General features: G+C 44.7%; 1 long non-coding RNA gene across 1 annotated transcript; it reads right to left on the bottom strand.

Annotated features, from left to right (window-relative positions):
* Positions 1–40,901: 40,901 nt before the first annotated feature.
* LOC143925427 (uncharacterized) lies at positions 40,902–120,442 on the bottom strand. Its single transcript, XR_013261971.1, has 3 exons — positions 120,333–120,442; positions 42,864–43,023; positions 40,902–42,724 (listed from the first exon to the last, which is right to left on the bottom strand). It is a non-coding gene; the product is annotated as an uncharacterized LOC143925427 (long non-coding RNA).
* Between the last annotated feature and the right edge of the window lie 23,737 nt (positions 120,443–144,179).

Below are 144,179 nucleotides of genomic sequence, written 5' to 3'. Positions count from 1 at the left end.
GTCGCACCCGTTCTGTACAATGGAACCGTTCTGAGAGGAGCGACTCGAGTCGCTCCGACTCAGAAAAAAGGTTCCTGTACTACTTTCGGGCGACCTCGGGGCGACTTGCATTGACTTCTATACAGAAGTCATCTGCAAGTTGCCGCTGAGGTCGCGGCAGGTCGCGGCGAGGCAAGTCGGTGTCGCCTCGCATCGCCTGCAGTGTGAACCGGCACTTAAAGAATCCAGTTGCGAGTGGCTATTCCCTGGATTATGTAAAGAGAGACTTTTATTAAGGTCAGCCGTTCCAAAGTACCTGAGCTATGCTTCATCCTTATGCCCTCTATTCGTAACTGAGACACTGAGTTTTGCTCAACTGTTTTATGCAAATAAAAACCCTAAAAAGGAATTCAAGTGTCGGTCTCTGCAGTTACTGGGCCATCAACCTCGGGAACCCCCTAGACAAGAACGATGAGTTACGAGCTGGAGGAGGTAATCGGTAAGCCCAGAAAAAAACAGCCGCTCCTTCTAAATTTTTGTAATAATAAAAATATATACTTTTTATGTATCATTTGTAATTCATATTGTTCCCTGGCACCGTCCCCCTTTCCTATCCCTCCTTACTTTGTTAAACATATCTGTTGCTGTTGGAGCTGCGGGAGGCTTTCTGGGGGTAGGTTTGGCATCACTGGGAGGAAGGGCGATGATGTCAACAAGAGAAAATTCGGCCACACCCACTGTTCGATGTGGCATGCTATGTGCACCGCATTACTACTCTCCTTGGGGCATCCAAAGGTCTCCCAGGCCACTAAATTGTGCGGTTTTGGCTTGAAGAAAAGGTGGCAAACCTACTTCCTCTCCCCCTAAAAATGTACCTGAGCCTGCCGATCCCTGGTTGCGCCCGCCTGCAGGCTCTCCCCTCTTCTCAAAGGATGCACAGGCAGCAGCAGGCATACTTTTTTTTAAAAAAAATCCAGAAATTAAGCCTGGAGAAGGAGAGGTAGTTAAAATGGAACACATTTCCCTTTGGGAGTTAAAGTATAACTAAAGGCAAAACTTCTTTTTTTTTCATTTTGGAGTGGAGAGGGATTAGAACCCCTATCCCTTTTTATTGTTGTCTATGCCCCCATTAAGGAGGTTCGTCCACTTTTAGTTGTCCTGTGAACCATTATCATTGAAAGTAAAAGTAAAAGAAATTTAAAAATTTTGGGTTTTGTCTCCAGAAAAGTAAGACCCCTTTCAAACCAGGGCGTTTTTCAGGCGCTATAGCGTTAGAAATAGCGCCTGCAATCCGCCCTAAAAAAGCTGCACCATTGTTTGTAGTGTGAAAGCCCGAGGGCTTTCACACTACAGCGGTGCGCTGGCAGGACGTCAGGGAAAAGTCCTGCCAGTAGCTTCTTTGGAGCGGTGTGTTTACCACTCCTCCACCGCTGCTCCCCATTGAAATCAATGGGGCAGCGCTGTAATACCGCCGGCAAAACGCCACTATTGCGGTGTATTGCCGGCGGTTTTAACCCTTTCTCGGCCGCTAGCGGGGGTAGAAGCGCCCCGCTAGCGGCCGATATGCGCCGCAAATCCGGCGGTAAAACGTCGCTAAAAATAGCGGCGTTTTACCGCCCACGCTATGGGCAGTGTGGTGTGAAAGGGGTCTAACAGTGGGGAAATCTTCCCATGAGGACAATAGTTCTGGCGACCTGGGGGTCCCCAAGAAATTCCCTTTGTTTGAAGAGATTTCCTTTCACTTTCTGTTTGGCTATGGAACAGGAAGTGAAGGGAAATCATTACAATGGAACACAGATGGTAAATAAAAATAAGACCCCCCCTTGCTCCATTCAAAATGATAAAAAAAAAAGTTTTGCATATAGTTCTACTTTAAGTTCCAGTATATCAATTGAAAATGGCTGACAGATGGATTTTTTATGACCCTATTAGTCTCTTCTGTCACAACAGCTTTTCCCTGCCTGTCAGCATTTGTGTACACCAAGTTGTGCAGTTCAGTGTATTTTACATCACGGCTCTGTGTGGGCGGGGCTTAAGGCGCCCTATTGGGGACAAGGTGGAACTGCACTGCCTAATGCTTAAACCATAGGCAGGAGCCGTGGTCATGTGAAATCAACACTAAGACGATGCTCCAGACCAAGAAGCTAGCAGAGCACTTGCACGGTTAGCACTTTGTAATCCATGGCCATACTTCTTATACTGTGGATACTAATGCACTTCGGACACAACTTCTGTTAGAGAAGACCTCTCCCCAGGTGACATTTCTGAGCTGGTACCGCAGAGCTTGTACTGGTCTCCACCAACTCACCAGTCCCATCACCTCACTCCGAGTGACAATGTTCGGTATGTTACTAATAAATGCAGGAAACACACTTCTCCCTAACTCCATACTTGTTCTCTTCCAGGCTAGGTACTCTGTGCTGCTAGGACAGTCCCAGTATGTGGGGAACTGGTCACTAGTGAGGAGGCCAAACATAACTCCCATTCACTGCCAGAGTATCAATCACCTCTGCCATGTTACCCGTTTCCTGGCTGGTTGGCTGAACTAGCAAGTGACACAAGTACGGTAGTCCTTAGCAATGGCAATATAGCCTCCTCTGGACAGCATTCTGCTTGTTAGACCCTAGTACTGTATGTTCTCTAACTTCTCTCCAGTCGCCTGTTGTATATCCTGTTCTTTTGATACACCTTACATGCACCCCTTTAGAGACTTCAGACCAGGTCTTTTAGATGAACAATAAAGACCTTTACTGAGGTAGTTGCAGGTAACAAATAAACAGTTCTCAAAGACATCTTCCACGCACTTTCCTATACAAGTTTTCTAGTGTCCCCTAAATAGTGCCTCATGAGTCTTTGTCAAGGCGAGGGTCCATAATAGGCATAAAATCCAGAAAAGGTAGCAAAAATCCACAGCAGTTAAGTCCAGTTAAGATAGCACAACTCCAGACAAGTCCATAGGTACCAGATCCCTCTGGGAACACCGACTGGGCTCCCCCAAGAGGTGGTTCAAACTGGCAGCATAACAGCTACATATTTGCATTCCTTCAGCAGGCCGACCTCCCAGGGCACTAATGAACCCCTTTTATATGGTATGACCTGCAGGGGGGAGTAACCTTCCTGAAAAGAGTGTAAAAACCTATCCAGAAGTGTTAACCCCTTCTAATCAGGAACCATTAACTTGAATCAAATCGCTTGCAAGGTTAAAGCCCCCGGGGGGTCCATTTTAAATTTATATTTTTTTTGTTGAAGTTGAATTCTGCTTTAACATGCTGATGAATTTTCAAAAGTAATTTCCAATATATTAAAATGTGCTGCTTTAATTAAAATAATCCAAGGTGAACCTGCCATGAAGGCCCTTGTTCAGACACTTCCTGCTACGACAACACTCTGTCTCTGTCTCCCTGCTGTGCTCCTGCATTGTCATCATGTCATTTGGCCTTTCCGAGACTACAAGTGGTCATTTCAACACACAGGGGCATGATTCACTGTTGCCACTAGGGATGAGCCGAACACCCCCCGGTTTGCACCAGCTCATGCAAACAGGTAAACAGTTTGTGCGAACATGCGAACACCGTTAAAGTCCATGGGACACGAACATGAAAAATCAAAAGTGTTCGTTTTAAAGGCTTATATGCAAGTTATTGACATAAAAAGTGTATGGGGACCCGGGTATTGCCCCAGTGGACATGTATCAATGCAAAAAAAAAGTTTTTAAAATGGATGTTTTTTTCAGGAGCAGTGATTTTAATAATGCTTAAAGTGAAACAATAAAAATGAAATATTCCTTTAAATATCGTGCCTGGGGATCCCCTTAGTCTGCATGTAAAGTGGTGCATCTTTCTTATGTGTTTTACTGTGCCGCAGCAAAATTACATTTCTAAAGGTAAAATTGCTGTAATGTATTGCTGGTTCCCGGCAATATAGATAAAAATCATTGAAAACAACGTGGGCTCCCCCAATCCATACCAGGCCCTTCGGGTCAGTTATGGATATTAAGGAGAACTCCACGCCAAAATGAAAAAAACAGTGTGCCCCCCCCCTCTCCAAAATCAAAGGGCCTGGTATGGATTTTAAGGGAAACTTTACGCTGAAATAAAAAAAAATTGTGTGGGGGCCCCGGAAAATCCATACCAGACCCTAATCTGAGCAAGCAGCCTGGCAGGCCAGGAAAGGGGGGGAGCGTGCGGGCACGCCCCCCTCTTAAACCATACCAGGCAGCTTGCCCCCCAAAGCACCTTATCCCCATGTTGATTGGGACAAGGGCCCCGTCCCCACAACCCTGGTGATTGGTTGTGGGGGTCTCTGGGCGGGGTGCTTATCGGAAGCTGGAAGCACCCTTTAACAAGGGGGCCCCTAGATCCTGCCCCCCCATGTGAATGTGGATATGGGGTACATTGTACCCCTACCCTTTCAGCAAAAAAAGTGTCAAAAAGTAAAAGCCGCATTACACAGTTTTTGACGAGTCCTTTATTTAAAAGAAAAAAAATGTCCCGTGATGTCCATCCATCTTCAATCACGGCACCGACGGCCCAAAAAAGAAAAAAAAAAGAAAATACTCCTTCTCCATGGGAGGTGTCCTGCTGACTGCTTTCTTTACGCTGTGACAGCTTTTATATAGGCAAGGGGTAATATCACGTCATCGGGTGGCCCCGCAATTGCTTATATTACAGCTATCACAGTCAATAGACAGCAGTCAGATGGATGCCTCTCATCGAGTTGGAGGTTTTTTATTCTTTTCTATTTTCCGAATCCGTCGGTGCTGTCATTTAAGATGGATGGACATCGCAGGACACTTTATTTTTTTCTTTTATTTTTTAATAAAGGGCTTGTCAAAAATTGTGTATTGTGTTTTTTATTTTTTTTTACACTTTTTTTGGTGAATGGGTAGGGGTACAATGTACCCCATACCCATTCACATGGGGGGTCGTGATCTGGGGACCCCCTTGTTAAAGGGGGCTTCCAGATTCTGATAAGCTCCCCGTCCGCAGATCTCCACAACCAATGGCCAGGGTTGTGGGGACAATGCCCTTGTCCTAATCAACATGCAAAGCACCCTTTCCATCTTGAGGGCAAGCGGCCTGGTATGGTTTAGGAGGGGGGAGCGCTTGCTCATCCCCCCTATCCTGGCCTGCCAGGCTGCTTGCTTGGATAAGGGTGTGGTATGGATTTTGGAGGGACCCCACGCTGTTATTTTTAAAAATTGTGGTGTGGAGTTCCCCTTAAAATCTATACCAAACCCAAAGGGCCTGGTATAGACTGGCATAGACTGGGGGGGGCATGCCGTTTTTTTCTTAATTCTGCCATAGGGTTCCCCTTAACCACTTCAATACACTATATTATATATTGTACACTGCACTATTTACCCTGCACTGTATTATATATACTACACTGACTGCACTATATACTGTGAACTGCAGTATATATACTATACGGACTGCATTGTATACTCTGAACTGCGGTATATATACTATACGGACTGCACTATATACTATGCAAAAAAATTGGACCTTAGGTGTTGGTGGTGCCAGAAAACTGTAACCCCTCACAGGTACTCTTGTTGGGTGCAGGAACGGGCCCTGCTGTTAAATATTATTTCAAAAATTTCAAAAATTTTAATTACATTACATGTAATTACAGGGGCAGAAAAATTGGGCCTTGGTTGTTGGTGGTGCCAAAAATATTGTTTGAAGCTAGCATCATCAAGATTCAGGAGGAATAGGATAGGCAGCATAGGCAGTCTTCAGGGGATCCCAGATCCATAGCAAATTCAATTAGTTACATCAGCATCAGAGGCATGATAGCTGCTGATCCAGGACTGATTCATTTTTATAAATGTGAGCCTATCAACGGAGTCTATGGACAGGCAAACTCTTTGATCCGTTACACACCCTCCAGCAGCACTGAATGTGCGTTCAGAAAGCACACTGGATGCAGGACAGGCCAGTAGCTCGATTGCATATTGAGCAAGTTCTAGCCAGTTGTCATGGATTCACAGTAATGTTTGTATGCCAGTTTACCTCTCCATGTGTTCAGATTGAGAGACCAGCTGCCCTTCACCTGGCTGCATAAGTAATCTCTCCTCAAAGCATGCCTTCACCCCAGGCTCTATCAGGGAAGACTATATTAACCTGTGCACTGCAAGCCAGCCCTGCTGTTCAATATTGTGTCTTTAGCTCCTATGTGCTCTTTGCTGTGTGTTCTACATCTGATTCTAGTTATGGATCTTGGCTTGTTCTTGACTGTCCTTGTCTGATTCATATCCTGACCTTGGTGTGTTCCTTGACTTTCCTTATCTGCTTGTTGCCCCGACATTTGGCAATCTCCTGACTATCCTTTGTTGTCACAGTCTTCTGCTTCCTCTCTACCTTCCTGTACTCTACCGTGAGCATGAGCTGGGAACCCCTGGGGGTCGTGACCTGGAGCTAGACGGCAGTTAAATCCATCCCCACCACTAGGGGCCTCTGGTGAACACCCACTGGCTCTTAGGTTCCGCGTCCTGGGAAATCTCATGCTCTAGCTCCCAGTGTGATCCGTGTTGGTGCTTCAGAATATCTCCTCTCCTGAATCACCTAGAGCTCCATCCGCAGCAGTCAGCCGTAGGGTCCACTACCTTGCAGTTCACTCCTGACCCCAACGGGGTGCATCTGTCACCTGGACTCAGGTGATCTGACAGTTTGATCCGACAAGGACATGTCGCTACCTGCAGATGATACATTGCAGGGTATAGTCCGCAGACTTGAGACCCAGGAATCAAATCTGACTCAGGTGATGCGATTCCTCCAGCCACGCTTGATTTACTTCAGACATAGATTGCAAACAGCAACGGTGTGTTCTACTGCACACATGTCAAAAAAGCCCACACCAAGGAATTTTTTAAAGTCAGCGGGGAGTCAGCAGCGCCCTGCATCTGTGGAGCTCTGTGGTGTGATGCAATAGGATGGCTGCCCTTAAGCTGACCCCTGGAGGACATTCTGCCTCATTGGGGTTGTGCCTCCTCCTCACTTTCCTCCTGTCTTCTCTCAGGCAACCAAGTACAGTCAATGACCTCATCACCCCCTGCCTCCTCCTCACTGGAGTAAACTTGGCAATAGGCTGCAGCTGGGGGAACATGACTGCCAATTTCTTGTCCTTCTGTGGCACCCCCTCTCTCTAGGCTCACGTTAATCCCCTCTTCAACTTGGGAACCAACATCAGAGCCTTCACATTGCTGTGCATCCTCCACAGCATGTAGCTGACGCTATGGTCGAAAAATTCTGGTGACTCCTCCTTGCATGATGGTGGGGCAACAGATGGAGTAACTGTGGACAAGGACCCGGTGGAATAGGCTGCTTTGGCAGCTGCGTTGGAAGTCAAATTACTATGAGCCTGGGTGACAGAGGATGAGGATAATGAACTCTTCTGCATGTTGTGGCTCAATAACATGGCCAGCAGCAGAAAAAAAGGACAAGTGTGACCCAGCTGCAGAGGATGCATCATGTCCATGACCACCACTGTTCACTGTAGACACAGAGGCTGCTTGCCCTCTTTTAATTTATCCTGTGAGTGTCTGCTTCTCCTTGGTGGCTTTCCGGACATGATGGGGATTTTTTAGTTTTAACACCGCACTACACTGTATTATATACTGTACACTGACTGCACTGTATTAGAAACTGTACACCGGCTGGACTGTATTGTATACTGTGTATCCTACCTGAAGTGTATTAGAAACTGTACACACTGTATTATATACTGTGTACACCACCTGCACTGTATTGAAAACTTTACCCTGGCTGCAATGTATTAGATACTGTGTACACCACCCGAAGTGTATTAGAAACTGTACACACTGTATTAGAAACTGTACACACAGGTCAGGTGCATGCTTTGGCCAATCATCAGACATCAATGCACTGCGATCTCGCAGTGCATTATGGAGCATTCTGCGGCGCTCAAATTTCCCACAAACGCCCCATATTTTTATTTTGTTTGCAAACAAATGAACACCCGATGTTTGAGTCGAACCACAGGCTCATCCCTAGTTGCCACCATAAGGAAGACCCACAATGAGAAATATATAGCCATCGCTGAAGAGCATGTAGACCCCCTAGTGCCCAATCTGCGGCCTGGGAGACACATGTGGCCCTTTGGAACTTTTTGTGTGACCCTCGGGGGCCCTGCAGACACAAATTTGTGTATCTCTATTGCCCTGTTATAGCAATATCTCTAGCAGTCACATGTGATATGTCTCCAGTCTGATTGTCTCCTGAAGCATATGCCCAGTCTCCAAGAACTCCTATAGCATGTACATAGTCTCTGAAAGTTTCCTACAGCATGTCCACAGTGTTTGATTATATCCTGCTGTGCATACGGTTTCTAACATGGAATATTCACTGAGTTTAATGTGCAAACCTTAAGTGATGTTGGAAGCTGCACTTGAGGCCCCCCATACCAAAAAGTTGGCCACCACTGATGTAAACAGAAAATGGCTGCAAAAAGCTGCAGGGGTTCAGAAGTACTGAGATGCAACAAAGATTAAAATATCATTAAGTTTCGGGTTTACATTCACCGTAGCCTAAAGTGCACTTGGTGCTTGTATTTGAATTTCACATGCTGGCCCATGGCTTTAGCAAATTTCCAACTGAGAGAAGCACTCAATGATGCATTAGAAGAAAGGATGAGGGTTTAGCATCCAGGCAACATGCTCAGCAGCCCACGTTCAGCAAATTGATCCATTGGTAAGGTGCTGGTACCTTCTGAACCATTCCGATCAATGCACTATTCATCCCCCAGCACTAAGGAATGCTTGATCATGGCTAGGAATGCAGGCTGGCCAATCCATTTGGACAGCAGTGCATATGAGGCCATAGAAGAACATTGCTAAGGCCGCGTACACACGCGGGGACTGTTCGGCCAACTTTGTCCGTCAAACAGTTTCGGCAAACAGTCCGCTCAAAATTAGCATGGACGGACATGGCCACACACGACGAACGAACAGTTTGCTGAAACCGTGCGCGATGACGTGAACGGCACGTACGACGGGACGAAAAATACGACGCCTTATACACTGCATTATAACTTTCGGCGTGTAAATCCTTTCTGAGCATGCGCGGAACTTAGTTTGACGAACAAGCCTACACACGAGGGGACTGTTCGCTGAAACAAAGTTTCAGCGGACAGTTTTTCGGAATTTCCGAAAAACCTTGTTCAGCGGACTGTTCGCTGAAACTGTCCGCTGAAAGCCCACACACGAGCGGACTGTTTGCCGAAACACTGTTCAGCGGACAAAGTTGGCCGAACAGTCCCCGCGTGTGTACGCGGCCTTACGGGTGACTCTGGTTAGTTTGCTTTTTATAGCATCAGGGCACCCACCATTTATTACCCAATAAAGGTTTAACCCCCTGATCACCCAGCGGGTGATATCAATTAGGTTTTAGGGTCAGGGTCTGCGTCGCCCCAGGCAGCGCTAGGTTAGTGCCAGTACCGCTAACACCCACACGCAAAGCATAAACCTCCCGTAGTGGTATAGAATCTGAACAGATCAATATCTGATCTGATCAGATCTATACTAGCGTCCCCAGCAGTTTAGGGTTCCAAAAAAACGCATTGTTAGCGGGATCAGCCCAAATACCTGCTGGCACCTGCGTTTTGCCCCTCTGCCCAGCCCACCCAAGTGCAGTATCGATCGATCACTGTCACTTACAAAACACTAAACACATAACTGCAGTGATCGCAGAGTCAGGCCTGATCCCTGCGATCGCTAACAGTTTTTTTTGGTAGCATTTTATATTTAAATCCGGAAGGCAGTGCTTGGTTTTCGGGGTCCTGTAAGTGGCTAGGCTCCCAAAAAGTCCCCCACATGTGGTATCCCCGTACTCAGGAAAAGCAGCAGAATTTATTTTGGGGTGTAATTTGACTTATGCCCATAGCATGTGTGAGCAATATATCATTTAGTGACAACTTTGTGCAAAAAATAAATAAATTGTAAAATTCCTGCAACTTGTGGCAAAATATAAAATATTTCATGGACTCAACATGCCTCTCAGTAAATAGCTTGGGGTGTCTACTTTCCAAAATGGGGTCATTTGGGGGGGTTTTGTGCTATTTTGGCATTTTATGGCCTTCGAAACTGTGATAGGTAGTGAGGAGTGAAGTCAAAAATTTGCACCCTTAGAAACCCTGAAGGCAGTGATTGGTTTTCGGGGTGCCATACGCAGCTAGACTCCCAAAAAGTCCCACATATGTGGTATCCTCTTACTCAGGAGAAGCAGCAGAATATATTTTGGGGTGCAATTCCACATATAACTATGGCATGTGTGAGCAATATATCATTTAGTGACAACTTTTTGTAAACTTTTTTTTTTTTTTGTGTCATTATTCAATCACTTGGGACAAAAAAAAAATATTCAATGGGCTCAACATGCCTCTCCACAACTTCCTTGGGGTGTCTTCTTTCCAAAATGGGGTCATTTGGGGGGGTTTTGTGTTATTTTGGCATTTTATGGCCTTCGAAACTGTGATAGGTAGTGAGGAGTGAAATCAAAAATTTGCACCCTTAGAAATCCTGAAGGCAGTGATTGGTTTTCGGGGTGCCGTACGCGGCTAGACTCCCAAAAAGTCCCACATATGTGGTATCCTCGTACTCAGGAGAAGCAGCAGAATATATTTTGGGTGCAATTCCACATATAACTATGGCATGTGTGAGCAATATATCATTTAATGACAACTTTTTGTAAACTTTATTTTTTTTTGTGTCATTATTCAATCACTTGGGACAAAAAAAAAATATTCAATGGGCTCAACATGCCTCTCCACAACTTCCTTGGGGTGTCTTCTTTCCAAAATGGGGTAATTTGGGGGGGGGGGGGGGGGTTTGTACTGCCCTGCCATTTTAGCACCTCAAGAAATTAGATAGGCAGTCATAAATTAAAAGCTGTGTAAATTCCAGAAAATGTACTCTAGTTTGTAGACGCTATAACTTTTGCGCAAACCAATAAATATACGCTTATTGACATTTTTTTTTACTAAAGACATGTGGCTGAATACATTTTGCCCTAAATGTATGACTAAAATTGAGTTTATTCGATTTTTCTTATAACATAAAGTAGAAAATATAATTTTTTCTCCAAATTTTCGGTCTTTTTCCATTTATATCGCAAAAAATAAAAATCGCAGAGGCAATCAAATACCATCAAAAGAAAGCTCTATTTGTGGGAAGAAAAGGACGCAAATTTCGTTTGGGGACAACATTGCATGACCGCGCAATTACCAGTTAAAGCAGTGCAGTGCGAAATTGTAAAAAGACCTCTGGTCCTTAGGCTGTTAATTGGTCCGGGGCTGAAGTGGTTAACCACTTGCTTACTGGGCACTTAAACCCCCCTCAGTCCCAGACCAATTTTCAGCTTTCAGCGCTGATGCACTTTGAATGACAATTGCGCGGGCATACAACACTGTACCCAAATGAAATTTCTATCATTTTTTTCCCACAAATAGAGCTTTCTTTTGGTGGTATTTAGTTACAGCTCGGAGTTTTATTTTTTGCTAAACAAACAAAAAAAGATGCAAAAAAAAAAAAAAAAAAAAATCATGTTTTAATAGTTTGTTATAAAATTTTGCAAACGGGTCATTTTTCTCCTTCATTGAAGTGCGCTGATAAGGCGGCACTGATAGGCTGCATTGGTGGGCACTGATGGGCTGCATTGGTGGGCACTGATAGGCTGCATTGGTGGGCACTGATAGGCTGCACTGGTGGGCACTGATAGGCATAGTTAAGGCGGCACTAATAGGCACAGATAAGGCAGCACCGATGGGCACAGATAAGGCGGCACTGATGGGCAAAGATGGGCACAGATAAGATGGCACGGATGGGTGGCACGGATAAGTGGCACGGATGGGTGGCACGGATGGGCACTGATAGGTACCACAGATAGATGGGACTGATGGGCACTGATAGGTGGCACTGATAGGTGGCTCTGATAGGTGGCACTGCTGGGCACTGATGGGCGGCACTGCTGGGCACTGATGGGCGGCACTGCTGGGCACTGATGGGCGGCACTGGGGTGCAGCACCTTTGAGGCAGATTGGGTGGCACTGTGGGTGGCACTGTGGGTGGCACTGTGGGTGGCACTGTGGGGTGGCACTGTGGGTGGCACTGTGGGCACTATGGGCACAGACGGGGGGCACTTACTTTTACTTTTAGTTATACTTCAGGATGGCACTGCGGGAGGCAGGTGGGCACTGGCAGGTGGCATGTGGTGCCTTGCATTGCTGGCCGTGATCGGGACTGATGTCCCGATCACGGCCGCCGGTGATCGGCTTTTTTTTTTTCTCCTCGCGCTGTCAGCGCGAGGAGGAATAATAGCCGATTACCGGCTCCGTTCTATCACATGATCAGCTGTCATTGGCTGACAGCTGATCACGTGATAAGGGGTCGGGATCGACCCCTTACACGGATCGGTGATCAGGCGAGTCTCACGGACTCGCCGATCACAGAGCGCGCCGCGCGCGCCCCTCAGGGGGCGCGCAGGCCGCTCGTAACCGGGACGACGTCAATAGACATAGTCCCGGAAATCTAGGTCCGCGCTAATGCCGTCATTCGGCAATAGCGCGGTACCCAAGTGGTTAAAGACAATTTCTGCATGCAGTCGCCTGATAAAGACTCATATGCTGCAGATCCCATCTTTCCCATTCTTTGGTGGGAAATCCAGGATTTGGTAAGGTTTGTTGACCAACAGCGGCTCGTCCATAAGGGGCACAGGGGCACAGGGGCGCTGCCCCCCAATCCATGCGCCTGGCCCCTAATCTTCATGCAGGACCCCAGGCACATTGAGTTCTACTATTTTTTTTGTGTAGCACGTGATTAGAGGCAGAGGCTATAATTGGCTTAAAAAAGGGTGGGCTCGGGTGCCCTGAGCCCACCCACTTGTTACAATAGCAAATCAACATTCACTATTGTCTTCCTGCTTCTCCTCCCAATCAATTGGGACAGAAAGCAGGTCCTGAGACCAGATTGGCCAGGAGAAGCGACCAGATTGGTTGGGAGAAGAAGCCGAGGAAGCCACCTGGGACCTGGATGGGGTAAGTGTGGGGCTGGCAAGCAGATGAGGTGGGGCTGGCCAGCGGGCTTGCGAGCGAGGCTGGCGATTGGGCAAGCGGGGCTGGGGTGGGGTTTTTTTCCAAAAAATTGAGCACCAGCCGCCACTGTTATTGACTATATGATGGCCCCAGTCTTATCATTTTTGGACCTTCTCCATTTGGAGATGGTGACATACCGTGCTCCACGTTCACTGCTGCACATTCGCCAGCCTGAAAATCGAGATTTTATCCTCTTAATCTGAATTTCCATTTGCTCTCTCCACCCAACACAGCTTTATGTTATACAGAACGCAGATCTTCCGGCACACACTGCTCCTATAACCAAGCTCCAATGTTGTTATTAAGCTATTTGTAGACGTGTCAGCAGCAATGCACTCAGAGCTTTAGTTTTGTTTGGACCACTTTAATTGGCATTGTTAAAAGCTGATTACTTATTTCCTCTGACAAATGCTTTTAATGAGGCCAATGCGTTTTTACGGTCTCTTGATTAATGTCAGGCTTATATCCAGACATGTGTAATAGTTTGTATTCAACATTGTTTCAGCAGTTTTTGACAACCGCTGCTTGTTCAGGCGTCCAGGGACTTGCAGTTCCTCAACAGCTGGTGAGTCGAAGGTTGAAAAAAAAATCAAAGGTTTCCTGTTTGTGATCTACAGTTGTCACTTATCTGCAACTGATAATGGTTTGTGATTGACACTAAACATGCCCATACACTGGTAGACTTTAATAGAAATGTTTGTATGAAAAAGAAAACCCTGTTGTCAGTACATTCCATAATTCCAACATAGACTTGACAAATGTTGTTGGCAAGTACTTAAAAATTTTATTTCATTTTAACGCTTCTTTTGTTTTTTTTATGGAATTTCCCAAACCAAAGCCACATACACTGTTAGACCTACATTCCTTCAAGAAAAATTGTTCATCCTGATCCTTTTCAGGCAAAATTCTACATGTGTATGGCCATGCCTGAATATGACTATAGCTCTGTATGTCTATGGCTCTGTATGACTACGACTGTGTATGTCTATAGTTGTGTATGACTATGGCCGTGTATGTCTATAGTTGTGTATGACTATGGCCGTATATGACTATAGTTGTGTATGACTATGGCCGTGTATGACTATGGCTGTGTATGTCTATAACGGTGTATGACTATGGCCGAGTATGACTATGGCCGTGCATGTCTATAACCGTGTATGACTATGGCTGTGTATGTCTATGGCTGTGTATATCTATGGCTGTGTATGACTATGGCCGTGTATGACTATGACCATGTATGAATGTGGCCATATATGTCTATGGCCATGTATGACTATGGCCGTGTATGACTATGGCCGTGTATGGCTATGGACGTGTATGACTGTGACTGTGTATGACTATGGCCGTGTATGTCTATAGTTGTGTATGAATATGGCCGTGTATGTCTATGGCCAAGTATGACTATGGCCGTGTATGTCTATAACGGTGTATGACTATGGCCACGTTTGTCTATGGCCATGTATGACTATGACCATATATGACTATGGCCCTGTATGACTATGGACGTGTATAACTGTGACTGTGTATGTCTATAGTTGTGTATGACTATAGCCGTGTATGTCTATAGTTGTGTATGACTATGGGTGTGTATGTCTATGGCCAAGTATGACTATGGGCGTGTATGTCTATAACCGTGTATGACTATGGCCGTGTATGTCTATAGTCATGTATGTCTATAGCTGTGTATGTCTATAACGGTGTATGACTATGGCCGTGTATGACTATGGCCGTGTATGACTATGGCCGTGTATGACTATGGCCGTGTATGTCTATGGCCGTGTATGTCTATAACCGTGTATGTCTATAACCGTGTATGACTATGGCCGTGTATGTCTATAGTCATGTATGTCTATAGCCGTGTATGTCTATAACGGTGTATGACTATGGCCGTGTATGTCTATGGCCGTGTATGACAATGGCTGTGTAAGACTATGGCCGTGTATGTCTATGGACGAGTATGTCTATGGCCGTGTATGTCTATGGCCGTGTATGACTATAGCGGTCTATGACTATGGCGGTGTATGTCTATGGCTATCTATTCTATAGATGTATGTGACTATAACTGTGCATGGCTATGGCTGGCTATATCTATGGCTGTGTATGGCTATGGTAGTGTATGACTTTGGCTGTTCAGTTGCCAATTCTCGGCTTCTTAGATTTTTAAATTGAAGAATATGTGGCAAAAGGGGGCCAACAGAACCACACACATAGGGTTCATTCACATGTGCAGCTTTTATTGTTGTCTCTCTGAATAGTAATCTGCGGTGGATTGCATTTAGAGGGTATTTAATGGGTATTGGGGTGTTGATATGTAGATTTCTAAAGGCCTGTTTTAATCCTCAAATGCTGACCCACAACACTGCAACCATGTGCATTGCATGGTGTTGCAGGGTAATTCACTTAAATGGATCCCGTTCGAAGAGGGCACCGCTCACCAAATGCAACCAGTCATTTGATATTTACCACAGCCATGGCATGTATACAGCCCTGAGTGGCTACATTTCTGAGTTTAAGTGGACAGGTAAAGGGGGGAGTAAAAAAAATGGTGGCGCAACAACCTGTTTTTACCGCCCCCTGACCACCTTGTGGTGAAACCCTATTCAAATTTTGTTCACTTCTTCAGGAACCTGCAGATATACCAGTAGAATTTTGTTCAAACATTGTACAGAAATTCATTAAAATTGGTGGTCAGAGCATTCGATATAACATTACTCAACAAATGTTGTTGAACTGCCTTTTTTGATTTCTTTTGGGATGCACATGCGAATTACAATACATACAATATATTGAAAATGAAAACCACATTTACAGGTCGAATTTCGTTTATTGAAGAAAAAATTTACATCATTCTCCTTTGATTTTCCATTTTATTATAGTCGAAAAAATTATCATCAATTTGACCCGTTACCAATCAAAAAACATAACCACTTGCCGGCCGTAAATTGACACGGCTGCACCGGATCAGGAGCTTAGTAATGTGATCCGACAGCTCTGGGTCTGGGGTGCGTATGTGTGCCGCCAGCAGCCCACTACCACTGTGATTGTACACAGAGAGAGCTGATCGACGAGTACAATGGATTTTATGTCTGCCAGCACCCGCCAATTCTTCGGTACAGAAGGAAAAGAGGCAGTCTACCTATGTAAATAAGGCAGATCGCCGTTCTGTTGGTACAAAGCAGGGACATGGCTCTATGCTTCCCCTAGTAAAAGCACCTCCCCCACTGAAAGAAAACACCAGCTAGGCACACAGTTGCCCCTGATGTTAACCCCTTCCCAGCCAATGTCATTAGTACAGTGACGGTGCATGTTTGCCACTGATCACTGTATTAGTGTCACTGGTCCCCAAAAAACTGTCAAATGTGCCAGATAGGTGTCCGACTGTCTGCCTCAATATCGCAGTCCTTCTATAAGCTGCTGATCACCGCCATTACTAGTAAAAACTAGAAAAAAAAATGAATATCCCATTTGTAGACACTAAATCTTTTGCACAAACCAATCAATATATACTTATTGGGATTTTATTTTTTACCAAAAACATGCAGCAGAATACATATTGGCCTAAATTGATGAAGAAATTCGATTTTTTCCAATTTTTTTATTAGATATATTTTATAGCAGAATGTAAAAAATATTAGTTTTTTTTTCAAAACCGTCTGTCTTTTTTTGTTTATAGCGCAAAAAATAAAAACTGCAGAGGTGATTAAATACCACCAAAAGAAAGCTCCAAAAAAGGACACAAATTTTATTTGGGCACAGTGTCGCTTGACCACGCAATTGTCAGTTAAAGCAACGCAGTGCTGTATCGCAAAAAAAATGGCTTGGTCATGAAGGGGGGCAAGTGGTTAACAAATGTTCTAAAAAACATATTTTTTTTCTTCCGGTATGGCCAGCTTAAGAGTTCCAGGTATGAAACACTTGGTGGCAGCAAATTCAAGGCTCAAACATTGACTTATCAGGGTAATCTTGCACCAGTAGGCTTTTTCTTGAGAAGAGCTGGAATATCTGGTGTTTTGAGTGACACGTTCTCCGAATGAATTCCAGCTGGGCACAGCTACCAGGATAATACAGCTTGGCGGTTGGCAGAGCTCAGAGCCCTGAGTGGGGCACATGCATTACAGCTGGTTTCACACAGCAGGGTCTGGCCCTGCAGCTTTAATATTTTGCGCTGCTGCTGATCCCATCCGTCAGACACAGATTAAACCGCATAGACACAAGTTGCTGGGCTGTAAGTTTGACTCAGACTTCCAGAGGTGTCTTATAAATGACATGCTTGACTGACTGGTAAATGTGTCTCGGTATGTGCTGTCCCCCCTGCCCATATCCATCTCATTGTAGATTTCAATCAATTTTACGAGACCGTTCTTCCCTAAAACACTGGTGGGGCTGGCATCATTATATTCATCCTGCAAGGGGTGGAAATAATTGCAGTAGTGAGTTCCAGAATCATATTGGCCTATTTAGCAAGAGTGGAAGTCTAGGATATACAAGAAATAATAGAACTTAGCGTTTTGCAACCTTGGTGGCCAAATTTGAGAAACACCCACTGTATGTTTGTTATGTGATCTCATTCATGCAGCATACCAAAAAGTATATTTGAAATTATTTTTACCTTTAGGTATTTCTTTGGTGCAAGGGAAGATGGGAAGCCTGCTTACACTGAACATTGCAAGATATTCTGAACAGTACAAGTTCAGACGCAGTCCTGTGTATACGAGGTGGTATCAAAACTTTTCGAGACTAGTTTTGTAACAAGCCAACAGATGGAAGCACAAGGCTGCATGCACAGTCTCAGGGAGCACCGACCTTCATAAGTCAGTGTGCCAAAAGACGTCACCCTGTGTATATGGGGAGCTGTACAACTGGTGCTATTCTGACCACGTGCCTTACCATGTCTGCTATTTTATCATGAACAGCAACAAAGAGCAAATGTGAAATTCTGAGTGAAACTGGGCAAATCTGCCACAGAGACCTTTGACATGATTGCTTAAGTTTACAGCAATGCTGCAATGAGTCATTCGAGGTTTTTTGAGTGGCACGCGCGCTACAAGAGAGGAACAACATCACTGGAAGGCAACGAGAGATCGGGAAGACTTTCAACGAGCCCAGCCCCAGAAAATGTTGAAACCATTCAGCAACTTGTGTATGATGATCGTCGGAGAACAATCCACAACCCAAGATTTGCCCAGTTGCACACAGAATTTCACGTTTGCTCTTGTGCAGTGGATTGTTCTCCAACGATCAGCATGAACAAGTTGCAGAATGGTTTTTACATTTACCGGGTTGAGCCCGCTGGAGATCTTCCTGATCTCTTGTTGTCTTTCAGCGATGTGGGGTTCCCCATAAAATTCTTACCAGGCCCTTCAGGTTCAGTATGAATTTTAAGGGGGCCCATGCATAAAAATGCAGCATGTGGTTCCCTCCAAATTCTATACAAGAACCTTCCGGTCTGCTATGGATTGTATTAGGGAGCCCCAAGCAAAAATCAAGAAAAAAAATGTGTGATCCCAGCAAAAAAAACAGGCCAGACCATTACCTGAGCATGTAGCCTGGAAGGCCGAAAAAGGGGTGACAAGTGTGCAGCATACCCCCTCCTGAGCCCTACTGTGCGGGGTACTTTGCCTAGTCAATGAGCAAAAGGGCCTCTTCCCTACAATGACAGCTTTGGCAGATAATAGCTAAATATCAACAAAGAAACATGGTCTCTCTGGTGCCATCTTTGACCAAATATGAACATGATCATATTTGGCCTATAATGTCATTTGGATTCCCGAGACATTGCTGACCAAAAATGGTCATGTTCATATTTGGCCTATGATGTCATTTGGCTTCCCATAACATTGCTGACCAAAAATGGTCATGTCTATGTTCTAAGGGGTTCAGATTTGGCACTCAAACTCTGTAGAGTTTGCTGATCCTGCCTCAAACCAAACCCAAGTATTTTTGGCTCATTCTCGTTCTGTAACTGCCTGCAACTATGCTTAACTTGTGGAGGTCTATGCACTGCATCAATAGGGACAGGAGGGATGTCCAAAGGAAGAAAGGGGAGCCAGCTTCGAAAATCTTTCAAAACTCCAATGACAAGGCTTCCATCTAGTATTTTGTGTCCCTGCAACCTGCCAACACTGAGGTGATTTCCATTTGCATATGGATTTCCAGTTTTATTTTTTACTGTATAAAATGGAAAACAACTCAGCACCTTCATTTTGCTAAGAAATGACCACAACAGTAGGGTGGGAATCAAATTTTTTTCAAGGCTACCTCTCCAATTGTGTTCCTGAGAGAAAGCAGAAGCCAGCAGATGGTGTTACTTGCCAAGAACCCTAGACAGCTGAAATACCGGTTTCCGATGTATTGTATATAGCTTTCAGCTTTTCAGAGGAAGCAGTTTCTACAAACTCTTTAAACATTGATCTTTGCATGAAAATTAAAGGCACTTCACAATTATATACGCCTACATAAAGTAGTTGCCTCTCCCCTTGCTCTTGTCAGAATATTTCCTCTTAAAGAAGATCTGGTAACTACTAATAGCATTGATTGCTTCATGTTAGTTTTCTCCCTCAAGATACATGCTATTACATGTAATGCTGTGTAGACCGTCAGCTTGTCCTGTAAGCGCTGAACGTGTCGAATGTACAAATGAACTGTAGACTGTAGACAAGAGTTATTTGTAAAAAAATAAATAATAATTCAATGTATTTTTGACATTGAACTAGAATAAATGTTGTAATCTGTCCTAATTTCAGCCTCCTTTAATGTCCTGAACAGTGGGGCTCGTGTAGGGGGAGGCAATGTCAACACCATGAGCCAATCAGAGCTCTACTGCTTTGCACTGTGCTGCCAATAAACCATTGGAACATGCTCTTCAATTGACAACTGTGAACATGCTAATGGAGCAAAGAGCAGAGTGAGGACATTATCAGCATCCTGCTTCACTTGCATTGTCCAGGCTTGGGGGCATGTTGGTGACCATGCTTTTAATACTTAACTACAGTACAGACATACAATTAACAGCCACTTTACTAGGTACACCTTTCTAAAACCAGATTGGACCCCCTTTTGCCTTCATAACTGCCTTTATTCTTTGTGGCATATATTCAACAAGGTGTTGGAAACATTTCTCAGAGATTTTGGTCCATAGTGACATGATAGCATGACGTATTTCTCCTTTTCCACCACATCCCAAAGGTGCTCTATTGGATGGAGATCTGGTGACTGTGGAAGCCATTGGAGTTCAGGAACCTCATTGTCATGTTCAGGAAAAGAATGGTGAAATGATTTGAGCTTTGTGACATGGTGCATTATCCTCCTGGAAGGAGTCATCAGAAGATGGGGACACTGTAGTCATAAAGGGATGGACATGGTCACTAACAATACTCAAGTAGGCTGTGGTGTTTAAATGATGCTCAATTGGTACTAAGGGGCCCAAAGTGTGCCAAGAAAACTACTCTGAGCTTGGGTGACAGAGGATGAGGAGGATGGGGACGGCTTTGTTATCCACTGCACCAACACTTCTGCATGCTGTGTCTCAATAATATGGCCAGCAGCAGAAAAAAAGGACAAGCATGCCCCACGACCACCTGCAGAGGATGCTCCATGTCCACAACCACCATTGTTGACTGTAGACACAGAGGCTGCTTGCCCACTTATAGTGGCCTGTGAGCCTCTGCTTCTCCTTGGTGGCCTTCTATTTTTTGTTTTGCAACACCACACTACACTGTATTAGATACTGTGTACACTACCTGAAGTGTATTAGAAACTGTACACACTGTATTAGATACTGTATGCACCACCAGAAGAGTAGTAGAAACTGTACACACTGTATTAGATACTGTGTACACCGCTTGCACTGTATTAGAAACTGTACAAAGGCTGCGCTGTATTCTATATTGTGTACACCACCAGAAGTGTAGTAGAAACTGTACACACTGTATTAGATACTGTGTACACCACCAGAAAAGTAGTAGCAACTGAACACACTGTATTAGATACTGCGTACACTAACAGAAATGTAGTAGAAACTGTACACACTGTATTAGATACTGTGTGCACTGCCTGCATTGTATTAGAAACTGCTCTATGGCTGCACTGTATTGTGTACTGTGTACACCACCAGAAAAGTAGCAGAAACTATACATGCTGTATTAGATACTGCGTACACCGCCTGAAGTGTAGTAGAAACTGTACACACAGTATTAGATACTGTGTACACTGCCTGCACTGTATTAGAAACTGTACTATGGCTGCACTGTATTGTGTACCGTGTACACCACCAGAAGTGTAGTAGAAACTATACACACTGTATTAGATACTGTGTACACCACCTGAGGTGTATTAGAAGCTGTAAACACTGTATTAGATACTGTGTACACCACCAGAAAAGTAGTAGAAAACTGTACACACTGTATTAGGTACTGTGTACACTGCCTGCACTGTATTAGGAAATGTACAACGGCTGCACCATATTGTATACTGTGTACACCACCTGCAGTGTATTAGAAACAGTACACCGCTGACTGCACTGTAGATATAGGCTGCACTGGATGAATTATACATATATATATATATATATATATATATATATATATATATATATATATATATATATATATATATATATATATATATATATGTATAAAGTTCCAAAGGTTGCTGCACTTAAAAATGTGTTGCTTTATTCCATCAAATCTTTGGAAATCTCAGATGTGTTTTGACTAATCTAAGGAAGGGCGCAAACAAATCAGCCCGAAACGTTATCTTTGTCTGAACAGATGATTGTAACGATTTTGTCTGGAATGACTCTACTTGCTTTGTAATCTTTTTCCAAAGATTTGATTGTATAAAGCAAGACATTTTTAAGTGCAGCAACCTTTGGAACTTTATTCTTATATATACAAGGTCGGTGGGAGGAACTGTTTACTGACACTAGAAGCTGTGTGCGGTTCTCCTCTACACTTCAATATATATATACACACAGTGGGGACAGAAAGTATTCAGACCCCCTTAAATTTTTCACTCTTTGTTATATTGCAGCCATTTGCTAAAACCAGGCACTGCTCATCACCGGTCCAATACAGTCCCAACAGTGAAGCATGGTGGAGAGACCTAAAAATGGCTGTCCACCAAAGCTTACCATTCAATCTGATAGAACTGGAGAGGATCTGCAAGGAGGAATCGCAGAGGATCCCCAAATCCAGGAATCCATGTGAAAAACTTGTTGCATCATCCCCAAAAAGATTCATGGCTGTATTAGATCAAAAGGGTGCTTCTACTAAATACTGAGCAAAGGGTCTGAATACTTAGGACCATGTGATATATATCAGTTTTTCTTTTTTAATAAATCTGCAAAAATGTTAACAAGTCTGTGTTTTTCTGTCAATATGGGGTGCTGTGTATACATTAATGAGGAAAAAAATTAACTTAAATGATTTTAGCAAATGGCTGCAATATAACAAAGAGTGAAAAATTTAAGGGGGTCTGAATACTTTCCATCCCCACTGTATATATATATATATATATATATAAATACACTGCCTGAAGTGTATTAGAAACAGTACACCACAGAATGCACTATATATATATATATATATATATATATATATATATATTAATACACTGCCTACACTGACTGAATATTGAGGAAACACTGAATATATAGTCTATTATATATATTAATACACTGCCTACACTGACTGAATATTGAGGAAACACTGAATATATAGTCTATGCTAAATTAAAAGTATATATATATATATATATATATATATATATATATATATATATATATATATATATATATATATATATACATATACACACTAGACTGACTGTATAAATATAAATATAAATATATAAAATACACTGGCACTAACTGAATAACCTGCCTGCTTAATCTAACTGAAGCTATCTCTCTGTCCACGCCAACACTACACACGGCTGCTGTATAGGCAGCCTTATATAGTGTGGGGCGTGGACTTGGTCCCCCTGAGCCATGATTGGCCAAAGGCAGGGTGCCTTTGGCTAATCATGGCTCACTCAGCAAAGCACGCTGTGATTGGCCAAAGCATGCAGATCAGGTGCATGCTTTGGCCAATCATCATACAGCAATGCACTGCAATCTCACAGTGTATTATCCGCAGCACTCAAATTTCCATAATGTTTGCTATTCTGCGAACGAGTGAACACCCAATGTTCGAGTAAAACTTATGGTCGACCCGAACATTGAGCTCATCCCTAGTTACAAGCTTCTAACATCTTCGCCAATATCAAAGACAGACTGTCAACCCTAACTTAGGCAGTAGACAGGTCAGCTTCCATTGAGGCTTTGCAGCCCTACACTGGGCGGATATCTTCTCTATGACAGGGAGAGAATACAATTAAATAACAGCACACCAAGCAATCCATGGGCACCAAAAAGGAGGAAGGAGGCTCTGATTCCCCTATGTAGATCTTTAGTGAGACATCATTTAATTTACTGTGTCCAGTTCTGGAGACCTCACTTACAAAAAGATATTGATAATATAGGATGAGTCCAGAGACGGGGAACAAAAATGGTAAAAGGTTTGGGGGATAAAACATATCGAGATTGACTTTAGGAACTTAATATGTACATTCTGGAGGAAAGAAGGAAAAGGAGAGACATGACTGAAACCTTTAACTACATCAAGGGGGTGAATGAGGTTCAGGGAGGCAGTTTTTTTTCAATATGAAACCAAAAAAAAAATTTTTTAAGAAAAAAGTCAGATAAAGCCCACACACGATCGTAATATCCGAAGGAATGATTCTGTCTGACCTTTTCTGCCGGAATGTTCGGTCATGTGTACGTGGCATTAGTATTATTGGGGGCGTGTCCGGCGCGTGACCATGATGGACGCCTGAACTCAGAGCTCTCCACACTGACGGCGGTACACAGCGGCTTACAGCGACACCCGGGAATTTTTTTTTTCCACCGATTGACCGCAGCTTCTACTGCAAGGCAGAGGAGAGATGTCCCTCAAAAGAAAAGAGGACATGATCCCGCGGAAGCTGACGGAGTTCATGTATCAGCCGTCCGCACGGCGCAGTCAAAATGGCGCCGAGGCCCTGTCCCGCGGCGGGATGAACATAGCAGCTGCTTCTTCCCATCAAGGAGAGAACATCTCCACACATCACACTGCACTGGTAAGTGCCAATTCCGGAGGAATCTATACATCACCCCCAGGTACACCGCTGGCTAACAGTCCGGCGAAGTCTAAGATGAGAATGGATAGTGGCTTACCTCAGGATAGTGCCCAGGCCTCTACCATGCCCTATGTCTTCCCTCAGCAGAGCCCACAACCGGACGCCATTGCCTCCTTCCCCACAGCAGGTCAGGCAGTCATGGACACCACTCTCAAGGAGATGCTGATGTCCCTTAGGAGCTCCTTACAGTCTGACATGCTCTCCCTTATGCAGAACTTCAGCACTAGTATTAATGCATTAGAGGACAGAGCCACACAGCTTGAAGCTAACATGGGAGATGTCACTATTACTGTAAATGACATGATTGATGCCCAAGAAGCACAGGCCCAAGAAACGTGCTGGATTAAGGACAAAATCGCAGATTTAGAGGACAGGGCCAGACGTAACAACTTTAAGATCCGTGGAATTCCTGAATCTGTTCAAACCACTGAGTTACCTTTATTTGCAAAAAACCTTCTTAAAGCTGTACTCCCTGACGCGAAAGGTATTGAACTAGTTATTGATCGTATACATAGGCTGCCTAAGCCCTCCTTCCTCCCAGATGCTGTGCCTAGAGATGTCATCCTCAGGGTGCACTTTTATCATATTAAGGAGCAATTTATGCGCACAGTAAGGGGACTACCCTCTCTCCCTGACCCTTATGGGCACCTACAAGTGTATGCTGATCTGTCTCAACACACCTTAAGCAGACGCAGACAACTCAACACTATCACTAAAGCGCTACGCAACAATCAAATCCAGTATCAATGGATTGCCCCATCTAAAATCTCTATCCAACATGAGGGATCAAAACACCTGGTCCATTCGCTGCAGCAGGGACTGCGACTCCTGCGCAACTGGAACATTGTTCCTTCTCATAGTGAGGCGACTCCTATGGATCAGAGCAATACAGGGGCCATGTCTCCTCAACCTCTTCCGCCAAGACCCCGCAGGAACCAACCCCCTACCTAGGGTCCCGGATGCACGAATACTACATGCCGATTCGGTGTGCCTTCTGCTCTCATTCACGCTCGGTACAAAAAACTCTTTACCCCCAGTTAGTGTTTCCTAGCACAGGGTGCTAAAGTTTGTTCTATTGGAAACACTTTTTTCATTGGTCTCTTTTTTATTTTATTTTTTATCTTATTTTTTTTTCTACTGCCACTATAAGCGGCCACAGCACGGCCCTCTGGTTACTTACCAGATAGCAATTAGTCGCATCTAGAGGCTCAGACACGTGCTTTTTTCTGCTTTGATCCAACCGTTTTTACCCTTTTGTTTCTTCTGTGTGGTTGTTTTCCCTTTTCCCTTGTCCTCTCCCAGCAGGCTTACCACAATATCTATACTACCTGGTGAAAGTGTCCACATTCCCGCCCGCACCTTGTGCTGATCAACTATCAAGTTTTCTTCGGAAGCGTCCATTGCAACCGCATATAATCTTCACTTGGACTCGTTTCTCCTTTATACGGTACTTCAGGTAACTTTCTAGCTACTACAGTTTCTCCCGACCTGACCTGCAAGCATGACCATCAAATTTGTCTCCATCAATGCTAAAGGATTAAATCATCCTGCCAAGAGATCCTCTCTATGGTCACTCGCCAAGCAAACCCAATGTGATATTTTATGTGCACAAGAAACACACTTCTTGTCTAGCCATCCTCCTTCTTGTACGAACAAGAACTTTAGTACAATCTACATGGCCAACGCTACCTCTAAAAAGAAAGGAGTTCTTATTGCCATTCGTAATACCCTCACATACCAACTCACCCAGGTTGCCCTGGACCCCGATGGTCGATACATTATTCTAACTTGCACGATCAATAATACTCCTTACACTATTGTTAACTCTTATGCTCCTAACGTGCACCAAGCACGATTCCTACGTAAGCTCCACAAGAAAGTAACTGTAGCTCAACAAGGAGCAGTGATATGGTGTGGCGATTTTAACTGCACCCCTGACCCTGCCCTGGACTCCTCCATCCGCACCAAAAGACCCAGACCGGCTTTGAATCCCCTTCTCTCCCGATTTCGTCTATACGACGTTTGGAGATGCTTACATGCTGATGAAAAAGATTTTACTTTTTTCTCTTCCTGCCATAACTCTTACTCGCGCATTGACCTTTTTCTGACAGATCCTTGGACTCTTCAGAAAATTTCTTCCTCTACCATTCACCCCACAACGTGGTCCGACCATTCTCCGGTTAGCATTACTATTGAGGACTCAACTAAATCCCCTCCGGCCTATTTATGGAGACTTAACGCTAGGATCCTGCAGACAGACCCATATAAAGACCTGTTACGTGAACAATTATTAGATTTTTTTTCGCTGAACAAGGACTCAGTTACTGACCCTCATGTGCTCTGGGCATCTCACAAAGCGTACATGCGGGGCTTGTTTATTCAATATGGAACTAGAGACAGAAGGCGTAGGAGGCAGCGTTTAGATGATATCCTTGCCAAAATCCAAAACACTGATTCCATGAACAAACAACATCCCACACTGGCACTCAAAGCCCAACTGACCTCCCTCAGACTTGAACTCAGAAATTTATTACTAGAAACCCATGACAAAACGCAAAAATGCTTTAGGATGAAATTTTTTGCTGAGGGAAATAAACCCGGTAAATTACTTTCATATCAGGTCAAAGGCCCTGTATTCAAATCTACTATACCCTACTTGCTCCACCCTATCACCAATTCCAAATTGACCAACCCTCAATCTATTGCCAATGCTTTTAGCGAATATTATAGCGGCCTATACAATCTCGCTGCTGATGTGACACTACATCAACCTCAACCCTCCCAAATTCAGGCCTTCTTACAATCAGGCATTAGTATTATTTTACTGAAAGGGTAGTTGATGCTTGGAATAAAGAGGTAATGGGACAATCAACAGTAAATGGCTTCAAACATGCTTTGGATAAACACAGATCTATAGTCAGACAGCAAAGTTAACCACCTCAATACCAGGCACTTAAAGCAGGAGTCCACCGGGACTCCGCGTTTTTTTTTTTTTTTTTAAAAGCCAGCAGCTACAAATACTGCAGCTGCTGACTTTTAAATAGTGACACTTACCTGTCCAGCGCGCCCGCGATGACGGCACCCGAAGCCGATCGCTCGCTCGTCTATCGGGTCCTGCCGCCGCCATCTTGGGTATGGGAATCAGGAAATGGAGCCTTTCGGCTTCATTTCCCGGTTCCCTACTGCGCATGCGCGAGCCGCGCGGCGCAATCCGGATGGTCCCCGCTGCCTCTGGGAGCTGTGTGTTTCCCAGCAGGCAGCGGGGCACTTGCTGAAGGGGGCGGGCGCTTGCGGAAAGGGGCGTAACGTACGCCCCTTTCCGCAGAGAGCTAGCCCGGAAGTGGGTGCAGTTACCTGGATTATCCAGGTAACTGCACCCCCCTCCCCCCTGAAAGGTGCCGATTGTGGCGCCGGAGGGGGGGGGGGATTCCGATGAGCGGAGGTCCATTTTAGGGTGGACCTCCGCTTTAAACACCTTCCTGGCCAGACCAATGTTGAGCTTTCTGCGCTGTCGCAATTTGAATGACAATTGCACGGTCATGCTACACTCTACCCAAATGAAATTTTTATCATTTTGTTCCCACAAATAGAGCTTTCTTTTGGTGGTATTTGATCACCTCTACGGTTTTTATTTTTTGCCTAACAAATAAACAAAGACCGAAAACTTTGAAAAAAAAAAATGTTTTTTTGTTTCAGTTTCAAAACTTAAAAAGTAAGTTTTCTCCTTCACTGATGGGCACTGGTGGGGCGGCACTGACAAGGCGGCACTGATGAGGTGGCACCAATGAAGTGGCACTGATGAGGTGGCATTGATGGGCACTGATATGTGGCACTGATAGGCACTGATATGTGGCACTGATGGGCGACACGGATGGACACTGATAGGTGGCACAAATTGGCACTGATAGCTGGCACGGATTGGCATGGATAGCTGGCACAGATTGGCATGGATAGGCCGCACGGATGGGCATGGATAGGCGGCATCGATGGGCATGGCTAGGTGGCACAGATGGGCACTGATAGGCGCATGGGTGGGCACTGATAATTGGCACGGATGGGCACTGATAGGTTTCACAGATGGGCACTGATGGGCGGCATTGTATTGTACTGATGGATGCCAATCCGTGCCAAACAATAATGCATGCCAATCAGTGATGCCCATTGTGGGCACTGATTGGCATCCATTGTTGGCACTGACTGGCATCCCTGGTGGTCTAGGGTGGCATACCTGGTGCTGGGTATCCCTGGTGGTCTGGTGGCATCCCTGGTGGTCGTGTGTGGGCATCCTCGGGGGTGCTGCGCTGATAATCGATCAGCACAGACTCCCCCTGTCAGAGGAGCAGCTGATCGGCTCTCCTCTACTCGCGTCTGACAGACGCGAGTGAGGAAAAGCCGATCATCGGCTCTTCCTATTTACACTGTGATCAGCCGTGATTGGACACAGCTGATCACGTGGTAAAGAGCCTCTGTCTGAGACTCTTTACCGAAATCGTAGTTGCGGGGTGTCAGACTGACACCCCGCAACAACAATCCAGTCAGGATTTTGAAACCACTTTTCTGCCGTCATTTGCCTATGGGCGGGGGCGGCAAGTGGTTAACGAAAGAAAACCAAACGAAAAAAATAAAAAACCCCCAAAAAAACAAACAAAAAAATAATAATAAAATAAAAAAATTAGCAGACTCGATAGACTGGTCTTTTTCTACCATCACTTTTTTATGTTTCTATTATATTAATAGTTCATTCACATTCATAGAAATTCCCATCCCATGACAGGCTCTCTTTACTATGAATACCTTAGGGAAAACTATTTTCCTTATACTAAATGTTAAAGTATATATATATATATATATATATATATATATATATATATATATAATTATTATTATTTTATTTTTATTTTTTTTAAGCTTATTTCGTTATAAAGCCCTCACGGCATGCTAGCTATAAAATTCCAGGTTGCACAAATCTGTAGGAGAGTTCATAAGTGCGTGCTATCATATTAAATGAAATATCTCAACAACAAACCAGCTGTTAAATTTGTATGCAAAGAACAATTCAAATATATCATCAGATAAAAGGCTTGGACGTTTGATGTGGATGTATAAAATTATTCCACTGGAGCTCTAGAGATCTGCCTTCTGGAAAGTGAGCACCTCACAATCTGAGTTGTGTGCGGTTGTAAATATTTTATCCCGTGTTGTGCATGATTCACAGATTTTGTCTAGCATATGGGGGGGGAAGGAGTAAATGCCTCAACAGACTGCAGCTGCCTCCGGCGGAAAGAAGTTTCTAAGCGCTGACAATGTGCACAATGCGAGGCATCATCTTGTGTGTGAAGGCTGTAGTCATACATCTATGTATGTAGGGCAAACAAACCCTTAAAGTGTTTGTTAACCCAAAAAAAAAATAATAGATATCCTGGTCTCTTAAAGCAGATTAAACAGCATAGTGCTTGTGCTGTGCAATCTGCCCCCCCCCCCCCGCCCTCCTAAACTGTAAAAAAAAAAACTCCCTTAACCTGCCACTTCCTGTATGCCCTTTCTGCGCTGACCATGAAAATCAGGGCTGCTGAGCCATGACCACAGTGGTCAGAGTGCATCCCTCCGTCATATGCTGTTGTCCTCTCTGCTCTCCTCTGTCCCCCTCACCCCCTCCTTCCTGCCTGTCAGCTCCCTCTCTGTGTCTGTCTCCGGCCCAGCCCCGCCCCCCCCCCCCCCCCCACCGCTATTATTGTGAAAAAAGGTCACGTGACTCGCGGCTGCTTTACAGCTCCGATGGATGGCTTCTGCAGGAGGAGACGAGCAGCCACGTGATCTTCCAGGCTGACGTCAGAGGGAGATCACAACCCCTCCCGCAGAAGCCATCCATCGGAGCTGCATAGCGGCCATGAGTCACATGACCGGCCTGAAGACAGCTCAAAATCAGTATTTACAACACTCGTTTTTTTAAATGACTTACATAGTGTGCTATGCCAGCCTCTAATACAGGGGTCGGCATAGACTTATAAAAATGGCTTAACAAACACTTTAAAGAGGGACTTCTATAGTCTGACACCTATTGATTACATAAGAGAATTTTAATATCTTCTTACACATTTGTAATTCTGTTCAGCCGGTTACATGATGCACATAACCAGATTATACCTCCCAACATTTTGAGATGGGAATGAGGGACACCTACTAGCAAATGTATGTAGGCATAAGACAGAAAAGACAGACCCCCTGCCACACCCCCTTAAAGGAGAATTCACCAAAAAAAGGTTAATTAAATCCACAAGGGCTTTTTTTTTTTTTTTTTTAACCACTACTATTCCTTTATATTGGCTTTTAAAATGTACAAATGCAGCAATTTAGAAACTGGATGAAAAGTTTAGCACTGGGAAGCACTTTTTTAAAGATAAGAAGTGCATTTTATATACAACTATATAGATCAGACCAAAATGAGGGACACATAAAGGGGGAAGAGGGACAGAGGGACATTGCTCCAAATCAGGGACAGTTGGGAGCTATGCCAGAGGGTGACACTACTCTTCAAGGCATACAGCTCTGCAGCTTCCTGTGCAGTGCCTGGATTACTAAAAAGGCAAAGTAGGCATTCAAAGGCCCAGCAACAACGGATCAAAATAATATTGATTTATTACAATGCAGATTTCTTAAATTATTTACCTATTTAAGAAAGAATGATTCAGCTTAAAGAAACAAAAACATTACATTAAAGACTCTATAGAGAAAATCCTGTGTTACTGTAATGTACCCAACAACATCTTAAAGTACGTAAACCAGAGACATCAGGTTCACATTACAGTTTGTCTCTGAAAAGCTCATCTTCTTTCAGCTATTTGTAAAAATTTTGGGTGCAACCTATATACATGTAATAAATAGCACTCTTGTGACCAATTTTCAGCAGGCAGCGAGCTGAAGCTGACAGTCCAGGCTCCGTCAAGATTGCGACCATATGGGATCTGCCCACATGTCTGGACTGGCACCTAGCTCAGCCTCTCTTGCACTTCTCTCCTACATGTAAAAAGAATAATTTTTTTCCTAGAAAATTGCTCAGAACCCCCAAACATTATATATATATATATATATATATATATATATATATATATATATATATATATTTAGCAGCGACCCTAGGGAATAAAATGGCAGTCACCGGGATTTTTTTTATGTCACACAGTATTTGCACAGCAATTTTTAAAACGCGATTTTTTTGGAAAGAAAAACACTTTCACCCAATTGTTGTCTACAATGTGAAAGATGATGTTACGCCGAGTAAATAGATACCTAACATGTCACGCTTTAAAATTGCACACACTCGTGGAATGGCGCCAAATTTCACTACTTAAAAATCTCCATAGGCTACACTTAATATTTTTTTACAGCTTACATGTTTAGAGTTTAGAGGAGGTTAGAAATATTGCTAGAATTGCTAGAATTATTGCTCTCGACCTAATGTTCACGCCGATACCTTACATGTGTCATTTGAACACTGTTTACATATGTGGGAGCAACTATGCATTTGCTTCTGCAAGCAAGCACACGAGGACGGGGGCGCTTTAATTTTTTGTTATTGTTAATTTTTATTTTTTTATTTTTTACATTTTCCCTTAAATTTTTAATTTTTTTTTTGTAAATAGTTTTTATAGAAAGATTTTCACAAAAAAGTTTACAGTACAATGAAGAATCAAGCATTAGTGACTTCCCTACCACGTCCCAACATTACATAGCGTATCACAAAGCTGACCGAAGGGAGAAGCATATGGCAGTTTGATGAACATACTGCATACCAGAAATAAACAGAACAAAACAAACAAAACAACAAAGGAAAAGAAAAAACTGGTAATGACTGGTCTGTCATAAGTCCGAGAGGGGAAGCCTATAAGAATAGGGATGTGGGTTGGAGCAGGTATGTGTTACATTATAGCAGGAGTGGTTAGACTCTAGGGTGAGGGATTACAACAAGTGGGTACCCTTGTACCATGTGTCCCAAATTTGCCAATTATTATCAAACTGAATTTTTTTCCCCATCCTGAGGGCTAGGATTGATTCGTAGGAGAAATGTAAATGGGTGAGCGACTAGACCTCTGAGGCATTGGGAGCTTGATCATTCTTCCAAAATCTAGCTATCAATGACCTAGCCACCAGGAGGATGTGGGAAATAACAATTCTAAAGTTAGGTGGATATTTTTCAATACCTAAGTTGAGAATTGCCAGACCTGGTTCAGGGGCGGAAAGGAAACCTGTAATACCAGAAATAGCACGAAATATGGCATTCCAGAAACTTCTAAGATGTTTACATGACCAGAACATATGAAGTAGGTTACCAACCTCCCCGCAGTTCCTCCAGCACAGGGGGGAGGACTCAGCTAGGCCAAATTTAGAAATCCTAAAGGGAGTAAGGTACCAGCGTAGGGCAATCTTCTGGGCTAGTTCCCAGTGCCCGACACACCTCGAGGCCCTGTAGTTAGCTTTGAATGCCTGGCACCATTGTACCTCAGAGAAAGTGCAACCTAAGTCCTCCTCCCAGCGCAGGAAGGGACGAGATTTACTGAAGGCAAGCTTTTGCTGGAGGAAGTTGTAGAATAAAGAAATTCCTTTAGGTAGGGGGGGATTAGCATTGATGAAATGCCAAAGAGGTTCAGCTACTGAAACACTGGTAACTCTACTACCCCTTAGCAAATGGGCTATTTGATAATGTTTATATACGTCAGTAGGTTTTAACTGGAAGCGTGTCCTCAGAGAATGGTATGGGATCATGGAGGGTCCCTGAAAGAGATCCTGCAACCACTGCACCCCCTTCTCGACCCACGCCTTGGTGGAAAGATCAGGAATTAAGAATTCTAAGGACTGCAGTGGAATGGGAAGAGGGACCAATTTAGAGGTCGGAGGTGTGGACCTAAGTAGATCTCGCCAGGCCTGCAGAGAAGCCCTAACGGTGACAGGAAGTGACGGAGAGGCCAGGGTTTAATTGAGTCAGTGAGAAGGAGAAGTTTTAGGTTTTGGGTGGGGGTGAGGGCTCGTTCAATGCAGCACCATTTTGGTTCTGGGGCTGAGTTAAACCAGTGGGAAATTTGTGCCAGCCGGGATGCGAGGTAATAGTCTCTTAGATCCACCAAGCCCATACCACCAGCCAACCTATGCTTCAGTAAAAGTGTTTTAGAACATCTAGGCCTTTTGAAACTCCAGATGAATTTATTCATCAAGAGAGTAAGACCGGAGAAATGCTTCCCAGAGGGGGTGACAGGTAATGCTCTAAATATGTACAAAATTTGGGGGAGCAACAACATCTTAAAGGATGCGAGACGCCCTGACCATGAGAGTTCACACTTGGCTAGCCTGTTTGCTTCTACAGTGAGTGTGTCAATAAGAGGGGGAAAGTTTGCCTCTGCTAAATGGCGAGCTGACTTTGTTAACTGGATGCCCAGGTATGGGATGGTGGAGTTACTCCATTTATATGGAAATGTGGACATCAAACGTGCACGGAGAGGAGGTTTAAGGCCCGTGTCTAGAATTACTGACTTGGAAAAATTCACCTTATAATGGGAGATCAGGCTAAACTCTTGGAGTACCCGATGGGCCTGTGGCAGGGAGGAGGCTGGGGAAGTCAAGAAAAGGATGATATCATCCGCAAACAGGTTAATTTTATGCGGGCCATCCTGCATGGGGATTCCTGCAATCAAGGGGTGGGAACGAATTCTTTCTGCCAGTGGTTCAATTAGGAGGTTGAAAATTGTAGGGGATAGTGGGCACCCTTGCCTGGTGCCATTAGAAATGGAGAAGGGAGATGACAGCATATTAGAGGTGAAGACCTGTGCAGAGGGGGCCGAGTATAGGGCAAGAATATCTGATAGGATCGGTCCACCAAAGCCAAACTTCTGAAGGACCCTATCCATATATCCCCAGTGAATCCGGTCGAACGCCTTCTCTGCATCCAAAGAGAGGAGCAGAGAAGGCGTTTGACGGGCCTCTGCAAACTGGAGGACTCCAATAACACGTCTGGTGGCGTCTGAGGCCTGCCGACCAGGTGTGAACCCCGACTGATCTGGGTGGATCAACTGGGGGACTAGGAGGAGGATTCTTTGTGCAAGAATCTTAGCGTATACTTTGACGTTGGTGTTTAAAAGGGATATTGGCCTAAAATTCGAGGGAGTGTTAGGTTCCTTACCCGGTTTAGGAATCGTAACCACATAGGCTCTAAGCATTTCCGGGGGAAAGGAAGCAGAGGAGAATGCTTCAACATAAATCTCCGAGAGCACAGGGGACAGAAGGTCTGCAAACGTACGATAATAATCATTAGTCAGGCCATCTGGCCCTGGAGATTTGCCCATGGGGAGAGATTTAATGCACTTTCCAATTTCTGCAGGCGAAATTGGTAAATTTTGAGAAGCCAATTGTTCTTCTGTAAGAGAGGGTAGATTAATACTGGATAGAAAAGATTGTATACATTCATTTGTGGGCTGGGGAGTTTCGGCATCAAGTTTCAAATTGTATAGGGAAGAGTAGTAAGCAGCAAAGGCGTCCGCAATTTCTTGCGGATTGATCTTTTTCTGTTTATCTAAGGGGTGGTAGACATAAGGGATCTTGGCCTTGATCCTAGCTGCCCGCACTCTGTTGGCCAGGTTTTTCCAGCACGATTGCCAACTTTAGTGAATACACATATTTGTCATACCTTGCCAACAATAGGCGGCGAAGTTCAACACGGAGCTGAGTAAGTTCATGAGCTGTGTTGAAATCGGGCGTCGACTTGTTGGAGGATTCCAAAGACTGAATATCTACCAGAATATCATTCAGTTTTTGGGTTCTGGCCTTTTTGTCCCTGGAGGAGATTTGGAGCATTATGCCCCTCATAAAGGCCTTATGGGCACATCAGAGGGTAGTGGGACTTTGTACGGAGTGGGCATTCAGTTCAAAAAATTCTGCCAGGTTCTTAGAGATAGTAGCAACATACGAGGAATTTTGAAAGAGTTGGGAGTTCGCCCTCCAAACAAAGGCAGAGCGCTGAGTGTGTTCCTCTACCACCTCTATGGAAACAGGCGCATGGTCTGACCAAGAAATGTCATGGATGGTGGAGGAAGACACTACCTGTAGCAGCAACCTGTCTACTAGAATAAAATCGATCCTAGAATACGTGTTATGTCTCGCAGAATGAAATGTAAAATCCTTTTCACTCGCATGTTGACACCTCCAGGCATCAAATACATCCTCAGCAGCAAGTAGTGGTTGGAGCTTCGGCAAAGGCCGACTCGCCCTGGACGTAGTATCCAGTGCGTAGCCGACCGTTACATTAAAGTCTCCACAGACCACTAGAGAACCCCTACGACACTTATTGACTTTGCGGAAAAGCCTGTTCAGGAACGGCAGCTGATGTACATTGGGGGCATAAAGGTTAACAATGGTGTAAGGCCTATTGTTCAATACAGCAAGTAATATCAAATACCTCCGGGTCAGGGTCCGTAAATACTTCAGTAAGGGAGAAAGCTACTGTGTCCCTTATGGCAATAGCTACCCCTCTTTTCTTCTCGGATGCAGAGGCCAGGAATATGTGTGGGTAGTTTCTGTGTTGGAAATAGGGAGCAGCCGCATTGAGAAAGTGAGTCTCCTGGACACAGAGTATATCCGCCCCCAGTTTCAGTGCCTCCTTCCACAAGGAGTTCCACTTAACTGGATGGTTGAGGCCGTGAACATTAAAGGAAACTAATTTAAGCGGCATTAAAGGCAGCAATCAGATGCAGATGTGGTAAAAGGCAATCACATTCAAAGTGGAACCCTGGGGTTCCCGGTGATGTATGCTTCTCAGGGTAAACGGTATAATATAGCTGTAGGTCGGATCCGGGTCGTACCAGAACGTTTGGGCATTGACAGACCAGGATAAGACTGCAACAGTGCAGTAAGAAAAAATAGAAAAACATGAAACAAAGGATCAAAACAGAAGTTAATAAAAAAAGAGATCTCTGATGAGATCCGAAGGCACTATAAATGCCCATTTACGTGGGGGGGTACAAAAGGTGAGCGCTGGAGATCCTCCAGCGACCGGGAATTTGCAATCAAACAGCGAGTTGCAGCAGGTTTCTCAAGGGATCCTTGGTTTTTTTTTTCCCGTCGTCTCCTTGCTGGACCATCTGCCAGTCTCCCTGAGTCTCCAGCCGGACAGGTGGGGATGAGGCCGAGGGAGCAGCAGGTTCCTCAGGGATGATGTCAAGGGTGCGTAGCAAGTCTAGCCCTTCTTGTAATGTGGAGACCACCGAGGATTTACCTTCATGGGTAATTAGGAGCTTCAGGGGGTATCCCCAGCGGTTCGGAACTCCATGGTTCCGCAATGCTTTGGTAACATGGAGAAGAGCTTTGCGCCTCTGCAAGGTAAATTGGGAGAGGTCAGCGAACAGCTGCAGGTGGGAGAATTTTTCTGGGAGCTGGGTCTCTCTCCTGAACGCTGAAAGAAGTTGCTCCTTAGTGTGAAAGAAGTGAATCCGCATGAGAACATCCCGCAGAATATTGTCAGGCAGGTGAGAAGGCTTAGGAAGTCTGTGAATACGGTCAATAATCACATCTTGATCCGACAGAGCGGGCAGCAGGGTTTTCATGAGGTCCTGAATGTAATGGGCAAGCTGTGTAGGGAGGACGGTCTCAGGAATCCCTCTGACTTTGACATTATTGCGCCTGGACCTGTCTTCCAGGTTGGCCATCTTGGATTTAAGCCACTCAATGTCCTCAGACTGATCATTGTGTGCATCAACCAAGGTGTTGTGAGCAATCGCAAAGTCCCCCATTTTCTGTTCCACATGATCCATCCTGCTGCTCAATACTCCCACTTCAGCTTTAAAGTTACTAACACATTGCATAAAGTCTGTGTGAAGTGAGGCACGCAGGGAGACAAGCATGTCTTTCAGGGTGGATTCAGAGACAGGCTGGTTAGTGGCAGGGAACTCAGATATGCAGTCATGAAGTTCTCTATTGTCAGCAGATGAATTTTGTTCAGTGCTCACCTGCAGTGTTTCTCCTGACCGTCTTGGCCTGGATTTCGCTGGGCTGCTGCTGATCGGCGTGGACGTCCCTGGCGACCTCCTTCCCTGTCTGTCGGAGGGTGCTGGGCTCCCCGAGGAGGGCGAGGAAGGACCAGGGGAGGAGTGCAATCTGCCGCCGGCGCCATCTTGGCTGGATTCGCGGGCCGCCGGTGGGAAGAAATCTGGCAGTTTTTTAGGCTGCCCAGAGCCTCTCCTCTTTGGCGACATCTCCGGAGTGCGAGTGGGCTCTCCGGAGTAGTTTAGTGCGGTTTCGCCGGCGCAGGGGGTCCACAATGCGGGTAATGTCCCGTCGCTGGAGCGGAGCTCTTCTCCTATGCGGCCATCCACCAGCGCGCGGTAGCCACGCCCCTCAATTTTTTATTTTTTTGATCACTTTTATTCCTATTACAAGGAATGTTAACATCCCCTGTAATAGGAATAGGGCATGACAGGTCCTCTTTACGGAGAGATCCAGGTCACTATGTCCCCACATCTCTCTTCTACGCTTGTAAGCCTGAGATCAGAATATAAAAAATCGATCTCCAGCTTTCCAGTTAAAAAAATGGCAGTGTTCACATCTGCTGATGCAGGACGGGACGTCATGGCGTTGATTCTGGCCTCAGAGGGTCATAGAGATGGCCGGGTCCATCTGGACCATGACCGGCTTTATGGTATACTGCTGCCACCGGGGGGGGGGGATGGGACGTCCCCTCTCGCTGCCTGTAAAAGCAATCAAGCGGCTAATCACAGGGATTACAGGGAATCGCTGGCTGAAAAAAAAGAATTCTGGATGATGCCTGTAGCTGCACCCATCATCCAGATATCTTCACTTCAAGTCCCTGACGTCATGTGACATTAACCCGGGGGAAGTGGTGAAAGCGGAGTTCCACCTAAAAGTGGAACTTCCGCTCATTGTACTCACCCCCCCCCCCCTCCGGTGCCACATGTAATTTTTAGTTATTTGTATACTTATTTTTATTTATGTATTCATATATTACTATATTTTTAAAGTTTTTTTTCTATTTGAGCAAAAAATCATGCACAAACGCGCCAAAGCCCACAAAGACACGTTTCCATTATTTTTATTATGGGAACAAAAACGTGCCAAAAAATGCGCTAATCTGCCCAATTAGAGCTACAAAAAAAGCTCCAGGTGCCTTGAAGTGGAGATGTGAACCAACTCCATAGAGAATAAGTGACTTTCTCCACCAGCGTTTTGGAGCTTTGAGCTTCCAGCTACAAAACGCTGAGGCGTGAATGGGGCCTTAAAGCGCAATTCCTCCTTTTTGGGCGAAGCTCCGCTTTAAGTTTTTTTTTTTTTTTTCCAGTGATGAGAGATCCTTCTAATATTGCCTGCTGGTCCCAAAGCGAAGACTATGAAAGAAGACCGCCTTGCCTTTTTGATGGAGCTGGCAGCTGTAGTGAAATTACTTGAGAATGTTTGGGATTCCCGAGTTGTAGGCCAACATCTGCAGAGATGAAGGTTGACTAAGCCCGATGCAGAGGCCGCTCACACCTAATTACCACATTGCTGTTTTTTTTTAGTCATCAGTGCTAGGATTCCCTGTTTGATCCCCAGCCCAAGTTTTCCATCAGCATCCCAGTAAATGACACGTCTTCCTGCACCGAGATGGATGTCTTTTCAGAAGATTAGCTTTAACAGCTTTTGGTTGTGCTCAATTAGTCCCTTCTATTTAATCTTCCTTCTTGTGATAATATTTATTGTGGTATAATGTAGTAGCGGCAGCGGCACTGGCGTGCTGTACATCCCGGTTAGCAGTAATCCCCACTCCACGCGGTGTCCAGACTATAACTAATAACCGCCCAAGTCAGCACAGCCGTAGCAGCCTGCGCCGGGCTTAATTCTGCTATTACGCCGCTTGCAATTTAAAGTATCGGACCATAGACAGAAAGTAAGAGGGCCATTCATCACAGCCGCTCTTGGGTGTCAAACCGAGCTGGAAAACTGCACAGAATTTATCAATATGTGTATAATTGTATTTTTTTTTTTTTTTTGTTTACAAATTTGGTTTAGCAATCTCATACTGTCTTCTTTTTTTTTGCCGACATTAATAAATCTGCCTGTTTACAGGTAGATCTCTCCAAAGCATTTCTTATTGCTCGGAGCTGGATAAAAAGGACACTGAGAAATGTACATAATGTTCCAAATCAAGTAACACAGCAGAGGCCTGCAAGAGCAAATGCCTAAGCCTTAAAGAGAATCTTTCAAGAAAAATAAAAATAAAAAAAAATTCTAAAAGTGTAGTCTATGTTGTCCATTTCGTTTTGGTAAGGAATTGAAGGGGATAAGAAACTATTTGCAGTTTTTGGCTTCAGGTGGAAGTCCAGCTTTGGTTTTTGGGGAGGGTAGTCAGGGGCTGACTGGCGACTTTTTTTTTTTACAACTCAAAGGTCCATGAGGCAGCAACTCGGGCCCCCCCTCTCACTCTCCCTCTTCCCTGCCTCCTCCAGACCCCCCCCCCCCTGTGCCCCGCTCCAGGTACTCTGTTCACTGGGTGAGTCAGGCTGGACAGCGCCTGCTGAACTACTTTGGGGTGGCCGGGGCAGCTTGGTCAGAGCTGGCCGGGGAAGGAGAGCCTCCGGTGGGGCATGGAGCTGGCCTCTGTTTGGACATGGTGTACTCCATCCATGCCAGGGGGCTCTCCACTTCTTAATAAGTGATCGAACAGTACTGACTGGCATATTCAAGGCTTTGGATATGTCTTGATATCCTTTCCATCTTTGTAGTTTCATTAGCTTGTTACGCAGGTCTTTTGACAGTTTTTTTTTCTGCTCCCCATAGCTTAGTATCTAACCTGCTTAGTGCATCCATGTGAGAGCTAACAAACTCATTGACTATTTATACCCAGACACTAATTGTGATTTAAAAAGCCACACATGTGGGAAATTAACCTTTAATAACCATTTTAACCTGCGTGCCACCTTCTGTGTCTGTACCAAGGCCAAACATTCAAGGGTATGTAAACTTTTAATCTGAGCCATTTGGGTGATTTCTGTTATTTTTTTGGATCCTTTTTAAATCATAATGATTTAATTTCTGTTATCATTATGATTTAAAAAGGATCCAAAAAAATAACAGAAAGTACCTGGAGCAGACCACCAATCCCACTGACCATCAATGTAAGGGCATGGATCCCACTGACCACCAATGTAAGGGCATGCATCCCACTGACCACCAATCCCACTTGCTATCTTTTTTCTCCTTTTACTAGAACTCTTGCCTCTTACCATTTTATTTGATTGTGAGTATGTGCTTTATCCTGTCACTTACATTGGTATTGTGGTTTTATTCTTAGTTTCGATTAATTGCTTCAGCTGCTTGGTAGACGTTTGGAGTATCAGAACACCACCTTTCGGAATAGTGTGGAGCCAGCGGAAAGGTTGCTTGTTACATTAAGGTAAATTTCTTAGATATACTTTGTGAACATTTTTGCTAAACACCATAGTAAGCACTAGTAATGAATGCAAAGAATGCAGACAGATATCACAACAAAAGTGTCTTCCAAAAAAGTATTTTTTTATTTTTTTAGAAAAACTTGTAATTATTTAGCAATTACATATTTTGCAGGAAATATTTTCAAAAAAATCTAACTCCTCCAACTTCCTCTGACTCTCCAACTCCCTCTCTTACTTCCTCTGACTCTCTTACTTCCTCTGACTCTCCAACTCCCTCTCTTACTTCCTCTGACTCTCTTACTTCCTCTGACTCTCCAACTCCCTCTCTTACTTCCTCTGACTCTCTAACTTCAAAACTTTAGTAACTGAAACTCTACCTCTCCACCTCCTCCTCCCTGTCATCTCCCACTCTCTCATCCTCCCTCCCTCGCATCTTCATCTCCACTTTCCCCCTAATCTTTTTTTCTCTCCATCTCTATTTCCCTGAGCCTTTAAAAAATATATAAAATTTTTTGAACAAACCATCAAAATGGCAAAAAATTATTTAACAAAAACATAACATGAAGTTGGTAGCGGTAGTCATCTACAAATTCAAATAACTTGACGAACTATGTTCATTAGGCTTGGTTACATCATGCCGTTGTAGTGTTGCTGTTGAACAGCTCGGTGGTGTTTGCTGCAAGGCTTCACCTTGTGTTGAGGGATATTTCCTGCATGACTAGGGCGGCACAGTGGTGTAGTGGCTAGCACTCTCACCTAGCAGTAAGAAGGGTCGCTGGTTCGTATCCCAACCATGACACTCCCTGCCTGGAGTTTGCATGTTCTCCCTGTGCCTGCGTGGGTTTCCTCTGGGTACTCCGGTTTCCTCCCACAAACCAAAGACATGCAGGTAAGTTAATGGGTTTCTGTCCAAAATTGGCCCTAGTATATGAATGGGGACCTTGGATTGTGGGTAGGGACCAATGTGAATGTGTAAAGTACAGGGATGGGGACAATTGTAGACACTCGGGTTGAACTGGATGGACTGGTGTCTTTATTCAACCTTACCAACTATGAAACTATGAAACTAACTATGAAACTCAGGTGGTGATATCTCGATATCCCGTAGTACACTTGGGGGTCCATAGTGTCGATAGGGTCTAGGCATGTTTGAGGGAAATTCAAGAGATTGATTATGATATGGATAATGATTTGGAATTATCGGTTTGTGCTGTTCCATTGGTTTTGCTAGAGGAGGGAATTGTTTTGGCAAGGTTGTTGTTTGCTCATATTGCTGTGGTGGTCTGTTTTGTGTCAGGACATGGTAAGATGTTGAGTCAAGTAGTCTCATATCAATTTGTCTGCTAATATCCGTGGTTCTACTTGGGGGTGAAATTACAGAGGCAACTGGTGAAGGAATGGGATATGGTATTTGTGATCTTGGGGTCTCGTACATACTAGAGGGTTCGTCAAAACTAGAGGGATAAGGGTTTGGCACGGTGTCTGAGGCAGAAGAAATAGGAGGAATTATTTGGGTATTAGGACAGTCGTGTGTTGGCACAGAAACATGGCGTGGCACAGTGAATGAATGGATGCAATGTTCCACTGCAATCCTCATATTAAAGTACTGGTCTGGCAATACCTCTTTGAGAAGATTCACCAAACTAATGGCAAACAAAGTGTGAGGGCATCGCTGGGCATCGATTTGTTCACTGATCCCTGACACTATGTGTAGTCATTTTTTGGTCTGGTCTTGTTCTTCAATCTGTTCTACTGCCCTACTGCTTTTCTTCCTGCGGGAAGTAGAGGTTTGCCTTGGCCTTCTGATGGAAGGTGTTGAAACGTTGCTATCCTCATTGTCCGGCTCCTGAGCAGAGGACTCATGTAACTTGCTCTGCTCACCCTGGAGCTCCATAGATGACTCCTCATGATATGTGCAAGCAAATGATACTCCTTCTTCATCATCAACACTAGCAGCATGCTCCTCCTCCTCCTCCTCCTCCCAACTTGCTTCCGTGCTGAAATACAAAAAAATAAAAATTTAATCTGTGTTATAAATGAAAAAGTATAAAGCCGATAGGGGGAGTAAAGGTTAGGGGTAGGACAGGTTAATTAGATAGAGATTGTAGAGTGACCGATTCATGTATGATAACTTACTTCCTAAATTCTAAAACTGGCTTAAAAAAATCCATGTATCTGGCAAAGGCATAGGGACGCTTTGGGGCAGCACCAGACCCACTCCTTGCTTCACGTTGCAGTCTCTGGTGTCTCTGAAGTGTGTCCTTGAGGCTCCGCCACCTAGTGCGTATGAGACCTTCTGTAATAAAAAAAAAACTAAATAACTAAGTCATTTCATATTATTTTTCAGGTACCTAGCAACTGGAAATTCATTTACGAGCTTACACTACGAGTTTAAGTTGGGAAAATCGACGGTGAGCACAATTGTGAGAGACACCTGTATCGCCATCTGGGAGGTCCTAAGAGATGTGGCCATGAGAAAACCAAGCAAAGAGGAATGGAACACCAAAGCTGAGCTGTTTTGGGAGTGCTGCAACTTCCCTAACTGTGTTGGTGCTATAGATGGCAAGCACATAAGAATTGTGAGGCCAGTTGGTAGTGGGACAACATTTTTTTAATTATAAAAAATATTTTTCTTTTGTTCTTCTGGCAGTGGCTGATGCAAACTACTCGTTCACCTACATAGACGTTGGCTCTTATGGGAGCAGTTCTGACTCCAGCATTTTTTCCCACTCCAGTTGCGGAAGAATGATTCGGGAGAACACACTTGACCTCCCAAATGAACGACCACTCCCTGGAACATCTGAACCCTCTCTCCCTTTAATATTTGTCGGTGATGAGGCTTTCGCTCTGTCTGAAAAAATGCTCAGGCCATATGCTAACCGGTCACTCTCTGTGGAGAAAAGGGTATTTAATTACCGGCTAACAAGAGCAAGAAGAGTTGTGGAGTGTACATTTGGAATCCTGGCAAACAAATGGCGTTTTCTTCATCTTCACACCCCAATAACTATGAACATGGAAAACGCCATAATTGCAGTAAAAGCTGCCTGTGCACTCCACAATTTTGTCCGTGAAAGGGATGGATACCTTTTCGAGGACTCTTTGATGGATGAGATGGAAGGCGCAGATTGGACACATACAAGGGGCAATTACAGAGGGGCCAGCATCCGAGAGAAGTTTACCGACTTCTTTATGAGTCCTGCCGGTCAGGTATCATGGCAGCTTGATGCAATTTAATAAACAAAAAAACTTTTTTACTGCATTGTCTACTACATGTACTTTTTCAATAAATGTGATTAGTTTTATTGTTTAACAGTGTGTCCATCTATTTTTTGCACTTACTGTGTCAACATACTCAGCTTGCAATATCATTACACAACATTACATTGGTGGTCAGTGGGATTGGTGGTCAGTGGGATGCATGCCCTTACATTGGTGGTCAGTGGGATTGGTGTTCAGTGGGTTTGGTGGTCAGTGGGATGCATGCCCTTACATTGGTGGTCAGTGGGTTTGGTGGTCAGTGGGATGCATGCCCTTACATTGGTGGTCAATGGGATTGGTGGTCAGTGGGATGCATGCCCTTACATTGGTGGTCAGTGGGATTGGTGGTCAGTGGGATGCATGCCCTTACATTGGTGGTCAGTGGGATTGGTGGTCAGTGGGTTTGGTGGTCAGTGGGATGCATGCCCTTACATTGGTGGTGAGTGGGATTGGTGGACAGTGGGATGCATACCCTTACATTGGTGGTCAGTGGGACTGGTGGTCAGTGGTATTGGTGGTCAGTGGTATTGGTGGTCAGTGGGAAATGGAAATATACTTACGTTTGTGTTTGCGAACCTGAGGTGTGAAGTCATCCCAGTCTGCATATAGACTCCTGCAAATCTCATCCCAGCCTCTGCTCTTCATGGCATTATTTTTGTACTCTTCTATCCGGCTGTCCCATATATATGGCCTGTCACGGACGAGTCTGATGAGCTCCTCATTGTCCACACTGTTGCGACACTTGGGGGCCATCTTGACTGATTACAGATGGACATGTGACAGGAAACAGGAAGTGAGGGGGCGAAACTGGAAGGAGAAGCTGGAGGTGAAGAATTCGCATATATCTGAACCAACAATGCGATTCCAGAACGATTTTCATTGATGTCTATGGAAACTAAATTCGCAACGCTGTAAACTCGCACAAGACCCTTTTTTTTAACGCATCGCATTCAGAGAGGAATCGCAACGCATATATGTGAACGACCGTAATGAAAACCAATTACTTTTTGTATGACATGCGAATCTAGTTTTTGTTTAACGCATTGCATTCGTTATCAACTCGCACAAGTGTGAACCAGCACTAAAGGTTAATTTTCCACATTTGTGGCTTTTTAAATCACAATTAGTGTCTGTGTATAAACAGTCAATGAGTTTGTTAGCTCTCACATGGATGCACTAAGCAGGCTAGATACTAAGCCATGGGGAGCAGAAAAAAACAGTCAAATGACCTGCGTAACAAGGTAATGAAACTTTACAAAGATGGAAAACAATATAAAAAGATATCCAAGATCAAGAAAGATTTCAGCCACAACTGCCGCAGGATTTGTCCGGGATACAAAAAAAACCCCACAGGGTAACCTCAGGAGAAATACAGGCTGCTCTGGAAAAAGATGGCGTGGTTGTTTTTCACAGCTGCTCTGGGGTGGGGGGGGGGGGGGGTTGGGGGGGGCGAGCAGCACCACAGGTGGCCACAGGACGAAGCGACATAACGTTGTTTCGCCCAGCCGTGCAATTCTGCCACAGTAAAACTGTGGCGGCTGGTCGGCAAGTGGTTAAGGAACACAATACGATGATACTTGAATAAAAAAGAGCTGCATTTATATATTTTATATTTATATTTATAAATTTATATAGCGCCAACAGTTTACACAGCGCTTTACAATGTGTAGGGGGGGACAACACAATTACAGTACAATACAAAAGGTACAGGAGGGCCCGGCTCGTAGAGCTTACATTCTAAAGGGAGGGGGTGGTGGTACAAAAGGTAATAGCTGCAGAGAATGATTTGATGGGGGTGGCTCGGGGACAATTAGGTGGATGTGGGATAGGTTTCCCTGAATAAATGAGTTTTCAGGGAACTCCTAGAGGTGGACAGGGTAGGGGCTGATCGGACAGACTGGGACAGGGAGTTCCAGAGGATGGGAGAGGCTCTGGAGAAGTCTTGAAGGTGAGCATAGGAGGAGGTAACAAGGGAGGTAGAGAGCAGGAGGTCCTGGGAGGAGCGGAGGGGACGATTTGGGTGATATCTACAGATGAGGTTGGTGATGTAGATGGGGGCGATGTTGTGGATGGCTTTATATGTTATGGTTAGCATTTTGAATTTTACACGGTGGGGTAGGAGAATCCAGTGAAGGGATTGGCAGAGAGGGGCAGCAGTCACGGATCAATTAGTGAGGTGTATTAGTCTAGCATTAAGTTGTTCAAACAGGTGGGGTCTAGTGAGGGTTTTTTGAGTATGGGGGTAACCAGTGCATGTTTGAGCAGGGAAGGAAAGGTGCCGGAGGAGAGGGAGAGGTTGAAGATGTGGGTTAGGGAGTTAAGGATAGAGATAGAGTGGGAAGGTGGTAGCAGTAATTGTGAGGGGACAGGGTCCAGGGAGCAGGTATATATATATATATATATATATATTGATATTTCCATTACTTTGTTACGCAGGTCTTTTGACTGCTCTTTCCTACCCCCTCATGACTCCGTGTCTAGCCTGCTTAGTGCATCCATGTGGGAGCTAACAAACTCATTGACTATACACAAACACCCCGTACACACGGTTGGATTTTCCGACGGAAAATGTTCAATGGGAGCTTTTTGTCAGAAATTCCGACCGTGTGTAGGCTTCATCGGACATTTTCCATCGGAATTTCTGTCACACAAAATTTGAGTTCTGGATCTTAAATTTTCCGACAACAAAATCCATTGTCGGAAATTCTGATCGTGTGTAATTCCAACGCACAAAGGTGTCCTTTTATGAAGCAGTGAAATCTATTCACTGCTTCATTCTCCGGCATTCACATAGGAGATCTTTCTCCTCTGTGTGCCACTTTATGAAGCGGAGTAGATCGCTTCACCCTTGGAGAAGTGAAGCGATCTACAAACGCTTCTAACACTGGAGAACGGCCCCTAATACTGGAATCTGGTGAGACTTTACGAGATTACAGTACTAGAAATTCACCGATACACAGAGATGTCAATTTATTAAGCAGTGATAAATTATCACAGCTCAATACACTGACACACGGTGTGATTAATGTTAGTGAAATAAAGAGTCCCCCTACATAATATATACATGTATACACACACAGACATTATACATACATGTATATACACACACATTATATATATATACATATACACATTATATATATATATATATATATATATATATATATATATGTATATATATGTATACACATAAATATGACAGGGGGACATGGTTACAGTGTTGGGGGGTCTGAACGAGGCATAAGGAAGTTAATCATCTTCCTCTTTCCTCCTCAGATTCCCCCAGATTCTCTCTTCCCTCTTCACTCTTCCCCAGTGTGAATTCTGACACAGATCACCAGTGAAGCGCTGAGATCGCAGCTTCATAAAGTGACCGTTACTGTGTCATTCAATGAGGATTCTCAGTGTGCGGAGATAATCGGCGGGAGAACAAGTTCAAACATTTCTCCCCTGATTATCTCTGGTTTATAAACTGTTTATGGGCTGTGATCAGCGGCGATCCTCTGGATCTCCACTGATCACTGCTTCATAAATGGACACCAAAGTGCCGCACATGCTCGGAATCAAGCAGAAGAGCCGCACTGGCTTTTGAACTTAATTTTTCTCGCCTTGCCGTACGTGTTGTACGTCACCGATTTCTTGGCGGTCGGAACTTCCAACAAGATTTGTGTGACCGTGCGTATGCAAGACAAGTTTGAGCCAACATCCGTCGGAAAAATTCCATGGATTTTGTTGTCGTAATGTCCGATCATGTGTACGGGGCATAATTGTGATTTAAAAAGCCACAAATGTGGGCAATTAACCTATAATTGGCATTTTAACCTGCGTGCCACCTTCTGTGTCTGTACCAAGGCCAAACATTCCAGGGTATGTAAATTTTTTATCATGGCCATTTAGGTGATTTCTGTTATAATTATGATTTAAAAAAAGGATCCAAAAAACTATGTGATAATAAATGGCTTCATGTGGTCCTATCTTTAAATAAAAGACAGTTTTTTGGCAAGATCAGTCATATTTTCAATATTAATGCCAACATTTCACAATTTCTGCCAAGGTATGCAAACGTTTGAGTACAACTGTAGGTCAGTGGCCGGTCCAATGAGATGAGGTCCCTTTTAACATCAAAATCGAAGAATTCCCAATTCTGAAAGTCTAGCTAGCTCTGAAAGGGAGTTCTCTTTAGGATGGGTAAGTGGAAAAACCTTGTTGAGTTTGTGTGTCGGAGAATAAAAAATTCAGCACAGAACCTGCTGATGGGCTCTCTTTAAATTTGGAACTGTCCCCAGAAATTAAGGACATTTGGCAACTATGCCAGTCGTCAACAATAACCATTAAAGCCGTTTGCTTTGTGTAGCTAACAGATGTTGCTGTCAAATCACTTAGTGTGAATCTCTGAGAACACAGCGCAGCTCATAGTCATTGCAAAGAATATTATCGTGCAGAATGGTAGACGTACTTTTATGATAAGAGAGATGTAAAATAATGGGTCCAAGTGTATTAGCGCCGAGAGTCTTTTGTTTTTTAATTGTATATGACATGGTACACAAAATTCTTTCAATGTGGCTTCAGATTTTTCATTGACCGCTTTATTGAGCGCAGAGCAACTCAAACCTTTTCTCAGGTCTCAGCAGTTGGGAAAGTCAACCCATTGTAACACCAGCATCAGAATGGTGCACAGAATGGGGTTTTATAGCTAATAAAGGTAATAGCAACTTCTTGTTGTGTCTGTCCTTAGGCAGTGTTTTCGTTTTCGATTTTTTAAGGTATACTTTAACCACTTAACAACCGGCCCATAGCCGATTAATGGCTACAGGGCAGTTGTTTAACTCTGAGAGGCGGCTTCCCAGAATTCCGCTCTCGCGCGCCTCCTGTGGACCCGGCGCATCACGGATCACGGTAAACGGCCGCTCATCGCGGCCGTTTAAGACGTGATCGCTCCGTCAAATGATGTAAACAAACCGGCGTCATGTTATGACGCCGGTTCCTCCCTCCCCTCTCTGTACCGATCGGTACAGCGGAGGGGGAAGAGATCGGTGTCAGCAGCGCTGTGGGCTGCATCTGCAGTGCCCACATCGCTGCTCACCGAAATTTAACCCCTCAATTCCCTGCCAATACTCTGCAATACCCTGCCAATGCTCTGCAATACCGTGCCATACCCTGACAATACCCTGCCAATACTCTGCAATATCCAATACCCTGCCAATACTCTGCAATACCCTGCCAATACTCTGCAATACCCAATACCCTGTCAATACTCTGCCATACCCTGCCAATACCCTGCAATACACGCCAATACCCTGCCAATACTCTGGCATACCCTGCCAATACTCTGAAATACTCTGCCATACCCTGCCAATACCCTGCCAATACTCTGCCATACCCAGCCAATACTCTGCAATACCCAATACCCTGCCAATACCCTGCCAATACTCTGCCATACCCTGCCAATACTCTGCCATACCCTGCCAATACTCTGCAATACCCTGCCAATACTCTGCCATACCCTACCAATACTCTGCAATACCCTGCCAATACTCTGCCATACTCTGCCATACCCTGCCAATACTCTGCAATACCCTGCCAATACTCTGCAATACACGCCAATAGCCTGCCAATACTCTGCCATACCCTGTCAATACTCTGCAATACTCTGCCATACCCTGCCATACCCTGCCAATACTCTGCCATACCCTGCCAATACTCTGCAATACCCAATACCCTGCCAATACTCTGCAATACCCTGCCAATACTCTGCAATACCCTGCCAATACTCTGCCATACCCTGCCAATACTCTGCAATACCCAATACCCTGCCAATACCCTGCCAATACTCTGCCATACCCTGCCAATACTCTGCAATACCCTGCCAATACCCTGCCAATATTCTGTCATACCCTGCCAATACTCTGCAATACCCAATACCCTGCCAATACTCTGCCATATCCTGCCAATACTCTGCCATACTCTGCAATACCCTGCCAATACTCTGCCATACCCTGCCAATACTCTGCAATACCTAATACCCTGCCAATGCCCTGCCAATACTATGCCATACCCTGCCAATACTCTGCAATACCCTGCCAATACTCTGCAATACTCTGCCATACCTTGCCAATACTCTGCCAATACTCTGCCATACCCTTCCAATACTCTGCCATACCCTGCCAATACCCTGCCAATACTCTGCAATACCCTGCCAATACTCTGCAATACCCTGCCATTTTTTTTATATTTCAGGCTTCCTTCAGGCTTCCCAGCCTAGAGGTGAGATGTGGGGTCTTATTGACTCCATATCTCACTGTAAAGAGGACCTGTCATGCCTATTCCTATTACAAGGGATGTTTACTAGTTATATACAGCATTTGCCACTGTGTTCACACGGATTACATTGCACTTTGCACCAGGATTTGCTGCTTTATTGTTGCCCATGCATTTTTTTAGTTCATGTGACACATAGCATTCTTTGGACTTTGCGCTTATTGATTCTTATCGTTTGATGGGGGCCTCCGTGTCCATTTGTTTGGGCCCCCCAAATTCCTTCAAATGGCTCTGGTTCCATGACAAAGAAGTACCATGTGAATGAACAGCATGCCCATGCTGACCGGTGTCCACAGCCAAAAGCACCTACAACAGTCACGTGAGCATCAGAACTGGTCAACAGAGCAATGAAAGAAGGTGACCTGGTCTGGTGAATGCAAGGATGGGTTGAGGAACACAACAATGAGCTCAATGTGTTTAGTAAAAAGGAAGGGGGAAAAAGGGGAAAATGGGACTTTAATTGAGACACATGCAATCATATATCTCCATCCCTATATTTATAATAAGAAAGAAAGGTTTGGGACTTTAACCACTTTCAGAACGGACCATTTTGCTGGCTTAAGACCAGACCACTTTTTGCGATTCGGCCCTGCGTCGCTTTAACTGACAATTGCGCGGTCGTGCGACGTGGCTCCCAAACAAAATTGACGTCCTTTTTTCGCACAAATAGAGCTTTCTTTTGGTGGTATTTGATCACCCCTGCGGTTTTTATCTTTTGGGCTATAGACAAAAATAGAGCGTCAATTTTGAAAAAAAAAACGCATTATTTTTTTACTTTTTGTTATAACAAATATCCCCCAAAAATATATAAAAAAACATTTTTTTCCCTCAGTTTAGGCCGATACGTATTCTTTTACATATTTTTGGTAAAAAAAAAATCGCAATAAGCGATTATTGATTGGCTTGTGCAAAAGTTATAGGGTTTACAAAATAGGGGATAATTTTATGGCATTTTTATAAAAAAATTTTTTTACTAGTAATGGCAGGGATCAACGATTTTTTTATTGTGACTGCGACATTATGGCGGACACATCAGACATTTTTGACACATTTTTGGGACCATTGTCATTTATACAGCAATCAGTGCTATACAAATGCACGGATTCCTGTGTAAATGACACTGGCAGTGAAGGGGTTAAGTGTTCCTAGGGGCGTGTTACTAACTGTGGGGGGCTGGGCTGTGTGTTAGTGAACACTGATCTCTGTTCCAATCACATTGTCGCATTGATCAGCATCACTTGTTGCTAGGCAGAATGGGGAGATGCTGTTTACAACGGCATCTCCCAGTTCAGCCTCCCCGTGAGACGATCGCGGGTATCCACGTGGCGATCGAGTCCATGGGACCTGCGACTGGACTCACAGGGGCGGCGCGCACGCGATGGCAGGGCGGCATATAGAAATGGAGGTACCTGTACGCCAATATGCCTGCACGTACATCGTCATGCGCCAGTCGGGAACTGGTTAAATGAGGCAAAAGGTAGACACTAAGTAAAAAATATCTGGACGCTTTTATTAATATAAATTTAGCAGCCTCTACCTAGGTAGGTGCTAGAGGCGACATTTTTGGTGAGTGCGAGTAATTTTAGACAGGCCTAACAGTAAGCTAGGCCTGTTTGTTTTGATCTGTGTGGGCTGGGAGTGGCTCAGAGTAGGCTGGTGACTCACAGACAGCATCACTTATCGGTTACCTCCCTCTGGCTTCTAGAGGATTCTAGAAGAGAGGAGGAAAAGAGAGTTTGAGCTGCCTGAGGTTTTCTAAGGAGCCCTGACCAATCCCCAACTCGAATTGACAGGGGGCAGGCCTAGAGTCAGGGGGGAGTTGTTGTTGGGTGGAAGAACTGAGGATGGAGTACTAGGCTGCCGGGGCCTTTGAGGGAGCTCCCCATTCTGGGGGGGGGGGCATGACCTTAGGCCTGGGACTCGGGTACAGGAAGGATCCCTTCAGGAACATGTGGAGGATCTTGACAGGAGGCACAGAGAGGACAGTAGGAGCTAGTGCTGCCGGGCAAGTCTTCAGGACAGAACCACTGGTTTGTGTGTATGTGTACAGCCATGAGGACTGGAGAGGCATGCCAGAGAGGACCGAGAGGCAAGAGTCAGAGTTGGGTCTGGAGCCAGTGAGGATTGCAATGTCACGGGCTCGCTGTGCCTGGAGTCCAGTAATTGGGAAGTGAATGCCAGGCTGGGCAGGGTGACAGGTGGACCACAACTTTCAGCAGCCCCTATGGGGGGCCCATTGCAGTGGATATGCATGTGAAAATAAATTCATATATATACAGGTCATCAATTGTTACAGATCATGTGTATATATATATGAGCAGTGCATTGTAGTAATCAGTAGTAATATATATTTATACATAGATAGATAAGCGGCACATTGCAGTACCCAGTGGGCAGGGTAATTGTATTCCATATAGTACGATTAGTAAAAATGATAAAATAATTGGGGATAGGATCTAGATGCAAATACAAGTTTATATATTAAAATATGGCAGCAGCTTAATGCTCGACGTGTTTCGTAGGTGTCAGGTCACCTTGAGGCGAGGTGACAGATGCACACTGTAGGGATCAGGAGTGCACCGCAAGGTTGTGAAACCTACGGCTGACTGCTGCAGACGGGAGACAGATCCCACCGGGGTTAGAGCGTAAGATTCCCTGGGGCACGGAGTCTAAGAGTAGGTGTTCACAAGCGCCTCTAGTGGTGAGGATGGACTTGCCTGCAACTGGCTCCAGGTCGCGACCCCCAGGGTCCCCCAGCTCGCACCCACAGTAGGCAACAGGAGGATAGGGATAGTGAGGGATAAAGCCAAGGTCGGGGCCACAAGCAGACAGGAATAGTCAGGGACACGCCAAAAGGTCAGGATCACAGGCAAACAGGGATAGTCAAGGACACTCCAAAGTCGGTAACGGAACAACAGAAGAGCACACGGCAGGTAACAGGAAGCTAACACACAAAGGTTGATCAGCAGCGTTGGCCTGCAGTGCACAGGTTAATATAGAGCTCCCTGATAGGAGCTAGGGTGGAGCCATGCCAGAGGATGGATTACAAAAGCAGACAGGTGAGGGTCGGCTGGTCTCTAGATGAACACATGGGAACAGGTAAGCAGACAAACTATTGCATAACCATGACAGTAGGTAACCACTTCATCAGGAAAAGATGTGTCCAAATGTCTGCATAAAATAAAAATATTAATATGATCTTGTAATTGACTAAAATATCAAAAAAGTTATAGATAAGGGGAGAGAAAATTCCCAGTCCTAAATACTCACATAGTGCTAGGGTATAGGAGCATGTGGTACTGCAGTAAAGAGGCCACTGGAAATGCCTGTCCTGGAAACGAATGTGGACCCATGTGCGGATCAGACCCCTGTACAGTGTCCCCAAGAAAGAGTGAAGGTCTCCATGTTGTACTGAGTAATGCTAGGAAAAGAATAGCTAACATAAATCTCTAAAGTGTGAGTGTGAGCAAAATACCTATCATGAATATTCTAGATTTTTTGGGAAAAGAAACCCAAATATAGAGAGAATGGGACATTAAAGAGGAAGTAAACCCTGATGGGTTTACTTCCTCTTTTTTTCCCTGCAAAGGTAAAGCATAATGGACTACTATGCATCGCATAGTAGCTCATTATGTGTCACTTACCTGACACAGGAGCCAGCGAAGTCGCCGCTGTCCCCTGTAGTCCGCCGCATCCAACCTTCTGGTGGCGTCTCGCAGCTCCGACGAATCACAGCGGCGAAGCCGCGATGACGTCACTCCCGCGCATGCGCACGGGAGTCGCGTCTCGCAGCTCCGCCGCTGCCATTCGGCGAAGCCGCGATGACGTCACTCCCGCGCATGCGCACGGGAGTCGACAAATTAGGCAAATCCATTCTTGGACTTGCCGCATTTAGTGCGCCTGCGCGCCGCTGTCTACGGCGCATGCGCCGTAGACAGCGGTGCCCATTTTCGGGCAAATATCTCCTAAACCATATAGGTTTAGGAGATATTGCTTGGACCTACAGGTAAGCCTTAATCTAGGCTTACCTGTAGGTCAAAGTGGTTTGAAAGGGTTTACTTCCTCTTTAACAGTGCAGTGTTGTAATTAACAAAATATAGAAAAATGCTTTTTAGAAGAATATAAAAAATTATGTATTTATTATAACAATTCAGTAAAACAAAACCAGCCTTTTAAATATACAGGGATGTTACATATAACATGAGGTCCAAATAGTGGTTCAGTTAGGATGCTTGTAATTGCTTATCCCGACATGTTTCGCAATCGCTTCCTCAGGAGATATACAAGCTAGCAAAAAAAGACAATAAATGACATAAAGATCAGTGAAATAACAAATTACATACAAAATACATACCAAATTAATCTTAATAATATATAAATATATATATATATAAACATGACCAAGGCTTTAAGTAAGGAAATGTGCTTACCCCCACTCCACAACCCTATTTCCTGCAGAAAAAAACATCCAGATATTATAAAAAGAGTGCACAGGCACCGAACCCAATAGCCAGACAATGCAGCAAGGGGAGCACAGACGGTGGCCAGTCTGGACAAATAGAAGAGAATTAAGAAAATACAAGTTTTTTTTCAACAAGCCAGTGAACTCTATGTTTTATTAGAAAAAACCCAATCCAAATTTAATTTTTTTTTTTTTTTATATTTATAGAAAATAGAGGTGGATCAAAAGAAAAACCTCCAAAATAATTATTCATTTTAATAATTCTATGGTTACCCAAACTTTTTGTCTAAGACGGCAGACATTTAAACTATTTATGGACTTATGAGAAAAAATATATGTTTTTTTAGAGCAAGAGGATAAATATATTAACGTAGTATTATAATTACTTACATGGTTGCAAAAAGGAGGGAATTTTTTACTCATTCAGTCCTATGTTCCAACTGAACCAATAAGGGTATCTTACAGCCATATAAAGATGAAATGCAATGCTGTAAACTAGCACCCACAAGCTATCCAGCTTGTTTCACGGGTGTCTGCAATATATAAGGAAAAAGAAGGAATTACCATATAGAAAATGGAAGTTAAGAAAGGGTCTGTGTAAAGGTTTCAGCCTATAATACACTAACTGGCAATATGGATGTATATATCTCCCAAGCGCGGCTCCTCTGTGACTGAGCCGGGTGTAGTTGTGTCCGACTATATAGTCACCATCCACCGTAACAGACAAAGATTTGGAACATGCTTTTTCTTTCCTACAACGATTGTTGGAACGTAAAGTACGAGTTTTTTGGCATAAAAAGTTTTTTTTTAAATACATTGAGAACCATATAGCACCCTGGGGACTGAGGGTTCAAATTTTTCCAAATCTAAACAAAGTAGATGACTTAATTAAAACTAAGTGGGAAGAAAATCTACAAAATTGTTAATTTCAAATGATGACATTGCTGAATATACAATTTGAACATGACCTCGCATTACTGGACAAGTCTATTGCCCAATGGTACGAGGACTATACATTAGCTACCTCTACGCCTAGGTTTAAGAAAAAAGAATTAGATACAAAAACATATTGAAGTATATACGTTGGACATTATTCGTTCTAAGGAAAATAAGTATTTGCATGATTATAATGCATACAATAGTGGCTATGCTTATAAATGGCCTACTAATGAACGTAATAAAGGTTATAAAAATTCACAGTCCTATAGAACCAGAAATAACAAACCTGATGAAAATATGTCTAACTTATCTTCTCCCTCTGCCTCATCTAGTCAGTCCACCATTTACAGAGACCTTACTGGAGATCGACTCCCCAAGAGGAGAAAGGGAAACACGGATACAGCCTCTTCTGAACTACTACACTCCCATATGGGTACTCCTCTACCACCTCTAGCACAATCTACTTCTTCTAAGCAAGTATCTTCACGTCCACTTACTATGTTTCAACCACCCTCTGCACCTTCTTTTCGCAGATCATCTGCTTCTGCTATCCTTACGGTCACATCTATTCCTACCAATAGCACTTCTACTATAGTTTCTACCACAGTGAGTAATCCTAACCAGAACATTATTATTTCTCCCTCGGGCACACCCCTCCCGGCTGATCTCCGTGTGGCCCCAATTTTGTTGGGGAAGGAATCCCCTCCAATCCCAATGAAATAGATAATTCTTTATATAACCATGATAAGGTAACTTGTTCTGAATTTTCTATTATCAACTTATCCTCTTATTCATTAACGGATTATGAAATAGAGGTCTTGAAACTGGGTTTAACTTTTTGTCCTAACACTGACAAGTTTGATCTGATAAAGGACGTGCATCTATTCGCCCGCAGACTTTTATTTAAAACTATATTTGATAAAAATAGGGTTGAATCTTTTCAGAATCCATCAGAACTTGCATTAAAAGATAGCATAATTGAACATCAGGCTATACAGAACCTGATGGATCTATGGGAGGAGGGGCATGACACTGTGGATGACCCGGGAATAATTGAATCTGCGGGCTTATCCATAGGTGCCATGTCTTCCCCCCCCCCCCACAGTCTTATAAACTTAAATCAATGCCTTTCCTTTGTTAAATTCTAACCCCAATATATGGGCTTTTACCCAACAAGTCTGCCTAATGATTGAAAAAAGTTATTTTACATCGACTCGAACTTCAAATCTTACTAAACAACAACGAGAGGCCTTACATTCTTTACAATCCAATTCCGACTTAATGATTAAACCGGCTGACAAAGGTGGTAACTTGGTTATTATGAATAATGCACAATACATCCACATGTGCAATAACATCCTAAAAAATAGAGACTGGTACCGTCCTATCTCGACTACAATAATCTCAAACTATGACGCACAATATCGTCAAATAATATTTAAAGCGTACAGATCAGCAATTATAGACAAGAACACTTGGGAATTCTTGAACACTAAGGACCCTAAAGTATCTACTTTCTGTGCGCTTCCCAAGGTGCATAAGTCTTTAATAGAACCGCCGGGTAGACCTATTATATCCAGTTGTCAAAGCCTTACAGAAAATGCAAGTTCCCTAATCGACAACTATCTACGCTCACATGTTATATCCTTATTTTCCTATATTAAGGATACTATCGATCTTCTTAAAACTATTGAGGAAATTTCCTTACCTTCTAATGCCTGGCTCGTCACTGTCGACGTTGAATGTCTGTACAACGCCATCCCTCATGAGAAAGGGGTGGAGGTTGTGCAGGCCTTCTTAAACTAGAGAGGTCCATCTAGTGCTAAATATAGTGAGTTTGTACTTGAAATTTTGAATTATGTACTACGACATAATGTTTTCCAATTTGGTCAAACCCATTACCTCCAGGTGCAGGGGGTTGCGATGGGGACTAAATGTGCCCCATCGTATGCCAACCTGTACCTGGGGGGATGGGAAAAAGATATGTTTGCATGACATGGCTCCCCTTATTGATAATATTTTAGCCTGGTATAGAAACCTGGATGGCATTCTAATCTTTTGGTCAGGAACTGAACTCGAACTAAATCATTTCTTTCAATTAATCTCCAATAATGACTATAATCTCCATTTTACTTTAAAATATAGCAGAGAGGAAGTGGAGTTCCTAGATCTAAAGCTCGGTATCAAATCTGATGGCTCTTTGGCTTCCTCGCTTTTTAGGAAGCCAACAGCCAGCAAAACTATTTTGCACGCAGAAAGCTTTCACCCTCCATCACTAATACAGAGTATACCATATAGCCAATATCTTAGACTCAAGCGTAACTGCAGTCAAGAAATGGACTTTAAGCAAGCTGCTAAGGCACTCTATTCTAGGCTTAAATTACGTAGATACAGTCACAATAGTTTAAAGAAAGCATATAATCAAGTCAAGATGAAGAATAGGAATACACTTACTTTTTCCTCTAAACCTCGTGAGAACACCAATACCGTAAGATTAATAACTAGATATTCAAACCAAAATAAGATCTTTAGAGATATTTTACATACATTTTGGCCTCTGTTATTGGCCGATCCTGTTGCTAAGAAGTACGTTAACAAGTACCCAGAGATAACTTATAAGCGAGCACCCTCATTGAGGGACCGCTTGGTACATAGCCACTTTACCGATCCTGAAAGTGTTACTGAAACTAAGAAACCTGGCACATATTATTGTGGACACTGTGACATGTGCCGTTATATGGCTAATTGTGCTAAATTCAAGCTACCTAACGGCAAATGCCACAAACCTAGATTCCATGTGACATATTCCACGTCAGGTATTGTCTACCTGGCACAGTGTCAATGTGGAGGATTCTACGTGGGAAAGACTAAAAGAGCTTTTTCGGTACGCGTGCGTGACCACATCAAACCCATACTTAATAAAAAGATGGTCACTGCGGTTAGCAGACACGTTGGTATATACCATGCTTTTGATTCCGATAATATTCGGTTTCAAGCTTTGGACCATGTTCCACTTACCTCGAGAGGAGGCAGCGTTGACAAAACCCTGCTTCAGATCGAGGCAAGGTGGATAGTCAACTTAAAGGCAACCATGTTCCCCGGTTTTAATGCAAATTTGAGTTACAGATCGTTACTTTGAATTTTGTTAGGCTCTCTAGGTACCTTTAGGGCTCTCCTCAATTGCCTCTATGATGAGTGGGGGGTTATTTTTTTAATTTATTTTTTTATATATATATATAAAAAAATTAAAATTAAAATTTGGATTGGGTTTTTTCTAATAAAACATAGAGTTCACTGGCTTGTTGAAAAAAACTTGTATTTATTTTCTTAATTCTCTTCTATTTGTCCAGACTGGCCACCGTCTGTGCTCCCCTTGCTGCATTGTCTGGCTATTGGGTTCGGTGCCTGTGCACTCTTTTTATAATATCTGGATGGTTTTTTCTGCAGGAAATAGGGTTGTGGAGTGGGGGTAAGCACATTTCCTTACTTAAAGCCTTGGTCATGTTTATATATATATATATTTATATATTATTAAGATTAATTTGGTATGTATTTTGTATGTAATTTGTTATTTCACTGATCTTTATGTCATTTATTGTCATTTATTTGCTAGCTTGTATATCCCCTGAGGAAGCGATTGCGAAACATGTCGGGATAAGCAATTACAAGCATCCTAACTGAACCACTATTTGGACCTCATGTTATATGTAACATCCCTGTATATTTAAAAGGCTGGTTTTGTTTTACTGAATTGTTATAATAAATACATAAAAAGCCTTTTTCTATATTTTGTTAATTACAACACTGCACTGTTAATGTCCCATTCTCTCTATATTTGGGTTTCTTTTCCCAAAAAATCTAGAATATTGTTAACAGGGATGAAGTACCATGTCTATTGGGTGTTGATGGGAGTCTGAATCATGATTCAAAAAAAAAACCTATCATGAATAAACGGTGCTATTATGGATAAGTATAAAATCAGTACCGCATGTGAGAGGATTAAGAGAGTAAATAGATGAGGAAAATACAAGGGAAAATGTAAAAAATTACCAAATTAAGAGAAAAGATGAAGGTGCTTGAGGTGTTGACTTGGCCTCCACATTCGCCAGCGCTCAATCCAATCAAGCATCTGCAGGATGTACTCGTCATGAGGGCTGGGCTCAGCCTTTCCTTCTCTGAGCTGGCCGCTCAGCTATCGGCTAATTGCCAGCTCCCATCTCTCTCCACAGTTACTCAGCTGTTGATGATCCTACTCGTTAGTCCTGCCTACTTAAGCCATCCAGTCCGGAGGAGCTCTGCCTTCGCCTTGGTCAACATCACAGAAACTATGTCCTGCGGTCCTGTTTAAAGACTGGCTTTGCTGACATCCCTTCTGGCTCCAGATCCTGCTTGCTTTTCTACTACATTGATCCCTGACTTCTGGCTTGGCTGACTATCCATTCCGGTTACTGAACTTTGGCTATGTTTTGACTACATCTTGGTGTCACATACCATAGCATACCCTGAGAGGTCTACTGGAGTCCATGCCTCAATGGGTTACAGTGGGTGGCCATAATGTTATGGCTGATCAGTATTTATTATATATTATAAGGAAACTGAAGACCCTTGGTAACCAGAACACTTACCCCAAGATCATTACAATGGCGTCGGATAGCAACAGCTATTGGATAACCTCATAGTTCCATCGGTACATTTCCACTTTCTTAACCCCCGCCCCGCCAGTATCAGCGGCGCTGTATGCTGGGATACAACAGGCTGATCGAGTCAGATTCAATTACTTATGCCGCTTGCATTTCAAAATACGTTTCATTATTTTTTAATCAATTCATAGCTGCATTAATATGTGTATTCTAATATCAGCCTGGGGGGTTAAGCCAGAATCCTATTGTAGCGTAAACGCTTGTCATTGCTAGGCTGATTCGGTCCTGAATACAACGATCAAATTATGCCGTCTTGTAACAATGATATTTGTCTGGATTAAATGCCATATCGCTTTATTTCCTGACCTGTCTAAATAGTGCGGAAAAGTTGTTCCCACGGGGTGGTGGAGGCAGTTCTGCCAGGCATTGCTTATGCTCTTTCATGCAGGAGAAAGCTCACTCTGTGTTTATAAATCTCTTTTTCCTCATTTCATTTAATGGAGCTCTGCCTGACTACTGAGCTCTTATTTTGAAAGGTAGTGTCTTGATAATATCATAAAAAGTTATTTAAAAAAAAAAAAAGAATTTTCACCTTGGTACTTCAGTACAAATATCAGACAGAATTGAATAATGAAATATGCCTTTATGAAGGAACATGACCCAAGCATAAACTTTTCTTTAATTTATTAACAATTTTTTTCCCCAGATGCTGGAAGACTCTTATGCAAAGGAGCCGATGTTTTCAAAGGCATAGTTCACTTTTTGGACATGCTTCACATTGCACCTACACTACATTACCAAAAGTATTGGGACGTCTGCCTTTACACGCACATGAACTTTAATGGCATCCCAGTCTTAGCCCTTGTACACACGGTCGGACAATGTCCGTGTTGACGGATAATCCAACTGTGTGTGGGCTCCATTGGACTGTTTCCGTCGGATACTCCGACGGACCAAGTTTTCCAGCTGGGCTATAAAATTTTCCGACAACATGATCCGATCGGACTTTGTCCGTTCATGTGTAGAGAATTCTGATCGGACAAAGTGCCACGCATGCTCAGATAAAATTCCTAGACCAAAGCTATTGGTTACTAGCCTGAACCTAGTCCCGTCCTAACTAAATAACGTCATCACGTTTAGTACGATCGGATTTTCTGACAACTTTGTCTGACTGTGTGTATGCAACAGTTTCGGACAAAATCCGTCAAACAAAATCCGACGGATTTGGTTGTCGGAATGTCCGACCGTGTGTACAAGGGCTTAGTCCGTAGGGTTCAATATTGAGTTGGCCCACCCTGTGCAGCTATAACAGCTTCAACTCTTCTGGGAAGGCTGTCCACAAGATTTAGGAGTGTGTCTATGGGAATGTTTGACCATTCTTCCAGAATCGCATTTGTGAAGTCAGGCACTGATGTTGGACGAGAAGGCCTGGCTCGCAGTCTCCTTTCTAATTCATCCCAAAGGTGTTCTATCGGGTTGAGATCAGGACTCTGTGAAGGCCAGTCAAGTTCCTCCACCCCAAACTCCCTCATCCATGTCTTTATGGACCTTGTTTTGTGCACTGGTGTGCAGTGGGCAAGTGGGCGGATCCCGACTCCATTGTCGAATTCTTGCCCGAGCCAGGACCGGTGTTCTGGCATATTCTGTCCGGCCATCATATAGTGTCCACCCTGCACTGCGCATGCGCAGCGCTTGCGCAGTACGGAGCAGAAGAAGCTTCGGAAAATCTCCGAAGATGAACGGTGCCTGCGCCGTGAGTGGAGGTGGTAGCCCCACAATCCAAGTGGACATAGGGCTGGGAAAATTAGAGGGCCCCTCGCGGGCTCGCTTCGCTCGCCATGCTTCGGGCTCGGCCTCGCTGCGCTCGGCTCTTTTATATTCCGACTTTATGTCCACTTGGATGGTGGGGCTAGAACCTGGACTCACGGCGCAGGCGCCGTTCATCTTCGGCTATTTTTCGGAATCTGTGTGTGCTGTGTACTGCGCATGCGCAGTACACAGCGGACACTATCCGATGGGGGACAGTATATGATAGGACACCGGCTCCGTGACGTCAACTGACAGTGGGCTTCAGCTCGCTGTCAGCTGAAAATGGGTCACAGAAATGCAGAACGAACTAAACTCCTGTGATCCACAAGAATAGTACAGCCAAATGAGCTCTGGCTGTACTTCTCCTTTAAATTTACCTAGCAGCCTACTCTACACTAGGAGGATGTTACATAGGTATAGCTACCAGTAGTGGCCGGTCCATAAGTGGCGCAGGGTCGCCATCCCTAGTTTGTATTCAGTTTGCATGAGGACGCCGGACTCATAGCTTTCTATTAGTTTTTTTTTTTTTTTGAGCACATAATTAGAGCCTAATGCCCCATACAAACGATCTGAAAATCTGCCGTTTTTTTTTTGTTTGTTTTTTGCATGCTAGTCGTATATCGAACTTGAAGAGTTTACTAGTAACAAATTCTCATATGACAGAATAAAAAATCGGAAGTGATATCTTGTGTTGTAGTGTATATGTATTGTATTTTCGGAGGACAACTGTACTGAGTAAACGAAAATCCTATGATCTGGTATTGTACGAGAAACTTTTTCCTGTTTGTCCGATCAGATAATATCAGATGAACTGTTGTGATCGACTCTCAAAAGCTCTGTACTAACGATACGATTATCAGACGATTGCATCGAAAGCGGTATTTTCCTTCTGATTTTCGGGTTGGGTGTAGACTAGCCATAAGACTCTAATTGCCCTCCCCCCGAGCCCACTCACTTGTGACACTAACGAATCAATATTTACTATTGGTTTCCGGCTTCTCCTCCCGGCCAATCGAGACAGGAGGCCGATCTGAAGAAGACCGGGTTGGCCAGGAGGAGAAGCCGGGGAAGCCGCAGCGGTGGAGGGGTGAGCATAGCTCCCAACTGTTCCTGATTTGGAGGGACTGTCCCTGATTTGGAGTAATGTCCCTCTGTCCCTCCTCATTTGTCCCTCATTTTGGTCTGATCTATATAGTTGTATATAAAATGCACTTTTTATCTTTCAAAATGTGTTTCCCAGTGCTAAACCTTTCATCCAAATTCTAAATTGCTGCATTTTTCAATTTTAAAAGCCAATATAAAGGAATAGTAGTGGTAAAAAAAAGCACTTGTGGATTTAATGAACTTTTTTTTGTTATTTCCTCTTTAAGGGGGTGTGGCAAGGGGCGTGTCCTATGCCTACATACGTTTGCTAGTAGGTGTCCCTCATTCCCATCTAAAAATGTTGGGAGGTATGGGTGAGTGTGGATCTGGGGGAGGGTGGTGGGGGGGGTCGTTTTTTGCCAAACAAGTGTAGCACTGACCCCCAAAGGAGCTGCTGGTTTGATTGGGCTTACCGTTACCTTCTTCTCCTCGATCTGTGTTTAGGGGTGTCCTGTGGTAGATGGCCCAGTAAACTCAGAGACTGACGACAGATCCGCATAAAGGGATTTTTATTTGCAAAATGTAGACAACGAACAGTCTCTTAAAATGGGATCAGAGGGTTGGGAAGGAAGTTCAGGTACTCTTAGTGTCAAAGTCAATAATGAAGGACTTGCTTACTTTGACTAAATCCTAGAGAATAGCCATTCACAACTGGATGATCACTCAGGTTGGACAGTCCCTCTCTCACAAGGCCTAGCAGCCAACAAGGTGCTTTACTCAGGAACAAGTCTCTGCCACAGACGTTGTTGTAGAACATACAGGAATACGTCTCTGCCACAGATGGTGTTGTAGACTTCAGGAAACGAACACTTGTAGAACACTCGTGTGATACCTGGATCTTTCAGCCAGCTTGGCGATACCCACGAGACTGGATTCACTTAGGTACTTCAGCCCTTCCAGGCTCTTGTTAAGAAACCAACCCGTACGTAGTCTTCTTCTGAAGAGTCCTCCCCTGGATAGCTATGAAGTTACTGGGCCTCTCCAACTACTGGAGACAGCACCGGACCACCTCGGAATCCTTCTTTAGTTTCCTTGCCTCGGGCTAGCCAGCACCGAGACGACAAGTCAGGTGGATCCGCACCCCAGGCCATAGCCTTCCTGGGGGCTGGTCAGGAGGACCAGGACCATGGAGTCAGAACATCCTTCTGGACCGGAACCCCTGAACCACTTGACATCCGCATCTTAAGTACCCTCTCCCAGAAAGCACAGCAAGAGAGACACTCCCACTGGGCGGGCTCCGAGAGAGAATAAACTTAAAGCACCCAAACAGACTGTGGTTCCCTGCCTGCCAGAAGAGACAGTGCCCCTTGTGGCCAGGCTGAACTATAGTCAAGTCAGACTGATGCTGAGGTCCAGATTTAGAACAATTGTACCCAAACCAAACTGCAGTTCAAGTGCAACCTTAACTTTGAAAAAAACACAGCAAGCGCTCTTCAGGTGCCGGTACTACACAAGTTTAGCACTACAGAAGGGCCCGGGAATGAGACAGAGAGGAGCGAAGGGTAATGGAGGGCCAGCATGACAGTGGTAGAAGGGCACAGGAGAGGGTTAAATATTTAGAACAAGTAGTGAGTGAAAGGGGGGTGGCTAGGAAAGAAAGGGGATGGGAGGTTTTAAAATGAGCCAGACAGGAAGAGGAGGAGCAGTTGAGGAGTGCACGAGGAAGAGGTAGGAAGTTTCCCGCCCACCCTCCCTATGTTTGGGTCGAGCGACGGGGCCTAATGTTTTGTTTTTTTGCAGGTGCTGGAGTGGTCATCATGGCAGCTGTCAGGTGGCAGTGGTGGTGGCTTGTCTGGTGGTAACTGACCCAGGAGATGGATGTGTGGGAGACCCATTAGGGAAATGGGCTCCTTTGGTGGACAGCTAACGCGGGTTAGCTGAGGATGGGATGGTGGACACTGCAGGTAGGGAGTTGTCTCCGGGCTGAAGTATTCACGGCCGGAGGCCTAGGACGGTAGCCTGCCCACAGTGTAAAAAAGGTGGGACATTATATGGGAAAGTGCCAGACAAGCCACCGGGTGGAAAACTGAGTTGGGGGGTTGTTGTTAGAGAAAAGAAATGGATATTTTGGTTATTATGGTTCATATGTTTATATGTTATATATGTTATATATTTTATATATTTATAAATAAAAGGCTGCTGTGGCCAGTTATACCCCATAAAGAAGGTGTGGTCTCATTATTATAGGTTAAGAGAATGGGTATATATGAAGGGGTGTAACGCTGGGGCCGCAGTATGGGGGGGGGGGGGGAGACACAAAGGTGCCTCTTAAGTCCACTAGTCATGATAGCTACCTTCTGGAATATACTCTATAGCTGAGAACATATAGAAAATACTGTGCAATGCCTGGAAGTGAATGGCTCCAGGTCCTAGGCTGCAGGTGGTTAAACATTATTCATACCACACTGCATATATTATATGCCCAAATAGGAATACTGAGCCAAAGCTATTAGCCTTTTTTTCCCCCTAGTTTTAATAAGTTGAGGTTCGTTGCAGTTCTGTAACCTGCATTAATTTTTGCTTTGTGCTTGCATATACGCAATTTTTTTTTCAAATGGACGCATTCCATGCATGCGGAACGCTAAAGAATTGAAATCTTTTTGGTTGATTGGTCCGCAGAAGCCGGGCTTGTCTATCCTGTTCAGGGACACGCTGCCACAACCGGTGCGTAGAGATGTCTGCTGTCACTTAGACAAGGATAAGATATATTGAAACATTTATGATCTGTGGCGTGCAAGCAGCGCTTCCTCTTCTCCATGCGATTCCGCCGTCCCATCACCAGTTGTAAATCTATGGATATTTTATTCATGTATTTACATAAGCCGGGGATGTACACATGCTGTACCAATGCGGTTCCGTAAGCTGTGATACCGGCCCGATATCAATCCATGAATAAAAGATAGGAGTGCAAGCTCTCTTGTTTAATAAGACATACCTAGACCCAGTTTTATGATCTTTATAATGTGTTCGGAATTACTTAGCTCAGAAGCCGGCATAGTTACTGCAGAGACTTGACTTGAGGCTCAAAGCTGAACCCCAGGCAAATATAAGAACACAAATAATTACACCTCTTTATTAACCCCTTAAGGACCAGGCCAATTTTTTATACAGTGTTAAAATTTATTTTTGCTCAAAAATTACTCAGAACCCCCAAACATTATGTATATTTTTTTCAGCCACCCTAGAGAATAAAATGGCGGTCGTTGCAATGCAATGCAATGTCCCACCTTATTTGCACAGCGGTCTTACAAACATAATTTTTTGGGAAAAAATAAGTTTTTTTCAACCTCCTGCGGACCAGCTATCGCAGTTTGTACTGTGGCAGGTTGGATCTGCTGCGCAAAACCACGTTATATTACGTGATCTCGCGGGGCTTGGATCGCAGGCGTGCCCGCCGCAAGCTCTGTGAGTCCAACAACGGGCTGCGTGGACTCGATGTCTGCGGGGATACCCGCAATCGTCTCACAGAGAGGAAGAATGGGGAAATGCTGATGCAAACAAGCATCTCCCCGTTCTGCCCTAGTGACAGGACACTGATCTCTGCTCACTGTAATCGGGAGCGGTGATCAGTGTCATGTCACACATAGCCCCTCCCCCCTACAGTTAGAACACATCCCTAGGACACACTTAAAGTGGAAGTAAACTCCCTTATCGTTTTCAGCCAAGGAAGCTGCCATCTTTGCCTCTAATCTTCAACTGCTGTGGTGCTGCACATGTGATTCGTTATGACACCAGCCATTGGATGGTTTGATAGTTTGGCTGAGAGCACAGCCAATGTGCAGTTAGCATTCCCGGCATGGCTTTTTTTTTTAACTGTTTAAATCCATGGGTTTACTTCCACTTTAACCCCTGCAGCGCCCCCTCCTGGTTAACCCCTTCACTGCCAGTCACATTTACACAGTAATCAATGCATTTTTAATCGCACTGATCTCTGTATAAATGTGAATGGTCCCAAAATAGCACCAAACGTGTCCGATGTGTACAGTCACGATAAAAATCGCTGATCGCCGCCATTACTAGTAAAAAAAAATTATTAGTAAAAATGCCATGAATCTAGCCCCTATTTTATGGACGCTATAACCTTTGCGCAAACCAATCAATACACACTTATTGTGATTTTTTTTTTTTTTTTTTTACCAAAAATATGTAGAAGAATACGTATCGGCCTAAACTGAGGAAAAAAATGTTTTTTAATATATTTTTGGGGGATATTTATTATAGCAAAAAGTAAAAAATATTGCTTTTTTTTTTTCAAAATTGATGCTATTTTTTTGTTTATAGTGCAAAAAATAAAAACCGCAGAGGTGATCAAATACCACCAAAAGAAGGCTCTATTTGTGGGGAAAAAAAGGATGTCAATTTTGTTTAAATGCAAGCAGTGTAAGTGCTTAAATGTGGCCTAACGTTTTTTATCATTTTGTTCCCACAAACAGAGCTTTATTTTGTTGGTATTTGATCACCTCTGGGATTTTTATTTTTTTGTTAAAGGTGGTAACTGTGGCACTGGAGGGGGGGAGGGTTCGCTTTAAGACCATTGGGAGAAAGGGACCTTTGACGTCGCTTCCATCATCCAATGATATGGTGTTGAGTGGGGGCCATCATTCCCTCACTTGACTCCATGTCTCACAGGGGAAAGGAGCCAATTGTCTCCGGTAAGCGTAAGCATTTGTTAAAAAAAATTTAAAAGACAGAATGAAAAAAATAAACATTTTTTTTTTATTTTGTTATAAAATTTTGCAAACAGGTAAATTTTCTCCTTCATTGATGTGCACTGATGAGGTGGCACTGATGGGCACCGATAGGTGGCAGTGATGGGCACTGATGGGTGGCAATAATGGGCACTGATCGGTTACACTGATAGTCAGCACTGCTAGGTGGCACTGATTGGCACCACTGGTGGGCATTGATAGGTAGCACTCATGGGCACTTATAGGTGGCACTGGTGGGCACTGTGGGCACTGGCAGGAGGTATTAGTGGGCACAGATGAGGCATAATTGCCTCTTCCTCTTCGGGACCGATGTCCCTTGCAGATAAGCTGGTGATTGGCTTTTTTTTTCTCCTCACGCTGCTAGCATGAGGAGAAAAAGAAAACGATTACCGAGCTTTTGTTTAGATCATGTGATCAGCTGTCATTGCCTGACAGCTGATCACATGGTAAGCGGTCAGGAGCCGCCCCTCACCCGGATCTGTGATCATCCGAGTCTCAGTGACTCAGTGATCACAGCGTAGGGCGCGCGCAGGGAGCGTGCAAAGAGGAAGCCATCTTATGACAGCCTCCCGGAAATTCAGGTTTGCGATGTGGCCGTCATTCAGCTATAGCGCGGACAGCAAGTGGTTAAAAATAAAATGAGGATATTTATTATAGCAAAAAGTACAAAATATTGTGGTTTTTTTTCAAAATGATCACTCTTTTTATGTTTACAGCGCAAAAAATAAAAACCGCAGAGGCGATCGAATACCACCAAAAGAAAGCTCTATTTGTGGGAAAAAAAAGGACGTCAATTTTGTTTGGCACAGTGTTGCATGACCGCGCAATTGTCAGTTAAAGCGACGCAGTGCCAAATCGCAAAAAATGGCCCGGTCATTCAGCAGCCAAATCTTCCGGGGCTGAAGTGGTTAATAGATGATTTTACTTAGGGGAAAAAAAAAAGATCACAAAATATGTGTCTTGTACACAAGCTAAAAAAAATGAGCTTTTTTTTCTCTTGGCGCATTTTGACTGTTGGTGAGTTGATTTGTATGGGATACAGCGGGAGATATTGCTGTGTTTGAGAAAAAATAATAACATCTAATGTCTGCCCTATTAATCTTCCTGGTAGAAAGAAATGAAATGTAATTAAAAAGCTATAAGGAGGTGGCGTGTGATAATATCTGTTGCTAATTAATCAGAAGTGGTTAGGAGGCAGTTTGGATGCAGGGCAGTGATTAGCAGGAAATGAGGGAAGAACACGTTTCCTAACACTCCCCAGAAGCACCACTTGGGATAGTCATAGAGATGATTTTGGCAGTCACCTGATCTCAGTGTGGTGCCCAGCTTGTCATTTGACCGCCATATTCCTGCCCCACAGGATGGCGTGCGAGGCATATTGTCATGCTGTAATAAGCTGATGCCTTCACAATAGCCCATATCAACCAGTGGGGAACGAAAAACCATAAAAACAACAACCAAAAAAAAACCATGCCAGAATTTTCGGAGCTACCAGCGAGAGGCTGGGGGACAATACTTCTACGAAAGGGAAATGTCTAGTAAGAGGAGCAGTTGTTGGCTTCCAGTGACACGGAAAGTAATAGCTGTACTTTACTGTAAAAGCTGCATCAGTTTCCTTCATTATAGAACATCTTATAAAGTACGAGCCCTTGAAGTCTTAATGCATTTTTGATGGATGTGTACTTTATATGACATTCTATAGTAAAGTAACAGATGTGTCCCTGTTCTTTTGAATGGGTTACTTGGAGTGGTGCATATAATCTTATAATCATTATAATATTATTTGGGGTGGCGGACCTAATCCTTTAAGACTAAAGCATCTCCATAAGAGATAATATAGAGAGGCATTAGGCACTGTTTGTAGTAGAGAAGTAGGAGGCACCGTGGAGGCAGAGCACAGCTCCTACACAATATAAACTAAATAAGAGGTACCATAGCTCCCAACTGTCCCTGATTTGGAGGGACTGTCCCTGATTTGGAGCAATGTCCCTCTGTCCCTCATGTTGGTCTGATCTGTATAGTTGTATAGAAAATTTACTTTTTATCTTTCAAAAAGTGTTTCCCAGTGCTAAACCTTTCATCCAATCTCTAAATCGCTGCATTGGAAATTTTAAAAGCCAATATAAAGGAATATGAGTGGTTAAAAAAAAAAACATTGTGGATTTAAAGTGGTTGTAAACCCTTACAACACACTTTGACCTACAGGTAAGCCTAGATTAAGGCTTACCTGTAGTTCCAAGAAATATCTCCTAAACCTACACGGTTTAGGAGATATTTGCCAAATGACAGGCACCGCTGTCTACGGCGCATGCGTCGTAGACAGCAGCGTGCAGGCGCACTGACTGCGCCGCGGTCAACGGCGATATGCCACGAGTGGTGGCTCCCGTGCGCATGCGCGGGAGTGACGTCATCGCGGCTTTGCCGAATGACAGCGGCGGAGCGGTGAGACCCACCAAGAAGATGGACGCTCGGAATTACAGGGGACAGCGGTGACTTCGCTGGCTCCCGTGTCAGGTAAGTGACACATAATGGGCTACTATGCGATGCATAATAGTCCATTATGCTTTACCTTTGCAGGGAATGAAAGAGGAAGTAAACTAATCAGGGTTTACTTCCTCTTTAATTAAACTTTTTTTCTTGGTTAATTCTCCTTTAAGAGACAAATGTTGGCTAGCATGTCTTCAAATTTTCCACCAACAAATGTGTGTTGTTGGACTTTCTGTTAGTGTGTACACAAGTCCGTCGGACAAAAGCCCAAGTACAAACATGCATGCTCGGAAACGAGGACGAGCCGGAAGCGGTCGGTCTTGTAAACTAGCGTTTGTAATGGAGAATTAACATTCGTGACGTGGCAAATTATGAAATCTCCAAATGCAGCGCACAATTCTCTTCTTCTTCCTTAGTGGGATAATAATGAAGCTGCTTTGCTGGTGATACTGATGGAGTTATTGCAAACTAATTTTCAAAGGCTTTTTTTTTCTATTTATATCAAGAATAATATTATAATTTTTTTTGTTTTTTAAATTTGTGCAAGTTACCACAACACCATTATCCCGTAGTTTATAAGATCAAAGATACAACTATGTTGGTGTCCCTTGTCAATTTTACATTGTATTTTATAAAATGTAACTGCTACTCCCAAACTGAAGTAAAACACACAGCCAAGTATTATTCTACACAATTTTTTATTTGTGCATTAAGAAAAAAAAAAAAATTACCGGTAGACATGCTATGTGCCAATAGAATTTAACCAAAAAGTGCATTCTATGTATCCAAAAATATAGAAAATATAACAAATCAAATCATTATTCAAACAAAAAAAAACATGTTATCTCCTCTGATTCTGCCACATGCCTGGTTGACGAACGGCCATTTAGAAATGAACTGAAAAGTGATAAATGAAAAACGCAAAAAGAAAAGCACAAATCAACGCTCACCAAACATCTACTAACACGAAATTAGCAGGAGCCCAAAGGGTGGCGCTAAAGAGCTGAAAAACCACATAGTATGTCTAGTACATCACTAAGTTTGTAATTGTTGGCCAACATTTGTGTGACCGTATGTATGCAAGACAAGTTGGAGCCCCCCCCCCCCCCCCCCCCTGGACAAAATTCCATGGTTTTGTTGTAGGAAAGTCCGATCATGTGTACGGGGCTCAAGAGGGTACTTAAATCAGTACACATAAATGCGTAATGCGTAAACCCTCATGTTTTTTCACCTTAATGCAAACTTCTGTCATTCACAGGCCTCCTATTCCCCCCCCTCCTCCCCTGTTTTAGTCCTGTGATTCACAAGCCGAAGACGCACTCTCCCCCTCTGCCCGTTGTCTCAGCTCTTGATTGGATGCATGCGTAGGAATTTGTACAGACGATCGGAATTTCTGATCGGAACTTTTTCTGACCAAAAAATAGAGAACCTGCTCTCACTCTTTTGCTGGCTGGAATTCTGCCAGCAAAAGTCCGATGGAGCATACACACGGTCGGAATTTCTGACCAAAAGCTCTCATCCGACTTTTGCTGGCAGAATTTATGATGGTGTGTACGGGGCTTTACAATAACTTTAAGGGTTTAATGACTTGATCAGTCCAAAAAATAAAATGCTTGTGCATAAAAACCTAGGTGATGAACGTGACATCATGTCCAAAAAGTTTAGTTCAATTAAGTGATAATAACTTCCACCCTCTGTAGTACACCAATATTGTGCCCCAGCCTCTCATCTCAAGTTGAGACCACCTACAGGTCTAGTAACGCCTCTGTTGTTAGATATCCCCCCCCCCCCCCATATGTATACTGCAAGCTGCATGTTTTTGACAGGTACCCTTTCCCACTTTTGGGAGGCAACGCCGCTGTCCCTCTGAAGTTCCGCCCCCCCCCTCCTCCTTCCTCCACCACTGGGCCAGTTAGAAAGGGCAGCGCACATGCGCATTAGGGAACTGGCTCTGAAGCCGAAAGGATTCACTATTTGGTTTCCCCTAGGAAGAATGACGGCTCTGAAAATCGGCTGGGGTGCTGACATTGTGGGCTTCCTGGACAGGTAAGTATCCATATATTAGGAGTCAGCAGCTGCAGTATTTCTAGATGCTGACTTTTATTCTATTTTTTTCCCCAGCCGGAACACCGCTTTAAGGTAAACAGGCCCACTGGTAGTAGGCTGCCCCCAGGTAGTCAGTAGAAGGCATGATGCCCCATTTTTGGTGTCAGTGGAAGGAATGATACCTCATAGTTGGCATCAATGGAAGGAATTGTGCCCCATTGTTGGTGTCAGTGGAAGGAATCATGCTCCACTGTTGGTGTCAGTGGAAGGAATTGTGCTCAATTGCTGGTGTTCATGTAATGCCCGCAGTTGGCGTCAGTGGAAGGTTTGGTGCCTCATTGTTGGTGTGAGTGGAAGAATTAATGATCAATGTTGGTGTCAGTGGACAGTATGGTGCCCCATTGTTAGTGTCTGTAGGAGCTGTTGTGGCTCTTACTTATCAGTGGAAGGAATAGTGCCCCAAGGGCCAGATAAAAAGGAAGCAAAAGGCCACAGTTTGGAGACCACTGCCCTATAGGAACAAAATAAAACAAAGGAAACCACCTAGAAGGGGAGGGAGATTTGGGGGTATATTTGGGTAATGCCTAAAACAGAATTTTCCTTTCATAAAGAGTTTTTAAACAACATATAAAAAGGTAATTCACACTGTAACTGAGCTTGAACTATTTCACAGTTTATATTAACATTTAGCAAGTAGCTAAGAGCTACGTGTTTTATGTCACCGGAGTCGGTGTGCGGTGGGATTACCGGACAGGAAGTAGACCACGATGGTAAAATCTCTCCTTGGGAACGTATCTATGTCTTAATTATCCTTAGCTGTAGTAAGCTCCTTAGGCTTTTTTCAAATACGTGTAAATGTGATTTGTAGCCTTGTTTTATAGAGCGGCTTCTGTTTCAGATTTATTTGTCTTTTAAATGCACCTTCTTGTGACATAATATTTATGCGGCTAATGTCAGTTTTTAGTTTACAGTCACCCTTAATTCTCTTCTTCTCTCTTCTCACCATAGGCAAATGTCAGCACTCAGTGGCCCTCCAGCCCTTCCATCCAATTTTAATCATGCGCATACTAGGTTGAGATGGAAACGTTGCCAGAACAACAAGCGTGTGCGGGAAGAGAAAAAAAATAAAAAATAAACAAGGAAAAAAAAAAAAAAAAGCAAAGATTGAGACAAAATCCTACACTTGTCTCCCCTGCAGTCAGGGAGATTGGCTTGGAATCAGCTTTACTTCTCAGAGAGCAAATCTCCCTGGGATGCCAACTCCTGCGGCGCCCCATAATCCTACACCAACTCCAGACTCCGACACACAATACCTACTCCCTCACGCTCGCCTTTCTTCCTCCGCCTAAGGGCCGGATCTGCCACGCTGAAATCGCTGCCTGACGGAGTGGCGGAATAGAGGTTTTAAAAAAAACATAATGTAAGTCATCAGAAAATTGGTGGAAGATATTCCAAGGGAGATCATGGCAGTCTTGTCCTCGTAAATGACCACAAAAAAAAAAACAAGACAACCTTACCGATGCCAACGGAGCTCTGGTAATGAAATGTGCAAAGTACAGGTTTACTCGCACGGGTTCCTCCTCAAGACTCTGCTCTTTCTGCTTCCCAGCTCCACACTCATCTTCTTCCTGGCAGTGGCACAAGGTAAAGGGGTGCACTTGGATGTAAAGGAGGGTAGGGGACATCTTAACCACTTACCGAACGTATAACCTACTTATACAATGGCAGAGTGACTCTCCTGCGCTGAATCACGTACCTAATATGATCCGACATTCCATGCCGCCGGTGACCTGGCTGTGCTGTGATTAGACACAACCAGGGGTCACGGCCTATCCATTAAGGGCACATGAGTGCAGTGGCGTACTAACTAGGGGGCGGGGGGTGTGGTCCGCCCCAGGTGCCACACATTAGGGGGGTGTCAGGCAGCTCCCCTGTATGAAACAGTGAGAGTGGGACAGGCTTGGTAGTGCAGCCGATGTGACATGCTGAGCAGGGAGACCTCAGGCAGACTGACCCATTGTCACAATGCTCTCACTCTCTGTTTAATTATAACAGCCCAGTGAGTGAGTACAATTCCCCCCCCCCCCTCCCCTCCACAGAGATGGAAGAGTCTGCCTTAGCTCTGCCCCCTCTCTCCCCTGCGTGTCCCATCCATGCTCCGTGCAGCCTGTGTGCTGAGCTGCTCTGAAAGGAATGTGGGGGAGGGAACATTTAAACAGTGTGAGGAAGAACATCCAAGTAAGTTATCAGCACTGTCCCTGTGTCCAGACTCTGTCCTCTCTCTCCCAAATCTCATTCACTCCCCCTCTTTCCTCTGTTGTCCTCCAGTATCTTTCCATCATGTCCCCATCATATTCCCATCATGTCCCCATCACATTCCCATCATGTCCCCATCATATTCCAATCATGTCCCCATCACATTCCCATCATGTCCCCATCATATTCCCATCATGCTCCCCATCTTGTTCCTTTACCAGGGTTTACACTACTGTGTTCATAGACATTGCATGTGATTCACACTGAATTGCTGTGCAAATCACATGCAATGTCTGTGCGATGCAAATTCAGCCATACAAACTGTATGGCTGAAATCGCATTTGCACCAAAATGGTGAGGGACCCTTTTTTTGGTTGCACTGGAATTGGATTGGATGGGTGTTCACACCTATGCAGTCCGATTCTTGCACCATTTCACAGTTCTCACTGCGATTTGCAAACCGATCTGGGGATGTCATTAATTTTACATTGACACCCGTAGCAGCTTGCAAAGGGCAGTGTGAACAGCCAACAAGCAACATGCAATGCAGGAATCTGCACTGGAATATCACCGATTCCTGCATCGCATTGCATATATGTGAACCAGGACTCAGGTGGGTTCACACTGATGCGCTGTGGTTCAGTTGCCTCAATTTTCACTACAGTCCCACAGACTTCTATTAGGTTACACATTTTTGCACCATTTTCTGAAAGCGCACCGAATGTCCTCTATACTGAATCTTTCAGAAAACACAGTAAAATTACACAAGCTAATAGACGTCTGTGGGACTGAAGCTAAAAATGAGGATTATATGCAGAAAAACTGCATATACCCCAACACTGTGTAAGGATCAAGGTATGTGGAAACAAAATGGTTGACAGTATGTTTTACTAAATACTTGTCTGTCTTTATCCTTCTCAGTAAAATAAGGACTCATCATCTTTAGTCACGTACGCATAAGAAGAGGCCACATCAGCCCTAAAAAGCAGTCTACGCCCAGAAGATTGTCTTATCAGCTGATAACACCTGGAGAATTGCCTTTTCTTTGCAAATTGTTGTTTTTTTACATTGCTGATGCTTGCCTTTTTCTGTCTATAAAAGAGATGTAATAAAGAGCCTCAGAGTCAGAGTTAAGTATGGACTTCTGAGCAGAAATACTGAGTACCTCCGTGTCTCTTTGCTTAGATAAGAACTCTAACTAACAATTGGGAAACGGTAACATAACCTGACAAATAGGTGACTTGTTGAGGTCACACCTAACATTCTGGCGCCCGAACAGGGACCTGCAGAAAGAAACTACAAAGAGGCGAACGAACATAAGGACGGAACGAAGTGGTCGGGCACATCAGGAACCACAGACAAAAACCTGCGCAGGTAAGAAAAGCTTTATTTTCTTATAAACTCTGTGCTTCTTAGATTTGTGCCCACCTGATCTGTCTGAATTGTTCTTCAGGTAAAAACCAACCTCTGTAGTAAGCGGGTCTTGAACTTAATATTTTGGCTTATGTTACCGTTGTTTCTTGTCTGTCTACTTGTCATCTGTCTGTTGTGAATGAAATAAGCCCTGTTTGTATGGTGTGAATTGAAACATATATCATCCCAATGGGTAACGGAATGCGCCCTTAACTCGTAAGAGTACTTTGGGGGTCCGACACTTAAGTTTGATATACGCTTTTTGATTCATGAGCCTAAAAACGGGTTGAAAGTATAAGTCCTGACTGCCTCGATAAAGCAGGAATAAGAAACGAATGCTGAGAGATTCCATGGTAATGGGAAGGGAATAAGGTCTCCACAAAGTCCCGGAGATCTAGTCATATGTGTTTGGCCACCTATAAGTGATGATTGTGATTGTCGTGTCTGCTGTATTAGTAGTCGCATTCATTGTCTGGTTGGGGTATAAAGTAGTTCGGTTTCAAAGTAAATACCCCGGACAAAGTTTTAATATTTTGGCACCCTAGGAGGAGAAGGCAACGAGACACTTAATAAGTGATCCAAACGCCACCTAGGCAAGACTGTCAAAATGGGCCAGACACAGGGTAAACCCCAGGAGGAATCTCAGAAATGTTATAGTGTTAAAGACATAATTACAATGTTGTATGGGAAGGATAAGGCACAAGGCACAAATAGGATTCTCAAGAAATTGGGGATGGATGGAGAAAATGGATTAAGTGTAGAAGGTTGGGAAGAAATAAAGAAAGACAGACAGGGAGAGATATTGAAAAACGGATGGGTATCACAAATACAATGTCTAATTAAGGTATCCAACAGGGCTAAAGAGGAGGGATGGGAGTATTGTCAGGAAAAGGGTGGATGGGATATGAAGGTCCGACACAAAAGTCTTCCTTCTGCTCCCGGCGATAGGGTAAATACGGGAGATACTCCACCTCCTTATAACACCACCACACCAGGTAATGAAAGACCAAAACTTTATCCTTCCTTAAGAGGAAGAGGGTGGGTATGCCGAGTATGCGGTACCCAGAACCCAGACTGGGCACAGGAATGTGTGCATTGCGGCGCTCAAAGACCAGAGCCCGTAGCTCCAGTCCATAGTCGGACTAGGGTAATACAAGTGAATAATCCAAATTTCGGGCAGGAAGGAGAACCGCCTACGGTGACTCGACAAGTTGTCTTGAGGGCATGGGCACCTTGGACAGCTAACACTCTTATGGCACTGGTACAGAATGCTCCTGATCCCGTAGCAAAACCCGCCGCCTTCTGCAGATTTGTGACACAGTTGCTGGACACACATGAAGCAGCTTGGCAAGATGGGGAAGATATATGTAGACATAAAATGACACTGACAATGTTTAATCAATTCATGACTAAACTTACCCCACTTAGACCGAATGGGGATCCTACCACGGACCCGCCAGGAGTACATCCTCGTCATATAGATTCTAGACCCCTGTTTATTGCTCAGTTACGAGAATTTTGCCAAGAGAAACAGCGGGAAAGGGGCTCAACGGCGCCCATAAAACAAGCCCCAGGTCAGACTGTTACCGAATTTTACCTTAATATGGAAAGCATGATGGCTGACGAAGGGCTAGATTTAGCCCTACCCATCACCATTAGGGCTTTCAATCGACAGTTTATGGAAGGATTAGTACCACAAATAGGTGACAAACTAAAGACGTGTACTCCTGAATGGAGAGCCTTACAGGACAGAGGAGCGCTGTTGCAGAAAGCACAAGGTATCGAAGCTGATCTAACAGAAACTAAACCTAGGAGGACACCGGGAGTTAACACTGTTGCCCGGGTCAGGGAAGGAGGGAACTCCTCCCGTAGACCTCTTACCTGCTATTACTGCGACAAGGTAGGACATATAAAAAGAAATTGTAGAAAAAGGATAAAAGACGAACAGGAAGGAAGCACGGACAGAGACGAGAGGGACAACAGACAGAGGAGTGGCAACGATAGGGACGATACGGCATGACTTGCCCCGGTCCTAGCTGAATCAGAGAACAAAATGCTCCACATGTTGATGAAGGTGGAAGGTAAACATATTCCTTGTTTGGTTGACACAGGAGCGTCACGCAGTCTGTTGTCTGATTCAGTAGTCCCTCCACACATGACGTCCCGTGACACCATACCCATAAGTGGTTACGACGGACTCCTGACTGATGCCCCGCTGACTAAACCTTTAAAAGTAAAGATAGGAAATCACATGTTTTTGTCACGCTTTTTGATTTCCAGAGGAGCTCCCACTAATTTATTAGGAGCAGACATTCTTCAGAAAATAGGAGCGAACATTACTTATCACCCAGATGGCATGGTCACCCTAGCAATAGGAGATGACCCAGAGGGTATAGAAATCTGTAGTAAAATACAATGCTTGGAAGAAGAACCAGAACCGTCCAATACGCCCTCACCGGAAATAGACCAAATTCTGTCTAGCCTTCCAGAAGGGTTATGGGAAACACATCCAGCAGATGTTGGGCTTCTGCCCATACCCCCGGTTACTCTACAGCTGATTCCAGGAGCAGTTCTCCCTCAGCAGAAACAGTACCCACTCAGTGCGCCCCAGGAAGCAGCTATAGAACTACAAGTGGAGGCTCTACTTAAAAGTGGAGCATTAAAGGAAATACAATCACCAGCCAATACCCCATTGTATCCAGTTAAGAAAAAGACATTGGGGGATGGCCCAATAAGGTATAGGATGGTACAGGACTTAAGGGCAATAAACAAAATATTGGCCCCAATAACGCCATTAGTACCGAACCCGCATACCTTACTGTCAGAAATACCATCAGATAGCTCCTCATTTACAGTTGTAGACTTGGCAAATGCTTTCTTTTCTGTACCCCTGGCGGAGGAATGTCAACCATGGTTCGCGTTCCGCCTTCGAAACCGTCAGCTAACCTGGACACGCCTACCGCAAGGGATGGCGCATTCGCCAACTCTATACTCACAAGCCCTGCAGACAGTGTTAGGAGAATGGCTACCGCCTGACACTTGTGTATTGTTGCAATATGTAGATGACCTATTGTTATGTTGTCCGGATAACGATACTTGTTTAAAAGCCACTCTCTCATTGTTACAATTCCTGGCTGAAAAAGAGTGCAAGGTGAATAGAACTAAGTTACAGGTATGTCAGAAAAAGGTTGTCTTTTTGGGCCACTGTATATCCCAGGGTACTCGACACCTCACTGAAGACCGAGTCCAGGCCATAAGACAAATGAATGTCCCACGCAACTTTAAGCAACTTCGTATGTTTCTGGGAATGGTGTCATATTGTAGACAATGGATACCACATGCCAGTTCTCTGATGCAGCCATTATATGATTGCTTGAAAATAGTACCCTATGTACTCACAGAAGCAGGTCATGAATCTTTTAGCACCTTAAAAAGGTTACTAATTTCGGCACCTGCGATCGGGGTCCCTGATTATACCAAAACATTTCATTTGTACATTGCTGAAATCACGGGACACGCAACAGGGGTGTTGACACAACAACACATCAAACAAAGGCCGGTAGCATACTTCTCGGCGGCTCTCGATCCTGTCTCTAGAGGATCACCGTCCTGTGTACGAGCAGTTGCAGCAGTGTCAATTATCATTGACAAATCCTCAGAAATTGTCTTAGACAATCCTGTAGTGGTACATACCACACATGACATACACGCCATCTTGTCACAGGTCCAGCCAAAACACATATCAATGGCAAGGCAGCTGCGTCTACAATGCACCTTGCTCCTACCCCCCAATGTTACCTTTCAGCGATGCACTTCTTTTAACTTAGCACAGCTTTTACCATTACAGACAGATTTGACAGGGGGGAGTAATGATGATAATGGTGTAGACACAGCACAAGATACTCAGGATTCTGACACACTTTCGTTTCAGGACATAACATCTGATGAACACGATTGTTTTCAACTTATGGAACAAGAAACCACGGGGTTCCCACATGTCACAGACATACCCATTGCAAATGCAGAACACACACTGTACATAGATGGTAGTAGATTTGCCGATGACAAAGGTAAATATCACACAGGTTATGCTGTGGTAACGGACACACAGGTAATTGAGGCAAAGTCACTACCAGCACACATGTCGGCACAAGAAGCGGAACTAACCGCTCTAGAGAAAGCCTTAGAACACTTGGGGGGACAAGAAGGGAACGTTTACACTGATTCCGCATACGCCTACGGTGTGGCACATGATTATGGCCACATATGGAAAGCTAGAGGTTACCTTACAGCAGCAGGCACACCTGTTAAACATGGTGAAGGAATCAAAAGAGTCCTGAACAATCTTCAAAAGGTTAAAAGAGTAGCCATCATGAAGATAGCGGCACACACGAGCGCAAAAACAACTGAGGCAAAAGGAAACACATTTGCAGATTTAACTGCAAAGAAGGCAGCTCTAGGGGAAGTAAGCCCTGAGACCTTAGCCACGGTACAGGTGAGTATGCCCGAAACCACATGGCAGCAGCTAATCGAACTACAGGAACAAGCAGGGGCTATTGAGAAGGACCGTTGGGTTAAGGAGGGAGCTGCACCAGGCCTTGACAATGTATGGAGAGAAGGAGACAAAATATGTCTACCCGCTTCTCTATACCCCGCAATGGCAGCGGCTGTCCACTTACCCACTCATGTCAGCTCCAATTCTATGTATAGGATTGTAAGCCAAGGATGGCTAGCCCCTGGATTCAGTAGTACTGCAAGGAACTACTGTGCTGCATGCCAAATCTGTCTGATTAATAACCCAGGACAGAGAGTGAAAACCCCACGTAAACATCAGGTCCGGGCCCAATATCCCTTTCAGAGACTGCAGATTGACTACATACAAATGCCTAAGAGCGGCCCCTTTGAATTTGTTCTCGTGTGCATCTGCCTATTTTCAGGCTGGCCCGAAAGTTATCCTGTAAAATCAGCTACGGCAAAAGCCACCGCCAAGAAACTGATTACTGAGCTGATACCTAGGTTTGGTCTCCCAGAAACAATAGAATCAGATAGGGGGACACATTTCACGGGAGAAATAATGCAAAATGTGATGGCAATGTTAGGGGTTCAACAAAGTTTTCATACTCCTTACCACCCACAGAGTTCAGGATCAGTAGAAAGAGTAAATGGTACAATCAAGCTGAAAATACAAAAGGCCATGCAGGAGTTGAACAAACCATGGCCTGAGTGCCTACCCTTAGCTTTGTTCTCTATTAGGTACACCCCAACAGGAAAAACCGGGTTATCCCCATATGAAATACTGTTTGGAAGTGCACCTAGATTAGGTTTATATTTTCCTCAAAGTATGCAATTGCAATGTGATAGTTTAACTACGTATGTAATACAGTTACAACAGCGTCTGACTAAAATCCACAAGAGTGTGTATTCTTCTCTTCCAGACCCTAATTCTGTCACAGGTACTCACGACTTACAACCGGGAGACTATGTGTATGTAAAGAAACATACCAGGAAGACACTGGAACCAAGGTTTGAAGGTCCTTTCCAGGTGCTATTGATTACAGCAACCTCAGTGAAATTGGAAGGGAAACCTACCTGGATCCACGCTTCTCACTGTAAAAAGGAGCCAGTTGGCAAATGACAACATGTATCTTTTTATTCTTTTTGTTTCAGTAATCCTGGCTAATAGTTTGGTTACCTCACAGAATAAAATACACAAGGATGAAGGATTTTCTAAAAAAATGTTATTACTGAAGTTTAAATATGCTTATGCCCAGAAGTCAGGATATGAGAAATGTTGGATTTGTAGCAAATTACACCCCAGCACAGCAAGTATACCACTGATGGCAGTTCCTATAAACTATACTGATCTTGCTAACAGTAGCATTAACATAATTAGAACAAATACCAGCGAGACAGTAATGTTTAAGTCAAATGGCCTCGCCTTTTCCCCTGATTGGTGTTTCAACCTAGGGAACACAACGGGAAGAAATGGAGAATGCCAAGACAGCAAATTTAACTTGTCCATTTTCATACCAAAAGCTACTCCTGGGAAAAACACGGTCTTCTACCCTAGTATAACCCACACACACCAATCGTTAGCTGAGTTCCTCGGTAATATTTCAGACAACAACACCAGGTGGTTAGTGAGTAACCTATCTCTTTATGGATACACCTCCCTTTATAGAAATAATATCGGTAGTAGATCAGTAGCACTGGGAAATAATATATATATATCTGTTGTGAGGATAAATGTTATACTTGGATACCTAGAAGAGCTCAGGGATGGTGCTACCTCGCAAGTTTAGTACCAGTAATGGGAGTAGTAGGTGATGAACGAGGTGATCACCTATTAGAAGCTAGCATGCACCCTAGGTATCCCCTCAGGTATCGTAGTAAAAGAGAAATATTCCTGAAGAAGGACATGGCATGGGCTTGGTTCCCGTCCTGGACAGGATGGGGTATAGACTTAATGAAACGACTAAATAACTATACAGGAATTATTAATGATGTTTTGGAGAAAAACTCTGATGACATTACTAAGTTAAATCTGGAGACCAGAGCCATCAGACAACAATTAGAATTACATGAATTAGCAATTGAAAGTATGAGTGCAGCACTGACAGGACTCTGTGAAACTACTGAGGACTATGAGTGCTGTACTTGGATACATAACACCAGCATTGAGGTACCTGACTATTATGACATCATTGCACAACACCGTACGGAAGTAAAGAATTTACAAGAGAAGGCCTGAAATATTGGTCGCGACTGGGATCCGTTTGGTGGAACTTTTAGTTTCTCAGGGTTATTCTCTTGGGTTAAGAAGGCAGCAATGACAATTATAGTGGTGCTCTTATTCGTATTTCTCTTTTATGCATGCTTTAAACTGCTCATGTGCTTTTGCAAGAAAGCCAAGGTAAATGCTGCGGAAAAGATGGAACTTTTGTGAAGATAGGTGGATTTAGATCCTTGACATCACCCATCTTGCAGAAAAGCCACTCTTCCTGAATTTTAGATGTTGGTACTGTCCAGGGGGATGGGTGTATACCCCTCTGACAACTCGCGGTCAGGGAGAGTACTCTGGATATAGGCCGACTAGAACTTGTTCAGGTGGACCCAGGGCAAGAGGGAGGGGTGATGTCAAAGGGGGAAATGTAAGGATCAAGGTATGTGGAAACAAAATGGTTGACAGTATGTTTTACTAAATACTTGTCTGTCTTTATCCTTCTCAGTAAAATAAGGACTCATCATCTTTAGTCACGTACGCATAAGAAGAGGCCACATCAGCCCTAAAAAGCAGTCTACGCCCAGAAGATTGTCTTATCAGCTGATAACACCTGGAGAATTGCCTTTTCTTTGCAAATTGTTGTTTTTTTACATTGCTGATGCTTGCCTTTTTCTGTCTATAAAAGAGATGTAATAAAGAGCCTCAGAGTCAGAGTTAAGTACGGACTTCTGAGCAGAAATACTGAGTACCTCCGTGTCTCTTTGCTTAGATAAGAACTCTAACTAACAATTGGGAAACGGTAACATAACCTGACAAATAGGTGACTTGTTGAGGTCACACCTAACAACTGCGACAAACTCCAAGACACCAGTGTGAACCCAAAGGCTTCAGGGTGCTGTGTAATGTAAAGGGGTCCTGAAGTGCAGGGGGTTGTGTAATGTAAAGGGGTCCTGAAGTGCAGGGGGTTGTGTAATGTAAAGGGGTCCTGAAGTGCAGGGGGTTGTGTAATTAAAGGGGTCCTGAGGTGCAGAGGGTTTTGTAATGTAAAGGTGTCCTGAGGTGCAGGGTGCTATGTAATGTAAAGGGGCCCTGAGGTTCAGGGGGTTGTTTAATGTAAATGGTTCCAGAGGTGCAGGGTGCTGTGTAATGTAAAGGGGTCCAGGAGGTGCAGAGGGTTTTGTAATGTAAAAGTGTCCTGAGGTGCACATTGCTGTGTAATGTAAAGGGGTCTAGAGGTGCAGGGTGCTGTGTAATGTAAAGGGGTCTAGAGGTGCAGGGTGCTGTGTAATGTAAAGGGGCCCTGAGGTTCAGGGGGTTGTGTAATGTAAATGGGTCCAGAGGTGCAGAGTGCTGTGTAATGTAAAGGGGTCCAAAGGTGCATAGGATTTTGTAATGTAAAGGTGTCCTGAGGTGCACAGTGCTGTGTAATGTAAAGGGGTCCAGAGGTGCAGAGGGTTTTGTAATGTAAAGGTGTCCTGAGGTGCAGGGTGTTGTGTAATGTAAAGGGGTCTAGAGGTTCAGGGTGCTGTGCAATGTAAAGGGGCCCTGAGGTTCATGGGGTTGTGTAATGCAAAGGGGTCCAGAGGTGCAGAGGGTTTTGTAATGTAAAGGTGTCCTGAGGTGCAGGGTGTTGTGTAATGTAAAGGGGTCTAGAGGTTCAGGGTGCTGTGCAATGTAAAGGGGCCCTGAGGTTCAGGGGGTTGTGTAATGTAAATGGGTCCAGAGGAGCAGGGTGCTGTGTAATGTAAAGGGGTCCAGGAGGTGCAGAGGGTTTTGTAATGTAAAGGTGTCCTGAGGTGCAGGGTGTTGTGTAATGTAAAGGGGTCTAGAGGTGCAGGGTGCTGTGTAATGTAAAGGGGCCCTAAGGTTCAGGGGGTTGTGTAATGCAAATGGGTCCAGAGGTGCAGAGTGCTGTGTAATGTAAAGGGGTCCAAAGGTGCATAGGGTTTTGTAATGTAAAGGTGTCCTGAGGTGCACAGTGCTGTGTAATGTAAAGGGGTCCAGAGGTTCCGGGGGTTGTGTAATGTAAATGGGTCCAGAGGTGCAGGGTGCTGTGTAATTGAAAGGGGTCCAAAGGTGCAGAGGGTTTTGTAATGTAAAGGTGTCCTGAGGTGCAGGGTGCTATGTAATGTAAAGGGGTCCAGAGGTGCAGACTGTTTTGTAATGTAAAGGTGTCCTGAGGTGCAGGGTGTTGTGTAATGTAAAGGGGTCTAGAGGTGCAGGATGCTGTGTAAAGTAAAGGGGCCCTGAGGTTCAGGGGGTTATGCAATGTAAAGAGGTCTAGAGGTACAGGGGGTTGTGTAATGTAAAGGGGTCTAGAGGTTCACCGGTTTTGTAATGTAAAGGGGTCCAGAGGTGTGTAATGTAAAGAGATCCAGAGCTGCGGGGGGCTGTGCAATGTAAAGGAGTCCAATCGTGGAGAGGGGGTACAAAGTAGTGACAAAGAGATATTGGGGGATGCAGAGGTATGCAGGGGACACAGTGCGGTGTTTTTACATTTTAAAGTGAGGGGGGGTGCCAGATATAGGAGTCGCCCCGGGTGCCGAATGCTCTAGGTACGCCCCTGCATGAGTGCCGCCCCCTGTCGATCGCCGCCTCCCCTATTCATGCGTCCGGCCCCTTTCAGGACACCGGCGCATGGGTTCCAATGCGGAGGGGCTGCTTTTTTGAAGCACCGGATAGAGCCAGAGGCTCTAATAGGCTGCAATATAGGGTGGGCTTGGGTCGGAGAGTGTGCTCCGATCCCACCCAGGTGTGTTACAACAGCGAATCAATATTCGCCGCTGTTACACTGCTCCTCCTCCCGGCCAATCAGGAAGCATGTTTCGACACCAGTCATCCAATTGGCTAACAAGCGATCCTATTGGACGACTAGGAGGAGGAGGGGAGGAGCTGGAAGCCACCATGGAGAAGAGGACTGGGAGCCGAGCCGCTGCACCACGCTGCCTGCCAACCGTCACGATGGGGTAAGTGCCGGACCGACTGGCAAACAGCAGGGGGAGGGGTACCTCTGGGAGGGGGGGATGGGTAGTTGTTTGCCACCACTCGCAAAAAATAATTCACCAGCTGCCACTGCGATGCTGACCAATGGATGACCACGGGCACCCGCTGATTGACAAGGAGAGAGACAGGATAGAGGTTTGTCTATGTAAGCAAAGCAGAGCTCTGTCCTGTCAGCGGGGATGTGCTGGATTTTGTTTCCCTGCAAAGCACATCCCTTCATGAAAACACCTCAAAGTACACACAAAAACACCGGTTAGGCACACATTTAACCCTTTGATCGCCCAAGATGTTTAACCCCCTTCCTAGCTGGTGTCATTAGTACAGTGACAGTGCATATTTTTAGCTGTGTTAGTGTCACTGGTTCCCACAAAGTGTCGGTTAATGTCAAATTGTCTTCCGCAATATTGCTGTCCTGCTATAAGTTGCTGATCGCCGCTATTACTAGTATACAAATGAATAAATAAATAAGAATTCCATAATTATATACCATAGTTCGTAGATGCTATAACATTTGTGTAAACCAATCAATACACACTTATTGGGATTTTATTTACCAAAAATATGTAGCAGAATAAATTTTGGCCTAAATTTATGAAGAAATTTAGATTTTTAATTTTATTTATTTATCAGATATGTTTACAATTATAGTTGAAAAAATGAATGACCCAATGGTGGTCAAATACCACCAAAAGAAAGCTCTATTTGTGGGAAAATCTTATATTAATTTAATGTGTGTGCAGTGTACAGTATCAGTTAAAATAAGGCCGCGTACACACGCGGGGACTGTTCGCTCAACTTTGTCCGTCAAACAGTTTCAGCGAACAGTCCGCTCAAAATTAGCATGGACGGACTTGCCCACACACGACGAACGAACAGTTTGCTGAAACCGTGCGCGATGACGTGAACGGCACGTACGACGGGACGGAAAATACGACGTCCTATACACTGCATTACAACTTTTGGCGTGCAAATCCTTTCTGAGCATGTGCGGAACTTAGTTTGACGAACAAGCCTACACACGAGGGGACTGTTCGCTGAAACCAAGTTTCAGCGGACAGTTTTTCGGAATTTCCGAAAAACTTTGTTCAGCAGACTGTTCGCTGAAACTGTCCGCTGAAAGCCCACACACGGGCGGACTGTCCGCTGAAACACTGTTCAGCGGACAAAGTTGGGCGAACAGTCCCCGCGTGTGTACGCGGCCTTAGGCAACGGCAAAAAGCAAAAAATGGTCTGGTCGTGGAGGGGGAGGAGAGGTCGGCGCGGTTACATCTTCCGGAGATCAAGTGGTTAAGTCATAGGTGATTACTACAGCCAGTAATAATCAAATGCAGAAGCAATTGTTTTATATGATAAAGAGAAGAGACATTTATATAGTTTTACAGACACAACCATCCCTTTGAGCTCAAACATAATGCTGATGCGGCCCACAATGAAATTGAGTGTGACGCCCCTTTTAGAACTCTCTGAATTCGGTGCAGTAGTCGCTGTCCGAACCAAAAGTGTTGCAAATGCTTCATGAATTTGGAGCAATACATTAACAAGAGGGATTAACTCCAGCAAAGTGGCGGCCAGGACCTCCGTGAGTCGGGTCGCGGGTCCCGCGGACTTGATCGCCGCGGAGATACCCGCGATCGCCTCATGGAGAGGAAGAACGGGGAGATGCTAATGTAAACAAGCATCTTCCCGTTCTGCCGAGTGGCAGTGTCGCTGATCACAGCTCCCTAAGATCAGGAGCAGAGATCAGTGAAGTGTCACACGTAGCCACGCCCCCCCCCCCCCCACAGTTAGAACCACGCCCCAGGACATACTTAACCCTTACTCTGCCCCCTAGTGGTTAACCCCTTTACACAGGAATCAGTGCATTTGTATAGCACTGATTGCTGTATAAATGACAATGGTCCCAAAAATGTGTCAAAAATGTCCCATTTGTCCGCCATAATGTCGCAGTCATGATAAAAATCACTGATCGCCGCCATTACTAGTAAAAAAAAAAATATTAATATAAATGCCATAAAACTATCCCCTAATTTGTAAATACTATAACTTTTACGCAAACCAATCAACAAGCGCTTATTGCGTTTTTTTTTTAATTTTTTTACCAAAAATATGTAGAAGAATACGTATCTACCTAAACTGGGGAAAAAATATTTTATATATTTTTGAGGGATATTTATTATAGCAAATGTAAAAAATAATGTGTTGTTTTCAAAATTGTCGCTTTTTTTTTTGTTTATAGCGTAAAAAATAAAAACCGCAGAGGTGATCAAATACCACCAAAAGAAAGCTCTGTTTGTGGGAAAAAGGTTATCAATTTTGTTTGGGAGCCACGCCGCACAACCGCGCAAAAGTTAAAGCGACGCAATGCCGAATCGCAAAAAGTGCTCTGGTCTTTGGCCAGCAAAACAGTCCAGGGCTTAAGTGGTTATCTATTTTTTTTTTGTAAGGTGTTACTAAACCCACAACAGTAAAATCAGTCTGTATATGCAGTAAAGCATGCTTGTTATACTCACTATGAAACCTATGGGGTTAATCCTCTACATTGTGTATAAAAGCTGTTTGAGCCTGTCTTCTCTGATCTTCCTCTTCTTCCACAGTCCCCAAACCATCTCCTGATAGCTCAGAGCCTTGAGGACAAGCTGCACATGCTCAGTTTGGTGTGTATTGCTAGAGAGCTTTTTTTCTTTTTTTCTTGGGAGGGTGCATGTGATCATCACAGGGCCAATCAGCACTGTCCAGACAGAGGGTCATGGGTGCTGCAGCCCCCCCTTGTAGGAGGAGAATGAAAACTCCTCCTACAAGCTTTAACCAGACACTGATAGAAGTCACATGACTGCTATATACTGCTGATGAGAAAAGGTATTTAGCAGTTTAACAGTTGCTAAAATAATTGCATTTCCATGTTCTGTGTACTGTAGGAGAAAATATTCCAAGGGAAGATCATGGCACTCTGCCCTTGTAAATGGCCACAGAGAACCAAGACAACCTTACTGCTGCCAGCTCCGGTAATGAAATGTGTGAGACACGGGCTCGCTAATAACCCTGCAACAAGGGTTGCCTGTTTAAAACCACAGGCCCATTTGTAACCTCAGTAGCGGCAATTCCCTCATTGCATTCGAGAATCTCAATTGAACATTTTCTTTTCTTCCAATAGAAATGGAGTTATTAAGCGTGTATAAGAAATTCACTAATGGCTATATTTACTCTTTATTGTTGAATTAATACAGTCATTTTGTAACAATCTTGCATCTCAGATTTCCTCTGTTGGGTATCTAAAGGAGAGCCTTTCATTGCCCAGTTTGTGCTTGGTAGCGGGGAACAATGATGGTGTAATATCTGATAGAAAACTGAATTCTGTAGGTTCCATTTTAGGGGAATTATTTTTGACATTGTGATTACTTCTAGAACCCCGCCGTGCACAGTCAGGTATTACATATCTAGCCATTTTCTCATTTTTTTGCTATTATTATTATTATACTCCTCTAGGTCCAGATAAGGCTTTTTTTTTTTTTATGCATTTTGTAACTTTAATGCTAGGGCTGGAAAAGTGTCTGTCATAATTATATTCACAATTTTTCTTTTGGAAAAGAATCGCTGTCACATTAACAATGGGAAGAGCTGGGAGATGGATAACAACCACAGCAGACTGAAGGAATAGGAACCAGAGTGAATTACAAAGTGCAATCATTTTTAGAACGTAGGTGTATTTAGCTTTTTTTAAAAAAAAAAGGGTACGGAATATGATTGATCCAGGATTAAAGAAGGAATTGCACTAATGATCTTTGGGTGCCCTCTATTCAGGAGCATAGGTACAATTCATAGGACCCCCAATTTGTGACGGCACCCACCCCTCCGACATTGCCAGGTGTCTCTTCATCATAGCCCCCAACTGTCCCTGATTTCAAGGGACTGTCCCTGATTGGAGCAATGTCCCTCTGTCCCTCATTCCTCCTCATTTGTCCCTCATTTTGGTCTGATCTATATAGTTGTATATAAAATGCACTTTTTATCTATCAAAAAGGGTTTTCTAGTGCTAAACCTTTCATCTGATTCCTATTTGTAAATTTTAAAAGCCAATATAAAGGAATATTAGTGGTAAAAAAAAAAGTTGTGGGTTTAACCAATCTTGTTTTTTTTTTTTGTACAATTCTCCTTTAAGGTGGCGTGCCAAGGGGTGTGTCCTATGCCTGCATACTTTTGCTAATAGGTGTCCCTCATTCCCATCTCAAAAAGTTGGGAGGTGTGTCTTCATGACACCTGGCAATGTCAATCTGCACAATAGTGTTAATGGTTAAAGTAGAACTGCGGGCTAAACTTTTTTTTCCATTTTGAATAGAGCAAGGGAGGATTATAACCCCATGTCAGATATGTGTATCACCATCTGTGTCCCATTGTGGAGATTTACCTTCACTTCCTGTCCCATAGCCAAACAGGAAGTAATAGGAATTACCTGCAAATTAAGGGATATCCTTGGGGACCCCCAGGTCACCGGAACTAGGTTCCCCGTAGGATGATTTCCCCTCTATTACTTTTCTGGGGACAACCCAAAGTTTGGGGGTTTTCTTTTCAAGTTCCTTAAAGCGGAGTTCCACCCACTTTCGAGAGGTGGTCTTAAAGTGGTTGCAAACCCATTACAACCACTTTAACCTACAGGTAAGCCTTAATCTAGGAAGAAAGAAATATCTCCCAAGCCTAAAAGTTTTTGTAGATATTTGCAGAAATAGCGTCACCGATGTCTATGGCGCATGCTGTTTCTAACGGCGATCACGCATGCGCTGGAGTGACGACTTCATATCCTCTTCTTCAGCATGCCCCCCCCCCCCCATGTCTTCTGGGACATGTGTGTGTCCCAGAAGACAGTCGGCCATTCACAAAGTGCAGCGTGACTCGCGCATACACAGTAGGAAATGAGCAGTGAAGTCGCAAGGCTCCATTGCCTGTTTCCCTTAATTAGAATGGCAGCGCCTGCACCCGATCCGATTGACGGATCAGCCTCAGGGGGCCGACATCATGGGCTCCCTGGGCAGGTAAGTGTTCTTATTAAAATATATATATATATATATATATATATATATATTTATATATATAAAATATTATAGCTGCTGTATTAAAAAAAGATAAAAAATGTGCGGGTGGAACACCGCTTTAATCAAGTTGGCCCTTAGGCATAACAGTGGACCAAAAAAGAACACTTTCAGGAGGACTCTCCCACTGGGTATCCATATTAGTTGTCCCAGCCAACTTGCTCTGCTCTCTTTTTTCAGATTGTTTTGGTGACACTACTAAACATACTCCCACAGTCCTGAGTTAACCACTTCAGCCCCGGAAGATTTGGCTGCTCAATGACCAGAGCAGCTTTAAATGACAATTGCGCAAATAGGGGATAGATATATGGCATTTTTATCATTTTTGGCGACGATCTGCGATATTATGGCATACACATCGGACACTTTTGACACACTTTTGGGACGATTGACAATTATACAGTGATTGGTGCTATAAAAATGCACTGATTACTGTATAAATGTCACTGGCAGGGAAGGGGTTATCACCAGGGGGCGATCAAGGGGTTAACTGTGTTCCCTCAGTGTGTGTTCTAACTGTAGGGGGAGGGGACTGACTAGAGGGGATGACAGATCGTGGTTTCTAGCAATCAGGAACTCACGATCTGTCTCTCCTCTCAGAACAGGGATTTGTGTGTTTACACACACGCGCGGCTGTTCTGCCTCTTGTGCCCACGATCGCTCGTGGCCGGTGGTCACGAGCATCGGCACCTCCCAAGTGCAGCGGGTGCGCGCCTGGTATCCCGCTTAAAGGAGCTGACATATAGGTACGACAGTTTGCGGGATCGTGCCGACCTGCCGCAGTATAATGACGGTGGCTGGTCGGCAAGTGGTTAATTACCCAATCACAGAAAGTAAGGCCTACAAAAAAATGTGAGAAACCTAATTTCTGCCACTTGTGACCTTGTCCTTTCAACAACTAGACACAAAAGTACATTTTCATATCTCAGTGACCGTTCTGGTTACAACAAATTATGCGTCCATGTTGTCTGATACATACTGTACCTTTTTCTCATTTTTTTCTTTCTTGAAAGCAATATGAATTGCAGCTTTAAAATAACATTGTTCCATATATATATATATATATATATATATATATATATATATATATATATATATATATACACTAAGCGTTTTTATTAAAGCGGAGGTTCACACAAAAATTGAACCTCCGCTTTTTGGAACCCTCCTCCCCTTCGGTGTCACATTTGGCACCTTTCAGGGGGGTGCAGATAACTGTCTAAGACAGGTATTTGCACCCACTTCTGGGCATAGACTCCCACGAGAGTCTATGCCTCTTCCTGTCCTGCCGCGATGTCTGCTGGGACCCACACAGGTCCCAGAGACAGCAGGGACCATTCCCATTGCGCGACTCGTGCATGCGCAGTAGGGAACCGGGAAGTGAAGCCACAAGGCTGCATCTCCTGATTCCCTTACCAAAGATGACGGTGGCAGTATCCGAGGACCAAGGAACGGTTCGGCCTCGGGTGCCGACATCACTGGACCTTGGGACAGGTGAGTGCCCTTATTTAAAATGTCAGCAGCTGTATTATTTGTAGCTGCTGACTTTAAAAAATTTTTTTGCGGGAATCCCACTTTAAGATAAAGAGGTCTACAATACAAAATGATATCAGATATAAACCAACATATTAATTAGCGTATAAGGTCATAGATTGCTCATTCAAATATTGTACACATTCAAAGTTATACTAAAAGATCTTGGTTCAGTATGATATTATCAACTACCGTATATACTCGAGTATAGGTCGATCCGAATATAAGCCGAGGCCCCTAATTTACCACAAAAAAAATGGGAAAACTTATTGACTCGTGTATAAGCCGAGGGTGAGACATGCAGCAGCTACTGTTACAGCTTAAAAGAGTGGAAAAGAGGGTCAACAATGCCCATCTGCAGCTGTATACCTCCCTGTGTCCATCCCTGTGTCCATCCCTGTGTCCATCCCTGTGTCCATCACTGTGTCCATCCCTGTGTCCATCCCTGTGTCCATCACTGTGTCCATCCCTGTGTCCATCCCTGTGTCCATCACTGTGTCCATCCCTGTGTCCATCCCTGTGTCCATCCCTGTGACCATCCCTGCAGGGCTCGAGTGCTGCGGGAACGCATGGGAACGGCGTTCCCGTACTATTTCCACAGCGGGAACGCCGTTCCCATTAGCTATCTGAGCCGGGCCGGCTGAGGCTATGCAGCGCGTAGTCCGCGCCGCTCCTCAGCCGCCGAGTGACTGTGCGTGCCCACGCCGAAGTCATGTGACCGGTTGCTAGATGCGGAGCGGCCCCTGCCTAGCAACCGGTCACATGACTTCGGCGTGGGCACGCACTGGCACGAGACCGTCAGTGTGACCATCAGTGCGACTGTCCTCCCGCTCCCCTCTACCCAGTGCCTCCTGTGGAAACAGCCGCTGCACTGTGAGTTTACTTAGTTCTTCTCCCCCCAGAACAGAAGGGAAGAGAATACCAGGAGGTCAGTCACTAGTAGTGTGTAAGTAAGTTGCATTCTGCAATACCCTGCCAAATTGCCAATACTCATCCATACTGCCAATACTCATCAATACTCTACAATACCCTGCCAATACTCATCAATACTCTGCAATACCCCTCCAATACTCATCAATACTCTGCAATACCCCGCCAATACTCTGCAATACCCCGCCAATACTTTGCAATACCCCGCCAATACTCTGCAATACCCGCCAATACTCATCAATACTCTGCAATACCCCGCCAATACTCTGCAATACCCGCCAATACTCTGCAATACATACCCTGCCAATACTCTGCAGTACCCTATCAATACTCTGCAATACCCTATCAATACTCTGCAATACCCTGCCAATACTCTGCAATACCCTATCAATACTCTGCAATACCCTATCAGTATCAATAATCTGCAATACCCTGCCAATACTCTGCAATACCCTATCAATACTCTGCACTACCCTATCAATACTCTGCACTACCCCGCCAATACTCTGCAATACCCCACCAATACTCTGCAATACCCCGCCAATAATCTGCAATACATACCCTGCCAATACTCTGCAATACCCTGTCAATACTCTGCCAATACTCTGCAATACATACCCTGCCAATACTCTGCAATACCCTGCCAATACTCTGCCAATACACACCCTGCAATACCCTATCAATACTCTTCAATATTCTGCCAATACTCTTCAATATCCTGTCAATACTCTGCAATACTCTGCAATACATACCCTGACAATACTCTGCAATACCCTGCCAATACTCTGCCAATAAATACCCTGCCAATACTCTGCAATACCCTGTCAATACTCCACAATACTCTGCCAATACTCTGCAATACATACCCTGCCAATACTCTGCAATACCCTGCCAATACTCTGCAGTACCCTATCAATACTCTGCAATACTCTGTCAATACTCTGCAATACCCTGCCAATACATACCCTGCCAATACTCTGCAATACCCTGCCAATACATACCCTGCCAATACTCTGCAATACCCTGCCAATACTCTTCAATACTCTGCCAATACTCTTCAATATCCTGCCAATACTCTGCAATACATACCCTGCCAATACTCTGCAACACCCTGCCAATACTCTGCAATACCCTATCAATACTCTGCAATACTGTGCCAATACTCTGCAATACCCTGCCAATACTCTGCCAATAAATACCCTGCCAATACTCTGCAATACCCTGTCAATACTCTTCAATACTCTGCCAATACTCTGCCAATACTCTTCAATACCCTGCCAATACTCTGCAATACCCTGCCAATACTCTGCCAATAAATACCCTGCCAATACTCTGCAATACCCTGTCAATACTCTTCAATACTCTGCCAATACCCTGCCAATACTCTGCAATACCCTGCCAATACTCTGCAATACCCCATCAATACTCTGCAATACTGTGCCAATACTCTGCAATATCCTGCCAATACTCTGCCAATACACACCCTGCAATACCCTATCAATACTCTGCAATACCCTACCAATACTCTGCCAATAAATACCCTGCCAATACTCTGCAATACCCTGTCAATACTCTGCCAATACTCTGCCAATACTCTGCAATACATACCCTGCCAATACTCTGCAATACCCTGCCAATACTCTGCCAATACACACCCTGCAATACCCTATCAATACTCTTCAATATTCTGCCAATACTCTTCAATATCCTGTCAATACTCTGCAATACTCTGCAATACATACCCTGACAATACTCTGCAATACCCTGCCAATACTCTGCCAATAAATACCCTGCCAATACTCTGCAATACCCTGTCAATACTCCACAATACTCTGCCAATACATACCCTGCCAATACTCTGCAATACCCTGCCAATACTCTTCAATACTCTGCCAATACTCTGCCAATACTCTGCCAATACTCTTCAATACTCTGCCAATACTCTGCCAATACTCTTCAATACTCTTCAATACTCTGCCAATACTCTTCAATACTCTGCCAATACTCTGCCAATACTCTTCAATACCCTGCCAATACTCTTCAATACCCTGCCAATACTCTGCAATACCCTGCCAATACTCTGCCAATACTCTTCAATACCCTGCCAATACTCTGCAATACCCTGCCAATACTCTGCAATACCCCATCAATACTCTGCAATACTGTGCCAATACTCTGCAATACTGTGCCAATACTCTGCAATACCCTGCCAATACTCTGCCAATACACACCCTGCAATACCCTATCAATACTCTTCAATATCCTGCCAATACTCTTCAATATCCTGCCAATACTCTGCAATACATACCCTGCCAATACTCTGCAACACCCTGCCAATACTCTGCAATACCCTATCAATACTCTGCAATACTCTGCCAATACTCTGCAATACTCTGCCAATACTCTGCAATACCCTGCCAATACTCTGCCAATAAATACCCTGCCAATACTCTGCAATACCCTATCAATACTCTGCAATACTGTGCCAATACTCTGCAATACTCTTCCAATACTCTGCAATACCCTGCCAATACTCTGCAATACTCTGCCAATACCCTGCAATACTCTGCCAATACTCTGCCAATACTCTGCAATACATACCCTGCCAATACTCTGCAATACATACCCTGCCAATACTCTGCAATACTCTGCCAATACCCTGCAATACTCTGCAATACATACCCTGCCAATACTCTGCAATACCCTGCCAATATTCTTCAATACTCTGCCAATACTCTGCAATACCCCACCGCTACTCTGCAATACATACCCTGCCAATACTCTGCAATACATACCCTGCCAATACTCTGCAATACCTACCCTGCCAATATTCTGCAATACCCTGCCAATGCTTACCCTGCCAATACTTACTCTGCCAATACCCAGACATACCCATCCATGCTCAGCCAATATTACAGTGGGGGAGATGTATATTGCAGTGGGTACTATATGGTGGTGGCATTTTCACAGGTTTTTGCAAATTCAATAATTATTTGCTGATTCGAAAAATGATCCGATCCATGACTCTGATCCGAGGAATGATCCGATCCGTGAGTTTTTTGATCCGTTGCACCCCTACCAGTTTTCCTCCGTGTCCCCCTCCGTTCTGCTGTCCCCTCCGTTCTGCTAATGTCCCCTCTGTTCTGCTACTGTCCCCCTCCAGTTTTCCTCTCTGCCCCCCTCCAGTTTTCCTCTGTGTCCCCCTCCATTCTGCTACTTCCCCCCTCCGTGAAAACACCTGCTTCTCTGATGAGGGCACTGTTATGGGGACACTCTGATGGGGGGGCTGTCTGAAGGGAACCCCTGCTCTCTGATGGGGGCACTGACAAAGCTCCATTTGATGGGCACTGATCAGACTGCATTGATGGGAACAGATGAGTGAGTGGCCTGGGGCCTGAGCCCCACTTTGCAGAAACAATACAGGCAGCCTGAGAAGAGGAGCTCCGGGCCGGCACACTCAGCATGCCCGACCTCCCTCCCCTGCACAGACCAACACATGTGTGGACATCTTGCGGCAGAAGGGGCCCCACATATCGTAGCTTGCATAGAGACATAGTGCAGAAGGGGCCCCCAGTCATTGCAATCCCCTGCGAGGGAACCGTTTTCACACATTTGTGGTGGTTTTTTATTAGTATAGCATACAGCTTAAATTATTTTGTTACATCTGTTCTAGATTTATTTAAGGCATGTGAATTTTGGAGGTGTCCTTGTAAACTGGTACTATAAATGTTGCAGTTTATTTGTTAAAGGAGTATGATTATATATATGAATTTGGTGATGTCACCCATTAGGAGTGGGCTTGGCATTGAACGCCTATCTTCTCTATTGTTTATTAGTCTCATTGGCCCCCCTGTGCATTTATGGGATCCTTTGCCATATGTCACAAAATGGCTGACCACACATCGCAGCGCAGATGATAATAAATCTCGGAAAGTTGATAATCTTAAACGCCAAGTACAACGTTATTCCTGTTTGTGGGATATTTTCTAATGGGCTGTGTAACAGAATTTGGAACAGGGTGTATTTGTGGTAGAAATTCCCTGCGAGGGAAAGATCATCACCCATTGTGTTGATTGTTTTGTTTGACACGTTATTTTGTTTTTGTAAACTTGCACTTTACAATAAATGTTGTACTGTATTTTCTTTGAAGTATATATGCATATGAGCGTACTTTTTTTTTTTTTTTGGTGGGGGAATGGATCTTGGGTGGGAGTTCCCACACTTTTTTTCCCAGGACTTGACCCCTGCATCCCTGTGTCCATTGCAGCCTACCTGTGTCCTGTGCATGCCTCCGTGTGCCAATCTGCAGCCTCTGTGTCCTTCTGCAGCCTCTGTGTGCCATTTTGCACCGATCTGCATGTATAAAAAACATACGGCGGCCATGCCAGGATCGCCGCACCTCTCCTCCTCGTCTGACAGATGGCGGCCATTCCACTGTTCAAAAGCTGCGCCTCCGTCTGTGATAGGCGGAACACTCAATTTCCCAGCAGTCAGTGTTCCGCCTATCACGGACATCCTCTCATCCTCGTCCGTAGTATGAGGATGAGCGGATGTCCGTGATAGGCGGACCACTGACTGCTGGGAAATTGAGTGTTCTGCCTATCACAAACAGGGAGGCGCGGCTTTTGAATAGTGGAATGGCCGCCGTCTGTCTGCACGGCACGCTGATCGGGTAGGCAGACGGCGGTGACTCGAGTATAAGCCGAGGGGGGCACTTTCAGCCTAAAAAAAGGGGCTGAAAATCTCGGCTTATACTCGAGTATATACGGTATATGGTATATAAAACAAAACTGCAACCAGAAGAGGCCAATACAGAAAAAAAGAAAACAATAACCCAGGTCATTCTTGAAGCCGATAGATGAACCAAGGGTTCCACTTAGCCTCATAGGTAGGAATGGAGTCATGCAGTGTATGAAATATTTTTTCGGATAATGATCAACACACGAGATGACTTGCGTGAATGGGACTGTATTAGACTTCCAGTTAAGGGTGATTGCCCATTGCAGCACAATACAAATAGTGTGTATTCGTTTCATTAGGTGTTTCGGGATAGCTGGGATTTTACCAAAAAAAAGACAGTGGATATGAGTCAGAGCTATGTGCCTCCCCGCCAACTTATCTATCAGTTCTAGAGTTTTTTTTCCAAGTACCGTATTTATCGGCGTATAACACACACTTTTTTCCCCTTAAAAGCAGGGGAAAATCACGGGTGCGTGTTATACGCCGATCCCCCGCAGTTCTGAGCCTCTGGGCGGCTTTCAGCCACCTTCAGCTCTTCTCGGTGTCTTTCGCCCGCCTTCGGCCATTCTCGGCAGCTTTCGACCGTCTTTGGCTCTTCTCGGCGGCTTCCGGCCGCCTTCGGCTCTTCTCGGCGGCTTCCGGCCACCTTCGGCTCTTCTCGGCGGCTTCCGGCCACCTTCGGCCATTCTCGGCGGCTTTCGGCCGCCTTTGGCCGTTCTCAGCGGCCGAAAGCTGCAGAGAACGACCGAAGGCGGCCGAAAGCTGCCGAGAAGAGCCGAAGGTGGCCAGAGGCCTCAAAGAACCACCGCGCACCGCTGAGATACACAGAACATCTGGCTCTGTATCTTGGCGGCGGCATTTAAAAAAAAAAAAAGAGGCAAATAAAACTGACAAGGCTGCAATGGTGGACAAGGCTGCAATGGTGGACAAGGCTGCACGACAAGGCTGCATGACAAAGCTGCAAATGACACTGACAAGGCTGCAATGGTGGACAAGGCTGCATATGACACTGACAAGGCTGCAATGATGGACAAGGCTGCAATGATGGACAAGGCTGCAGATGGACAATGATAAGGCTGCATTGATGGGCATTTAAATGTAAGGTTTTTTTTTCCTTAAACTTCCCTCCTAAAAGTTTTTTTCCTTAAAATTCCCTCCTAAACTTGGAGTGTGTGTTATACGCCGATGCGTGTTATACGCCGATAAATACGGTAAGTTGCAGAAATTCACATTCCCAAAACATGTGCAAAAAAGAACCCGGGAGAGCACAGCCTCAGATGCAATATGAAGAGGCCCTACATAATCGCGTGGGAGTATAGTACCAGCAGGTAAATAATTGAATCGCTGTTTCCCGTATGGTTAGAGATTTAGTGCACTTATTCATATTCTGCCAGTTTGCTTCCCAGACCTATTCCAGATTTAATTCCTGTTCCCAAAGGGTCATATGCTTTAATTTGGGGCTATCACCTACTGCTTCCATAGACTTATACAGCCCTGAGATTAAGCCCTTCTGTATAGGGGCAGCCTGGCATAGGGATTTAAAAAAGGTGTGCGAGTCCGATGGGATAACTGAGTAGTGTGTCTGAAAAAAATGGTGGATTTGAAGATAATGATAAAATTTTCTTGCTGCAATATTTTTATATTGGGCCTGCAACTGGGAGAATGAGACAAACTTCGAGTCCTGCTGGAAATCCTCCAATGTGGTCAAACCCTGGGTACTCCACCAATGACGAGCATCTGGATCCTCAAAGGCTGAGGGAAGCCTAGGATCCTCCAGGAATGATGCACATGGGGGGACTTTCGAAATAAGAGCTAATTTCAATTTATAAAGGCCTCATAGTTTCAACAAGTGAGCTACTACCTGATTCCGGGAACCCAATTTGGAGGCATGAGATTTAGAGGACCACAGTAACCCGCAAAGGTAGAATGGGGCAATCGCATCTTGCTCAAATCTGACCCATGGGACCCGTGAATTTTTGATATTCCATTGAGCAAGTTGTGTAAATCTACTGGCTAAATAATACAGCCACACCTGAGGGACTCCTAGGCCACCTAGTCTATTAGAGCGATACGGCACTTCCCTAGAGAATCTTGAAGGTTTGTCATTCCGAATGAACCTACTCAAGTGTGCTTGGAGTTTTATAAGATAGGACTTAGATATCTTAATAGTCAGGGCCTGAAATAAGTATAACAATTTAGGGAAGATTATCATCTTGATTGCCCAAGGAAGGAGATTCTATAGGATGACCAGGATTTAACTAACTGTTTTAGTTTAGAAATCATGGGAGGAATGTTGTTGTCAAATAATAAATTGTAAGCTCCTGGGAGCTTTATACCCAAATAAGAGAGTAAAGATTTAACCCACCTAAATGAAAAGGATCTTATAAGAGTCTCCAGCTCGGCAGGAGCAAACCCCACAGGGAGAGCCATAGATTTGGACACGTTCACTGAAAGGCCTGAAATCTTAGCAAATATTCAGAGGGTTTGAAGAAGATTTGGCAATGCGATCATGGGGTTGGTAAGAAATAAAAGCACATCATCTGCATACATGCAGAATTTATAGGTAGAAAATGCTTTGTTACTCTGAATTGTCTGGATGTTGCAATTTTGCTATGGCTAGGGGTTCAATAGCCAGAGAGAAAATTAGTGGGTACAGAGGGCACCCCTGCCTAGTGCCCCTACCGAGCTGGAAGAACTCTGAGCAACAACCTGGAATTTTGACACATGTCCTGGAATTCTGATATAGAGCTTGGAAGGCCTGTAATAATTCTCCCTGAAAACCATAGCGCTGTAAAAGGAGACACATAGCACACTGTCAAATGCCTTGTGGATGTCTAGACTTAGCATTAAAAATTTTTTGAGAAAAGGTTTGCGCCCTGAATAATATCTGTGGCTAGGCGGATATTGTCTGTTATAAGGCGATGAGGAATAAACCCTGACTGATAAGGGGATATCAATTAGAAAATCACTCTTGCTAGCCTATCGGCTAAAATCCTACTGAAAATCTTCTGCTCACTGTTAATAACCGATATGGGCCTAAAATTCTGAGGGTGAGTATGGTCCTTATTCTGATTAGGGATGAGCAACATATTTGCTAACAGCAGTTCACCCAGCTGTGTTAGAAAACAAATGAATATTCGCTTTCCTAACACTGAACCTCCAATCAGGTGCTCGGGTCTGTTACCTGACACCCGATTGGCTGAAACGACAGGTGCCGCTATTGGACGCCTATCAGGAGGAGAGGATGGGAGATGAGTATAGCAGTAGATGCATGAAGGACCCCCCACCAAGACAGGGTAAGTGCCGGGCAGACGGTGAGCAGGCGGGGGTCACACTGACGGCATTCAAGGGCACACTGGCAGCATTTAATGGGCACACTGGCAGCATATGATGGGCACACTGGTTGCATATTATGGGCACACTAGCAGCATTTGATGGGCATACTGGCACTGTTTGGTACAGTGGCAGCATTGGATGGGCACAGTGGCAGCATATGATGGGCACACTGGTTGCATATTATGGGCACACTAGCAGCATTTGATGGGCATACTGGCACTGTTTGGTACAGTGGCAGCATTGGATGGGCACAGTGGCAGCGTTTGATGGGCACAGTGGCAGCATTTGATGGGCACAGTGGCAGCGTTTGATGGGCGCAGTGGCAGCGTTTGATGGCACAGTGGCAGTGTTTGATGGCACAGTGGCAGCGTTTGATGGCACAGTGGCAGCGTTTGATGGGCACAGTGGCTGCAATTGATAGGTATAGTGGCAGCGTTTGATGCAACAGTTGCTGTAATTGATGTTTTTTTTTTTGCGCCCGCCAAAAAATTGGAGCACCAGCCGCCACTGTGATTGTGTATGACCCCTTTGATTATAACAAAGTGACTTTCTTTATCTTTGTATAGCTGATGAACTTTCAATGGGAAGGAAGCGTGTAGAAATATGGCAGTACCCCTACTTTTCGAGAAATGAAGCGTGTAAAAAGATTGTGAAAATGTTCTGTGGGAGAATTTGTGTTGCCTTACATCTTTTAATGGGTGAGGTAAAGCCTTTGACGTTATCTGAAATGCAATTAATTGACAAGATTAAAGTATGTGTTCAGCTGAATAAGTGAAGAGCAGGTGTTTAGGATTTGATTTCTTTCATATGCCTGTGTCGTGGCGGGCAAGATATCTGGATAGATTTGGACAGTATATTCATCCAGAGTGATACGTGGCGTATTTCTGGCAGCCCGTAGGATGTCTTCTTTCGTCAGGAAATCCTTCATGCAAAGAATAATGTCGCGTGGCGGTTTATCCACTGTGTGTTTCGGTCTAAGGGGCCTGTGGATCCTGTCACATGTAAAGGACGCAGATTCACAGTTTGGCAGGAGAGACTTAAACGGTCTGATGACAGTGGGAATCAGATCTGTAACTGACTCTGGGATACCATGCAAAGTTATTGCGTCTATTCCTGTTGTCCAGGTCTTCCACTTGTGACTGTATTTGGTTAAATGCTGTTGATAATGTATCATGCTCCCTACTGAGATCGCTATATGGCAGGGCTAGTTCGTCGTGTTTAGGTCCCAGCATGTCAGTCCTAGTACCCAGAGTTGAAATCTCCTGCGACAATGTAAGGGAGGTTTTGTGCAGTTCGGATTGGAATTATGCAGCAAGTCTATTGTATATGGCTTGCAGGCTAGCATCTAGGTCAGCTTTTGACAATAATGAGTAGGGATGAGCTTCGTGTTTGAGTCGAATATACGTTCGACTCGAACATCGGCTGTTCGCCCGTTCAGCGAATACCGAACGTTATGGGCCGTTCGCACCAAATTCGTGTGGCGCTCACGGCCCACAATGCACTGCGCCATCGCAGTGCATTGCTGGCTCATGATTGGCCAAGCATGCACTGTGACCCCACATGCTTGGCCAATCACAGCGCCGGCAGCGAGGAGAGCCATGATTGGCCACAGGCAGGATGCCTGTGGCCAATCATAGCTCAGGCTGTGTAGTACACGCCCCACACTATATAAGGCCACCAGCGCGGCGGCCTTGTGTAGTGTGTTGGCGTCTGTAGGAGTTAGTGGGTGTTCTGTGTACCTTCAACACAGTATACACCGTTCGTTATCGGCCGATTTTGCGTTCTTGCTCTTCTGTAGTGCAGTATACACCATTATATCCACCTATATAGTTAGCTATCTCGCTCTTTTTAAATAGAGCTTGCAGTCAGCTGTAGGAGATTGTGTGTGCTGTCTGCGTGCCCTGAATACACCGTTATATCCACCTATATAGCTAGCTATATTGCTCTTTATAAATAGAGCTTGCAGTCAGCTGTAGAAGATTGTACGCGCTGTCTGCGTGCCCTGACCGCAGAATACACCGCTATATCCGCCTATATAGCTAGCTATATTGCTCTTTTTAAATAGAGCTTGCAGTCAGCTGTAGGAGATTGTGCGTGCTGTCTGCGTGCCCTGACCGCAGAATACACTGTTATATCCACCTATATAGCTAGCTATCTTGCTATTTTTAAATAGAGCTTGCAGTCAGCTGTAGAAGATTGTGCGTGCTGTCTGCGTGCCCTGACCGCAGAATATACGCTATATCCACCTATATAGCTAGCTATCTTGCTCTTTTTAAATAGAGCTTGCAGTCAGCTAGGGATGAGCCGAACACCCCCCTGTTCGGTTCGCACCAGAACCTGTGAACAGACCTAAACTTCGTGTGAACTTTAGAACCCTATTAAAGTCTATGGGACTCGAACGTTCTCAATCTAAAGTACTAATTTTAAAGGCTAATATGCAAGTTACTGTCCTAAAAAATGTTTGGGGACCTGGGTCCTGCCCCAGGGGACATGAATCAATGCAAAAAAAGTTTTAAAAACTGCAGTTTTTTCAGAAGCAGTGATTTTAATAATGATTAAAGTGAAACAATAAAAGTGTAATATTCCTTTAAATGTGGTACCTGGGGGGTGTCTGTAGTATGCCTGTGAAGGGGCGCATGTTTCTGGTGCTTAGAACTGTCCCTGCACAAAGTGTCATTTGTGCAGGAAAAAAAGTCTTTTAAAATCCCTTGCGGCTATATTGTCGCCTCCCGTAATACAGAGAACACTCAATGAGTGCTCTCTGTATTAGCCGACAATTCATTCATTCATTGATAAAAATAAAAAAAAGCGTGGAGGTTCCCCTAAATTCAATTACCAGGCCCTTCAGGTCTGGTATGGATATTAAGGGGAACCCTGCATCAAATTAAAAAAAAAATTTACGTGGGGGTCCCCCTAAAAATCCATACCAGACCCTTTATCCGAGCATGCAACCTGGCTGGCCGCAGGAAAAGAGGGGGGGACGAGAGAGCGGCCCCCCTCCCTCCTGAACCGTACCAGGCCACATGCCCTCAACATTAGGAGGATGCTTTGGGGGTCTGTGACCCCTTAAAGCACCATGTCCCCACGTTGATGGGGAAAAGGGCCTCATCCCCACAACCCTGAGCGGTGGTTGTGGGGGTCTGCGGGTGGGGGGGCTTATCAGAATCTGGAAGCCCCCTTTAACAAGGGGACCCCCAGATCCCGCCCCCCCCCCCCCCCGTTTGAAATGGTAAGGGGGTACAAAAGTCCCCCTACCATTTCACAAAGAAAGTGTAAAAATGGTTAAATAAGACAAACACACTTTTGAAAAATTCCTTTTCCCATCTCCCTTCAGGCCATTAACATGTCTGGAAGGCCAGCAAGGAGAGGCAGACAGGCGCGAGCCGATAAAAGATGGCAAGCAGACTCTGTGTCTAGAGACAACAGTGCTGGTCGTGGATGCGGTGCATCGTCATCATCAGCATGTGGCCATGGGACACGCTTGTCCTTCTTTTCGGCAGCTGGACATGTTGAGCCGCAACATGCCTAAGACTTGGTAGAGTGGATGACCAAGCCCTCTTCATCCTCCTCATCCTCTCTCACCCAGGCTCAGGGTACTAGCAAAGCAGCTGCCAACGCATCGTCTTCCCTCCTCTCAATGTCATCATCAGTGACTCCTTCCCTAGACCCACCACGTCCTCCTGAGGAGTCTCCTGAACTCTTTGAGCACAGTGTTGGGTACATGCTCCAGGAGGATGCCCAGTGTTTTGTAGGCTCTGATGATGATACTCAGCTAGAGGAAGGCAGTAGCATGAGCGCAGAGAGAGGGGATGCTCAAGAAGGACAGCAATCTGGCAGTCATGTTCCACAAGCTGCAGCATACTGCCAGGTTTGCTCCAGCGATGAAGAGGGAGGGGATGATGAGGGCACTGACTCCACGTGGGTGCCTGGTAGGAGAGAGGAGGAGGAGGAGGAGGCACATGTCCAAAGAGGCAGGATGCTCTCCGGGGGCCAGCTTAGGGGCAGCACACCGACTGAATCACACCGCAGAGCTCCGTCTGTGCAGGGCGCTGCCTCTGTGCGTTATTCTAAAAGTTCTTTGGTGTGGGCCTTTTTTGAGATGAGTGCATCAGATCGCACCGCTGCTATTTGCAACATATGTCTCAAGCGTATCTCGCGTGGCCAAAACATCAGCCGCTTGGGCACCACATGCTTGACCAGACATATGTTGACCTGCCATGCAGCTCGTTGGCAAGCGTACCTCAAAGACCCACACCAAAGAACAAAGCGGACCTCTCCTTGCTCCTCATCAGCTGGGATCTCCAACCCCACTAGACCTTCAGTCCTCTCTGAAACCTGCTCTGAGAGGAATGAAGGTGTAGAATTAGGTGTGTCACAGCCAAGTGCTTCCGGGCATTCTGCTAGCAGTACACCCACGTCCGATTATAGCAGGCAAATGTCCCTGCCCCAGCTGCTGGACCGCCGAAAGAAGTTCACTCCCAGCCATCCACATGCCCAGCGGTTAAATGCTAGCTTGGCTAAATTGCTAGCACTTTAACTGCTGCCTTTTCAGTTGGTAGACTCGGCCCCCTTCTGTGAGTTTGTACAATGTTGCTGACCTTATCTTGCCGTCGCAAAGGGAGCAGAGGATGAGACATCTCCGGGAGGCAGGGCTGGTGCAAGAATTTTGGACACCCCAGGCGAAACCTAATTTTGCCGCCCCTTAGCAAGACCTCCAACCCCACCCCTTTGCCCAGCAGTGGCTATGGCTGGTGGCTGCAGATGGCTGTTCTGTGGGTAGGTACGACTGGTGGGTAACCCTGGTGCTTGCTCTCTCAGGAGAGGGAGAGGGAGGAGGAGGAGGAGGAGAGGGGCAGGGTGGACAGGGGGAGGAGAAGAAGGAGAGGAGGAGAGGGAGGAAGGAGTTTAAGAGGAGGGAAGGAAGAGGAGGAAACAGGAGAGGGTGGAGGAGGATGAAGAGAGGGGGAGGAGGAGAAGAGGGAGGAGGAGTGGGGAGAGGAGGAGAGGGATGAGGACTGTGGGGGAGGAGGAGGAGGAGGGAAGAGGAGGAGAGGGAGGAGTAAGGGGTTTTAGGAGAGGAGGGGGAGAGCAGAGGGAGGAGGAGTGAGGGGTTTTAGGAGAGGAGGAGGGGAGAGAAGAGGAGGAGGAGGAAGAGAGGGGGCAGAGGGGAGGAGAAGTGGGGGAAGACAGGGGGAGAGGGGAGAGGAGGAGAGGGGGGAGGAGAAGGGGAGGAAGGGGAAGGGAGGAGGAGGAGAGGGGGAGGATTGGGAGGGAGAGGGATAAGGAGTGTGGGGAAGGAGAGGTGCTAGGAGAGGAAGGGGAGAGGGGAGGAGGAGAAGAGGGGGGGATTGGGAGGGAGGAGGAGAGGGATGAGAAGAGGGAGGAGGAGTGAGGGGGAGGGGTATTAGGAGAGGAGGAGGGGAGAGAAGAGGAGGAGGAGGAAGAGAGGGGGAGAGGGGAGAGGAGGGGAGAGGGGAGAGGAGGGGGGAGAGGAGGAGGAGGAGGGGGAGGAGAGGTGCTATGAGAGGAAGGGGAGAGGATTGGGAGGGAGGAGGAGAGGGGTGAGGAGTGTGGGGGGAGGAGAGGTGTTAGGAGAGGGAGGAGGAGTGTGGGGGAGAGGAGGGGTGTTAGGAGAGGATGAGGGGGGAGGAGGAGGAGAGGATGGGGGAGGAGCAGGAGAGGGATGAGGAGTGTGGGGGAGAGGTGATGTCAGGGAGGAGGAGTGGGATGGAGGAGGAGTGAGAGGGAGGAGAGGAAGGAGGAGTGTGGGGGAGAAGAAGAGGAGGAGTAGGAGGGGGATGAGGAGTGTGGGGGGAGGAGGAGTTGGGGGAGGAGAGGTGTTATGAGAGGATGAGGGGTGTTAGGAGAGGATGGGGGGAGAAGGAGAGGATGGGGGAGAAGGAGAGGATGAGGGGGGAAGGAGAGGATGAGGGAGGGGGGAAGGAGAGGATGAGGGGGGGGAGGATGAGGGGGGGGAGGAGAGGATGAGGGGGGTAGGAGAGGATGAGGGGGGGAGGAGGAGAGGGATGAGGAGTGTGGGGAAGAGGTGAGGGAGGAGGAGTGAGAGGGAGGAGGAGGAGAGGAATGAGAAGTGTAGGGGAGGGAGGAGAGAAGGGGTGTTAGGAGAGGAGGAGGAGAGAGGTGAGGAGTGTGGAGGAGAGGAAAGAGAGGAAAGGGAGGAGGAATGGGAGGGAGGGAGGAGATGGATGAGGAGTGTGGGGTGGAGGAGTGAGAGGGAGGAAGGGTTGGTAATGGAGGAGGAGAGGGATGAGGAGTGTGGGTGAGGAGGAGAGGGGGCAGGAGAGGTGTTAGGAGGAGGGGGGAGGAGGAGGGGTGTTAGGAGAAAAGGAGGAGGAAGAGAGGGATGAGGAGTGTGGGGAAGGAGGAGAGGGATGAGGAGTGTGGGAGAGGGAGAGAGGTGGGAGGAGGAGGGGGTGTTAGGAGAGGAAGAGGGGGAGGAGGAGAGGGATGAGGGGTGTGGGGGAGGAGGAGGGGGGGAGAGATGTAAGGAGAGGAGGGGGTTAGGAGAGGAGGAGGGGGGAGAGGGATGAGGAGTGTGAGGGAGGAGGAGAGGGGGGGAGGTGTGTGGAGAGGGGGGAAAGGATGAGGAGAGGAGGGGAGAAGGGGTGTTAGTAGAGGAGGAACGAGAGGGATGAGAAATGTGAGGGAGGAGGAGAGGGGGGAGGAGGAGAGGGGGGGAGGTGTGTGGAAAGGGGGGAAAGGATGAGGAGAGGAGGGGAGAAGGGGTGTTAGGAGAGGAGGAGGAGGAGAAGAGGGATAAGGAGTGTGAGGGACGGGAGGGGGAGGTGTGTGAGGAGGGGGGAAAGGATGAGGAGAGGAGGGGGAAGCAGGGTGTTAGGAGAGGAGGAGGAGGAGAGGGATGAGGAGTGTGAGGGAGGAGGGGGGGGGAGGTGTGTGGAGAGGGAGGAAAGGATGAGGAGAGGAGGGGGAGAAGGGGTTTTGGAGAGGAGGAGGGGGGAGAGGGGTGAGGAGTGTGAGGGAGGAGGAGAGGGGGGGGTGTGTGGAGAGGGGGGAAAGGATGAGGAGAGGAGGGGGAGAAGGGGTGTTAGGAGAGGAGGAGGGGGGAGAGGGTGAGGAGTGAGGGAGGAGGAGAGGGGGAGGTGTGTAGAGAGGGGGGAAAGGATGAGGAGAGGAGGGGGAGAAGGGGGGTGAGAGTGTGGGGGGAGATGGGAGGGACTCTTACATTCAGGCCATGTGCTGGGACAATCATGACATCACACATGTGAGGAGTCTGAGGACAGATCCATACTACACACTATACAGTAATACAGTGTAGTTTGAAGTTCACTTACTGGGGTTCTGCTCTGCAGACTGCACCCGATCACTCTGTCCAGCACAAACCCCGCCTCCATGCCTCCAGATATCACCACTCACCAGGCACTGACTACTCCGATCGGCTGTAGCATGTCTGCATGTGAGTGACACCTTCCGCTGTACAGGAGAGGTGATAGAACACCGGGAGGGAGAGCTGGCCTCTGCAAGTGACACAGGGGTCAGGGGGTCACATGATTAGACGGATACAAATCTCAGTCACTGAAATTCAGTGACTGAATCATGTATAGGCAGAGCTGGCAGTACTGAAAGAGACCAGAGACACATGTCACTGGTATATTCATAGTGGCGCGCAGCAGCAGGGGATGTGTTTGTTTTCATTCTGTCGGCAGACTCTGGACACGTCCCCCAGTGCTGTGCTGTGCCTCTAATGATACTACAGGTGGACAGAGCGCCTGACTGAGTATATGTAACATTCTGCAGGCGCGCCGGGCGGCATCCCCTGCATTATACAGCACCGCACCTGTACCGAACACTTACATAAAACGGAGACTGGTGGGAGACAGGGATTAGAGAAACCAGCAGCCAGGCGCCCTAGGCAGAAGTGCGCCCTAGGCGATTGCCTAATTCGCCTAGTGGTAGCACCGGCCCTGCCGGGAGGCCTTGCAGAAAGGTCTGTGCAATGCGTTCCCAGAGACTGGGAGGTTACAAACTCCTGGTCCTGGACAACGTGTTGCTGAGGCATCGGTCAGAAGGAGCGGTGGAGAAGGTGGCCGTCTGACTGATGCGTTCAGTAAATTTTTTAGTCCGCAGCCCCAAGGTATGATCGGTTCCAGCAACCATCGCCAGCGTCTGATTTACATGGTGCAGGAATACCTAGGGGCAAGGTCAGACTTGGACACCTTCCCCACCGAAAATCCTCTGGCTTACTGGGTCTTGAGGATGGATCACTGGCCAGAGCTTGCACAGTATGCAATTGAGCTACTGGCCTGTCCTGCATCCAGCGTTCTTTCGGAACGCACCTTCAGTACTGCTGGTGGCTTTGTTACCGATCAAAGGGTGCGCCTGTCCACCGACTCAGTTGATCAATTGACCTTCATCAAGATAAATCAGTCTTGGATCACCCACAGCTACCAAGCACCTGAAGCTGATGTAACCGAATAATTTTTTTTTAAATATCACATCCCTTCAAGACTGCCTATGCTGATGCTGAGTGACTGTCCTGTTATGTTGATTGTCTATCCTCTTCCTCCTCCGCTGATATGTTGGAAGAACATTTTTGGTTCTGGGTGATGCCACCAGTCCAATTTTTCAGCCCCTGTTTAACAGGGGCATTTAATTACACTTTTTGATGCAATGCTTTGCAGCAGGTCTCATTCCTGCACCACAACTAGAGTATATGGGAGAGGTTGCAGTGTCGTGGCACCAGTGCTAGCAGCCCAATTTTTCAGCCCGTTTAACAGGGGCGTTTAATTACAATTTTTGATGCAATGCTTTGTAGCAGGGCTCATTCCTACACCACAACTAGAGTATATGGGAGAGGTTGCAGTGTCGTGGCACCAGCACCAGTGCCAGCAGCCCAATTTTTCAGCCCCTGTTTAACAGGGGCGTTTAATTACAATTTTTGATGCAATGCTTTGTAGCAGGGCTCATTCCTGCACCACAACTAGAGTATATGGGAGAGGTTGCAGTGTCGTGGCACCAGCACCAGTGCCTAAGGCCCAATTTTTCAGCCCCTGTTTAACAGAGGCGTTTAATTAAAATTTTTGATGCAATGCTCTGCAGCCGGGCTCATTCCTGCACTACAACAAGAGTATATGGGAGAGGTTGCAGTGTCGTGGCACCAGCACCAGTGCCTAAGGCCCAATTTTTCAGCCCTTGTTTAACAGGGGCATGTAATTACAATTCTTGATATAATATTTCACAGCAGGGCCCGTTCCTGTGCCCACCGAGAGTAACTGTGAGGACTTATAGTGTTGTGGCACCAGCACCAGCACCACAACCATCAAAGCCCAATTTTTCTACCACTGTTCAACAATGGCATGTAATCACAATTCTTGATATAATCGTTCACAGCAGGGCGCTCCAGCGCCCACCAAGAGTCACTTTGAGGGCTTACAATGTTGTGGCAACACCAACACCTTGTTCTGCCATTTCTGCAGAGCATATAGGGCAGGCCCCTACTTTCAAACATCCAACTTACAAACGTCTCCTACTTGCAAACGGAAGGAGACAACAGGAAGTGAGATGAAAAAAGACGGACGGCAAACAAATTATACAGGGTGATAACCCTTCCCTATGTTTTCCAAAAAGCTTAAAAATAGATTTTTTGACTGGAGCTGCACTTTAAAAATGTACCAGTTGAAAATTACAAACAGATTCTACTTAACACAACAAACCTACACAGTCCCTGTCTTGTTTGCACCGCCTGTATACTGCTGTTCTGAGTAGATAGGCCTGGGGGCCACATGTATTTCCTTTTTTTAATATTTGTACGGGGTTCCCCTTAATATCCGTACAAGACCCAAAGGGGCTGGTAATGGGCAGGGGGGGCTACCCATGCCATTTTTCTCAATGGTTTTCATCCATATTGCCGGAACCAGATATAACATTAAAACCGCAAGCAGTTTTAAATAACGTTATTTCCATTAAATGTCATTTGTGCAGGGACTGTTCTAAACATGGGAAACACGTGGCACTTCACAGGCATACTACAGACACCCTTCAGGCACGATATTTAAAGGAATACGTTCGAGTCCTATAGACTTCAATGGGGTTCTAAAGTTCGTACGAATTTTGGGTCCGTTCAAAAGTTCTGGTGCTAACCAAACCGGGGGGTGTTTGGCTCATCCCTAATAATGAGGTGTACTCACCGCCCGGGTCCAAGGGGGAGCCAGGGATAGAAGGCATAGAGAGGGCCGTCGGAGCAAGGGAGTGTGCTCGGTCTGCGGCGCCATTTTGGGACATGCTGTACTGCTCCCTGGTTTGGAGAAGATTGTGGGTGAGTGACTTTTGAGCAGAGCCCAAAAGTTGGTGGGTTTAAGGCAGATTATTGCCCTCTGGAAGTCAATTGTGTCCTGTGTAGTGCGAAGCTACAGTGTCAGGCGTCCATCACGCTCAGCGCCGCGCATGCGCCCCCCCCATAACATCATTGTTTCATCAACTTAAGTGTATTCCCTGTAACACATGTTGCCTGACAGCTCTATATATTCCGAGCTTTGCAATTGCATTATTGATATTTTTTACACACCTCCTCCTCTCCATGTTAAGTGGCTGACATCTTGGAGATAATTAAAAATAATGGTAGATCCTTTTTCAGATGTATGAATAAAAGTATAGCAATATTTTTTTTACAGATGTGTTGGTCAATGTCTTTCACCTTGGCAGGTTCCCCAGACCCTCCTACTATGAAGTACTGTCTTCAACATAATCCTAGTAAGGTTCTGTAAACTACTATCAGCAGGTAACAGTTGTCTGGGAGATTGGGGAAATATAGCCGAACAGCCTCTCTTGTGCTTTCAGAATGTTTGATGTGTCAAGGGAAGTTTGGAGCAGATGCTCCATCGTCTTATGATGGACTGAAGGAAGGCGGTGCAGACTCTCACCATCTGGAAGGGGAAATCCAGTGAGGACTGGCTGACAGGAACTTAGGAGTACTGATAAGGCAACCTGGATGCCGACTGCCGGGGGGACATGGATGCGATGGGAACCTGTTGGCGAGGGAGGAGACTTGTCCTCCAGAAAGTCCATGTGCAAAAGAGCATTACCAGTCCATATATGGCAGCATAGGAGCAAAGAGTTTTTGCTTAACCCCCGTTGTGCATTCCAAATGACACAAACATCTCTCCAGACCGGTGTGCGCTTTTTACTTATTCATAAAAAGGCATCGGTGCATTAAGGAATGTAATTACGCTGATGGGAAAGGCATTTCATTTTTAGAAAAAGCTCCTTGCAGAATGAAGGGCTGAGCAAAGCGTGCAGTAAATTGGATCCCTCCATAGATTTCCTAATTTCTTATCTTACAGGGTTTGCCATTATATGCACGGGCTGGTGCAAAGACGGTTTATTTATTCCTGCCAAAACTGGAGCCTACTGCAAGATTTTTTATAAGGAATGTTAAAAGACTTACCTTTGTTGGGATTAGAATTGCAGTCAGCTGTTTGCAAGAATTAAAAAAAATATATAACACCTGGTATAAGACCTCCTTATCCTGTTTTGGAAAGCAAATCTGGACCAGAAAATTGATCTGTTTTCATGATTCTTATTTTACTGTCACTTTCAGCAAGGCTATAACCAAGCTGTTACCTTCTCACAGCTGGAATCCCTAATTATTTGTTCACAGAATACAATATCTTTTGGAGTTGAATGAAACTATTGCAGAGTTCAGTAGACCCTCTATGTTGACAGGGGCAATAGATGACATCAGACAGGACAGATGCCAGAAGAGTGTAATGCCCTGCATTCACGGTCGGAATTCCGAGGGAAAATGTGCAATCGGATCTTGTTGTCGGAAAAATCCGATCGTATGTGGGCTCCATCGGACTTCCGACACAAAAAGTTTGAGAGCAGGATCTAAAATTTTCCAACAACAAAATCCGAGTGTTTAAATTCTGATCCTGTGTAGACAATTCCGACGGACAAAGTGCCGCACATGCTCAGAATAAATTAAGACACCACAGCTATTCGCTACTGGCCTGTTTATAGTCCCGGCGTACGTGGTTTACGTCACCTCATTAAGAACGATCGGATTTTCCAACAACTTTGTTCGACTGTGTGAATGCAAGACAAGTTTGGCACAAAATCCATCAGAAAAAATAAGGCTTCAGACAGATGGTCAGAACAAATGACAGACAGTAGCAGATTCAGTAGACTGATGGACAGGTCAAGCAGCAATGTCAATTGCTCAGATCAATGCAAAACGAGTAAAAAGGGGAAAATGGCAGATGGAGAGAGCAGTATAAGTGGGGATTAAACTGAATTGTCGTAGCACCACAAACTGAAAACACTATTTAATTTACTTTTAAAAACTTCAGCCTCAGAAGGATTTACCCCCTTAAAGCGGTATCCCCCCCCCCCCCCCCCCCAAAAAAAATAAAAAATTAAAAGCCTGCAACTACACATACTGCACCTGCTGGCTTTTAACAATAGGACACTTACCTGTCCTGGAGTCAAGCGATGTCGGCACCGTAGCTGATGTTAACATCAGCTGTCAGGTGCTGCCATTGCCATTGTGGGTAAGGGTACCCGGCAGTGTAGCCTTAGGGCTTCACGTCACGGCTCCTCTCTCCTACTGGCATGGCGACAGGGAGAGGAGGAGGGAACCCCGCGGTGATGTCACAGGCCGCAGCCCGGACTCCCAAAAGTGGGAAAGTGCCCCCCCCCCCGAAAGGTGACAATTGTGGCACCGGAGGGGGAGAGGAGTCAAATGAGCAGAAGTTCCACTTTTGGGTGGAACGCCGATTTAACTACCAGGCCATTTATTGCGATGCAGCACTGCGTAATTTTAATTGACAATTGCACGACATTGTGACGCTGCACCCAAACAAAACTACCGTCCATTTTTTCCCACAAATAGAGCTTTCTTTTGGTGGTATTTGATCACCTCTGCAGGTTTTTATTTTTTGCGATTTAAACAAAAAAAGACCGACAATTTTGAAAAAAAAACAATCTTTTTGACATTTTGCTATAACAAATATCCCCAAAAAAAAAACAAATTTCTTCACCAGTTTAGGCCGATATATATTCTTCTACATATTTTTGGTAAATCATTTTGTTGACCTCTGCTGTGTCTGGTAATGTCTCTTCTAAGATGCCAGACAGCACCTTGTCTGATCCATTGGACAAAGCCTTGTTTCTGCTAAACCTTGAAATCCTTGCTCCTCCCAATGAAGTTCCTATTTAAGCCTTTGCACTTCCTGTTTGCCAATTTATTCTAGTTTATGCCAGTTTATGCTAGCTTATTCTACTCTTTCCAGCCAATATCTTGCTCTTGTCACTCCTTCTACCGCCCTTCTCTCTGCTACCACTCGTTACCAACTTTTGACTCGTTCCTCGAATACGCTTTTGATTAATTCCAACTCATGACCAGTTAATTACGACCTTTGGCTTGTTTACTGACTACGCTTCTGCTTGATTCCTACCTGCTATATCTGCTACTGGACGGTCTTGGTGGGGCAATCCTGAGGACTGTGACCTGCTACTAACATGCAGCAAAACCCAGACTGATGGCCATGTCACATGTAGACAAAGAGCGCCCAGGTTCCTGGCAGGTAAACAGATCAATGAACGGCAATTGCATAGAAGTCATAAGAAGAACGTGATCTGACAGCACCATTGTAACATGCCTCCATCCCTATAGCATACATACAAACAAACATTCTGGTCAAGGGACTTTAAATGAGGCATATGACAAAATAAAATGACAAAATTAGAAAATATATTCTAAAGTTTATTCAAAAATTCATCATAGAAGCACATTTCATGTTTAGATTTTATCCCCTTCCTGACCAGAACACTTTTTACAATTTGGCACTGCGTTGCTTTAACTGACAATTGCACCGTCCTGAGACACTGTACCCCACAAATAGAACTTTCTTTTGGTGGTATTTGATCACCTCTGCGGTTTTTATTTTGTGTGCTATAAACAAAAGAAAGAAGACAATTTTGAAAAAAACATCTTTTACTTTTTGATATAATAAATATCCCACATTTTTTTTCACAAAAAACTATTTTTTTTTCCCTCAGTTTATGCTGATAAGGATTCTTCTACATATTTTTGTTAAAAAAAATTATATTGATTGGTTTGCGCAAAAGTTATAGTGTCTACAAAATAGGGGATAGATTTATGGCATTTTTATTATAATTTATTTACTAGTAATGGCGGCAATCTGCGATTTTCCCACTGATTACTCTAAAAATGCCACTGGCAGGGAAGGGGTTAACACTGGGGGCGATCAATGAGTTAACTGTGTTCCCTCTCTGTGTTCTAACTGTAGGGGGGGGGTGGGGCTTGCTAGGGCAAGAGAGAGATTAGTGTTAATACTTTGTATGAACACACGATCAGTCTCCCCTCAGAACCGGGATCTGTGTGTTTACACACACACATCTCAGTTTTCGATGTGTCACGAGCGATCGCGGAACCAGTTCCTATCGAGAAATCCGTTTGTCTGTATGCTAGTCTGAGGGACGAAAACTGATGCTAGGGCAGCTATTAAAGAGGACGTAAAGGCAATAAAAAATAAAAAAATGCAACCTGCAAGGCAAAGGCATAATGAGCTAGTATGTATAGCATACTAGCTCATTATGAATAACTTACCTGAGAATAAAGCCCCCAAAGCGGTCCTCCATCTTCATCTTCACTGCTGCCATGTATCCCGTAGTGACTTCCGGGTCTCGCTGCTCCGGCGCTGTGATTCACCGGAGCCGTGATGACGTCACTCCCATGCATGCATGATCTGCGGCCTGCCCAGTACGCCTGCACGCCGCCGTCTACGGCGCATGCGCCGTAGACAGCGGTGCCTGACATTTTGTAAATATTCCCTAAACCGTATAGGTTTAGGAGATATTTCTTGGACCTACAGGTAAGCCTTAATCTAGGCTTACCTGTAGGTCAAAGTGGTTTGTAAGGGTTTACAACCACTTTAACTACTGGCTATGAACTTCCTTATTCTAGTCCGGTCGTACGTCATCACAAATCCGTCAGACTTTGGTGTGATTGTGTGTGGCCAAGTCTGTTCATTCGGGAAGTCCATCGGAACTCTGCCGAAAGTCTGTGGGGAAGACCGGCGGACCTAGTCTGCCGGAAAGTCCGATCGTGTGTACGCGGCATTAGGGCGTTATTCCACTGCATAGCTTGGTGTCATCTGCAAAGACGGAAATGTTACTTTTAATCCCAGACCCAATATCATTTATAAAGCTATTAAAAAGTCCCAACACTGAACCTTGGGGTACACCACTGATAGCCTTAGATCATTCAGAGTAAGAATCATTAACCACTACTCTGAATTCTGTCTTTTAGCCAGTTTTCTATCCATTTATAAATGGATCTTTCCAAGCCTGTAGACTTTACCTTACACATGAGCCGTGTTTGGGGAACTGTGTCAAACGCTGTCTGTTACTTAAAATATTTTTTTCCAGCAAGAACTCGTCTATGTGGTCTTTTTTTAATAAACTCTCCAGTATCTTCCCGAATATAGAAGTTAAACTAACAAGTCTATAGTTACTTTGTAAAGACTTCGATCCCTCTTTAAATATGGCCACCACATTGGCCCTATGCCAACCCAGTGGTACCATTCCAGTCATTAACGAGTCCCTAAAGATTAGATACAATGGTTCCGAAATGACAGAGCTCAATTCTTGTAGGATCCATGGGTGGATATACTGTAATCTGGTCCTGGTGCTTTATCCACATTTATTCTGTCTAAATATATCTGGACCATATAAATTTTGAGCCATTGTGGATCGGTTATGGTCCCCATTATGGACATGAGCTCCCCCATGTTCCTTTGTATACACAGAGCTGAAGAAAGTATTTAAAGAATTTGCCTTCTCTTTGTCCCCTGTCACCCACCCACTCTAGATTGTTTTGTAAGAGGCCTACATGCTCAAAATGTATCATTCTGTTCAACCAATTTAACATTTAAATAAAAAAATGTCAAGTTAAATTGGAGTTCTTATTTATTTCTAAGACATACTGCAGCCATTTCATATAACAGAAAATATTGCTATTTCCCATCGCAGCCAAGCCGCTATTTGCTTCAAACTGGCACAGGAAAAATGGCAGCTGGAATCTGACCACTATGGAAATCAGCCCAACTTTCCCATCGTTCTTATAAACGAGTCTCACTGCACAGCAAAGATTATAATCATGACTTCCTGGGCACAGCAGGTCTCCTATATCACACTGTCTGAAATGGGAACTGTCTGCGTTGCATATAGCAAACGATTGCCTTCCATTATTTTATCCACAGAATGTTAAAGGGAATCTAGTGTCTATAAACAAATGCAAAATTTTTTTTATTTCACACTGTTCAGAATTCACTATGCTATGTGTATATAATACATTTTGCATGGCACTGTGGATACATCAAGAATCTGAACATACTTATGGAAATTCGGATATTTTCTCTCAGTCACTAATGCTTTACTATTCAATTTTCTTTAAGCGATATTCCAGGGATATAAAAAACACATTAACATGGATCTATATTTATTAATAAATCTATATATATTTTTAAATGGAACTACTGTAAGTACCTGAATTTGATCTGGTATGAATTACTTGCAAGCCTTGTTCGGCAGCACATAGACAAATATGGGTTGATTTACTAAAGGCAAATAGACTGCACTTTGCACTCTGTAAGAGCAGTTGCTCCAGAGCTTATTAACCTCTTTTGGACCGCGCAGATATACTGCAGCAGGGCGGCCCTCCTGCGCAAAATCACGTACCTGTGCGTGATTTCGTGCACTGGGTCTGGGGCGTACGCTCGCGCCGCCGGCGACCCACTTCTGCAGTGATTGGACACAGCGGGAGCCAATTAGCGGGTCCGACGGACCCAGTGTTCGCCGGCACCCCACGATCATTCTCAGGAGAGGCAGAACGACGGTCTGTGAGAGGGGAAGATGGAGATCTTGTGTTTCTGCTAAGCAGGAACACAGATCTCTGTCTTCCCCCAGTTAAAGCGGGAGTCCGGCGTTTTTTTTTTTAAAAGCCAGCAGCTACAAATACAGCAGCTGCTGACTTTTAAAATAAGGACACTTACCCGCCCAGCGCGCCCGCGATGTCGGCACCCGAAGCCGATCTCTCGATCGTCTCTCGGGTGCTGCCGCCACCATCTTGGGTATGGGAATCAGGAAGTGGAGCCTTTCGGCTTCATTTCCCGGTTCCCTACTGCGCATGCGCGAGTTGCGCTGCGCAATAAGGATGGACCCGCTGCCTCTGGGATCTCTGTGTTTCCCAGCAGGCAGCGGGGGACTTTCAGAAAGGGGCATAGATCTACGCCCCTTTCCGCAGAGAGCTATCCCGGAAGTGGGTGCAAATACCTGTACTGTACAGGTATCTGCACCCCCCTCCCCCCTGAAAGGTGCCACTTGTGGCGCCGGAGGGGGGGAGGATTCCAATGAGCAGAAGGTTCACTTTAGGGTGGACCTCCGCTTTAAAGCATTAACCACACAGTAAGAAAGCACTTCCTAGAAGCACATTTACCCTTTGATTGCTCTGATGTTAACCCCTTCCCTGCCAGTGTCATTAGAACAGTGACAGTGCTTTTTTTTTTTTTTAGCACTGATCACCGTATTAGTGTCACTGGTCCCCAAAAAAGTGTCAGTTATGTGTCAGATCTGTCCGCTGCCATGTCGCAGTCCTGCTAAAAATTGCTGATCGCTGCCAATATTAGTAAAAATAAACAAAAATTCCATAGATCTATAAAATGGTTTGTAGACTTTTGCAAAAACCAATCAATTATGCTTTTTGGGATTTTTTTTTTTTACCAAAAACATGTAGCAGAATACATATTGGCCTAAATTGATGAAGAAATTCGATTTTTTTTACTTTTTTTTTTATTGGATATGTTTTATAGCATAAAGTAAAAAATATAGTTTTATTTTCAAACTGGTCGATCTTTTTGTTTATAGCGCAAATAATATAAACAGCAGAGGTGATCAAATACCACAAAAAGAAAGCTCTTTTTGTGGGGGGAAAATAGGACATCAATTATATTTGGGTAAAGTGTCGCACGACCGCTGCAATTGTCAGTTAAAATAACGTAGCGCCATATTGCAAAAAATGGCCTGGTCATGAAGGGGGGTAAACTTTCTGGGGCTGAAGTGGTTAAGTGAGCAGAAGCTTTGCTGACATCCATCATCCAATCATCTGCAAGAAAAAAACATTTTTTATTTTACATTTCCTTGCATGTGATTGGGCTTTGCAAATGAAGCTTCACCTCATTTATTAAGCTCTTGAGCAACTGCCCTTGCGGATTGCAACTGCATTTTGCCTTTGGTAAATAAACCCCATAGTGAGATGAACAGACCTGAGAGACAATAAGGTGTGCTGCATGCAAACATGTTGACAAGTATGTTATGTCAGCTATATACAGTATACTGTATATTATATAGTATACTGTAGTTTTGGTTATGTTCAGTCTTACATAAAACTAGAGGTGTGCATCTTCACTGGTCTCACGATTCGTTTCTATTAGGATTATCCTGTCAACGATTCATGATGCATCACGATTACTGCTTGTGGATTTCATAAAAATTCAAGCAATCAGAAGAACTCAATTTAAAAAAAAAGATACTCCCTGCATGTAGCAAAGTCTGGACACAACAGACAGCAACAGTATTAATTTAGAACAGTAAATACTAAATGGCACAGCCCCTTTACATTCCACACCCCCCTTTACATTCCACACCCCCCTTTATATTCCACAGCCCCTTTTACATTCCACAGCCCCCTTTACATTCAACAGCCCCCCCCCCCACTTACCTTAGACAGTCCCCTTGCACTCCCAGAAGACCCCCTGCCTCTCCTGGGACAGCTCTGCCAGCGCATTCTAAAGTTGAAACAAATCACTGTCAGTCCATCTGTTTCATGTATTCCTTCCTACAGCGTGTAAGGGTTAATGTACACCAATGCCTCTACTTTATTATCTCTGATCTTTCATCCCTGGTCACATGCCCTCCCACTGGCCAATCTCCTCCACCAACTCCCAGCTGGAGGTACATGATTGTGACAAGGGATGAAAGATCGGAGATAATAAGGTAGAGGCATCAGTTTACATTAACCCTTACACACAGTAGGAAGAAGTACATGAAACAGAGGGACTGAGAGTGATTTGTTTTAACTTTAGAATACGTGGGCAGGGCTGTCCCAGGATAGGCAGGGGGAGCCGGCATGATGTCATCAATGCAATCGATGAGGTCTTTCTCCGAATCAATACTGAATTGTGCAAGTCTGCATCGAGATGCATCGATTTTACGATTATTTTCAACATCAGTCTTCATGTGTGGACATTTCTCAAACAAATGCCATTGGACCAATATTTGCACAAGCTGTCCTCTAATACAATGAGAAAATAGATACTTTTGTTGTATATTGGGCAAATGTAAAATGATTCAATGGGCAGTGTACACATTTTTAGCTGCTTCCATTGTTTTAGAGGAGTTCTTGTGAAACACTGAACCCAGGTTACATTAATAAAAATCAACAAAAGCTTTGCCTTTTCACATGTTTGACCTATGGCATTTATGATACCACAGTGCTGTCTAGTGTTTAAGTTAAAAAAAAAAAACTTCTCTCAGAGAAACTGACGCAGAAAGGTAAAGGGATGCATCCCTGTGGGAAAGGCTACACAAACTTTCTAAATAGAAGAGATAATAAAAACAGTGTAGCGCTTCAGTAATAATAATAAATGTAAACAACATAAATTATAAGAATAGCAAAAAACACATGGATCTAAGTGCCTGAAAATAAAAGTCCAACATTAGACGTTCAATCCACTATGTTGATGGCATAAGAGTGACCAAACTGTCACAGGGAAGAGAAATGATGTACTAGACGAATGTGTTCATGCTGGTATACTTGATTGTAAAACATCAGAAAAAAGTAGATAAATACTTCTTACCGGAACAGTTGGACTCACACAGTCATATGACGGTTGAGTCTAGAAGGCTTGAGGTCACAATCTAGGACCAAAGAGTGTAAGGAGAGAGGTCAGTTGAGCTGATGGAGGAGCTCCGGGCGGTTGTAGGCTCAATGATGGATCCCTCCAAATGGAACGTCAAGGTGTTCAAGCTCAAACGCAGCCCGCTGTGCCAATACTCCAGCCTCCCCCGAATGGGAAGGGGGATGTTTATGAGGATTTTAAACCAAAGCAATAAAAGAAAAGAAAAAGAGGCTCCACATGGTGCGGGTCAAACGATAAAAAGACGTTGATTTATTAAAGTCAAAGAGTAATAGATGACTTAGTGATCACATAAAAAAGCAAAAATAAAATTAAAAGCAATGTGGGGTATCAACAGCTCGCCCGACGCGTTTCGACATATGTGTCTTCAACTGGGGCTATTTTCTAAATAGAAGGCCAGCGGCATAAGCTGAAAGGGGGCTCCCTAACTACAAGAAGAACTAAGAAGGAAAGTCTGTGCCTAAGGGGACTTCACAAACCAAAGAAGGAATTTCACCTGAGGAAGAAGCTATATCAGCATTATTAGAGCGCCCAGTTCTCTGCAATTGCTTGAGTAGAGCCTGGAGTTCTATTTGTTATGGAAATCACAAACTACAACCCAAGCTAAGTAACATTTTAGTGTCTCCTTATTGCATACAGACCATTTTCAAGGAAGGTTGCTAGGAAGGTTAGGTAGCATGTGCATGTGAGCTGTATACATATTTGTAATACCCTGTCTGTATTGTTTTCCTATAACTGTAAGTAGTTTCCATGTACTGCATTCTTGTTTATTAAAAGCTCATTAATATACTACTCCACCAACCTCATGCCCGCCTCCTCCACCTCACCTCCTCTGCCTCATGTTCCCTGTGTTCCCTGGCAATGGTAATGAGTAAGTCAGTGGGCCTTTGTAGCACCCCCTAGGCAGCTTCCTAGTTCACCTAGCGGGAGCACCAGCCCTCACTAAGGGGGTTTCTGCTTCCTTGCTTTACCACAAAAGAATCTAAAAGAGACAAAAAAAAGGAAAGGAACATACTGATAGGTGAATAGAGCAGAGTGATCAGAAGGATGGCCTCATCAGTTATGACACCTTTGATTTTCAGTGGGGATATCTGAATGATGATCATATTTTTCTGCCAGCGATTCTGTGCATCCCAAGAACAATCATAACGGCAGTTCAGTTGCTTGATCGTTCTTATAAGCGGCGGGAGGGGACATTCCCCTCCCGCCACCCACCAGTGCTTCTCCGGGCATGCCCGTGCCATTGGCGACCCAGAGAAAATTTTGCCTGCCAATGTTTATAGAGATTTTGGGTGACCAGATGGTCCCCAGCCATCTCTATGACCATCGGAGACCTGGGTGCGACGTTATGACATCACGTCCAGGCCGTAGAAGTAAACAAAGCCCAGATCTCAGCTTGAAAGAAAGAGATCATATATTTATTTTTTTATCTCAATCTTTCTAGCCTGGAGAAGAGATATGGGGTCTTACAGACTCCATATCTCTCCATAAAGAGGACAAAATCAATGCATTTTTTTTAAAGCACTCCTGTCCCCGTGTGCTTGCGCACAGAAACAAACGCACACATAAATAATCCCATATGTGAGGTATTGCCATGTGCGTTAGAGTGAGAGCAACAATTCTAGCACTAGACCTCCTCTGTAACTCTAAACTGGTAGCTTGTAAAAAAAATGAAAGTGTCACCTATGGAGATTTTTAAGTACCAAAGTTTGGCGCCATTCCACAAGTGTGCGCAATATTAAAGCGTGACATGTTAGGTGTCTATTTACTCGGCATAATACACATTATACAAAAAATTGGGCTAACTTTACTACTCTTTTATTTTTTAATTTGTGAATGTTTGGGGGTTCTGAGTAATTTTCTAGCAAAAAAATATGATTTTTACATGGAGGAGAGTGCCAGAATAGGCCTGGTATTGTTAAAGACTATATATTTGTAGTTTAATGAGGCAGTCATTGACCACCTTCCCTTAAATTTTTAGTTCTGGTTGGTATTTGTCTTTCCATGTAGAACATTTTATTGAAAAGAACAGTGTCCTCAAGATGCTAATAGACATCTACAGACACCCATCCAGTCTGTTATTTTTCAATTTAAGTACAGATGCCAGGGTAGTAAAGATGTGGTCTGGTGTAGCACCCTTCTAGATGATGCACAGCATCTGATCCAAGAAGTATCCAGGAAGCTTTGGCAGCTATCATCAATAATATCCTAGAGTGCTGTGCAGAGAACACACTGCTTCACCTTTTCACTTTTCCAGGAAAAGCACTTCAAGATGAGTTAGCAGTCAAAACACATAGAGCTCAGGCAGGCATTGAATATACCACTTATTCCCATGTTTCCTCGTATTTGATTGAGACTTTGTAACAACTAGCAGAAAAAAAGACCAAATGGTCCATTGAGTCCGCTCCCATTTTGGATTTTTTTTTTTTTTTGCTTTTCTTTAACCTTTTTGTCTGAGCATATTTGTCTCAGTCATATGGAAACATTAAAGAGTAATGGCATAAAAAGATTAAGTCGTGCATCGAGTCTCTTCCTTTTTCTTTTTTTTATTCCAAAAAGGCAAACCAAGATAAAATAAATTTGAAAGATAACTAAAAGTTAATTAATTTCACTTTGGAACTGCTTTTTTAAGTCAATTGGAATGCAAAAGCAGCTAGAAGCATTTTGATGCAACTTAGGAGGACGAATTCAGATCAGAAAGTAGTTAACTATGAGTTAAATGGTCCAATGGTTACATTTTAAACACAAGATAAAAACACACCACATTTATCTATTAACCCTAACCCTTGGATAACGGTGTCTCAATGCATGTTGAACAATAAATTTAGAGAAGTCTGGAAAAAAATACACACTTTTAGAAGTAGTATTTCCTGAGGTTAAGAATCTTTGTTGAATCCCCCAAGGGCCCCAATGCACATTTCCCTTTGTCCTGTATAGATCCATGCAATGATTATGAAATAAAATTAGATTTATTTTTTGTCTGCACTTGCTGTAGTGCCTCCCCAGGCTGAAGCCCAATTTATGGCTGTTGCTATTGGGGTGTTACAGCCAGCACTGAAGCCAGCTCCCCCTCTTCATTCTGCAGCCCTCCCTCTAATATTGGAGCCCTGTGCCTCCCCTGCTCTCTTCTGTCATCTTTTTTGTACTGAAAATATTTAATTATACTGAAAAGAAAGACTGGGGTCCGCTAATAGCTATTCTGGGGAGAGACACTTCAGTAGTAGCTGTTGGCTTGAGTTGTTCTGAATGACAGTACGCTTGTTGGCAGGTGCAGTTAGCCTTCCCACCTGTATGTGGTCTAGTGCAATTGTTACATGAGAAAGGGAATCTCATAAGGAAATTGGTCCCTTAGATTCAGCACAGTGCCTTGAAAGAGGAAGATAACTTGATTAGACGCTGAACTCTTGAAAGACTTCAATGGCCATCTTGGGTGAGGAAACCTTTGAAATGGATGTTTTGGGTGACACCTCCTGAATAAGCGGCATAGGCGGCGAAACTTGTTGAGGACTACGTCTATACCTACATCATTGTGTCTCCACACTCCTGTGGGAGCCTTTAAATTGCTTATAATGTTAATTTCATGTGATATTTTTAAAAAAAATTACTTATCTGTTCTTGTTGTCAACTGTGTATTGTTTATTTGTGTAATAAATGCTAAATTTTCTTTATATACATTTTTTGTTGTACATCTGGGTACCGAGATAGTCCTAACCATCATTGATGATCGAGGGCATTGCTTGGAGTAGCCCTTAACTAATCTCAACTATATGGATCAGATCAAAATGAGGGGGAAAGAGGGACATCAGGGACAGTTCCTCGAAATCAGAGATATTTGGGAGCTATGCCTTTGGGATGAATTAGAGTGGAGACTGGGAGCCAGGTCTTCTCATCCAACATCAGTGCCTGACCTCACAAATGCACTTCTGGAAGAATGGTCAAACATTCCTATAGACCAGGGGTGCCCAACCAGTGGCCTGGGGGCCACATGTGGCCCGTGGAGCCCTCTAATGTGGCCCTCGACCTCCTGCTCGAAGATGGCAGGTTGGCAAGCCCAGATCACGGGTTGCCGCCCCACCATCCCAGAGCAGCAGTTTTGTGAATAAAGCCACTGGTAGTGCAAGCAAGTGGCTGCGGAGCAGAGCCACATAAGCCACATAAGCCAATGCTTTCTGTATAGTGCCCACTCCTGTCACAGGCGGAGTGATACCAAATGCACTCCGCCTAGGACAGCAACAGCCAGCAATACCAGAATGGAAGACAGTTATAAAAGATAAGTTTACTACTAAATTCACAGTATATATGGATATATCTGTTTTTCAGTGGTTACTGGGCTGCTTTAAAACTGATCCGCAGGTGCAGTGCAGCTGTGGGTTACCTGCATTGAGCCATAGACTTCTGTTATTACCTGCAGGTTTGTTGCATCTTCATAAAGTGCGCCAAATCTGCAGGATATAATAGAAGTTTACCCGCAGAAAATCCACAGGTTCACTGCGCTGGACCGGGGGTTTGGGCAAATTGCAGCACATCAGTGTGAAAGCAGCCTTAGGTCCCTTTCACATGATTGGTCCGACCCAATCGGACTTACTATTCACCTCTATTGAGCAGCAGATGTAAACCTACCTAAAAAAATAGAAAGGGATCGGCCGCTTCCATCTGGACAAATCGGATTGGATCAGAGGGCCCAAAGAGTAGAGTGGACTGTGTCTGTGGACATGGACCTGTCATCCTCCCGCTCCGCTCGTTGTGGCCCGCGACCAGTTACCAATTCGCTCAAGTGGCCCTCGCTCTTCAAAAGGTTGGGCACCCCTGCCATAGACACACTCAAAAACCTTGTGGACAGTCTTCCCAGAAGAGTTGAAGCTGTTATAGCTGCAAAGCGTGGGCCGACTCAATATTGAACCCTACGGACTGAGACTGGGATGCCATTAAAGGCATCACAATACTTTTGGTAATATAGTGTATCTCTCCAAATCCAACTCTGCCATAATATTACTACAGCACACACTCACATGTGCTTGCTATGCTGAAATCTGTTTCGTTGCTTGCTCCGGTATATGGACACCCATAGTGATTCTCTCTGGTTTATGTTTGTGCTTTCCTTGTTTGCCTTGTACTCTCAGCGTCCCCCCAGGCCAGAGAAAACTCAAGCTAGACATAAAGTCACTGAGCTCTCCATACTTCGTGTAGACAGTTTGGTTCCTGCTCTGTGGAGCATGATGAAAATCTCTCTGATAAATTTTAGCAAAATCAACATCTCCTTTAAAAAAGCTTTACGAAACGACTAGATGTCTTTTTAGCTTAAACATATACATATCCCCAAGAAAATGAAGCTTGACACGACTTTGACCATTGATCCAGAGAGCCATTTACATTTCCATTATACAGGCTGAGAGATTTTTTTTTTCTTTTTCTTTTTTTTTTTTTTTTTTGCATTTGACACAAAATTGTGGTCAGTAGGACGAGGAGGATCATCAGAAGCAGCTCAACTTCATTTTCATTGTCTTATGTTAAAATGACAAGTCTGAAAATTCATTATCGCCATATATAGATAGAACATTTCCATCCAACGGTACATCCTTTATCCTTTGTGGCAGCTTTACTTTAAAGGTATTTATTAAAGTCGTGTCACAGTGTTTTTTTTTTTTGTTTTTTTGGTTCCTAGAGGCATGCACAGCAGCCTGCCTCTCCAATCCCATCATTCCCCTCCATGTCCTCATCTCCATCTCTGTCCACCCCTCTTCATGTGTCGCCCCCCACCACCCTCCCGCTTCCAACGTTTGCTGCTGCAATCAGCAGAGAAATGCCAGCTCCTGACCTTTACAGAGTCTAGATTAGCTTTTTCTAAACAGTTTAAAACTGTTTGGCCAGGGTACAATTACAGCAGCTATTGAGTGATCTAAGATGAATTAATAGAGTCATGGCGGGGAAGGCAGCCAGGGTGAGGATGTGGGTGGGTGAAAATGAAGAATAACATTTCTGATCATGTCTGTGCGTGGATATGCACGATATCTATTAATAGCGCTGTCTAATGCTGCGTGCACGCAATCGGATTTTCCGACGGGAAATGTTGGATGTCAGGCTGTTGGTGGAAAATCCGACCGTGTGTACGCTCCATCGCACAATTGTTGTTGGACTTTCCACCAACAAATGTTGGCTAGCATGTTCTCAAATTTTCCGCAAACAAATGTGTGTTGTCGGATTTTCCGATCGTGTGTGTACACAAGTCCGTTGGACAAAGGTCCAAAGTACAAACACGCATTCTTGGAATCACGCATCACTCTTGAACTCCCTTTTTATCGGCTCGCTGTACATCTGGTACGTCAGTGGTCATCGACCCTGTCCTCAGGGCCCACTAACAGGCCAAGTTTTAAGTATTACCTTGGGGAGATGCAGACTAGAATGCTGCAATCACTGAGCAGCAAATGATATCACCTGTGATGTATTTCAGTTATCTTGCAAACCTGGCCTGTTAGTGGGCCCTGAGGACAGGGTTGATGACCACTGTTGTACTTCACTACATTCGTAATTGTTGGGCAACATTTGTGTAACCGTGTTTATGCAAGACAAGTTGGAGCCAATACCCTTCGGACAAATATCCACGGTTTTGTTGTTGGAAAGTCTGATCGTGTGTATTAGGCTTGGCATTTTCTTGAGATTAGATATCATTACTTCCACTGGGTAGAGGACAGGATCTTATTAATAAAGTACAGTCCTAATTCCCCATTGTGTTGGAGGAATTGTGGAAACTTCCCATGCTCATATCTGGTGGGGCTTCCCGTTAATCCGCCCTTTCTGGTCGGAAATACCTAAATTTATAAGCCAGATGCTGATCTTACACTTGCTCTTAATCCATGGAGTGGCAGAACCACTTGGCACCCCCGACTAGTTGCTTCCTTCCGCAAAACAGTGCCTCCAGTCCTCCAAACTGTTCCGAGCAGACCAAGAGCTAATACCAGCCATTTTTACCCCAACCATCGAAGACAGACAACATGTGAGGTAAAACCTAAAGGAATTACTGTTTATTTCAACTCAGACCCAACTTTTTGCCCGACATTGCACCCCAGAATTCTTTGTTAGTCTTCAGATTTCATAATGCCATGCACACAGTCAAGACATCCAGTGCCTGAAGCATCAAAGCAACCCTAAAACATCAGTGAACCTCAACCATGTTGACTGTAGGGGCTGTATTCTTTTGTGTAAAGGCCTAATTTCACTTTCTGAAAAGGATAGAATGATGGGCTTTACCAAAAAGCTGTAATTTTTTTTGTTTGTCCACAGCACATTCTCCAATTTTGGCTTCCTCAGGTAGGTTTTGGCAAAGTTAATTTTTCTCTTTCGTCCACCGCGAGGGAGATTAGCTACAGTACCATGGGCTGTAAACTTCATGATAGTGTTGCGCACAGTGGACACAGGAATATTAGGATCTCTGAAGATGGACTTGTAACATTGTCCATGCTTTTCCACAATTTTTGTTCTCAAATCCTCAGACAATTATTTGCTGCTCTTTCTCTTCTCCATGCTCCATGTGGCACACAGAGGCACACAACAGAAAGGTTGAGACAAGTTTTCACCATTTTAACTGGTTGCCGGTTTAATTACAAATTGCTGGTGCATGACAAACTTGGAATGCAATTATGTCTTACAATTTTTAGAAGGTGCCAATAATTTTTTTAAATTTTTGATGTTTTGAGTGGAATGTGTCAGATTTGGATTTTTGTTTCTCCACTTTTTTTGTGTCATACCAATGCAAACAAAAGAAACAAACATGAGAATACTTAAACATTTTTAATTACAACAATGTTCTGAGTGGAGTGGTGCATTATCTGACAGAATTGCAGGAGTGACAATATTTTTGACCATGACTGTAGCTTATTGGGCTTTTTTAGCTTCTCTACTGGAAAACGTGTCCACATGCCCCCAGCCAGTGACTGCTAGGGATGGGCAAACCTGCCGCTAATCAATTTGCCAAGAGTTTTTCGGGAATCCTGTTTGATGACCCCTTTCACACTGAAGGCCCTTTCACACTGGAGGCATTTTCAAATCAATGGGCAGTGCCGCTGATCCGCCAGCAAAGTGCCGCTGAAGTTTTAACCCTTTTTCGGCCACTAGCGGGGGTTAAAATTGCCCCGCTAGCGGCCGAATAGCGCCACTTAATTGATTAGTGCCCCTTAATTAATTAGTGTTTTTTTTGTTCTTTTTTTGTGATGTCTAACGATGTCCCATTGGCTGAATGAGATGGCAAAACAGGCTGTTGGAATGGTGCATCATGGAGGTTATTGATAAATGTTAAAGTTGGTGCAATTTTTGGCTTAATAATACCAGAAAAAGCAAGGCAGGTGGCTTTTTTTTCATTAGAAAGGACAGTTATGCTAAAGCTGTTGGTGAGTTTCTGAACCAGAGTAAGCAGTTGGGGGCAGTATTGACTTCAGGCACTTAGTATTTTGCTATTATTGTGGCCATTTAGGCTTAAACATGTCATCTTTTCCTGCAGAGCTATGTGTTTAGCTTCACATAATCAATAAAATGTATGACTTTTTCACTTTGGAACTTTCCGTGATGTGAACTGTTATAAATTTCCTATTGGAAACAAGCTGGCAGAAGCTTGGATTCGGGCCTTGGAACCCCACAGTCTATTTGACTGGGATACAGGGATTGAGCACTTCTATTCTATTTACTATTTGGGTTTTTAAAATTGAACAGTTATTACTCTCAGATCAGCCAAAGAGACTTTTTCTTTTTTAATTAACAATTTTGGTTGTTATCGTCTTAGCGGACCTCCCCATCCTTAATAAACCATGTGCACTTTTGCAGAAGATCTTGCGAGATATTGGAGATTTTTTTAGGCCTCGAACAATGTACCAACTAGAGAGAAATTACACACACACAACGCTGTAGCGGTTTATAGTAATTTTTCAGAGTTATAGAGATAACAATCCAATCATGGTATGGCACATGGTTGAACAGTGTCAACACGGTTCGCCATAGTATAATTCACGACAGTGTTACCCGTGGCCTCTGATAGAGGGGTGGTGGTACCTTGTATAACTACAACTGTTCTGGCAAGGAAGGAATCCTTTGTATGCTCTGCAGCACCAGGCGGCATTCCCTAGACCAGGGGTAGGCAAACTTAAAGTGATTGTAAAGGCTTGTTTTTTGTTTTTTAAAAATAAGAAACACATCATACTTACCTCCACTGTGCAGCTCATTTTGCACAGTGTGACCCGATCGTCCATTTCTGGGGTCCCCAGGTGGTTCTCGCGGCTCCTCCCCACATCAGATAACCCCCTAGCAGAAGCGTTCTCCCGGGGGGTTACCTTGCGGGCACACTCCCGAGTCCAGCATTTGCGTCAATAGACACGAATGCTGGACTCGGCCCTGCCCCTCGGCATCATGGATTTGAGCCAATGGCAGCACTGCTCTCAATCTATCCAATCAAGAGCCGGGACCCTGTGGAGAGAGAATCAGCATGCCCTTGCAGAGGGAAACACGGGGCTCAGGTAGGTAAAATGGGGAAGCTAGGGGGCCGGTTACTGCCAGGCGTTTTTTTCACCTTAATGCATAGGATGCATGACTGGTGTAAGGCTGATATGTCAGCTACCCTGACCCAACCCCATTTACAAAACGCCCCCTTACTTAATCTTAATTTAACAATGAAACACGTAACACTGTCTTGATTAAATGGCCAACAATGGCCCCTTTACTAATTCCAAACAACAAAATTGTATAAAAATAACTATTTTTTTTAATATATATATATATATATATATATATATATATATATATATATATATATATATATAAATAAATAAATAAATAAATATATATATATATATATATATATATATATATATATATATATATAAATATATATATATATATATATAAAACACATATTTATAACCAAAACATTTTACTGCTACGTCTGAGGTTCCTGAAAAATGGTACCACTATCTCATCGGCTGACCACCACCACCACAGCATCCTGGCCCCTAGCCGCAATCGATACAGCTCAGTGACCAATGCTTACCACCTTCATGCACCTTCAGCTCGATGACCGATAGTCCCTAATACCAGACGGGGAAGGTATTATATATATACCATCACCATTCCGACCTTCAGGAACCAGAGACCCTACCACCAAAACCCGAAACAACAAGAAAACACACAGAAAAAACACAACACATATCCATACAGGGGTATGCCTCTATATCAAGAATAATATACAAGTGAATTTAAGGGTTGACAGCACTAAGGGAGCTAGGGAGGAGGTGGAATCCTTATGGGTAGAGCTCTAAAGGGATGAAGCTAAGGGGAAAATAATACTGGGAGTATGCTATAGGCCACTGTTAGGTGTGACTACTGCAAGTCACCTATTCACAAGTTATGTTACCGTTTCCCAATTTTTATTCTTATAACTTGATCCTCACAGCCCCCTAACCTGAGAAAGGAAGGGGAGACAGATCTCCTATCACAATTTGGATTAGCAGCAAGGATGGGAATTGTTATCATAATGGGGGATTTTAACTATCCAGACATAGACTGGGCAGAGGAAACCGCACATTCATCTAAGGCTCGCCAGTTCCTAAACGTCTTGCAGAAATTTTTTATTGTCAGATGGTAGAAGCACCAACTAGAAATAAAGCGTTACTGGATCTACTGATTACCAACAATACAGACCTGATCACGGATGTGGAAATACGGGGCAATTTAGGTAACAGTGATCATAGGTCAATTAGCTTCAGTATAAATCACACAAATAGGAAACATAAGGGGAATACAAAGACACTGAATTTTAAAAGAGCCAAATTTCCTAAACTACGATCCTTGCTAGAAGGCATAAATTGGGATAAAATCTTAGGAACAAAGAACACGGAGGAGAGATGGGTTTACTTTAAGAGCATATTAGATAAGGGCATTAGCCAATACATCCCACTGGGTAATACCGTATATACTCGAGTATAAGCCGAGATTTTCAGCCTCTTTTTTGAGGCTGAAAGTGCCCCCCTCGGCTTATACTCGAGTCATCGCTGTCTGCCTGCTCGATCAGCGTGTCGAGCAGACAGACAGCGGACATTCTAAAATTCAAAAGCCGCGCCTCCGCCTTCGCCTGTGATAGGCGGAACACTGAATTTCCCAGCAGTCAGTGTTCCGCCTATCACGGACATCCGCTCATCCTCGTACTACGGACGAGGATGAGACGATGTCCGTGATAGGCGGAACACAGGCTGCTGGGAAATTCAGTGTTCCGCCTATCACAGGCGAAGGCGGAGGCGCGGCTTTTGAATTTTAGAATGGCCGCCGAGGCGCCGACGAAGAGCGGCGATCCTGGCAAGGCACGGGACGGAGGCAAGGCAAGGCAAGGCACGGCACGGCACGGGACGGGACGGGACGGGACGGAGGCAAGGCACGACACGGGACGGAGGCAAGGAGGCAAGGCACGGCACGGGACGGAGGCAAGGAGGCAAGGCACGGCACGGGACGGAGGCAAGGCACGGGACGGAGGCTCGGGACACAGGCTCGGGACACAGGTAGGCTGGACACACACACACACACACACACACACACACACACACACACACATGAAACACACACACACAGGGATGGATGGATGGAGACACACACACACAGGGATGGATGGATACACACACACACACACAGGGATGGATGGATGGAGACACACACACACAGGGATGGATGGATGGAGACACACACACACAGGGATGGATGGATGGATGGAGACACACACACACAGGGATGGATGGATGGATGGACACACACACACACAGGGATGGATGGATGGATGGACACACACACACACACAGGGATGGATGGATGGATGGACACACACACACACAGGGATGGATGGACGGACACACAGGGATGGACGGACACACAGGGATGGACGGACACACAGGGATGGACGGACACACACACAGGGATGGACAGGCATGTCTCACCCTCGGCTTATACACGAGTCAATAAGTTTGCCAGTTTTTTTGGGGGTAAATTGGGGGCCTCGGCTTATATTCGGGTCGGCCTATACTCGAGTATATACGGTAAATTTAAAAGAGCGAATAAAAGTCCTGGATGGCTCCAATGTAAAAATGCATGTAAAAGCAAAGGAGACGGCCTTCAAAAAATACAAGGTTGAGGAATTATCGTCAGCATTCAGACTTTATAAAGAATACAACAAGAAATGTAAGGGTGCAATAAGGACAGCTAAGATAGAACATGAAAGACACATAGCAGAGGAGAGCACAAAAAAATCCTAAGAGGGCTCAGAGTGCTGGGGGGATATCTAGGTTGTAGACGGGTCAGAGTGCTGGGGGGATATATGGGGTGTAGAGGGGTCAGACTGCTGGGGAGTTATTTATTTGGGGTTGAAAATCCAGGAGGTGTGGAGGTGGTAACAGGATAAAAATAATAGGTGAAAATCTGATGTGTGTGTGTGTGTCATGAAGGACGTCCCGGTAATCCGGCAGTATATGGAAGACCTGCCTGCAGAATCCCTATCCTAAGAGCTAACCGGCGCACACGGGTGCGCGTTAGCGCGAAGGGACGCACACGGGTGCGCGATAGCGATAACGGGCGCACGCGATGACGCGAATGGGAGCACGGGGACGCACACGGGTGTGCGCGGGTGCGCGCAGACGCACCGCGTGACTGTTTTTGGCGCCCAGAGGGCTATTTAAGGGAATCTGTTACTGTGCCTCCTTGCTGTCAAGTCTACAGCGTTTCCTGTGACCCTGCTACCTGTTACCAGTTGATTTGATTTCTGTCTACCCGGCCTGCTCCTGACGATGTCTGTTTGCTGCCTGCCTCCGACCCCGGCCTGCCCGACTACCCTTTTGCCTCTGCCTTTGGATTGATCGCTGCCCGCCTGTTACCGACCCGGCCTGTACCTCGACTACCCTTCTGCCTCCGTTTGGTACCTGCTCTGCCCGCTAGTATTGATCCGGCCTGTCTGACTCTGCCTGTGTTCCTGCCTGACCTCTGAGTATCTTCCTGCTACCTGCGGTTCCAGCCCCCCTGCCACACTACAGGACACCTCCTCGCTGTCAGCTGTTTCAGAGTTCCTGCCAAGCTCAGGCATCTCCATACTTCCGCTGTTCCAGTGTTCCTGCCAAGTTTCTGTGCACCACTTCGCAGCCTGCAGATCCTGTGCTCCTGCTGCATTACAGAACTCCTCCCAGCTGTCTGCGGTGTTCCGGTCACCAGTTCCAGCTTGCTGTTCCTGCCTGCCTTTCTCCTGCTACTTCAGAGGTCCGGACCAGTCCCACACCTGCCATCTATCAGGCACTTGTGCCCTCTGAACTCTTGAGTCCCTGTCTCCACTACCAGGGGTTCTCGAGCCAGAGGCTTATGAGAGGCCGCTCCCTGCATTCTGGGCTCCAACACCAGGTACGTGACAGTGTGTGTGTGTGTATGTGAGTTTGTGTGTGTCTGTGTGTGTGTGGGGGGGGGGGGGTAGCTGGGAGGAGTTAGGAGTGCTGGATGTACAGTATATAAGTTGTAGAGGGGGTTACAATGTTGGGGGTATCCAAGACCCTGTCAGGCCGGATGGTACCTCATGATTTTTATTGGTGGCCATCCTATACTTGTCACAACTGTCCTGAGCATCATTCTAGCAGATATATTATATGCACAGGACAGCTTTGTTACTTTATATATATAGTCTTTTCCCATTTTTTATTTCCTGTACAGAATGATTGTTCATGTAGTTAATTCGGAGCTCCACCCAAAAGGGGAAGCTCCGCTTGTCTGCCTCCTACCTACTTGATGTCTGTTTACCTGTGCTGTCTCCATTGTAGGGGCCCCAGAGCATTGCTTTGCCCAGGGGCCCATGATACTATTAAGATTGCCCTGAGGGGTAGCCCTCCCAGGACCAAAACACATAGCTCTGTACTCGCAGTAGGCAGAAACAGATCCTTCCAGATGCCCCCTTTCCAGTCAGCTCTGCAGGACCTCTAGGTTCAGCTTCTCTTGCTCTCTTTCTTGGCCCCTGGGTCGACCACCCAAGTCCTCATGACAGCCTTCATGGAGGAGGGGCGGCCACCCCCTCCCACCTGGAACCCGCTCTAACTCAGCTCCTGAGCACATGTGCCCTTGGCATTTATACAGTATCCCAGCATGCAATGAAGCACTTTTCCTCTGTCAATAGCCAGGGCTGTAACAATGCCTGTGCCCTCATTTACCAGGTCCCTTCCCACTGTCCAGTATGCCTTACTATTGGACCAGTGTGGGGCATTCAGACAAGCTGAGCTGCACCTGAGCACAATGAGCAGATCTAACCAACAGATCCTGCTCCATGGTAGGCAGAGAACACTCTGATGCCACGTACACACGGTCGCACTTTCCGGAATCATTTAATTGTATATTCCGATCGTGTGTGGGCTTCAGCAGACTTTTTTTTTTTTCAAAAATTCTTATGGACCTAGAAATAGAAAATGTTTTAAATCTTTCCGACGGAATCAATTCCTATCGGAAAAACCGTTCGCCTGTATGCTGTTCCGACAGACCAAAAACGATACAAGGGCAGCTATTGGCTACTGGCTATTTAACTTCCCTTTCTAGTCCCATCGTACGTGTTGTACCTCACTGCATTCTAAACAATCAGACTTTGGTGTGATCGTGTGTAGGCAAGTCTGTTTCAGCGGAACTCTGTCGGAAAAACCATCAGAGTTTATTCTGATGGAAAAAACGGTCGTGTGTACGCAGCATAAGTTTTACCTGACCATCTTCCCGGTAAGCAGAAAGACCAAAACCTATGCTCTCTTCTAGCACCTACCTAGGAGGGTGCTAGATCTACCTGTGCCTCATGGATGTTTATCATCTGAGCATGCAGAGCTGAACAACCTGGGCATTTTTAGGTTTGTGGATGGGGAGATCTTTAAAGTTGTGGCCGATTTATCAATCCAACATAACAATGGTGTGTATTTTATTAAGAGGGCCCAATTTGGTTGGAAGTTGTTATATAATGGGAGAAATGAGCACTGTACCAGTCAAGCAATGGAAGGGGAGAAATATTTTACAGTGAAAGGGAATTGAAAGTGATTAATTGCATAATCATATCATGTACATGTATTTATAGATTAACAGGTGGTTTAGAACAGTAGTTGGCTATCTCTGCAGTTACGGATTTCTAACTGTGTTGGCTATTGGACTTTTAAACACGCTTGTAACGTCAATATGTCATGGAGTGCACTGCTGTTTATAGATCTCCTGTTCCTGAACCAGAAAGAACTATAATGTTCATTTTTTTTTTCTTCTTTTCAACGCCAAGTGAAAACAAACAGACTTTTTTTTTTCAGATAACATTAGTAATTCCGTGTACACACGACCGGTTTTTCCATCAGAATAAACTCTGACGGTTTTTCCGACAGATTTCCGACGGAGTTCCACTGAAACGGACTTGCCTACACACACCAAAGTCCGATCGTTTAGAACGCGATGACGTACAACACGTACGACGAGACTATAAAAAGGAAGTTCATTAGCCAGTAGCCAATAGCTGCCCTTGCGTAGTTTTTGGTCTGTCGGAACAGCATACAGACGAACGGTTTCCCTGATAGGAATTGATTCCGTTGGAAAGATTTAAAACATGTTCTATTTCTAGGTCCGTCAGAATTTGCAAAAAAAAATAAAAAGTTTACTGAAGCCCACGCACGATCAGAATATCCGATGAAATGATTCCGTCTAACTTTTTCTGTCGGAAAGTCCGACCGTGTGTACACGGCATTAGTCCTTGTACATGGTCGGACATTCCGACGGAAAATGTCCGATCGGACTGTGTTGTCGTATATTCCGACCGTGTGTGGGCTTCATCTGACTTTTTCCGTGGGAATGTCCGACCAACAAAGTTTGAGAGCTGGATATAAAAATTTTCCGACAACATGATCCGATAGGACTTTGTAGAGAATTCCGATCCGACAAAGTGCCACGCATGCTCAGATCAAATTCCTACACCAAAGCTATTGGCTACTAGCCTGAACGTTGTCCAGTCGTAATGAAATAATGTCATCACGTTCCGAGCGATCGGATTTTCCGACAACTTTGTCTGACCGTGTGTATGCAACACCAGTTTCGGACAAAATCCGTCAGAAAAAATCCGACAGATTTTGTTGTCGGAATGCCCGACCATGTGTACAAGGGCTAAGAGTTCCACATCCTTTCCAATCCAAATATTAATAATAGGTCTCAATCAATAAACCAACCAATATCCCCTATCCCAATAAATATAATAAATATTATTCATAAACATGGATATCGCATTAGTGTGTGTCAAGATGTTTATAGCTTGTTCTATACACAGATTAGAAAAAAAAATTGATTTGCAGTTAAAGTAAATTTACTATTATTCCTGATTTATAGTCTTTAGGAAAAAAAAAGGAGATATTTATTTGGTTAAATATCAAATCTGGAGGATTGTTTTATAGTAAATTGCACATACAGCAGCTGTGAGCTTTTATTTTATAACAGAATGCAAAAAGAAATTAAATAATGTAATTTAGTGTTCCTAACAGGAGGCAGAGATGGGGAATTAAGAGCGGTTTATGAGATGTAAGCACTGGCTGTCAGTTTGGCACAGCAGGAGGGTCCTCCTTGATGGCAGGGTGTCATGGAAGGACCATAGTTATCCTGGCACCAGTGGGCGACTGTGCTTGGTACACCCACAGAATTTCTTTTTTAATTCAAATAAAAAAAAAAAAGAAATTAAGCACAGAGGAATCAAGCATAAAGGAGGCGAGCCACTGAGAAATCCCTGTGGTATATGGATTCACCCATGCACTCCATTGCTGTCGCCGAACAGTAAAGAACTATGCCTTAAATTAGGCAGCACATTTAAAATGTATGTATAACACATGCTGATTTACGTACCATTCTTATGAATGAAATCTTTCTCATCTTCACATTTGAACGTGGAAGGGTTTGGTATATGGTTGCGGAGTGTATTTTTTTTTTGAAAATGGTTATAGAGAGTTTATTATGCAGGGTTAATATAGTGTCAACAGTTTGCCCAGTGCTTTGAAAAGAATGGCATATAAACCACTGCAGTGCATGCTTTACTTTTAGTAAACATAACATATATAGAATGCATCACAAACGTACCATAGTGCATGTACAACACATATATTTTCCAAAGCAGAGGAGTGGGCCACAACTTTATTAGGAGGGGAGCTGTACTTTCAGCCCATAGCTAACCTCCTGGAAATGAAATATCAACTTTGGGCAGTGGTGGCTGGTGCTCAAAATGTTTGGGAGGGGGAGCAAACAAACTGAAAAAAAACCCATAAGCTGTGCCCATCAAATGCAGCTACTGTGCCCATCAAGCGCAGCCACTGTGCCCATCAAGCGCAGCCACTGTGCCCATCAAAAGCAGCCAGTGTATCCATAAATTGCCATCACTGTGCCCGACAAGCGCAGCCACTGTGCCCATCAAATGCAGCCAAAGTGCCCATCAAGTGCAGCCACTGTGCCCATCAAGCGCAGCCACTGTGCCCATCAAAAGCAGCCAGTGTATCCATAAATTGTCATCACTGTGCCCGACAAGCGCAGCCACTGTGCCCATCAAGCACATTCAATGTGCCCATCAAAAGCAGCAACTGTACCCATAAATTGCTGCCACTGTGCCCATCAAACGCAGCTACTGTACCCATCAATTGCTGCCAGTGTGCCCATCAATTGCTGCCACTGTGCCCATCAATTGCCACTACAGTGCCCCATCAATTGCTGCCAGTGTGCCCATCAAATGCCGCTACTGTGCCCCATCAAATGCTGCCAGTGTGCATCGCCCTGGTAGTCGGGACTTACCTGTCTTGCAGCGATGCGCGGTGGTGTCCTCCACGTCCACGCTCCTCGATGTCTCCGGCCCTCTCTATCAGGCGTCCAATCACAGCGCCTGTTGTTTCAGCCAATCGGGTGACAGGCAGCCAGACCCAAGCACCTGATTGGCTGAGAGGCGGGTCAGTGTTAGGAAAGCGATTTACTCGCTTTTCCTAACACAGCACTAAACTAAGCATTGTGCCCGCTGTTTACCATTTTGGAAGCATATTAGAGCCTACGGCTCTAATCAGGTGCTTCCAAAACCTGCCACTGTAATTCAGGTGCCCGACATGGGGCCGGACACCTGAATAGGGGGCAGCAGCGGCGACCATAGATAGATTCATGCAATGTATGAATCTATCTATGGTGAGAGAGAGGTGACACACCGCCACTGACTTTGGGGGGTTCAATCCTTTAATTGTTGCTGGCTAATAAAAATTAGCCATATTTGAACCCAAACTGTCAGCCATTTTTTAAAAATTCCAGGTAAAATTCTATTGTCTAAACATTTACAGTATTAATTTAGACAATGGACTTGTTTTTACTTTTGGTTGTTATTAACCCCTACTTTGTGCACACCTCTGAAACAGTTTTTTATTGTTTATAAAGACTTGACTTCCATGACTTTAGAACTATGTATGCCCTGGTCATCAACCATTGCTATGTCCATGGGGAACAATGGGCACTTTCCTTTGGACAAGGATATAAGCAAGGGGGAACCTTTTATTATTAGCACTTGGAGAGTCAAGGCTATAGTAAACAAAGTGATACCCGGATCCAGGGGGACACACAGAGAATTTTCTTTTGATGGGAACAAGGATAATAGCGGGGGGCAAGTAGTGGAAATCCCCTTTAACTTCCCTTTATTATCTGTCTGTAAAATAGCTTTTAGTGTATATTGGATTTTTTTTCGGTTGGAATCCCAAGTAAGAAAAGATGAGTACTCAGAGTATAGTTAAAAAGATATACATTTTATTTCACAACAACAATAAAATCTATCAATAAAACATATAAAAATATAATAAAGATGTGTTTTCCCCATGGGCTGTTTGTTGGTGATATGTGTACTATGAAATCTGTCTGCATGGCCTGATCCACTTGGAAAGATGTAGTAGAGAAGGTAAGAGAAGGTCTTCCATATATAGAGCCAGATGCAGGGATCAATGTGGCACCACCAATAGTGATTGCTACGCGTTTCACCAAAGGCTTCCTCAGGGGATCCAGTTGGTGAGATTCGTACCAAACTAAAACTGAAGCCCTGGAGTATTGGAAGAGAGCAACTGTGAATACATTGAGATATTTGAGTTTTTGGATCCAGGAGCCTAATAATTCCACCCTCTCTAAAGTAAGGCGTTGCCTAAGTGAGGCTCCTCTCAATCTGCACTAGACATGTGCATTCGTTTTCATCCGAATTTCAGCTATTTTCGTTTTCGTTTTGACAAACGATAACGAAAGCACAGAATCCGAAAAACAAAAGATCCGACATAAATAAATGCTTTATTTTCATTTTCGTTGTTACAACAGTTCGATATAGAATAGGAGGTTCGACGTGACTCTGACAATAACAATCTGTGTCTATAGAACCTGTGGTCGAATGTGCCTGACCTTACCTCTATTAGTCCAAGATTATATAGAGAAAATATTTGACAGAGAAAAAAGATTTGACAGAGAGAAAAGATTCTGCAAGTTACTGTCCTAAAAAGTGTTTGGGGACCCGGGTCCTGCCCCAGGGGACATGTATCAATGCAAAAAATAGTTTTAAAAACGTCCGTTTTTTCAGGAGCAGTGATTTTAATAATGATTAAAGTGAAACAATAAAAGTGTAATATTCCTTTAAATTTAGTGGGGGGGGGTGTATAGTATGCCTGTGAAGGGGCGCATGTTTCCCGTGCTTAGAACTGTCCCTGCACAAAGTGTCATTTATGCACGAAAAAAAGTCGTTTAAAATCACTCGCAGCTATTATGAATTGTCGGCTCCGTAATACAGAGAACGCTCATTGAAAGTCATTGATAAAATAAATAAATAAATAAAATAAAAAAGCGTGGGGGTCCCCCAAATTCAATTACCAGGAACTTCAGGTCTGGTATGGATATTAAGGGGAACCCCGCGTCAAATTGAAAAAAAAATTGACGTGGGGGTCCCCCTAAAAATCCATACCAGACCCTTTATCCGAGCACGCAACCTGGCAGGCTGCAGGAAAAGAGGAGGGGACGAGAGAGCGGCCCCCCTCCCTCCTGAACCGTACCAGGCCACATGTCCTCAACATTGGGAGGATGCTTTGGGGGTCTGCGACCCCTCAAAGCACCTTGTCCCCATGTTGATGCGGAGAAGGGCTTCATCCCCACAACCCTGGCCGGTGGTTGTGGGGGTCTGCGGGCGGGGGGCTTATCAGAATCTGGAAGCCCCCTTTAACAAGGGGACCCCCAGGGTTGTGGGGATGAAGCCCTTCTCCGCATCAACTTGGGGACAAGGTGCTTTGAGGGGTCACAGACTCCCAAAGCATCCTCCCAATGTTGAGGGCATGTGGCCTGGTACGGTTCAAGAGGGAGGGGGGGCCGCTCTCTCGTCCCCCCCTCTTTTCCTGCATCCTGCCAGGTTGCGTGCTTGGATAAAGGGTCTGGTATGGATTTTTAGGGGGACCCCATGTCAATTTTTTTTTAAATTTGATGCGGGGTTCCCCTTAATATCCATACCAGACCTGAAGGGTCTGGTATGGATATTTAGGGGGAACCCCACGTCTATTTTTTTTTTTATTTGACGCAGGGTTCCCCTTAATATCCATACCAGACCTGAAGGGCCTGGTAATTGAATTTGGGGGACCCCCACGCTTTTATTTTATTTTTATTTTTTTTATCAATGACTTTCAATGAGTGTTCTCTGTATTACGGAGCCGACAATTCATAATAGCTGCGAGTGATTTTAAAGGACTTTTTTTCCTGTATAAATGACACTTTGTGCAGGGACAGTTCTAAGCACCAGAAATATGCGCCCCTTCACAGGCATACTATACACACCCCACCCCCCCCCCCCCCCTGTATGAAATTTAAAGGAATATTACACTTTTATTGTTTCACTTTAATCATTATTAAAATCACTGCTCCCGAAAAAAACGGCCATTTTTAAAACTTTTTTTTGCATTGATACATGTCCCCTGGGGCAGGACCCGGGTCCCCAAACACTTTTTAGGACAGTAACTTGCATATTAGCATTTAAAATTAGCACTTTAGATTTTGAACGTTGGAGTCCCATAGACTTTAATAGGGTTCTAAAGTTCACACGAAGTATGCTATATACTAGCTCCGTCGAATCTTCTTTATACATTCGACAGACACCATAAGCCTTCAAAGACAGATTCGACCGTAATTTATGTGGATTTTCGGACGAATGCAATTTTTGAACGAAAAACAAAATAAATAAAAATGAATTTCGGGAGTAACTAAATAAATTAATTTTTCGGACGAAAACTAAATTCCGAAAAAAAATATTTTACTCTGCACATGTCTAATCTGCACTCCTCCCGTAGGTTATCTTCCCCCATTGTATTGGGTGTGTACGCTCACCCCTCTCCCCCTCCTTCAGTTGTGGACCAAATACTCCAGGGCTTCAATTTTGGCTTGGTACGAATCTCACCAATAGGAACCCCTGAATAGGAATAGGCGAACTCTTCGCCCCAAGCATAAGTTCGGGCTGAACTTTGGTTGTTCTGACATTTGGTGAACAACAAACATTATGCAGTGTTTGGTGCAAATTCGAAAGCCGTGGAACCCCGTTAAAGTCTATGGGACACTAACATGAAAAACCAAAAGTGCTAATTTTAAAGGCTTATATGCAAGTTATTGTCATAAAAAGTGTTTTGGGGACCAGGGTCCTGCCCCAGGGGACATGTATCAATGCAAAAAAAAAATATGCATTTTTTTTCGGGAGCAGTGATTTTAAAGATGCTTAAAATGAAACAATAAAAATTAAATATTCCTTTAACCACTTGGGTACCACGCTATTGCAAAATGACGGCAACAGCGCGGACCCACATTTCCGGGACTACGTCTATTGACGTCGTCCCGGATACGAGCGGCCTGCGCGCCCCCTGAGGGGCGCGCGCGGCGCGCTCTGTGATCGGCGAGTCCGTGAGACTCGCCTGATCACCGATCCGTGTAAGGGGTCGATCCCGACCCCTTATCACGTGATCAGCTGTCAGCCAATGACAGCTGATCATGTGATAAAACGGCTAGTATTCCTCCTCGCGCTGACAGCGCGAGGAGAAAAAAAAAAAGCCGATCGCCGGCGGCCGTGTTCGGGACATCAGTCCCGATCACGGCCAGCAATTTAAGCGGACACCTGCCCCCTGCCAGTGCCCACCTGCCACCCGCAGTGCCATCCTGAAATAAAGTAAGTGCCCCCCTGTCAGTGCCACCCAGCAGTGCCCATAGTGCCCACAGTGCCACCCAGCAGTGCCCACAGTGCCACCCAGCAGTGCCCACAGTGCCACCCACAGTGCCACCCAGCAGTGCCACCCACAGTGCCACCCAAAATCTGCCTCAAAGGTACTGCACCCCAGTGCCGCCCATCAGTGCCCAGCAGTGCCGCCCATCAGTGCCCAGCAGTGCCGCCCATCAGTGCCCAGCAGTGCCACCTATCAGAGCCACCTATCAGTGCCACCTATCAGTGCCCATCAATCTGTGGTACCTATCAGTGCCCATCCGTGCCACCCATCCGTGCCACTTATCCGTGCCACCCATCCGTGCCATCTTATCTGTGCCCATCTTTGCCCATCAGTGCCGCCTTATCTGTGCCCATCGGTGCCGCCTTATCTGTGCCTATTAGTGCC

The sequence above is a fragment of the Lithobates pipiens genome, unplaced genomic scaffold (genome assembly GCF_037356315.1).
Source record: "Lithobates pipiens isolate NorthernLeopardFrog02 unplaced genomic scaffold, aLitPip1_a1.2 Scaffold_22, whole genome shotgun sequence".
Classification (NCBI taxonomy): Eukaryota; Metazoa; Chordata; class Amphibia; order Anura; family Ranidae; genus Lithobates; species Lithobates pipiens.
This window is presented reverse-complemented; position numbering and strand designations above follow the sequence as displayed.